The 144,179-nt window shown below is 38.6% G+C and overlaps 1 long non-coding RNA gene and 1 pseudogene across 3 annotated transcripts; one reads left to right on the top strand and one right to left on the bottom strand.

The window, feature by feature from the left end:
* The first annotated feature begins 16,805 nt into the window (after window positions 1-16,805).
* On the top strand, window positions 16,806-79,214 carry LOC116528655 (annotated as a pseudogene).
* Window positions 79,215-125,880: 46,666 nt separating this feature from the next.
* LOC116528599 lies at window positions 125,881-137,142 on the bottom strand. Of its 3 annotated transcripts, none has more exons than XR_004259109.1 (4): window positions 136,690-136,940; window positions 135,466-135,589; window positions 126,469-126,584; window positions 125,881-126,357 (listed from the first exon to the last, which is right to left on the bottom strand). It is a non-coding gene; the product is annotated as an uncharacterized LOC116528599 (long non-coding RNA). The 3 variants fall into 3 exon arrangements; XR_004259108.1 differs by having other exon boundaries at window positions 125,962-126,357; window positions 136,712-137,142; XR_004259110.1 differs by lacking the exon at window positions 136,690-136,940 and adding an exon at window positions 135,847-136,642 and having other exon boundaries at window positions 125,962-126,357.
* Window positions 137,143-144,179: the final 7,037 nt, after the last annotated feature.

A 144,179-nucleotide genomic window follows, 5' to 3' on the forward strand; every position in this document is an offset into this window, starting at 1 on the left:
AGACAGTTAGATCCATACCTCATTTAATACACAAGAAAAAACACCAAATGAGTCATGAATCTAAATGTAAAAAATAAATCCACAAAAATACCAGAAGAAAATGTGGAGGAATTCCTACAAAACCTAGGGACAGAAAAAGATCTAGCTTTAACTCAAAATCCAGAGAAAATAAAACATTAATACATTTTAATATATTGTGTGGTTCACAAAAGTTTTTGTTTGAAAACTTTTGCATAGCATAAAAAAAACAAGTCAACAGATAACATATTAGGAGAGAACATGTGTAACATACTTTCTAGATAAAAAGCTAATAACGCCACTACATGTGGAACTCTTAAAAATTCTGGAGGAAAAAGAATGGAAACTGCCAAATTTCAGGCAAGAAATAACTGTTTCTAACCAGGGTAGTCACCATAGAGATAGTGGGAAACTGTTTGATTTCTGATAGATTTTGAAGCTAGAATCAAGTTGATTTCCTGATAAACTAGACATACAGAGTGGGAAAGACAGAGAGGAATCAAACATGACCCTGGTAGTTTTGGCCTGAACCACGAAACGTGTAGTTGGTGTCAATTGAGATGGGGAAGACATTGGATGACACAAGTCTAAAGGGTAAGTTTACTGCTGTACATGTTAATTGTGAAATATTTATTAGATATTTAAGTGTGGATGTGACTTTCACACTTAATGCTTGCTATAGCTTCTATCTGCCTAGGACATTACATATCCTCAGCCTTTGCTGTGTAGAAGTGCAAGAAAGGAAAGGAGACAGGGAGACTTTGCCTTCACAGCCAACAGTGTGAGACCCACAAATGTGAAGAGGTTCTTTATTCCAGTAATACTTTCATAAACCATGTGCCTTCTTGAGTCTGTTCTTGGCTCTGTGATGATTAGTAGGTTTCTGAACCAAATGCTCTTAAACCTTCTAGAGACTCTTCACCCGTTTCATATAAACTTAAGGTATAGAATTAAGGTCTCTATTCATGACTGCATGCCAACAAACTACAGTTGACCAAAATGCAGTACGTCTATTTTGGTAGTTGCCCTAATAATTTTAATGGTAAAAAGCTATTGTATACTTTACAAGTCCCAGTTGGGAAAGCAGACATTGTTAGTGTGTGTCTGCAGTTCAGACCTAATTATGTCAGCATAGGGTTGAGTTTAGCATGAATTCAAGTCATTTAGTAGTCTTAAGTTTCTCATGTTCTTTGTCATGAAAACATCTATCATTCAGCACATTCTGCAGTGTGAGTTACGTAAATAGAATCCAAATAGACTTTGTCATTATGTCCTTCTGAATGCCCCACTGTCGGCATATAGCATGCAATTAAATACGCAAGACTTCAGTAGTGATCACAGTTAGCAATGGTCTATGGTTTATTTAATGAGGGGAACAAGAAGACAAATCCTTTCAATCAATGGCTAGGGTGTAATAAAGACATACCTGACACCCTTGTGCATAATTATACCTAGTGTATAATTCTTTTTAATGTCTCATCCTAGAAAGGATCTGGAACTTAACCTATAAACAGTAATATCACATGGCAAGAAAATGTCTCCATTTTTATCTTCTATTCTTCTAATTTGCAATAGATTTGAACTCCAAATTAGCCTTTATTTGGAACGATGCTCCCGGGAATCAGTATAAGTAACTATTTTTTGTTTTAAGCTAAATAAACAATTCTGAATATGGTGAACTTCTAAAATAATATAAATATTGCAGAGCTGCATGCATATAAGCCTAGCTGTGCTTTGTTTTGTTTGAGACAGGGTCTCGCTGTGTCACCTGGGTGGGAGTGCAGTGGTGCAATTACAGCTCACTGCAGCCTCTAACACACCTTTGTTTGAAATGTATCTAAGTATTTGCTTTTTTTTTTCTATCTTAAATGTGCATAATTTTGATGTTCATCCAAGTTCCCTGGAATCTAGATATTATTCTCAGAGTGCTATCAATTTTCCATTTCATAGCAACTAGAATCTTCTTCATAATCCCTGCCCATTGCTGTGGGGTTTAAAGTTTTTCCTATTTCCCTCTGCCTCTAGCCTTTGCATGCAATACTGCTGCATATATTTAGGTTCTTCATCAGACTTGACAAGAACTTCGTCTACTCTGGGAAGACATCTGGCATGCAGAAGCAAGTGGCCACTAGACACAGAGACCTATGGGTTTGTGTCACCTGGGGGTAAGTGGGGAAACTGGGGAAGAGACTTGTAGGGGGAGGAGAATGAAGGTAGAGACAAAGGGAAGCTAATTGAACCTACTTAGAAGAGTAAAAGCAGCCTGGAACTGGACAGACAGTGGCAAGTACATTTAATGCAACAAATATCCCAAATAAAGCATCTGAAGAGAAAGATGGGAAGGGAAAAGAAGGGGAGTCGGGGGGAGGAGAAGGGAAGGAGGAGAAGGGGAGGGAAAAGGGGAGAGGGAGGGAGGGCATAAAGAGGATGGAGAGAGGGAGGATAGATAGGGAAGGGAGGGATAAAGGCTGAATGGGGGAGGGAGGAGGATGGAGTGAAGGAAGAAAAGAAAAGAATCAAGTAAAGGTACAAGAAAAAGGGAATTACCAGAATTTGCATGCAAAATGGGAAAGCTGTCATATCATGTAAACTGTACAGGGAGCCACAGACAGGCAGGCTCAGGGTCTCAACAACGTGGACTAAGACCGTGAGCTGTGCATATCATTGGTGGGCAGGATTTGTAATCAAAGCTCACCTCGTAGTTCTATAAAGCATTTGTAATTAATTCAAATGTTTAACATAACCATTTAGTAAATTCAATTATTTGAATCTTATATTATCTATCCTGTTTGTTTTAAGACCTAATAACTAACTATATGCTGTTCATATCAAAAATCACTCTCACAGTCACTGAACTGGACTTAAACAGGAAAAAATAAACCTGAACCCAACTGAATAGGTAAAAAGACAAAACTGGGCATTTTTAAGAGTGTGACTCCTCCATGGCTGCTATATTAGCATAATGCATATTAAAAATAATTTTTTAAAATCAAGCACCATCACATTATTTTTTCTCTCTGGACCACACACAGGAATAACTGCAGCAGAAATCTCAAATCACAGCTCCCCATAGCACCCTGGCTTTCCTGTTGCCATGACAACACTAGAGAGAGTGAAATGAGGTTCCAAGATATGATCAAATTCATTGATTTTTTTTTAATTTCAAGTTATATATTTCATGAATAACAAAATCCCAATACTAAGATTATATTGCTTAAATTATCTTACTATACATACGCAAGTTAGAGACTATCTCAATTCATCTATAGAATTGCTGAAATAAATCTAGGGTCCTCTCCATTATATTTTTTACAATGAACACTGAAGCATCTGAAAGAGAAAGATGAAGGGACCTTGCTGAATGCAAAGACAATAGTTGTCACTTTTTATCACCGGCTGCATTCTAGAAAACAGGTGTTCAATAACCAGATATCATGGCTCTGTGTTTTGTAACATTATTGGATGATGTACAATTTTCAATTATTTGAGGAAAAATAAGCAAAATGAGTAAGAATAAATCACAAGTAAATAATCTTGGGATATAACAAATAACTCACAAATATACTGAAGCATAATATATATAACCAATATTGGTAAGAAAAGCCATCTCTTTTAGACTTAGAAGAAATTTGTGAAAAACAGTTTTACTGAAAAATTTGTGTTAGAGGCCAGGTGTGGTGGCTGGCGCCCATAATCCCGGCACTGTCAGAGGCCAAGGCGGGTAGATCACGAGGTCAGGAGTTCAAGACCAGACTGGCTGAGATGGTGAAAGCTCATCTCTACTAAAAATACAAAAAAAATGAAATGTGTTAGACTTAATATATTTTGTGTCATCCATCAGCCTGTAGGAGTTTCAATAGTAATTGATGTTTTTACTATTTCCCCCTAAAACTGCCTACCTCTGACATGGGTAATGGCAAAAATTTTTGAGAGTCTAGAGACACACTGGACACCCTCATCCCAGGCAATCCATAGGGATACGTTCTAAGACCCTGAGTGGATGTCTGAAACAGGGACAGCACTAAATCCAATACACACTGTGTTTTCCTATGCATACATACCTGTAATAAACATTCACCCTCATTTATGGCTTTGCTTTGGCATTTCTGAATGGCCAGCTTCACAACTCTTGCACATTGATGCTATTATTTAGTAAAATAAGGGTTGCTTAACCATAAGCACTGTGATGCCACCACAGTCAGTCTGATAACTCAGAAGGATACTAAGTGACTAGCGGGCAGGCAGCCTATACAGTGTGGAAATGCCAGACAAAGAGACGAGTCGTGTCCCATGGGAGACAGAGTGGGAAAGTGTGAGATTTCATCACCACTGCTCAGAACAGTACACAATTTAAAACACGAATTTCTGTTTCTGGAATTGTCCATTAACTATTTTTGAACCGTGGTTGACCATAAGTAACTGAAACCACAGATAAGGGTAGAGGGCGGAGGGGGAACTACTATACTTCCATTTTAATTAAAAGTCCAGATTTTCTTAAGAGTGGGCCAATTTCCTCTAGGCCTAGACTTGTTTGTTTGATAATGTATTTCATAAGTTAGGTCTTGTGTGACCAATAGGAAACTGAAAACTTGTAGCTGCCTCATTTCATAGCTGACAGTTTCCAGTGAAGTGTCAAAGAAAATGAGTTTACAAAAAGCACTTATGAGGATTTAAGCAGGGTGATATATAAGAGAAACATTCCTTGGTTCTTTATAGAACAATAATGATGCTTTATGGCCTATATATTTATAGTTTGGGGTGAATTAAATGTAAGTAATGACTCTTTATATTTTCAGAAAGAGAACAATAGTACGTAAGTCTTAATATCTGGAAACAATATAGTTTTGATGGTTTCTTTTTGTTCACTGCCAACATGTGAAGGAGGCAAACTGCATATAGACAGCTGTTATGAAATTGAGTTGCTTTCAAATTTCTATGTTGAATCCCTAACCCCCAGTACCTTAGAACATGACTGTATTTGGAGACATGTCTTTCAAGAAGATAATTAAAGTTAAATGAGGCTATTAGATGGGGAGGGTCTACTTCAGCATGACTGATGTCCTCATAAATGAGGAAGAGACACCAGGGTCATATGCACACGTGCATGCTTGCCATCTGCAAGCCAACAAGAGAGGCCTCAGAAGAAACCAAACCTTCTGACACCTTGGTCTTGGACTTCCAGCCTCCAGATCTGTAAGAAAATTAATTTCTGCTCTTTAAGCCACCCAGTGTCTGGCGTTTCATTATGGCAGCCCAGAAAACTAATACAATTCTAAGAAATTAAAACCAAGTCAGTTTCACCTTATTTGAAGGGACTTTCTCTTGACATTCCTTGATTCATAGTCTACAGACTTTCCTCTTCTCTGTTTCCTACCAATCTTTGTCAATTAGAGAAATGTAATCAAAGACCACTAAATCTATTTCTCTATTTTAAAAGATAAGTATCAGGACCAAGAGTCCCCACTTTGGATCCTTTCTCCTTCCTGGCATCTCTTGGCTAGACTCTAAGAATTGCTATGGCAGAGGGGCGGCTTAAACAACGTGGAGCTTGGGAATAACTTTGTAAAACAATATAAGTTTGTAATGTCTTCCAAAATTTGGTAAAGTCTCTATAATTTGGAGAACAGAAGGAGGGATCCAGGAGAACTTGATCTCTGCTAGTATATACATATTTATATACATACATATACAAGCACATGCACATACACACGTCGGTACATATTTTCAGAGCCAATGAACTTCTTGCATAGTCTCTGCAGTAACTTTCTCCCTAGCCCATGTGTTAACCTGAAAAAGGACATAGGAAGATGTCCTTTGGGGTGAATTAAAAATAAGTAATGGCAATCCCAAATATGAACTAGCCCAAAACACAGGTAATGAGAACTATGAGTTGCCTGCAAAAGCCACACTCTGGAAAATACTCTGTAATGTCACCTTTGCAACCACAAAGATGAAAAGTTACCTCTTACTTTAAGCTGGCTCCTAATTAAAAATACTTTTATTATTAAGTTCCTGCACTTTGTGGCCGGTCACTTGCCTGTTCATGGTCATCACTAGGATCGTCCAGCATTAGTAGATTAAAAAAAGAATACTTCCTGCTTAACCATTCAAGGCTCTTCTCAACCTGATCCTCATCTGCCATCTCACTTTCTCCTGTCTAATCTCCACCTGAAAATGGTTTCTCCCAGCTTGGCTAATATTTTAGCCTTGCTCAATTCTCCTCACATCATTCATTCTATCTGGAAGCCTTCCCCACTCTTCTGCACTTTCTATGTTGGTTATCCTCTGAGGATCAGAAGAGCTCTCACTTCCCACTGACAGTTCACAGTGCTGTGTCTAGCCCAGCTCTGAACTCTCAATAGTCTCTCTACTCTCTGGGTGACTCTTTTGACAACCTTATCCTCCTGCCTTATGACATTTCTGTTCTCAAAGCTGCATACAGTTATTTTTACTTCTGAATGATTTAGCCTCTAAAGTGTATAGGTAGGTCCTGGTTCTCCTAAATTAGTTCAAAGCTCTTTGAAATCAAAGACATTTTATTATCCTACACAAAAATCCAGTGTAGCCCTACATTCTTAATACCTATTTTAAATATATGCAGCATAAGATGATAACGTGGAAAAGGTTACACTCGTGTATATCCTGAACATTTCTTGGCTAGGGCCTTCCTTAATCACAGTTTTAGGGGTCAGTTATAAAAGATGTGAACATTTACAGAACGTAGATACTGTCCATTTAGTGTACTTCATATGATATACGCGAGTATCCGATTGTAGGTGAGTAGGAGTTTGATAAATTATTCGAGATGATGCACTTCAAATTTTATGGACAGATATTAAATGGAGAGATATTTAATTCTATATTTAATATAGAAATATATGCGAATGCATAAGCAAATAGAAGTGTTAAAAATAAGTTATTTTAACTCAAAATAAGCAGAAACCACCACCTGGATCCCAAAGTAAGAAATCGGATATTTTTAATCTCTTGAAGAATTATTGGAATGAGGGCATCAATTAGTCTTCCCTATTACACTGCTTCCACTACATTTATCTATCCAACACTAATTATCTTTATGGATATATTTATGACATTTTCATGTTCTCTGTTAAGGTTATAAATCTCAAGATCAATACATGAAATTTATTTCTTCAGAATATTAGTGATACACAGTTTGTTCAATAATTATTGACTCATCAACTGATTAAACCATGAAATTTGAGTTTCCCTATTTAAAAATAAATGATTATTTGTAACTCTTAAGAAAAGCAGGCACTGTCTGAATAATGCCAGAAAGTATCTTACATATATTTGGTACTTTAAAAATTATCTGTGGATGGAGAAGGAAGGAGGGAAAGAAAAAAAGGGTATGCTATGTCCTATCATTAAAACTATAAATTACATATTAATGTTATTAAGGAATTAATATTACCAGATATAGGTATAAACAGAATGCATAACATTCCCAGACACAAGAGATAAAATTCTATTTATTTGCTTTCTTTTATTCAGCTAAAATTTATCAAAATACAAAATGTCAGCTCCCCTCTTCAACCGTCTACTTATATATCAGCAAAGCTATTTTTAGCTCCAGTAGCAGAATCACTAAAAGTGATCATATTTTACCAGCAGGAAGAATGTTTAACAAATAACATTTTGCATTAAGAAAACAACAACAACAACAAAAATGGCAAATTGCTGAATAGCTGATGTAGAATAATGGAAGCCAAAAACACGCTGAAAACTTGTAACTGTGCCCAGAGCTACATTTAAGCAAAAGAATCATTACTTCTACTTTGAAGAAAAACTTCTAAATCAGCAAACCAAAGCAAGTCAGCTGAACCTTTCTCTGAATTATTTGGCAAACAACACATTTAGTAATATTTTACACACAAATAATGCCACTTTTTCAAGGTACTCAGAATATTTTGCAAACCTCCACTCAGCTTCAGAGCATCATAATTAAACGATTAATGTGTTAGTACCAACCGATGGCTATAAAACCCAATGTCGACAGTAATTAAATTATGAAGTAGGCCAGAGCCAGGACCCTCCTCACTCTGGCCCCCTCATACCATCCTGTACATTACCTGCTTCCACATGCCTTACTTAAATAGAACTGATTTCCCTACTCAGGGACTTCTCAGGAAAGGCAAAAGGGCAAACCTAGGCATCTCTGTTCACCACTCAGAAGTAGATCAATTCAAAAGGTGAGCTTATAGACATTTTCGGTTGGAGCAGACTACAGCTGGTTGTATAGATAACCATTACTTACTGGTAATTTTGGAGTTTTCCAATAACCACTACATCCAGAAACATTCACAATTCCTCAGAACTTTCCAGTTCTCAGAGAAAATGGTTAGTAGATTCTTTTCAATGACATGGTAAGGCCAGGTGCGATGGCTTATGCCTGTAAGGCTAGCATTTGAGAGGCTGAAGTGGGTGGATCACTTGAGGTAAGGAGTTTAAGACTAGCCTGGCCAACACGGCAAAACTCCGCCTCCAAAAAATATATAAAAATCAGCTGGGCATGGTGGTGCATGCCTGTGTTCCCAGCTACTCAGGAGGCTGAGGCAGGAGAATCACTTGAACCCAGGAGGCAGAGGTCACAGTGAGCTGAGATCATGCCACTGAACTCCAGCCTGGGTAACAGGGCAAGACTTTGTCAAAAAAGATGTGGTAAAACAGAGCTCTTAAAAACTCATTTGAAACTGAACCTTTACCCATACCCGACATCTTAATAAAAGCCACTGAGGACAGTGGCTGTGGAAGAAACTCACTCCTTCTTCCCCTTCAAACACCCACAGAAATCTTTTTAATCCCATTGGTCCTCTAGGAGCCAAAGACAGTTCATTTTTTGAGTCTTTCTTAGGGGCTACTACCTAGGACTTCCCTAAAGTTGACCAACAATGCATAACATCTGTTACCTCTGAACCAGATCCCCTCAAACCGACCCCCCTAAAGCCCACAGAACCAAAGCTGCCTGGCAATTTGGCTTGCCTAGGGGATGCAAGAATCAATGTTGGCTTTATTATTGCTGCCTTCCAACACTCTTGTAATTCTGCATTCCTACATCCTTAGTACTTTTTTAGTATTTATATTAAGTATTTGGGAGTATTTTTTAGTATTTCAGCACTTTTTATTTGACATATGGCTTTTCATCTATAGTTCTGTTACCTATAAATTTAACAAAAACTTTTAAGTATAAATTACTCTTTTATGAGTATAAAAGTTTGCAGGGCATGGTGGCTCACACCTGTAATCTCAGCATTTTGGGAGGCTGAGGCAAGCGGATCACCTGAGGTCAGGAGTTCAAGATCAGCCTGGGCAACATGCTGAAACCCCATCTCTACTAAAAATACAAAAATTAGCCAGGGCTGGTGGTGGGTGCCTGTAATCCCAGCTACTTGGGAGGCTGAGACAGGAGAATCACTTGAACCTGGGAGATGGGGGTTGCACCAAGCCCAGAATGTGCAATTGCATTTCAGCCTACGCAACAAGAGCAAAACTCCATCCCCCAAAAAAGTGTAAAAGTTCAGTTTATTTACTTGGTATAGAGATTAGTCCAATTTCCAAATTACCTAAACTTCAGACTTTCATCTTTATGATAAGCAAGCTGGTAGTCTAGATTAACTTCATTTTAGGATGTGGATAAGGGGTGCCTGAATTGCAGTTCTCAAACCCTAACCCTTAACTCTCAACTCTCAGTCTCACCAGGAAAGGAAATTCTCCAACTTCATTTATAATATTAGAGTAATATGGTAATTATTTAAATTTCATATATATTTTCTTATTTCTCTTGCACAACTACGTTGTTTCAGAATTGCCTATTTCTGAGTCTCTTTCCCTCTCCTTCCTCTCTCTCTTGACTCTGAGCTCCCAAAAGCATACTTTGTGTTCTTCTCATCTCTAAAGGCCTAGGGTAGTACCTGGGACACAGTACATTCTCAGCAGATATTTGTGGACAGACCCACTAACTGTGTGGGTAGAAGATTAAAAGAATGAAGGGTATGCTCAATAGCTTATTCACTAAATACATCAGCTAGGTGTATGCTTTTGCAATTGCTGCCAAAACTGTTAGAACACATAGGAAAAAGCTACTAATAGTGAATGATGAGGCACTGTTAACATGGGTTTATCAGAGTCCCTGCAGAGTTTCTCTTTGGAGCACTTCTCTGAAGTTTAACATGAGGAGGAGGGCAGGGCATGGGCTGAAATGTGCCTCCCCCAAAATTTGCATGTTGATGTCCAAATCTCCAGAGTACCCCAGAATGTGACTGATAATGGTTTGGCTGTGTCCCCACCCAAATCTCCTCCTAAATTGTATTAATATCCACATGTCAAGGGTGGGACCAGGTGGAGATAATTGAATCATGGGGGCAGTTTCCCCCATCCTGTGGTAGTGGTAGTGAATGGGTCTCACAAGATCTGATAGGTTTATACTTGGGAGTTCCCCTGAACAAGCTCTCTCACCTGCTGCCATGTAAGATGTGACTTTGTTCTTCATTCACCTTTAGCCATGATTGTGAGGCCTCCCCAACCATGTGGAACTGCGAGTCAATTAAACCTCTTTCCTTTTATAAATTACCCAGTCTCAGATATGTCTTTATTAGCAGCATGGGAACAGACTACTACAGTGACTATATTTGGAGATGGGATCTTTAGAATTCATTTAGGCCTAGTGTTCCATTATTGGAACACTGAGCATGTGGGAGTTCTTTATGTCCCACTGCTCAAGGTCATCACCAAGTTCTGATTTTCCACACATCTGCAATTCAGAAAATTGCAACCTGCAGCATAAATGGGTTAAAGAGGATCATTTCAGTTAAAATTACATCATTAGTGTAGGCCTCAGTCTACTGTGACTGATTTCCTTACAAGAAAAAAAACTGGACACAGACATGGACAAAAGAAAGATGACACACAGATACAGGGAAAAGACGGCCACCTACATGCCACAGAGATAAGCCATAGAAGAAACCAATCCTGCTGGCTCCTTGATCTCAGGTTCTCAGCCTCAAGAACCCTGAGTAAATTAACTTGGCATTGAAGCCATCCTATCTGTGATATTTTGTTATAGCAGCTTTAGCAAGCTAATACAGCAGGGTATGCCAGTTTTCAAAGCCATGGTGATCTATGACCTGCAATATTTCATAAAAGAAAGAAGATGTGTAGGTAATTAACATAACTGCCCAATATATGCCTGGATACAGTACCAGGTGTTTCAGGAGAATCATCCTTTGGCTCTCCCAAATCGCCCTATAATGCAGTATTATTAACCCGATTTGTATAATAAGTGAGACTTGGAGATTAATAAGTTTTCTAAAAATACTTGGCAGGCTTATTTCAAAAACAAACCTTCAAAACATGCCTAGCTGACTTCAAGGTCTATGTTTTCCGACAGTGCTATGACCTTCACAGGTTAGGAGGTCTCTGAAGGCTGAAGGTCTGTGAGAAAGATGCTCTAGTATCTACAGGCAAAGAGCATCTTCACATGCACTGCAGAGGTTAAAAGTATATGAATTCATTATTTCATCACATTTTTAAATTATAATACTTACGATAATACAAGATGCATTTTTTTCTGCACATACACAAGAAAAAGAGAGGGGGTGGATGAGGAGGAAAAAGAAAGTGAATGAGGGAAGAATCAAAGTTATATTACATCCAAGCACTTAAGATTACAATAAAATAAACTAAAAGCAAAACATAAACATCACCCCTGTGAAGTTCAGGTTCTACCAGCAACTTTTTTAACAAAAAATGAAGCCTACCATCTGACAGGAGACAGAGATTGGACTATATCCAGAACATGTTAGATCTAAATATTTTTCTGCTATATAATCCATAGGTCAAAAGAAATGGAGGCACTCCTATATATTTCTGTTTAAATTCATTAATTCTTTTCTATTTTTATTATGTTCTCACATAATAATACTTGCCTGTGCTCTGTGTTAGTTCATAATGCTATAACAAAATGTCTTAGACTGAGTAACTTCTGAAGAAGAGAATTGTATTTCTCACAGTTCTGGAGACTGGAAAGTTCAAAATCAAAGTGCCTGCAGATGCAGTGTCTAGCAAGGGCTTGCTCTTTGCTTATGAGATGGTGCCTTGTCACTGTGTCCTCAGGTGGTGGAAGGCATGGAGTCAATGAAGTCACTCCCTCAAGCACTTTTATAGAGTCACCAATCCTACTCAAGAGGGCTGCAAAGTTCTCATGGCCTAATCACTTCATAAAGGCCCCACCTCTTAATGTTGTTGCATAGGGAATTACATGTCAACATGAATTTTGGAGGAACAAACACATTCAAGCCATAGTGGTCTGCGAGGGTGTTTCTGGAAGAGCTTAGCATCTGAATCCTCAGACTGAGTAAAAAACATTTTGGTCACCAATGTGGGTAGGCTCATCCAATTCACTTTGAGTCCAAATAGAATAAAACGGCAGTGTAAAGCACACTTGCTCTCTCCGTTGGAGATGGGGCATTCATCTGCTCCACTTTTGGACATCAGTGCTCCTGCCTCCTGGGTCTTCAAACTCAGACGTGGACTTTCACCATTGCCATCTCTGGTTCTTGTCCGTTCTAATGCAAACTGAATTATACCACTGGCTTTCCTGTTTTTCTGCCTTGCAGACAGCATATCACACAACTTCTTAGCCTCCATTGTTATGTGAGCCAATTCCCGTAATAAATCACCTCACAGTTAGAGATAGGTAGGTAGGTAGGTAGGTAGGTATCCTATTGGTTCTGTTTCTATGGAGATCCCTGGTTAATACAGGGAGTGATTTTGCCTCCTAAGGGATATTTGGCAATGTCTGGAGACACTTTGGGTTGTCATATTTGGGGAAAGTTGCTACTGGCCTGTCTAGTGGACAGAGGCCAGGAATGTTGCTAAACATCCTGCCAGGCACTGAACAGCCCTGCACTTCTACCGCATGACAGGCTTACCCAGGCCAAAAACGTCAACAGCACTGAGGATGAGAAGCCCTGAACAAGTACTAAGCATTTCTGCATAGGAAGTCATGCAAATTTATTTTATGTTTTCATTTACTTTATACCAGTATTTGTGATATATTACTTTATCTCCGTGTAATATATGCAATATAGTAGGATTCATTAAATGCACTCATTTAACTTAGTTTGCTTTTTATAAGTTAACCTAATTTTCTGCAATGTATTACCAATATTTGATTTTATAGAACCACATGTATGATATGAAACTTCATTTACCAGTTAATGTGTTGTATTTCATTGCCTGTTACTACCTGACACACAATAAATATATTTGCTAAACACTGACAGCTAAGTACAAATAATTATGTGATTTAATACTTTTTCAAGACTAGAATATAATCATACTCATATCATATCCATGACATATGATTTCTCCTAAACTCTAATACATGTATGATATATGAACAAATATATTTCCCATAAAACATATATAAACAAAAATATATTTTCTGTAAAATATGACACTATCATGAAATATACTTTTCCCAAAAATTATTTTATCCTTAAAAATTTGAGAAAATATTTCATATCTTTGTTTCTCATATGATGGCATATATGCAGTGGGCATTAGGAAATTTTTCAGTGAAAAGTTTATTTAAATCCCCTACCCATTCCATTTGTACATATTTGATTCGCACAGATTTGATTCAATTTGGCAGACATTCACTGGGCACTAGAGAAATATGGTGACGAGGACAGAGTTTCTAGCTGTGAAGTACTCACACTCCAATCAAAAAGAAATAGACAGGAATTTTTTTTTTTTTTTTTTTGGTGGTTGGAATTATAAGGTAAAACAAAATGTCTTCACATTTCTTTTTTTTATTCCTCCTGAAGTATCTATAACCAGTTTCCCTGTTTCTATATTGTCTTAACAATTATAAATTTTCATAATTTTTAACTTTATATTGAGTCGAGTCCCATAATTTGCTAAGTCAAATTTGGAATCATTTAGGGGCTTGTGATTTTTTTTCAACTGCTCTGGATACTTAAAACAATAGTGACAATTTCCAGTATGTGGATTTTATATTTCTTCTAGAGAATTTTCTTAAAATAACACCCAGAGTGGGATTACTAAGTCAAACAGTGTGAACATTTTTATAGCTTTTAAAGTACACTATTTTGTTACTTACAAAACCATTCTGCCAATGTTTACATTGCCACTAGAGAATAATGGTGAAAACATTTCATCAAATATTTCCCAGGATTGAGATTCATCATTTAAAACAATACTTTTGTAATTTAATATGACTTTAAATGCATCTTAAATTTTGTTTATATTTTAGGCCTCTGACGACTGGTATGTATAGAAGTTTTCCTATATTCTTATCTAATTTTTTTCTGAAAAACATTTATGTCCTGTGTTAATTTATCTATTAGAATTCTAAGATTTTTCTATAAAATTAAAGAATTATTATTCCTTAAACTGTTCTGCCTGGCTTGTACACTCTTAAAGGATTATTCTACTTACAGTGTATTTACCAGGTTGTCAACAACTGAAAGAAACTGAAATCCTGAGAATATCTGATACTTTTCCGAGAAAGCTTAGATTCTGGAGAAGCGGGGAATTCAATGGCTATGACAACAAAAGTCATTAATGCCAGTTATCCACTTACCAAAGCAGCACGGTTTCAGAATAAGTGTAGTAGCTAAGTTTAAAGTAAAATGAGAAGGAAACACTTTATTTTTGTCATTTTTTTCTACTTTCTTCAGGTGAGTGATTTGAGGGGATTAATGCAAACATCTAAACATGCTGTTTTGTACTGAGCTCACTTAGCCTTTTCAAGTCCTTGACCCAGATAAAGAAAGATATGATTTCCAAATTCAATGAAAGCTGAAATCAAAGAGGAGGGGAAAAATGCTATCTTAGCTCAAAGTCTGATTTCTCTCCTGTCCTGCAGTTGTAATTGTAAGATAGAGCTTCACTTAAAAATACCTCCCTTTGTCCACCAGGTCTCCTACAATCCTCATATGGGAAGGGACCTTGAGATGTCATTTGCTCTCAGACCTTGCATTTGGAACCAAAGCTCAAAACGAGTAGCCTAACAAAAGACTTTTTTCTTTACTTGCCAATGTATTTGTAATAATCTTACAGATGTTTTTAAAAGGTCACATAAAATCAATTATCTAGGTCTCCATTCATCTCTGCTGGTCCCAGGGCAGCTGGTGTGAAGGTATCAGCAGGCACCGATGTGCTGTCCTCCTCAGCTCTGTGTCTTCAACCTCCTTTGTGTCAGTTTATTCAAGTGCCTATAAACATCCCCCATCCACATGTCACAGGTATTTCAAATCCAACACATTCAAACTGAAATCATCTTTCCTTCCAAATTAGTTTCTCTACTTGATGTCCTCTCCCCATGAACACCACCACAACATTCATGACCCAGGACAGAAATTTAAGAGCTCTCACAGGCCCCTGTTTCTCTTCTCTCCACATCCAGTCACTGAATTGGGTCAATTCTATCTGAAAAGAAATCAGTTTCTCTCATGTTCATTTCCTTCTCTCCATCCTTATCATTGGTGCCTTTGTGCACAAACTATAATTTCCTAAGCAAATTACGAAAATCACCTTCTTATTGGTGTTCTTGCTTCCACTGTTTATCATCATCCACCTGCTCATACAAAAACTGGTTCCACTCTCCTTAGCTCTGTCAGAGATCTTTAGAAAATACACATCTGATCATGTAACATGTGATCACCATTCCAGCCACCCCTAGATTCTTTCAGGTTTCTTGGTAACTGAGTATAGTAGCCAAGGCCCTCTATGAACTCGCTCTCACCTGCTTCCCCTGCTGCATCATCCTTGCCATTTCCCTTGGAACACCCATCCCTGGATTATATGGAATTCCTTCCATTTCCTCGACTAAGTGACACTTTCAATCTTCTGGGACTTTGCGAGTGTCATTTCCTGTGCCAGGAATGCCATATTTACCTTGTCTGCCAGGCCAACATCCTTAAAGATTTGGTTGTTCTATTAGCCTCACCTCTGGCAGCCTCCTCTGGATCCTTTTCCCAGCTCCCATTCCCTGCACTCTGGAACCTCTCCTTTTGTTCTCAGTGCATCTCTACCATATTCTGTTTATGTCTCCCCACTAAACTGTAAACACTGTGAGAATAGCAACTATCGCCCTGTTGCCAGTGTTTAGCGCAATGCTTAGCCTAAGGAATAGGTGATGAATGAATGCATCTCTATTAGGATCCTGTTAGGGGGGAGGGAGATTCTTCTGTTTCCCCAGAAAGCATTCTGGTTACTCTGTATTCAGGGCAGAGAGAACTATGGGCTGTCAGGGCAGTCCCTTTCCACCAGCCCATCTTGGTAATAGAAGCTTGTTAAACAGAACTTGCGCAACATGATTGCTCCAATATTTCACCACCCCAGTACACAAGCAGGCAGCTGGATGGAGAAAGCTAGTCTTTGAAATTTAGAGTTGGGGAAAAGAAAAATCTCTCCTCTCCTGACCTTCCCATGAGATGATAAACCCACAATAAAGCCAGAGGAGGCTCTGAGAATAACACTTAAGTTTCAGGGGATCTGAAAGACAGGAATACTGAAATATTCAATTCCTCTCTGCCTGAAATGCTGCCAAACCACCAGGCATGTTACAAGCTTGGGACATTATACGGCATGGGTCTCTTCTGTAAGTTCCTGCTCCCTGAGATATTCAAAGTTACAAAAGTCAAATCACTTCCTAGCAACAGACCCCAGAAACGATCGCTGTGAAGAGTGGATGAGATGGGGAGCTCACAGTGGTACAAAGAAGAGTGCATGTCACAGGGATGCGGTGTGACGCTGCTGCCCATGAACACCCTCATGATGCCACAGACCCTCAGGGTACCACCAGTGCCTGGGGTAGCCGGCCCCACCTGTCCACGTCAAGACAAGAGCTTGAACACTGGCTGGTCATGACCACAAAGGGGAGCACCATGCTGTCTCTCCAGTCAGCACAACCCCAGAGTAAAAGCAGAGGAAAGGTGAGGGGTGAGGGGAGGATGAACAAGGGCAGTGATGAAAATCTACTTTGAAATGGGGAAGGGAGGGTGGCTTTAAACTAAATATAAAGTTTCCATTTTTAAATGAATAGAATTAAGCCTTTCAAAAAACTGAATAAAACTTTTTTGGAAACCATGCCCCAAAAGTTATGGAATCAGATTTTGATGTTCTTAAGGGTCAGAAAGGTATAGTTGGGGTTGTCAGGAGTAAACGATTATTTCATGTTTACATCCCAATATTTTGAGATTCCTCAACAACAAAAAGCTGTAGAGAGAAGAAAGGAAGGTGGAAGGCAGGGAAGAAAAAAAAGGAAAGGAAGGAAAAAGAGAAGATAAGTCACACTCACATAATCCACAGAGATAGCTTCTACAAAATACAACCGTATTAATATATATTGTATGTGGTTATATCCTTTACATATATTTTATTACATCATTATATCTTATATGTTTATGATTTAATAGAATCCAAGATATAAAACACTGGCTCCAAGATTATGTAAAGGCCCTATCCCTATCAATTTTTAAAAATCATTCTGTTGTCCGCAAAAAGAATAGAATTAGCATAGATGTGTGAATCTCTAACTGTAGATTAAGAGATGAGTCTCCAAAACACAGGATCTTTGTGCTATTTTTTTTTTTTTTTTGAAATGGAGTCCCACTCTTGTCACCCAGGCTGGAGTGCAGTGGCGCGATCTCGGCTCACCGCAACCTCCGCCTCACGGGTTCAAGCAATTCTCCTTCCTCAGCCTCCCAAGTAGCTGGGATTACAGGTGCCTGCCACCATGCCAGGTTGATTTTTGTATTTTTAGTAGAGATGGCATTTTACCATGTTGGCAGGGCTGGTCTCGAACTCCTGACTTCAGGTGATCTGCCCACCTCGGCCTCCCAAAGTCCTGAGATTACAGGTGTGAGCCCCACCATGCCTGGCTGCTCTTTGTAATCTGATTTAAAAGATCTGAGTTCTCTGCTGTAACTGAGATAGTCAGGAGTAAAATGCATCTTCACTACTACAGGGCAAAATGAGAAATGTTGAAACGTTTTAAGGAACCATTGCATGGCTGTTATTTTTCCTAACACAGGATTTCTGAGATTGAAAATTGCCAGGCAGCTTTGTGATCCTGCTTATAAACCCCCCAGCCTGACACACACACACTTCCATCCCCAAATCTCACTTCAGGGGATCTCTTACTTTCAAAATACAGTTGTGATCCCAATGATGGAACAGACAGAGGCAATGTAAAATAGACACAGACTTCAGAAGCCACAAGCTGGCTCCGGGAAACAGCTGCAACATGTAATTGTTCAGTTAAATTGACAGATAATTTAAAAAGTTCTCCTAAGGGGAAACTAATGATGTTCAATGATTCTTTCTCCTTTGAGGTGCTACAAGCTCTTTATAAAAATCGATTCTTCAGCCTAACCAACATGGAGAAACCCCGTCTCTACTAAAAATACAAAATTAGCAGGGCATGGTGGCAGGCACCTATAATCCCAGCTACTCTCGAGGCTGAGGTAGGAGAATCACTTGAACCTGGGAGACGGATCTTGTGGTGAGCCACGATCACACCATTGCATCCAGCCTGGGAAACAAGAGTGACTCTGTCTCAAAAAAAAAAAAAAAATGATAATTCTTTGGCCAGGGGCAGTGGCTCACAACTGTAATCCTGGCTCTTTAGGAACCTGAAGCAGGATGATTTCTTGAGGCCAGGAGTTCAACACCAGCCTGGACAACATAGTAAGACCCTGTCTCTACCAAATAAAAAGTTGAGAATAAAATTCAAATTAAAAAATTAAAAAAATCAACTCTGCACAGGTTTGGATAAACAGATCACAGAAACAGTGAACACAACAATTATTTTTTTGTCCAGTTATTCCCCTGACAGAAAGCTCTATATCCCTGAGTTTCTCAGTTAAAGATAATCCTTTAGGTATCAAAAACCTAGGGATTAGCCAGATACTTCACTAACTCACACATAAATTCTTTCAAAAGTGCTCTTTTAAACTGCTACACTGAGCCAAGCAGTGTGTCCTGGGAGCTCCTGGCGCCAGAGAGAGAACATCTTATTTTTCCAGGAGTTCCTGAGAACAGACAGGCCAGTACAACACCTGACACAAAGCTGGTGCTCAGTATACGTTGTTGAATAAATATTAGAGGAAAATGGCTAGAAAATGTCGAGATAATCATGAGAAAGAGGCTTGTACCAAGTACTATAACATGCCTGATCTGAACTAATCCAGTGGGGTGAGCTGGTGGTCGGAGAAGGCTTCTGGGCAGAATGTTATAGACAGGGCTCTTTGAGCGACACAACAGCTGTGCTCTCTCTTTTCTTGGAAACACTCCATTTCTCTATATACTGAACTCTTACTCATCATTCAAGACCCAGAGAAAGTCTCCACTTCCCCATGGGTGAAGCCAGCCCCAACCATCACACTCTGTTCCTCTGAATCTTTGGTGCCTGCTGGAGTATTTTCTGCACACCCATGTGTATGTGCACATTCCCAATCTATGTTCTTGTCACATGTTTTATCTTGTATTTTGTTGAAACATGCATAAAGTACTTAATATGTGCCAGGAAATATTCTAATTGCTTTACAATCTCACCTCATTTCATCATCATAGCAGCCCACTGTGTAGTTTTGCTGTTATCTCCATTTTAAAGGTAAGGAAGCTGAAGCCCTGACACCTAGACTACTCAGTCTTTTGCAAAAAGGAACAAGCTCCTTGAGAGTAGAAAATGCATTGTCTCCATCTTTATAACCTCAGCTTGTCCTTATGTCTTGCCACGTTGTAGGCTTTCAATTTAACAAACAAAACCATGGATATATTGTCAAATGAAGGTTTGGCAGAGGCCCCCGTCAAAATCAAAGACTATTCACTTTAACAGACACTTAATTGAATTTCCTTTTATATAATCTTCCTCTTAACAGCTAAAATAGCTAGTAAACTATTGCTCTTGCTTGGAGGAAAAACAAAACCCACAGAATTAATAATTAGTGACTCAAGTGTCATTCTCAAGCCAAGTAAAGTTCATCAAGGTCTGGTAAACCCATTTACTTCAGAAAGACAAATTTCACATCATTGCCAAAAGAAAAAAGGGAGATGCTTGTAAATTTTCTGTGCAAAATCTCAGTTCAAAACTGTGCCAGCCTGCTGTTTAATGTGCTACTAAAGAACAAGAAACATGTCCAGAGTTAAATGTGCTGAAAATGAGATCACCTCGTCCCTATGGTCAACACTATCCATCTCAGAGGACTACATAGAAAGACCCAGAGCAGGCTGGGCGTGGTGGCTCACGCCTATAATCCCAGCACTTTGGGAGACCGAGGCAGGTGGATCACGAGGTCGAGAGATCAAGACCATCCTGGTCAACATGGTGAAACCCTGTCTCTACTAAAAATACAAAAATTAGCTGGGCATGGTGGCGCATGCCTGTAGTCCCAGCTACTCGGGAGGCTAAGTCAGGAGAATTGACTGAGCCCAGGAGGTGGAGGTTGCGGTGAGCCGAGATCGCACCATTGCACTCCAGCCTGGGTAACAAGAGCGAAACTCTGTCTCAAAAAAAGAAAAAGAAAAAAAAAAAAAAAAGACCCAGAGCACAGTGAACAAGTGGCTGCTTGTGAACTAACCTTCCTCATCCACCTTGAACCCATGCATTTAGAGGGTTGAAATCTGTTCAAATTGTGAAAAGAAATGTATTGCATAAAAAGCAATAGAGAACAACAAGACTCATGAAACTGTATGAATAGTGCACACTGTTTGAACAGAGAAGGAAATGTCATTTGGTGCAACCTGAGTGGCCTGTAGGTCTCTCTCAGTGCCCTGAAATTTCCACCTCATTGCTTCTTTGTAAGTATCTATAAGTAGATCTAACCTAGAGAATAAAGGCACCCTGACTTTGTAAAGTTCCGGAAGAATACGACCTCTCTTTTAAGGATTATGACCTTATTCATTTGGGGTAAATCCCCATTTAAAATGCCAGCACCCTGTGGGGGAGTAAAGCTTAAGACATTATCGGTTAACACTTGGTTTGTTCAACAATTCCCTATTAGAGATTAGTTCGTCCGTGGGGAAGAATAAGAAAATGATCCAGACTGGTGTAAGGGGAAGACAGAGGAGTCCTAGGAGGAAGAAAAAGATGACTGCCAGAAGGGTGAGGGAGACCCAAAAGACACACATGATGTGCTTTACAGTTTTTTCAGGCTGGCTGCGTCACTGCACATCTGCAGGTGTATCCAGGACACAGAGCAATAAGCAATTTTGACTCAGGACTTAGCAAAAGAGAAGTGCTTCTTTACCAGTCAATGTCTATTTCAAAAAATGAGTTGGATGAGTGGGGTCAAAGCCTACCAGGCCAGCACCCAACATCCGTGGAAAATAATGAAGCAGGCAGAAGACACAACGTTCTGGTATCAAGCTGATCAGCAGCACATGGTTAGACAGAATTCGGGGCTGAAATTACTCAGAACTGGGAAGTAATTCGGTGTTCTCTCCTTCTCTGCAGGAAGACAAGCTGCATATCACTCCCTGCACACCCTGATTGGAAAATACTTGTTTCACAGATAGTATGAATACTGTCATTGAGATGCTGTAGACGGCTTTCCTGCCCACACAGTCAGGCCTGGAGACAATAAATGCAAAAGATCTGCATTCCCATCACATTCTAAACATCCAACTAGCAAACCAAAGTCACCCAGTCACCAGAACTTTCAAAATAACCAAGCACGGGTATGGGCTCCAGGACACAAGAGATACAAAAGGCTTTTGGCTGGGCTGGAAAGGAAGAGAAGCTGGGAGACCACTATCTGGGGATCCAAGACACAGATCGGGGCATAGTGGAGGGAATCAATGGACTCATGGCCCCTCCACCTGCACTGAGACCAAGATCCAGGGCTGCCCTGAACTGTCATACAAGTTGTGCCCTGCACAAGAGCACCCAGTCCATGTGGACGTTAGTGGGGACTCTATTGCTCTCTGTAAGTCAAGCAACTACCTGGGCAGGACTAAGTGGGCTTCCCAAAGTGGGTACTTTGTTGTTTATAGTTGTCCTGCCAAGCAGATGCAGCTTTATCTTAGTAGGCACACCACCTTATATATGAGCAAAGGTCAGACCAAGTCCAGGTCAACTGGATATGAGCAGAAGCTAAATACAGGATTGTGGGGTAACTGTAACACCCCTCACTGTCGTATGACAATTCCTGCCCTTCCCTCCTATAGACCTCACTTAACTTGGGAGCTCTGCTTTGGATTCATAATAAAGAAATTGCTGTCTCAGAAAGAACAGGGGAGGCTGGAGTTCTTGTCAATATCCTATAAACATGGACGTTTATTTAAGTAGCTCCAGAGAGTCTAGACACAGATGAAAAAACACGTGCAGCATTTCCAAGGAGCAAGGAAAGAGAAGGAGGAGCAGAGGTGGTGTGGATACTTGCAGACACCTGCTCAGCACCAAAGGGGGATGAGTAGGGGATTGAGTGACAAGAGCTGAGTGATAGACCATATTTGAAAAGTCCAAATTCCTTCTCCACAAGTCCTAAAAGGAGAAAAAGTGAAGTTGTATCAAAGGGAAGAAGTTCAACTTGTGTACTGAACAATGAGAGGTGAGAACTAAAGACCATTTCTGCATGATTCTCAGGTTTTTCCTGGCCAGCTGCAACCTCCCCTTATGTACTTGTGATCTCTGGGTCCATGGCTGGGCTCTTGGTCTCCTGTCTTTTCTAAGAACCAGAACTTCCTTGCCCAGGTATTTCTTCATTAGCTCATTGGTTCATCCTCTCATGAGTTCAGGCTACCCTCATGTGGTAGGGGAGGTACACCATGAGGCCACTTGTGGCCCCTCCTGACTGTTAAATGCAACCCCTCAGGTTCCAGCTAGCTTGCAGAACACACAGAGGAGTCTAGCTCCTCCATAAACTCCCCTCAGTGTAGATGGATCTCACTCTTTGGTCCTGTGAGCTAGCTCTATAGGAACGAAGGTATTTTTATGGTGTGATGCATCTAGGGTTCTGAAAGTTAAGAACATCCTTTTCCAGCCTCAGGCATTCGCCAGCTTGCCTGAGAATTTTGCATTTTAAGCACCTTGGATCTCAGCTTAATTAAGAGCATCACTGCTCCTGGAGCAATCTGGTGACAGAAAATCAGGCAAACAAAACACACACACACACACACACAAAGAGAGAGACAGAGAGTGAGAGAGGGAGAGAGAGAACACGAACGCATGTGAATGCAAGAGAGAGATCACTGGGCTTAGTAAACTGAGTTCCATTTCTTCAAGTGAGTACTTAGGGAAGAGCTCCTGCCTCTCCAGACACAAGGACTGCCAGGACCTGGGGTAAAACAAGAAACAGCACTAGGAGTGCTGAAGCCACAGCCTTGTCAGAGACCAGATACACACAGTCGGGCAATGGAAGGGCAGCTTTATGACACCTTATCACCAAGCCTGCAGCGGCCAATCTCTGCACAAGTGAAGAGAGGGACATACAGTAAAGGGGATGTCCCCATGGTGGTGGGCCCAGCAGGGGAGCTGCCCCTGAAAATAAGTGGAAGTTTACTTTGAGGATTAAATGTGACAGCATCGAAAAAGTGTTGAGTGCAGACCTGGCACATTCAATAATTAGTAGCTACCTACTACAGTTATTACAGGCCTGTTTTAAGTTGAATTATGTCCTCTCCAAATTCATATGTTAAAGTCTTAACCCCCAGTACCTAACAATGTGACTATATTTTGAGACAGGGCCTTTAAAAAAGGTAATTAGGGTTAAATGAGGTCATATGGGTAGGCCCTAATCCAATGTATGACCCTGTCCCTTCTAAGAAGAGGAGATCAGGATACAGGTGCACACAAAGGACAGTCCACTTGAAGTCACAGAGAGAAGATGGCCATCTGCAAGCCAAGGAGAGAGGCCTCAGAAGAAAGCAATGCTCCCAACACCTTGATCTTGGAGGGCTAACCTCCAGGACTGTGAGAAAATGCATTTCTCTTGTTTATGCACCCTGTCCATAGTACTTTCTTATGGCAGCACCAACAAAGAAATAGAGTATACTCGGCTTCACCCCACTGAGCTCCGGGGCCTCAAATGAAGACCGTGCTTGTCTCTGGCAAGAACTTTGCTGTGGCTGTTGCTGCTGGGGGAGGTATGGTGCAAAGGCAAACCAGCTCCTTTTACTTTAGAAAAGCTAAGGCCACCAGTGGAAAAGGTTAAGCTATGCCGCAGCCAACCACAGCTTCTCTCAGACAGCTGGCCCTGGGGCACTTAGGTACACAGCCGGGCTGAAGCTACTGCTTGGGAATCACAACACTACTCACTCTCTCCTGCATTATAGCCCGGGCCTGGGCACGCATGCAGAATTCACTTTTCTCAGCTAACATGACATTTTACTTAACCGGAACTAATCATGGCCTGTCTGGAGCTAAATAATAGGGAGAGGAAGAGGAACTCATGTTTCATTACAGGATAGCAAGGAAGGTATGAAGGTGGGCACTGCAGCCAGCCCACCCAGATCTGAGCCCCAACCTTGCCATTCTCTAACCATGTGACTTTAAGTCAATTGTTAACCTAATTTTTCCAGTTAGAAACAACTATGCATGCCTGTTAGGGTTTGAAAGTATTAAATGAGTCCATCCATGTAAAAGACCTCACATAATTTTTCTCCACATGTAATCCCTATCATTGCTAGCTAGTATTATTAGTCCATCATCACATTATGAAGTAGATGCTATGATTATCCTCACTTTACAGCTTAGGAAACTAAGGCACTGAGCCAAAAGTCACCCAGATAGTAAATGGTGTGGCCTGCAAATTGAACCCAGAGCCCACGAAGTCCACTAGTTATACTGTCTCATAAGCACTACTCTTTACAATAAGGGTGAAAGGATTCTACTATCAACATAATATTTAGTAAATGATCTCTCTCCAGGTCCTCTACCTCTTTAGAGTTCTATGCAGTATTTTATTTCCTAGTGTCAAATCTTCCTGTGTAAACCAAGCCATTTTCCTAAATGTTCAGCCTCTTGGCCCACAGGCTCCTTGTCTCCTGACAAGCCTGCATGTTAAAGCGCAAATTCCTAATGTCCCTTCCCAAACCTATAAAATCAGATTTTCTAGAATGTAGCCCAGGAATCTTCACTTTAAACAACCCTCACCCCATGCCCCCTGCCCACACACATAACCATCCCCCCATCATCTTCCCCCTGCATAATTCTCATGCACCCCAAAGTTTGGAAACATGGCCATTGATTACATCTACCAAATTCTGTCTTTGTACATATTCTTAATAGGTACCTGACATGTTTCTAGTATATTCCAAAACATCAAAACCATTTTTCAAAAAGAGGAAAGAACAGTCCTGCTTTACTTGTCTTTTACAAATAATGCAGTCTCACTCACATAAAGGTACCGAACCTGTGGACGGTGCAGGTTGAAGGGAAATCCCATAGCTACCATTTATCCAGCTGTTTCCAGTAGGAAAGAAAACATTAACTCTATAATTATCCTCACATCTCCAGGTCTGCTGTGGTTCTTTTAATCACTTGTTTTGGATGAAAAAGTTAACCCTTTCCAGTTCTAATAATAGTTCTCAGAGAGAAGCAGACAAGACTTATCATTGTCATAACAGGTGCTGTTCTGGTGGTCTTTGACTGGTGGTCAACTTTTCAAAGTAAACACACCTGCCAGATACAAATTCCTCCTTCATTGGGATGCCACCACAAAGATAGGTTTTACTATTCCAAACAAAAATGTGCTGCCCAAGTAACAGAAACAGCATAGACACTCACTGACCCACTAACTACCTGTTTCCTGACGTCCCACTAAAGCTCACAATTCAACCGTGCAGCTGAATTCTGGGACATTCAGTGACCATGCAGTGAGGGAGCAGTCCTGCTGTAATAACAACACAGCAAAAAGTAATGGTAACTAGTATTTTTTAGCACTTAATTCCCAAGCACTGTGCTCAGTGCTTTTCATAATTAACTGATGCAGCAAAAGGAACCAGGAAGAAGGGAAAATCTGCTTGCCTTTGAAAAATGACAAAGCATCACAACAAATTTGCTCTAGTAAAATGTATAGTATGCAATTTGCCAGTTGCCATGGCCCTTTCCCTTGGTGCCCAGTAAGCTGTTTCCGGCCCCCTACTAGCTAGCATATGACATCCCTCCAGCTGCCTTGCCAGATGTTCTTTGCTGGTCAACTGGCAGATACATGAGCGGATAATATCTTCAGTCTGCAGGAAGTCCTCTGTGGGATTTTCTTCCAACACAGCACTTAGAGGATTTTAGTCAGAGGTTGGACCATATGGACAGGGTAGTGGAATTACTTCAGGTTGAAAATGAAGAGAAGCAGTATGTACAGCTGGCCCACCCCATTTAAACACCGGCTCCAAAAAAAAAAAAAACACATTTAAACACCGGCTCCTTGGTTAGCAGTGGTCAGAGTTTGCAGCATTTGGGTTGTTTTTCCCGTGAGCTATTAGAGTGTTCATTAGCTGAAGAAAAAATCTGCAAGCAAGCTGCTAATAAAAACAGAGAATTTGCTTCTCTACCAGTCTGATTGTGGAACATTTTTTGCTTATTACGTTCTTTAATCATCTAAGAAAACTAATTATTTTGGCTCATTTGTTGAAATTTATAACACTTGGATCCTTTTGTTTGCTTGCAGAGCAGATCAGAACATTTTGGCATTGAAGAACATGTGGTTGATCTATGAAGTATAGTATTTTTAATATTCATCTGAATGCAGTGGAAACCTCATTCAGGAGATTATTAGCTTATATCTGAATATCCTTTAAATTAGAATCTGTAAGATATTCCATAAGCAGAGGCACCTCTAGACATAGAGGAAACACTGAACTCATTGCATCAAGAACATACTTTGCCCCAGAAATAGGTTCTTCATAGATAATACTGTCATTGTATTAGTCCATTTCCATGCTGCTGATAAAGACGTATTTGAGACCAGGCAATTCACAAAGAAAAGAAGTTTAATGGAGAACTCCAAGTTTCACATGGCTGGGGAAGCCTCACAATTTTGGCAGAAGGCAAGGAGGAGCAAGTCACAACTTATATGGATGCTGGCAGGCAAAAGAGAGAGCTCGTACAGGGAAACTCTCCCTTAAAAAACCATCAGATCTCATGAGACCCATTCACTAACATGAGAACACCATAGGAAAGACCTGCCCCCATGAGTCAATTACCTCCCACTGGGTCCCACCCATGACACATGAAAAGAATGGGAGCTACGAGATGAGATGAGGGTGGAGACACAGCCAAACCATATCATTCTACCCCTGGCCCCTCCCAAATCTCATGTCCTCACATCTCAAAACCAATCATGCCTTCCCAACAGTCCCCTACAGTCTTATTTCAGCGTTAACTCAAAAGTCCACAGGCCAATGTCTCATCTGAGACAAGGTAAGTGCCTTTTTCCTATGAGCCTGCAAAATCTGAAGTTAGTTACTTCCTATCTACAATGGGGATACAGGCATTGGGTAAATACAGCCATTCCACAGGGGAGAAATTGGCCAAAACATAGGGTCTACAGGCCCCACACAAGCTTGAAATCCAGTTGGGCAGCCAAATCTTAAAGTCAAATCCAAAATTATCTTCTTTGACTCAATGTCTCACATCCAGGTCACACTGATGCAAGAGGTGGACTCCTACAGCCTTGGGCAGCTCTGCCCCTGTGGCTTTGCAGGGCATAGCCTCCTTCCTGGCTGCTTTCATGGGCTGGCATTGAGTGTCCCTGACTTTTCCAGGTGCACAGAGCAAGCTGTCAGTGGATCTACCATTCTGTAGTTGGAAGGACAGTGGCCCTCTTCTCACAGCTCCACTAGGTAGTGCCCCAGTAGGGACTCTGTATGGAGGCTCTGACCCCACATTTCCCTTCTGCAGTGCCCTTGCAGAGCTTCTCCATGAGGGCCCTGCCCCTGCAGTAAACTTCTGCCTGGGAATCCAGGCCTTTCCATACATCTTATGAGATCTAGGTGGAAGTTCTCAAATCTCAATTCTTGACTTCTGTGCACCCACAGGCTCAACACCATGTGGAAACCACCAAGGCTTGAGGCTTGCACCCTCTAAAGCAACAGCCTGAGCCATAACTTGACCCCTTTAGTCACAGCTAGAGTGGCTGGGACACAGGGCACCAACTCTCTAGACTACATACAGCAGAGGGATACTGGGCCTGGCCCATGAAACCATTTTTCCCTCCTAAAGCTGTGGGCCTGTGATGAGAGGGGCTGCTGTGAAGACCTCTGACATTTTCCCCATTGTCTTGGGGATCAACATTCAGTTACTTCATCCTCATTACTTATGCAAATTTCTGCAGCTGGCTTGAATGTCTCCTTAGAAAATGGGAATTTTTTTTCTATCACATTATCAGGTTGCAAATTTTCCAACCTGGGTGAGGACACAGTCAAACCATATCAGTCATCATAAATAATGATGATAAGAAGAGAGAGAGGGAAAAGAGGAGAGAGGAAGGAATGGAAGAAGGAAAGAAAGAAGGAAAGAAGGAAATTAGTTCTAGTCCCTCAAATCTGAGTACAAATTAAATTTTGCTGCTATCAGCAATGAGTTTCCTTTTTCTTTTTCTTTATTTTACTTTAGGTTCTGGGGTACATGTGCAGGTCACGCAGGGTTGTTGCACAGGTGCATACATAACCAGGTGGTTTGCTGCCCCTATTCCCCCTTAATCTATACCCAGCATTTCTCCCCATGTTATCCTTCCCCACCTTCCCCACCCCCCCGCTGTCCCTCCCCTAGCCCCCTTGCTCACTGCCCCCAGTGTGTGATGCTCCTCTCCTTGAGTTCACGTGTTCTCATTATTCAACACCCACCTATGAATGACAACATTTGGTGTTTGGTTTTCTGTTCTTGTGTCAGTTTGCTGAGAATTATGGTTTCCAGATTCATCTAAGTCCCTACAAAGGACACGAACTCATCATTTTTTATGGCTGCATAGTATTCCACAGTATATAGGTGCCAAATTTTCTTTGTCCAGTCTATCATCAATGGGCATTTGGGTGGTTCCAGGTCTTTGCTATTGTACACAGGGCTGCAATGAACATACGTGTGCATGTGTCTTTATAATAGAATGATTTATAGTCCTTTGGGTATATACCCAGTAATGGGATTGCTGGGTCAAATGGAATTTCTATTTCTAGATCCTTGAGAAATCACCACACTGTCATTCACAATGGTTGAACTAATTTACACTCCCACCAACAGTGTAAGAGTGTTCTTATTTCTCCATATCCTCTCCAGCATCTGTTTTCTCCAGATTTTTTAATGATCGCCATTCTAACTGGCATGAGATGATACCTCAACGTGGTTTTGATTTGCATTTCTCTAATGACCAGTGATGATGAAGATTTTTTCCCGTGTTTTTTGGCCTCATATATGTCTTGTTTTGAAAAGTGTCTGTTCATATCCTTTGCCCACTTTTGAATGAGTTTTTTTTTTCTTGTATATCTGTTTTAGTTCTTTGTAGATTCTGGATATTAGCCCTTTGTCAAATGGGTAGATTGCAAAATTTTTTTCATATTCTGTCGGTTGTCAGTTCACTCTAATGATTGTTTCTTTTGCTGTACAGAAGCTCTGAAGTTTAATTAGATCTCATTTGTCTATCTTGGCTTTTGTTGTCATTGCTTTTGGTGTTTTAGTCATGAAGTCCTTGCCTATGCCTATGTCCTGGATGGTTTTGCCTACATTTTCTTCTAGGGTTTTTATGGTATTAGGTTTTATGTTTAAATGTATAATCCATCTGGAGTTAATTTTAGTGTAAGATGACAGGTAGGGGTCCAGTTTCTGCTTTCTGCACATTGCTAGCCAGTTTTCCCAACACCATTTATTAAACATGGAGTCCTTTCCCCATTGCTTGTTTTTATCAGGTTTGTCCAAGATCAGATGGTTGTAGATGTTTGGTGTTGCTTCCGAGGCCTCTTTTCTGTTCCATTGGTCTATGTCTCTGTTTTGGTACCAGTACCATGCTGTTTTGATTACTGTTGCCTTGTAGGATAGTTTGAAGCCCGGCAGTGTGATGCCTCCAGCTTTGTTTTGTTTTGTTGCTTAGGCTTGTCCTGGCTATGTGGGCTCTCTTGTGGTTCCATATGAAGTTTAAAGTGTTTTTTTTTCCTATTAAGAAAGTCATTGGTAGCTTGATAGGGATAGCATTGAATCTATAAATTACATTGGGCACTATGGCCATTTTCATGATATTGATTCTTTCTAACCATGAGTGTGGAATGTTTTTCCATCTGTTTATGTCCTTTCTTATTTTGTTGAGCAGTGGTTTGTAGTTCTCCTTGAAGAGGTCCTTTATATCCTTTGTTAGTTGTATTCCTAAGTATTTTATTCTCTTTGTAGCAATTGTGAATGGCAGTTTGTTCTTGATTTGGCTCTCTTTAAGTCTGTTATTGGTGTATATCACAAGCATATGTGATTTCTGGAATGTTCGTGATTTCTGCACATTGGTTTTGTATCCTGAGACTTTGCTGAAGTTTCAAGAGATTTTAGGCTAAGACAATGGGGTCTTCTAAATATACAATCATGTCGTCTGCAAATAGAGACAATTTGACTTCTTCCTTTCCTAACTAAATACTCTTTATTTCTTTTTCTTGCCTGATTGCTCTGGCTAGAACTTCCAATACTATATCGAATAGGAGTGGTGAGAGAGGGCATCCTTGTCTAGTGCCAGATTTCAAAGGGAATGTTTCCGGTTTTTGCTCATTCAGTATGATATTGGCTGTAGGTTTGTCATAAATAGCTTTTATTATTTTATGACACCTTCTGTTGATACCTAGTTTATTGACAGTTTTCAGCATGAAGGGCTGTTGAATTTTGTCAAAGGCCCTCTCTGCATCTATTGAGATAATCATGTGGTTTTTGTCTTTGTTTCTGTTTATTTGATGGATTATGTTTATGGACTTGTGTATGTTGAACCAGCCTTGCATCCCCAGGATGAAGCCTACTTGATCGTGATAAATAAGCTTTTTGATGTGCTGTTGCATTCGGTTTGCCAGTATTTTACTGAAGATTTTGTGTCAATGTTCATCATGGATATTGGCCTGAAGTTTTCTTTTTTAGTTATGTCTCTTCCTGGTTTTGGCATCAGGATGATGTTCATCTCATGGAATGAGTTAGGGAGGATTCCCTCCTTTTGTATTGTTTGGTATAGTTTCAGAAGGAATGGAACCAGCTCCTCTTTGTATGTCTGGTAGAATTCAGCTGTGAACCCATCTGGACCTGGACATTTTTTGGTTGGTAGGCTATTGATTGCTGCCTCAACTTCAGCCCTTGTTATTGGTCTATTTAGGGTTTCAACTTCTTCCTGGTTTAGTCTTGGTAGAGTGCCAGTGTCCAGGAATTTATCCATTTCTTCTAGCTTTACTTGTTTATGTGCATAGAGCTGTTTGTAGTAATCTCTGATGGTAATTTGTATTTCTGCAGAATCAGTGGTGATATCCTCTTTATCATTTTTTATTGCATCTGTTTGATTCTTCTCTCTTTTCTATTAGTCTGGCTAGCAGTCTGTCTATTTTGCTGATCTTTTCAAAAAACTACCTCTACCTCCTAGATTTATTGATTTCTTGAAGGGTTTTTTGTGTCTCTATAACCTTCAATTCAGCTCTGATCTTTGTTGTTTCTTGTCTTCTGCTAGCTTTTGAGCTTTTTTGACCTCACTCCTCTAGCTCTTTCAATTTTCATGACAGGTGTCAATTTTAGATTGTTCCTTGTTTCTCATGTGGGCATTTATTACTATAAATTTCCCTCTCGACACTGCTTTAAATGTGTCCCAGAGATTCTGGTAAGTTGTATCTTCATTCTGATTGGTTTTGAAGAAAGTCTTTATTTCTGCCTTCATTTCGTTGTTTATCCAGTCAACACTCAGAAGCAAGCTGTTCAGTTTCCAATTAGTTCTGCAGATTCGAGTGAGTTTCTTAATCCTGAGTTCTAATCTGATTGTGCTGTGGTCTGATAGACTGTTTGTTATGATTTCCGTTGTTTTGCATTTGCTGAGAAGTGATTTGCTTCCAATTATGTGGTCAATTTTAGAGTAAGTATGATGTGGTTCTGAGAAGAATGTGTATTCTGTGGATTTGAGGTAGAGCATTCTGTATGTGTCTATTAGGTCCACTTGGTCCAGCTCTGCATTCAAGTCCTGGATGTCCTTGTTAATTTTCTGTCTCATTGATCTGTCTAATATTGACGGTGGAGTGTTGAAGTCTCCCACTATTATTGTGTGGGAGTCTAAATCTCCTTTTAGGTCATTAAGAACTTGCTTTATGTGTCTGGGTGCTCCTGTGTTGGGTGTGTATATGTTTAGGAGAGTTAGCTCTTCTTGTTGGACTGATCTGTTTACCATTATGCAATGTCCTTCTTTGTCTCTTTTAATCTTTGTTGATTTGAAGTCCGTTTTATCAGAGATTAGGATTGCAAGCCCTGCTTTTTTTTGTTCTCCATTTGCTTGGTAAATCTTCTTCCATCCCTTTATTTTGAGTCTATGTGTGTCTTTGTACATGAGATGTGTTTCCTGAATACAGCACACTGATGGGTCTAGATGGATACTCTAAAATAATCTCATTTCAAGATACCTAATTTAGTTACATGCCAAGTCCCTTTTGCCATTTAAGGCAAAATATTCACATTCTGGGGACTGAGACATGGACTACTTTAAGAGTCATTGTTCAGCCTACTGTAGTTTATTCTCTGGTCCCTAACGATTCACAACCATTCCACATGAAAAATACATTCACCCAATCCCAACATTCCCAGAAGTCTCAGACCATTACAATATCAATGCAATTCCAAAATCTCATCTAGATATCACTGACCAAGAAGTTCTAAATCTCATTCTTTCAATAATATATGGGTGAAACTCCTGGTATGATCAAATGGGGCAAAAATTATCTCCATTTTTGACTTGTAAAACTAGAAAACAAGTGATGTGATCTCAAAATACAATGATGGGATGGACATAGGAAAATAGTTATAGTGATTTCCCCATTTAAAGGGGGAGATAGGGTGGGGATAGAAGGAAGAAAACAATCACTGGTCCCAAGCACTATTGAGATCCAACTGGAAAAAAAAATTATTAGATTTAGAAGTCTAGGAATAATACTCTGAGTCTTACATTTCTGTCCTTAGTCCACAGCTTCATTCTCTGGACATAAAAAGGCCATTTTGACCAACAGTTCTGTCATCTGGATCATCCTTCCTTTTTCACAAAAGGCAGAGCATCTTTACAACTGAGTAATTTATAAGCCTGTTTCCTGCATGTAGAATTTTTGGAGCCTGACAGTCTTCTTTCATTTATTCCTCCCTGTTAGTTTTAACCCAAACTGGTAGTGTTTCTGATGACATAACATCCTCAAGAATCATGTGGATTTTCCATGAATGTCCCAAGGACTTACTCCATTAGACAATATGCTCCTCCAAAGATCCTTCCTAGATAATCTCATCTCTATTTTTCACTTCTCCTGCAATGGTTTAGGGGATTCATGAAATGTATGCCATCACTGATTGAGTTGTTGGACCTTTGATCCTTACAAGGAGCTAGTGAAAAGTTGTCCAGCCATGCCCTTGGCTTTCTCTCTAGAGCACGATTTACTGTCTACAAATCTGAATGTAGCATTTTTTTCCACCTGGATAGGCTAGGAATTTTCCAAATACCCAAGTCCTAGTTCTTTTTATACTTAGAGAACTTCCTCCAATCTCTCTCTTTTCTGTCACATTTCACTATAAGAAATCAAGAAAAACCAAGCCATACCTTCAACACTTTGCTGAGCGATTCCCTCAGCTAAACATCCACAAGTTCACAACTATGAGCCCTTCTTTCCATATGATGATAGGACACAATTCAACTCAGTTTTCTTCACTAAATCACAAGAATCTCCTTTACTCTTATTTTCAACAATAGCCAGTTAAATTTGAATTTCATATAAACAATAAAGACTATATAGGTATATCTCAAATATTGCCTGGGACATACTTATACTGAGGAAGCAATTTTCCATCTATCTGAAATTCAGGTTTAACTGGCATCCTGAATTTTTATTTGCTAAATCTGATGTCAGTGAGGTGCCATGGATGATTCTGAGAGAACAGGATATAGAATAGAGATGGGGAAGAAAAGCAGAAATTCACAATATAAAGCATGTATTGGAGTGAAGACTTCATCAAAAAGATATGACAGGAAGCCCTGAATTCCATAGAGGCAAAACTAAGGATTCAGAGAAGGTAGAATACAGGACAGAAGGGATTAATCCTGAAACAGCCACCAGGCATTAAGGAAGAACATGTTTCACCTCATTACATTTCTAGAAAAGGAAAGGTTTTTTCATTTTTCTCTGGACTTCCTAGGGGGACACACACACACACACACACACACACACACGGTTTATATCACCCTGTTTGCATTTGTCTTTTCCAAAGCAAAAAGTGGTTCAAGTTTATCCATGACATCTGCTGCATTGACTTGCTTCACCACCTTCCCTCTCTCAAGTAAGAAAAACTTTGAATCTGTAACATTAGAAGGAATAGTACTTAGCTTAGAGTGGCTTTGTAGCTATTTAAAATATGAATCACCATTCCCAAGTGGTTTTCAAGGCAGAAACTGAATAGGAGTTGAGATGGAAAAACATGGTCTCCTTCTCTTGTGTTTTCTCCTGAATGCAGTTTTCAAAGGCTGTTTTCTCTTAGCTGTAACAAGAACTTGCTTAGTTCTCTGTGCAACAAGCACTTTTCTAACGTGTTTCTTGTGTTACGTTTATTTTGTCTTAAGTACTTTCCTTATAGGGTTGTTGTGTAAATTAGGTAAGTATTAACTTTGGGAGTTCTGGAGGGTCTCAATTTGTCTGTCTGGTTCTCCCCAACAGGGTGACCTTCCCATCACTTAATCATACTAAGTCTCAATTTCCTCATGAGTAAATTGGAAACGATAGTAAATATTTTGTAGGATTGGCGTTAAGATAACATGTTATCATCATTGCTACTATTATTTTTCTAACACCCTTACAGTGCATTTGTGGGAGAGAAGAACCACCATATTTTTGTATCATTAAATAATGTTGGGAGTAGCAATCAGGAACAAGGAAAAGACTCAGCTTCCACTGACTCAGATCCCATGAAAATGTTTTGAGAATCCAGAGGCAGACGTGAAGGTACCAAGGGAGGACTTAGAGATCCTTGGAGGAAAGATTATAAAAGAGCTATAGCAATTTAACCTTCAGAATGAAAATAAATAAAGTGAACAGTGTTAGTCAAAGGCATGAAGGATAAAAAATTATATAGCTGCCTCTCATCTCCCTTAAATCCAGAAAATTTACTCTAGATATACATTCTTGTCCCTGGTAAAGTATTAGAGGTAATCCTGGAAGACTAATTAATTTCCTGGTAGGGATCTTCTAAAACAGGAACTTCACATGTATCTGGAAAAATGTAGATACATTCTGACCTAAAGATATGGAAATAAATGAGCCTGAGAATTCTATTAAAAGGACATCTACATTACAATGTTGAATAATTATCAGTTGGGGAAAATAGAGTTTTCTTGTATGTAGTTTATTTTTCTGTATCCATCCCACATGTCTTCTCCAGACTCATTCTTGGTAATTTAACTATCTCATACCTACTAATTTTATTTATGTGTTTTGCCCCTCTTTATTCTGCTTAGAAGTTTGGAGGTAATATTCTTTTTAAAGTGTTTTCCTTTATATGGTTGAAAAAGTACATATTAAACATTTTAGACAACAAAGACAAGTCAAAAGAAGATTGAAACTGCCCACAATTCCAATTAAAACATTGTGGCATATATTATCCAGGCTCTTCTCAAAACATGCGGGACAGGAAAAAAAAAAATAGTACGTTTCGTATTCACAGTCCCTCCACACCTATGACCTGCCCACTGAGATTTTCTTTTTCTCTTTGCTGACTCTGTTTCTTGACTCTGGTCATGCAGAATTAGGCAGTTGAGGTGATGGAGTAGAAAGCGTTGAGTGATTTACTCTGAAGACAGCAAAACTTACTCTCTAGGAAGATTAAAGGACGATGTAAATGAGGAGGAGGAAAGAGGGAGAAAGACCAGAGCCATTCCAGTGGAAATTAAGTGTGGGTGCTGGGGAAAGGGAGGGAGTAATGCTGGGCAACATTCATTCTCCAGTGAGTGAGATGTTGGGACAATGGGAACAAGAAGAGAAACTTTAAATAGATTAGATGTGTGTTATGAAAAAAAAAATCCCCTTGAATGTTTTCCAAGAGAATACACACACAAAAAATGATTCTTATTCATTCTTTTTAAGATTTTTCTCAGGAATTTTGTTCTTTTTGTTACTGTTTCTGAAGATGATTCTATGCCAAGGCTGACTTCAAGGGAAGAGCAAACTATCCTAGCTATAGGGTATACATAAATTTTGCCCAATTTTAATAATATTGCATACGGCTTTGTATAGCCATCTTGATTCTTAACAAAATGTTTATCAATGTTAATTAACTCTAATTAGTAACCATCATTTTAAATTAACATACTATAAGAGTACATCTAGGTTGATTGTGTGTTTTAATACATAATCAACTAAATAATACTTTGCTGAACATCTTTATGTATCAAGATTATTCTTTCTTTAAAATATTTATTGACCAGGCACAGTGGCTCACACCTGTAATCCCAGCACTTTGGGAGTCAGAGGTAGGTGGATCACGAGGTCAAGAGATCGAGACCATCCTGGCCAATATGGTGAAACTCCCTCTCAACTAAAAATAAAAAAAAATATTAGCCAGGCATGGTGGCTCATGCCTATAGTCCCAGATAGTCTGGAGGCTGAGGCAGGAGAATCACTTGAACCTGGGAGGCAGAGGTTGCAGTGAATCGAGATCATGCCACTGCACTCCAGCCTGGCCACTGAGCGAGACTCTGTCTCAAAAAAAAATTAAAAACTTAAAAAATATATACATATATATATATATATATATATTCCTTAAGACAGGGTCTTAGAATTCAAACTATTGGATCATTTTCAACAAAAATAGAGAAAAGTAAACTTAAAAGGAAAATTGTTTATATTGATCATTTTTCAATAAAAATAAGGGAAAACTTTTAAAGGAGAATTATTGGACCAAAGGTATAAATATTTTAATGCTCCTGAGTCATGCTAACAAAGTGGTTTCCAAAAAGGTATTGATTCTAATCTGTTAGCACTTGGACCATCAGTAGATAAAGTTGCGTGTTTTACTGTATTTTCTTCAGTATTAAACATTGTCACGTTCAAATAAATAATTATTTGTACATTCACTGAAGAGCCCTGGGTTCAGACAATCCTTTAAAAATTGACCTAAAAGCTTCAAATCATTCCTTGACCTTCTCAATGTCCCTGAAGGCCCATTTCAGTCAGATACTAATGAAATGGCAGCCAGGACTTTGAGTTGAAGAAATCGTTGTTTTCGTTTTTCAGAAGAAAGAGACAAATTACAGGAATTACAGGAAAACAAGATCAAGTGAGGAAATTTGTATCAAAGGAACCCCTTCCACAGAATATTCTGGGGTCATGAGTTTTTATCTCATTCTCCCACTCTACCTTCAACTTTGGTACCAGAGCCTCTGTGGTCAGAGTTATGGCAGAGGAGAAGTCTGTACGATTTGCCCTCATCCACAGAGGGTAACGTTCTGCATGACAGCCAATCCAAGGTAGGAAAGCAGTCAAGTCAGTTTTAGAGATTTTCAATACCAGTTAGCAACTCTTAAAAAGATGTTGTTGGCGAAGTCAGTATACCAGAAGCATTTTTCCTGAGCTGTTCAAATTTCTTCTAACTCGGATGAGGGGATTTATGCAAAGTAATGTTAAATGCTTGACAATGTTCAGAAAGAAACAAAGATCGGAAGCATAAATTTTAAATCACTTAAATCTCTAAATTCACATCACCATCATACTGTTCCTGTCAGTTTATACATAGAAAGAATCTATTAAAGGGGTGAGAGGGTCCAATCCTCAGGCTGTGATATGATTGGCACTTCAAGGAAAATTATATCTTGTCTGGGCAGCAGGCTGTAAGGGATGATGCTCTGTCAGTTCTTCCTCTCTGAGCATCAGAATACTGGCTGCACATGTCAGTTGATCCATTAAATTAAAGTTAATGATCCTGGCATGAGACTAGGCTTTATATCAACAAAAACATTTGCTGCAAATGATTATTTTACCCTGCAAAATGTACCACACACATTTTTCTAAACCATGAAGTTATTAATTCACACATACGATATAAGGGTGGTTGTGAAATTAGCCTGGGCCCTTGCTTCCCTGAGAGTTGGTGAAATCTTTCATCTGCTATGACTCAATATTATCTGAACCCAGACCCCACCTGAATCTTCTTCCCTCACCCTGGTTGTATTTGTATCTTCTGCATCCCTGCTTCCCCATTATGATCTGATTTGAAAAGGACTTTTGCTAAATCAGGAAACAATGAATTTGATGATCCCGGTTTAGAGGTTGATTCACTAATTGGTGGCACTGATATCTGGGTTAGTATATCACCTATAATAATTAGCGTTAAGCCCTATGAAAGCATGCTAACTATTTACAACTTATTCAGAGAATAAAAATAGTAGTAATCATATTGGTAATACATGCCATTTATTAAATTCCTAGTTTTTTGCCATAGATTAAAATCACCCAGAAAATAGATGTCATTCATTCATTCACTTATTCAACAAATATTAACTGGACTCCCAGCATGTCTCAGACACCTAAGACCCAGGCTGAAAGGTGACTATGATGTAGAACTTGATGAAGAGAACGGAGTATACTCTAAGAAATGTCCCTGCAAGTTTCAGACAAAGCCAGAGGAGACAGGATAAATTATACGGGGAGGTCAAAGGGCTCTTCCTTGAGGAGGCAGCATCTGAGCTGCTAAAGTCAGAGTGACTAGAACCCAATTGCAGAAGTCCAAGCACCCAATAACTGTAAGGGGAAAAAGACATCGCAATGTGAACCAAGAATTCATGATCAACACATTGGATTTATGAAATAAAAAGGGTAAAGGTTCCTTAGCCTAGGAGATGAATGGCAGTGCCAGCATCCAAATTTGCTCCAAGCAAATTTGGGGTGAAAGATGAGTTCATCCCCATTTCGTATATATAAGGAAACTAAAGCTCAAAATGGCCAAAGATCCAACCCAAGGTCACACTAGTGGTTAATGGCCAAACTGGAATTCAAATATATTTTGGCTACCTCTAAATTTGGGCTGTTTCATTTATCTAACCTACTTTGTTAGTCTCCTTCTAGGAAAACTCACTGATAGCAGTTTGATTTCATTGGAGACAGTAAGAGGTATTTATTAAAAGCAAAGCTAGCTTATTGTTTGTCCCTGTGCTCACCAGAAAAAGTACCAAATCTATTTTTCTCCTCCCCGCTACTCCTCACCCCTTCAGTCCTATTTTTTCTATTAGATTCCCTACAAAGCAATAAGCCCTGAAAAGGAAAGGAATTAGACGAGCCTCACACCAGTCAAGACAATTATCATTATCTGCAAACTACATATTTGTGTGACTATATAACCCACTTTTAACGGCCTGAGGAAATTGTTTTTTCGTTGTTGCTTTCATGGTATCCAAAAGCAGATTCAGGTTGTAGAGTCAGCAAGAGGCAAAACATATTTTGCTGACAGTAGAACTCACTCATTAATCTTACCTATTGAGTGAAAGAAAATTTAGCTTTTAAGTCATTGACTTTCCATAGGTTGGAATTACCAAATAAAAGAGGTATCGCTCTTTCTTTGTTTTAGAAAAATTGTTACAACCCCTTATGATTTACTGACCAATGGTAAGCCACAGACTTTGAACTACTCCAAGTTTTTTATATTGAATTTTAAATATAAATATAAGCTGATAAAAGTACTCAAAATGATAAAATATTTGTCACTAAACCAAAATCTATATGGGTTAATTCAGCTAAAATCCATTTGGGTTAAAATTATAAAATTTGCCTTATTCAACCAACATCTATTTGAGTTAATTAAACCTTGTTAAAATTATAGGAAAGTATTTCCTGATGTCTGAAAAAACCATACAGAACTTCATAATGTTACTACCTAAAAGTGTTTAAGAATATTTTGAAGTCACTATGTCAATCTCGTAATCCTTTCCATTCAATAGGAAAAGTATCAATATCAGGAATCTTTAGCATTTAACATAAATATTTGATAGTTCAACTTTAAGAACTACCAAAGTTCCATCCATCAACATGCCAAATGTAGGAACAAAATAATATGCTAAAGAGTCTAACACCCAGTTACACAGAAATAAATGATGCTGTTCACTCCTATACATTTCATCAGTTTCCTACATAAACACAGTTCAAAGATTAGTAAATATTTTTATTTACTTAATTTATTCATATTAATTAGTACAAATTGTTTAGTGAAAATATACTACCAAAAATGCCCCAAGGAGAATTCCAAAATATTTTACTTACTAAGAAACTGACTCTTGCCTCCAGAAAGCTTTGAATGGTTAACAAAAGCACGCTTTTCTAATAAAAACCCAAAATTGCAGTATACTGTTTTCTTCATTCTGCTTAAAGTGGTCAAAAAGCCAATCCTATAGTCTGAGGACAGGCTACAAGATGAAAGACCACAAAATTCAGCTATCAGATTTAAATGCAAAAAAAATTCTGTAAATATCCATGCCATATGAAATAATTTCTGCTTGTTGGTACAGTCAACCCAATATTTGCTGAGCATAAACTTACTTTACTAAGTATATTTAATTCTCTGTGAAATACTAAGTGTTTTTTTGTTTTTGAGATGGTGTTTTGCGCTTGTCCCCAGGCTGGAGTGCAATGGCGTGATCTCAGCTCACTGCAACCTCCACCTCCTGGGTTCAAGCAATTCTCCTGTCTTAGCCTGCCGGGTAGCTGGGATTACAGGCGCCCACCACCACACCTTGCTAATTTTTGTATTTTTAGTAGAGACAGGTTTCGCCATGTTGGCCAGGCTGGTCTCAAACTCCTGACCCCAGGTGATCCGCTTGCCTCGACCTCCCAAAGTGCTGGGATTATAGGCTGGAACCACCATGCCCAGCCAAGAATTATGATTTCTAAGCCAAGTTGGGATATTTTGTCTAACCCCTATCTTCATTTCTGATATTCACATAAAACAATAAACATTAACTAGTCATTAATGCTGCTTGAGCAAGTTGCTTCAAGGAACTGAAAGATGAGCACTCTCAAGGGGCTTATTGTTTAGCAAAGAAAATAAAATTATAGTAGGAATATAGATGAAGTACTGTAGTATAGTTCAGACTGCTTCAAGTTTCTTGTATGTAGTTAAGGAAAATAATATCAACTGGATTTGAGGTAAATATAAAAGAAAGTAGAGGATTAAAAACAGTTCCAGTAGTAGGACTTCTCCTTTCTCAAAATCACACAGTGCCATGGCACAGGGCATGGGATGATTCATGCAAGAGCTGAGGTTTGAGGGATTTGAACTGATCATTGGAGGATTTCCAGGACTTAGACATGTAAGGAAGCAAGAAGAAAAAAGAAGTCATTTGTCAATTTTGGGCCCTTGAATGTGGGAGTTGAGTAGGGAGAGAGGTAACATCAGCAAGCCCTAGCTTCCAGAGGAGATGAGACCTCCAAGGATGGAGACTAGCTGAAATAAAAACTATGAATGGCAGATTATGCCAGGTCTGCAAAGCGCATTATAAACCCTGGGTTTGCTCGTGAAGACCTATTCAACTTCTTAGCGGGTGGAGGAACAGCAGCAGGGGAGGGTGGTGCTAAAATACATAAAGGCATATTTTTCACAGCAAAACTGTGAAATACATAAAGGCATATCTTTCACTGCCAATCAGGCAGCTTAACTGCAAGCTAAGTTGGCAAGTCCCTAGAATTATTGTATATACATTTCTGGTCCCTCGGACTGGTAACAGAAAAGCATGCAATTGCTTCATTCTTTGTGCACAAACTTATCCCATCAGGAATCACAATCACCCAAAATAACCCAGATATTACGGGAGAAATGCTGCTCAATAAACAGATTTCATACAAAATACTCTCAGAGAAAGAAAGATGCTTCGAATGACAGTTGCTTCTTTCAGTAACCGATTCGCTGGGCCTTAACATCTAGGCTTACTTCTGGTGAGCTCCAAAGCTGAGTCGACCAAATGTTAGAAGTGTTGCAGAAGGTGCTGTGGACAAGGTTAGTAATAGCATGTTACATGTTTGCCTCACTTCTAAATTGAAGGATGAAACCATATGTACAGCCTACCATTAACACCATTTTTCTTTAAGTATTTGGGCAGAAATATTGACTACCTATTAATTCTGCATCAGCACATTGAAAAGAGTGAAAATGTAAGGAATCTTGCTCAGTGTGCAGCCAAACTAAGAGACATGAGAGAGAAAGCTTCTCAGTTAGCCACTGCTTAGTATACTGCAATGACAAAAAGTGCAAGCCCCAATATAATGCCTGAAAGCAATGGTAGGAGCTGAAGTAAGCTGACCACTATGGGATACTTTGTTTCTGCTAGCTAAGCACCAAACAGCCCCAAATTTGCTAGAATGCTGTCCTCTAGTCATGGAATGACTGCCAACAATGCTCATGTGTAAAGTGCAGACCAACATGGGGAAGGACAAATCAAGACGACCCATCCAAATATTCTCTCAATAATAGGAGAACTAATGGAGTAAGCTGACTCTTCATCTTGAGCCTCACTGACAGGTACTGTCTTGGACTTGAAGATTACTACTCCAGAGCTCTTTAAGTCATTATTCCTGGATGTCCTTTATAAAAGGATGGTTTTATTAAAATACAAATATTTACAAAAGATGAAAAACATGTTTAAGAAGTTGTACAATAAAAGTACAAAAGAATGAAACAACGTTAGACTGTTTTGTGACTGATTTAACACGGCTACGGAAACAAATCATACCCTGTACTTGAAATGAGGTATTCCCCAGGAAGTAGAAATGAGTGTTCACTCAGGAAATTATCTTGAAAAATGAACAAAGGAAGCCAGTCAAGCAAGTGACCTGAGATCGGGTTTGAATAGGGTAGTAATTTTAATTTGAAAGGCCACAGTATCAGAGTTAGAAGGGGAGTCATTGTGAAAGACAGCTACACCCAAAAGAACTTCTGTCTCAGTGGGTTATGCTGACCTCGTTGTCTTGGGGATTGTCATTCAGCTCATTACTTGAGCAAATTTCTGCAGCCAGCTCAAATTTTTCCTCAGAAGATGAGATTTTCTTTTCTATTGCATTGTCAGACTGCAAATTTTCCAAACTTATGCTCTGTTTTCCTTTTGAAACTGAATACCTTTAACAGCACCCAAGTCACCTCTTGAATGCTTTGCTGCTTAAAAATTTCTTCCACCAGATACCCTAAATTATCTCTCTCAAGTTCAAAGTTCCACAAATCTCTAGGGCAGGCACAAAATGCCACCAGTCTATTTACTGAAACATAACAAGAGTAACCTTTGCTCCAGTTTTCAACAAGTTTCCTCATCTGCATCTGGGACCTTGTTGTTCACATCATTATCTGCATTTTTGTCAAAGCCATTCAATAAGTCTCTAGGAAGTTCCAAACTTTCTCACGTTTTACTATCTTCTTCTGAGCACCCCAAACTGTTCAAACATCTGCCTGCTACCCAGATCTAAAGTCACTTCTATGTTTTCAGGTATCTCTTCAGCAATGCCCCACTCTCCTAGTACCAATTTACTGTATTGGTCCGTTCTCACAGTGCTAATAAAGACATAGCCAAGACTGGGCAATTTACAAAAGAAAGAGGTTTAATGGACTCACAATTCCACATGGCTGGGGAATACTCACAATAATGATAGAAGGAAAGGAGGAGCAAGCCACATCTTACATGAATGGCAGCAGGCAAAGAGAGAGCTTGCACAGAGAAACTCCACTTTTTAAAACCATCAAATCTAATGAGACCCATTCACTATCATGAGAACAGCTTGGGAAAGACTTGCCCTCATGATTCAATCATCTTCCACCACGTCCCTCCCATAACACTTGGGAGCTACAAGATGTGGTTTGGGTGGGGACATAGAACTGAATCATATCAATTTGGATATCCAGTTTTCCCAAGATCATTTATTGAAGAGATTGTCCTTTCCCCATTGTGTGTTCCTTGGTACTTTTGTGACATATTTATTGCGGCATCTTTGTTGAAAATCAATTGCCCTTATATACTTGGATTTATTTCTGGGCTTTCTACCCTGTTCCATTGATCTACATGTCTGTTTTTATGTCAATTCCATGGTGTTTTGATTATAAGACATTTTATAATATATTTGGATATCACAGTGTGTGATGCCCCCAAGTTTTGTTTTTGTTTTTGTTTTTGTTTTTTGCTGAAGATTGCTTTGGTTATTTGAGATCTTTTCTGGTTTCACACATATTTTAGATATTTTTTTCTATTCTGTGAAAAATGATATGAAATTTTGATAGAAATTACCCTGAATCTGTACATTCCTTTAAGTAGTATGGGTATGTTAACAATATTAATCTTCCAATCCATGATCATGAGATATCTTTTATTTTTGTCTTCTTGAATTTCTCTCATCAAGCTTCTATAGTTTTGTATGTACAGATCTTTCATCTCCTTGGTTAAATTTACTGCTAAGTATTTTTGACACCATGGGATTAATTTTTGAATAGTTCATTATTAAAATATAGAAATGTTACTGATCTTTGTGTGATGGCCTTGTAACCTGCAACTTTAGTGAATTTGTTTACTCAACCTAATAATTTTTGATTTTAAAATTATTTATATATGTGATCATGTCAATAGCAGAGACACTTTTACCTCATTCTTTCCTATCCAGATGTGTTTTATTTCTTGATAAACCTTTAGCAATGCTAACAGATTTTAAAGAGAGGGAGAGAAGGCACAATCAGTATTAGGAATAAAAGAGATATCATTACAAAGCCCACAGATGTTAAAAGGACATTAAGAGAATATGCAATTGATAATTTCTCAAGAACCAGCAACTACAAAAACTTCTTCAAACTACATATAATCTGAAAAGTTCTACAACTATTAAATAAATTGAATCTGTAATTTAAAGCTCCCAAAGCAGTAAGTTCTAGGCCCTCTGATTTTACTTAAGAATTTACCAAACATTTAATAAAGAATTAACACCAATTCTACGTATACTCTTCTGAATAATATTAGAAAACGCAATACTTTCCAATGAATATTATAAGGCCAAGTTAGTCCTGCTACTGAAATGGGACAAAGACAATATTAAAGAAAGAAAATGATAAACCAATATCCCTCATAAATGTAGATGTAAGATTCTCAAGTAAGAAGTAATTTTACTCTAGCAATATATAAAGGGAATAATGTAAAAGGATCGAGTGGTATTTATTCTGGAAAGGCAAGGCTAGTTCAATGTACAAACTCAATTAATACAATCAATTACATTAAAGTCTAAATAAAAATAGAATGATTCTATCAATTGGTCCAGAAAAATGATCATTTGACAAAATTTAACATCCATTTATGATTAAGAACCCTTAAACCAAGCAAAAATGCATCTGCAAAAACCTAAAGCTAACATCATTCTCAATGGTGAAATACTGAATGCTTTCTCTCTAAGATCAAGCAATAATGTCCACTATCATAACTTTTATTCAACATTGTACTCAAAATTTTCATGAGTACAATAAAGGAAATAAAGGACAGATGAGATAATGGGCAGAAGGACAGAGGGAAGAGAACCATACAAAATGAAAAGGAAAAAATAAACACAGATGACATAATTGTGTATAAAATCCCATAAATTCAAACACAGATGACATAATTGTGTATAAAATCCCATAAATCTAGGAGGTAAAAACCTGCAACTAATAAAATGTTTTTAACAAAATCACAGGATACAAGGCCAACACTAAGATATCAACCATATTTCTATATATTAGCTGTGCTGGGCAGAATAATGACCTTCCAAAGATATCCACAACAATATGTCAAGATTCCCAGAACCTGTTAATATATTACTTTATGGCAAAAAGGACTTGTGGATATTACTAAGGTTTTGGGCCTTGAAATAGAGAGATTATCCTGGATTATCCAGGTGGGCCCAAAATAATTACATAATTCCTTAAAATTGCAAAATATTTTTACCTATAATCAGAGGGAGAGGCAGAGGTGGATGTAAGTCAGAGAACTTCACCTGACATTGTTTGTTTTGCAGATGGAAGAAGGGAGCCATGAGCAAAGGAATGTGGTTAACCTCTAGACTCTAAAAAAGGCAAGAATTCTCCCTAGAGCCTTCAGAAAGAAACAGCCCTGCTAACAATTTTAATTTTAGCTCAGTGAGACTCCAGTTGGATTTCTGAACTACAGAATAAATAGTAAGATAACAAATTTGTGTTATTTAAAGCCACTAAATGTGTGGCAATTTGTTACAATAGCAATAGAAAATTAATATGATAGTAATGAATAATTGGAAAAGCAAAGTTAAAACAATACAATTTTCAATAGCTCTGAAAATACGTAATATCTTGGTTTACATCTAACAAAACATGGACAGAAATTGTATATTAAAAACAATAAAACTCTGATGAAAGAATTCAAAGGCTACCTAAATAAAGTGATAAACGTACTATGTTTGTGGATTGGAAAACAGCATAGGAAAGATTTCAATTCTCTCTTTCTCTATCAGTCTCAGATTTCATGCAATCCCAATAAAATCCCCAGCAAGATTTACGGTAGAATTAGCCGAGTTGATGCTAAAATGTCTATGGAAAGGCAAGGGAAACATAATTTTGAATAAAAAAGAATAAACTTGGAAGCCTCATGCTATCCAATTTTAAGATTACAAAATTAATCTACAGTAATCACAACAGTATGAGACTGGTGAAAAGATGAACACATGGATTAGTGGAATAGAACCTAGAAGTAAACCCCAGAAATATGACCAGAAAAAAAAAACAATTTTTAATAGATGCAAAGACAATTCAGTAGAGGTAACACAATCTTTTCAAAATATTGTTCCAAAACAATTGACTGATAATCCACAATGCGAAAACATAAAATCAGCCTTGACCTTGTACCACAACATCATCCTTAATTATGAAATACTGAATACTTTCCCCCCAAGATCAGGCAATAATATCTACTATCACAACTTTTATTTAACATTATACCCAAGATCCTATCCAGTAAAGCAAAGATAGGACAGATGGAGAAACAGACAGAAAATTATATAAAATAAATATGTAAAATTATGTAAAAATTTATGAAATGACACAAAAATTTGGGATGGATTACATATATAAATATAAAACATAATTATAAAATTTTTAGAAGAAACCCAGCAAAAAAACTTCATAATCTGACCTTAGGAAAAGAGGTTTTTACATGTGACACCAAAAGCACAATCCAGAAAAAAAAAATTCATTAATTGAACTCCATCAAAATAAAAATTTTTGCTCAGCCAATGACAGGTAAGAGACTTCAAAGACAAAATACCAACTGGGAAGAAATTTTTACAAATCACACATTCGAAGGATCTGTATCCGAATATGCAAAGAATTCTCAAAGCTCCATAATAAGAAAATAAACTGCCCAATTTAAAAACAGAAGGCTTTACCAAAGATTATTCAAAGAAGGCAAATAAGCTCATAACAAAATGTTCAACATCATTAGATATTCTGGGAAAACAAAACAATGATGAGCTATCACTATATACCAATTAGAATGGCCAAAATGAAAAATACGGACAGAATACTAGGTGCTGTTAAGTACACAGAATAATTGGAACCATCATACGTTTGCCTGAGGAACTGCAAAATGGTACAGACCCTCTAGAAAATAGCTTGGTAATTTCTTATAAAGGTAAACATACACCTACATATGATTCAGTAGTCCAGTCATAGTATTTTCCCTGGAAAATTAAAGACATGTTCACACTAAAACCTGCACATAAACGTTTTTAGCATCTCTGTTCACAATCACCAAAACATGAAAAACAAATGCCTTTCAATGGTTGAATGGATAAATACACTTTTAGGCTCATACAACAGAATATTACTCAGCAAGAAAAAGGAATGAACTATTGACACATGTAACAACATGGATAAATCCTAAAGTCATGACCCTGGGTTAAAGAGACCAGTTTCGAAAAGTTACATACTTTACAGAATGTTTCTATAACATTCTGTAAAATAACTATACATAGAGAGAGAACAGATCAGTGGTTGCCAGGGGATAGGAGTGGGAGGAGTGTTTAACTGTTCTATATCATGATTACAGTGGGAGTTACACAAATCACAAATCTATACCTGTCATAGAACTGTATGCCCCAAGAAGCTCAATTTTCCTGTTTAATATAAAAAATAAGTTTTTAAAGACACACACTGACTTCCAACATGCTGAAAGTCTAATAAGTTGAGGCAGATGAACAATAAATCACAATCACACTCACACACATGCATAAACAAACACACACCTGATGCTAGAGACTCAATCATCCCCACCCTATAGGGTGGCACTTGTCTTACTCAGCTTGTTTTACCACTCTCAAGGTTTTGTACTCAGTAAATAGTAAGGGGACTGAACAGCTGATGAAGGGTTTGTGTGGCTGTCATACCATGGCTTACTGGCACAGAACCTGCTAGGTTTACTCCATGGTGCTTTCTCAGTTGTGAAAACTGGATGTTGAGAAAAAGACAGGATCCATATCTTTCTTTGTGCAATCAAAGATCACTAGAAGAGTATACTACATCCACTGAAGGATGAAATAAGAGTGGATTAAGAGATTGCACATTGTGAATCCTCAAAAACCATATACTGAATGAATTCATTGAGGAACAAAGGTAGGAATGTTAAGGTACCTGAGTTTGAGACATTCTTATGTACACATAGGTAAGACCCTCCCAATAAACTGCAGCCAAGGAAGAAAAGTAGCCTGCTCACTTTTATAGTATCATATAATCTTGCCTCTGAGCACAGGAACTTCTTTCACAAGCAAAACTGGCTCCCAGGTCTCAAGAATATACTTTAAGTATAACGCAGGAGATAAGTCAGCATGGGGGGAAAAACTATAGGAAAGACGCAAACTTTCTTGGAAGGCCAGAAGGGTTTGCAAAAGCTTCAGGAAAGGGTTATGGCTGAAGGCAGCCTAATTCTCTTATCTTGAGCTAATAGCAAAGAACAGATAACAAGGGAATGTAGAGGAGTTTATCTAAATAGCTTATTTTACCTAACTCCCCTCTACAACCCAAACCAACCTTTGATCATCCATGCGCATGACTGCTCTCTACTCAGGGGGTTGGAATGTTAATTACCCAGAAATGGTGTTTGCTCCACACTGTTGTCATTGAATCTGTGCTAAAATAAATACAAGTGTCTCTGGCATATGGGGTTGCACAACCGGACTCCCTCTTCAGAGTCTGTAAGCTGTGGGGTTCCCTAGCCCTGCTCTCACAGGCAAAATACCTATGTCTGCCAACTCCTTTCATTCATTGCTTGGCCAGAGTCTGTGGGTCAGACTCAGCAGCATAATGTTCTGCAATTTACTACTAAAGACGCCCCTTTCCTTTCTAATAGGAACCTACAATAAATGATTTAGGTTGCTTAGTTCTTTATTTTTGTTGTCATAGACACAGTGAAATAAAACAAAGTTTTGCTCCATAGAGAAACAAAACTCTGTGGGCTTTTTTGTTGTCATGTGCTGATGTGACCTGGAATACACAGGTTCCAAAAAGAGAATATATAAGACAAATACCTTTACTCCCTTATAGGCCTAGCAAAGGACAAATGAATAGATAGACTATGATTAAGTGCCTTAAGAGAGGAATAAATTGCTGTGACTCTTAGAAGCAAGACAGGTATCTCTGGAGGAGGTGGGTGGGGTAAGGTGGGATCAAGGAAAGCTTTGCTAAAGATAATCTCTTTAGCCTTTTTCTGTTCTAGCAATTGTTGCTTGTAGAATATTCTCTAATCTTCCATGCACATAGCAGATGAAGACTTTCAGTATCCACTAAAACAATATTTTCATCTTCCAGAGGGTAAACTAAAGAGCTGGAAAATACTGCCTTTGGTTTATTCAATTGCTCTTTTTCTGCAAGTAGCAACAACTCTTTCCCTTTCCAAACAGTGAGAGCTCTTAGAAGAAAGGTGAATGTTTGGGATTGGAGCTGGCAATAAATCATCTCAGGCTGAGCACTTAGAACACTGTCCTAAAGTGCAGTGTAAATCTGAGCAAAGAAGACTACCTGCTGCCTGAATTATTGCTATCCCTCTATTTTCTTCTTTCCAATCCAAGTCAATCACATTGTTTCCCTTATACATAAAGAAGTCATTTTTATCACAGCCTAAGAAAGGCCATTTCAACATGAAAGATTTTCATTATGCAATAATATCAATCAAAAAGAAAAATACATGCTATATTCCTTTAGCCCAAGAAGAAAAAAATCTGTCATTTCCTCTCGGTATCAGCCACTGGATGGCAGAGGAACCTGGAGAACCCCCTGGAGCCAAGTTACTTTGGGATCCAAGGTCACTGTTCTTTTTTTTCCAAACATATTCTTATATATCAACGTGATAGCACTTTCACAACTGGTGAGTCCCATCTCAAAGGTTTTTATCCCATTGTTCTTATCACTTACAACTTTTATAACCATTAAGATCACAATGTTAGCCACATTGTATTGAGTTCTCATTATCAGGCAGTGTGTTGTAATTCCCACGACAGTCCTTTGAGGTAATTATCATTCATCCTGTTTTACAAATGAGCAAAGATGGCAAACACAATGCAACCAGAAAGAGTCTCTTCCACTGAAAGAGACCAGATCATCAAGTAAACCAGCACACTTCAAAGAGATCTTGGAAAGAAGGCCCTGAGAATGGACAGAAGGAGGACTGATCCTGGGAGGAAGCTGGGATTCCTGCAAGGGCTTGCTGAGCACCAGAACTCATTCTCAGCCCTGAGCAGCTACTAACGAAGGGTGAGTGAAACACGCCTGGAATGGCCAGCTCTTGTCAGAGACCTCCGGGATCCTAGCCGCAGAGACCCCACAACCAAACCAGACATTCGAGTTGACAGGGAAAACTGCCTGGAGAGTTGCAGAGACAGAACCCTAGTCTGCATGGAGCCCAGAGGGTTTGGTGCATGAATAGCTACAGTGGAGCACAAACATGGGTGCTTATCTGCCAAGCCTCATCATACTATTCCAGGTGACTTTGGTCTTTGTTAGCTGCCAGATCCAAAGAGAGTAGGGCTGTCTTTCTCATGGGATGGGGCCAGTCTGATATAAATGCCCCTGTCTGCTAGCCTCTCCCAGGCTCCCTGCGTGGCCTCACCCACTTGCAGTGCACCCTCAGCTACCCCAATGAAATGCTTGACTGTAGCTACCACTATAGCTCTTTCACCAGAAGCCGCCATGTGCCCATTAGAACACCTTTGCAGACAGACTTCCACCAACATGTACCCACCTACAGCCTTCCCGTGCTGGTGCACACTTGCCACAGCCTCCCTCTGCTGCCCCACAGGTACATATGCACACATAACTCCACTGCCACCCCACCAGAGTGCTTTTGTTCACAGCTCCAGTCACAGGATCATTGCCAGCAAACTGGGAGTACCTGAACTCCTCCAGCAGAGCTGGTGTTTGACCTTGAGAGGCCAGAGGACAAAGCCATGGGCCTGGTCCCAACCCCTCAAGTTTAGAACACACAGGTCATAAATGCTGAGCTGAGCTTTGGCCCCCTGAAAGCATCTAGAAATGAAGCCAATCAACTAAACCCAACTTATGTCAAACAGTCAAGGGCATCAAAGGATGTAAAAACAAAAATCCCCATCCAAAATACAGCAAGTTCAAAGACCAAAGAAACATTAGCCCACACAAATGAGAAAGAACCAGCCCAAGAATTCTAGCAATGTTAAAAGCCAGAATTACCTCTTATCTGCAACTGACTGTACCAGTTCTTTGGCAATAGTTCTTAATTAGATTGAAATGACAGTCATAGAATTCAGCATCTGGATGGCAAGGGAGGACAACAAGATACAGGAGAAGGTTGAAATACAATCTAAAGAAAGCTATACAATTATCCATGACTTGAAAGATGACATAGCCATTTTAAGAAAGAACCAAACTGAACTTCTGGAAATGAAGAATTCCCTACAGGAATTTCATAATACAATTGGAAACATTAATAACAGAATAGACCAAGCTGAGGAAAGAATCTCAGAGCTCAAAGACTGTTCCTTTGAATCAATGCAAATAAAAATATAGAAAAAAATGATTTTAAAAAGAATGAAACCTCTAAGAAATATGGGATTATGTAAAGAGACCAAAGCTAAAACTAATTGGCATTCCTGAAAGAAATGGAGTAGACCAAGCAGATTAAAAAACACATTTTAGATAGTGTCCAAAAAAATATCCCGACTCACTAAAGGTTGACATTCAAATTCACAAAATGCAGAGAATCCCTGTGAGATACTACATAAGATGACCATTCCCAAGAAACAGACATTAGATTATTCATGGTCAATGTGAAAGAAAAAATGTTAAAGTCAGCAAGAGAGAAGGATAAGATCACCTAAAAATAGAATCTTATCAGGCTAACTGTGGACCTTTCAGCAGAAGCCTTACAGTCCAGGAGAGATTGGGGACCTATATTCAGTATCCTTAAAGAAAAAAAATTCCAATGAAGAATTTCATATCCTGCCAAACTAAACTTGGTAGGTAAGTAAAGGAGATATAAAACCCTTTTTAAACAAGCAAATGCTAAAGGAATGTGTTACAACCAGACCTGCCTTACATGAGGACCTTAAAGGAATGCTAAATATAGAAACAAAAGACTAATACCTGCCACCACAAAAACACACATAAGTACATAGCCCACTGACACAGTAAAGCAACTATATAATCAAGTCCACATAACGACCAGCTAACATGATACAGGATAAAACCCTCAGCTATCAATATTGATCTTTAGTGTAAATGGACTATATGCCTCACTTAAAAGACACAGAGTGGCAAATTAGATAAAGAATCAAAACCCAACTTTACACTGTCTTCAAGAGATCTGTCTCACATGCAATGACACTCATAGGCTAAAAGTAATAGAATGGAGAAAGATTTATCAAGCAATACGAAAACAAAAAGAGTAGGGGCTGCTGTTCTTATTTCAGACAAAACAGACATTAAACCAACAATAATCAAAAAGGTCAAAGAAGGGAATTACATAGAGGATTCAATTCAACAAAAATACTTAACTTCCTAAATATAGGTGCACCCAATATTAGAGCACCAGATTCATAAAACAAGTTCTTAGAGATCTACAAAGATACTTAGATAACCACGCAATAATACTCGTAGATTTCAACACCCCAATGACAATGTTAGACTGATTAGTGAGGTAGAAAATTAATAAAGATATTCTGGACCTAAACTTGATACTTCAAATGGAACCAACAGACATCTACAGAATACTCCACCCAAAACAACAGAATATACATTTTTCTCACCTGCACACAGCACATAGTCTAGGATCCACTACATGTTAGACTATAAAGTAATTCTTAACAAATTCAAAATAACTGAAATCATACCAACCACACTCTCGGATGACAGAAATAGAAATAGAAAATCAATACCAAGAAGATCTCTCAGAACTAGACAATTACATAAAATTAAACAACCTTCTCCTGAAAGACTTTTCATTAAAGAATGATATTAAGTCAGAAATCAAAAAATTCTTTGAAACTAATGAAAACAAAGACACAACATACCAAAACCTCTGGGATACAACTAAAACAATATTAAGAGGAATGTTTACAGCATTAAACACCTACATCAAGAAGGTAAATTATCTCAGATTAACAAACTAACATACCACCTATAAGATCTAGAAAAGCAAGAGCAATCAAACCCAAAGCTAGCAAAACAAAATAACCAAAATCAGAGCTGAACAAAACAAAATTGATATGTGAGAATCTCTACAAAAGAAATAAACCAAAAGTCGATCATCTGAAAGAACAAGATTGATAGACTGATAGCTAGGCTAATAAAGAAAAAAGAAGACCCAGATAAAAACAATGAAAAATGACAAAAGGAACATTAACACCAACCCCACAGAAATACCAAAAATTCTGAGACTATCATGTACACCCCTGTGCAGGCAAACTAGAAAACCTACAAGAAATGGATAAATTCCTAGAAACATACAACCTCCAAAAATTGAACCAGGAAGAAATTGAAACCCTGAGTAGTCCAAAAACCAGATCTTGAATCAGGGACAGAAAAACTACCAACTAGGAAAACCTCTGGATTAGACAGATTCATAGTCAAATTCTGACACATGCACAAAGAAGAGCTGACATCAATTCTACTGAAATTATTTCAAAGAAAAAAAAAGCAAAGAGGGAGTACTCTTCCCCAATTCATTCTATTAAGTCAGTATCATTCTGATACCAAAACATGAGGGAGAGACATGAAAAAAGAAAACTTCAAGTTAATACACCTGATGAAGATAGATGCAAAAATCCTCATTAAAATACTAGAAACCCAAATCCAGCAACACATCAAAAAGCTAATCTACCATAATCAAGTAGGCCTTATTCCTGGGGTACAAGATTGATTCAACACATGCAAGTAAATAAATGTGATTCATCACATAAACAGAACTAAAAACAAAAACCACATAATTATCTCAATAGTTGCAGAAAAGGCCTTTGAGAATATTCAACATCCCTTCATGGGGAAAAAAAAAAAAAAAAAAAAAAAAACTCAAACTAGGCATCAAATGAACATACCTCGAAATAATAAGAGTCACCTATGACAAACCTACAGTCAACATCATACCAAATGGTCAAAAGCTAACAGCATTTCCCTTGAGAACCAAAACAAGACAAAGGTACCCACTCTCATCACTCCTAGTCAACATAGCACTGAAAGTCATAGACGAAGCAATCAGGCAAGAGAAAAAAATAAAAGGCATCCAAATAAAAAGGATAAGAACTAAAACTATTTCTCCTCATATACACTGTGATTCTATACTTAGAAAACTTCTAGTCTCTTCTCAAAGGCTCCTAGTTCTGACAAACAATTTCAGTAAAGCTTCAGGATACAGAATCAAAGTACAAAAACCAGTAGCAGTTCAAAACTACAGTAACACCCAAACTGAGAGCCAAATCAACAATGTAACCTCATTTACAATAGCTTCAGTAAGAATAAAATAGCTAGGAATAAGCCTAATTGGAGAGGTGAAAGATCTCCACAATGAGAATTTCGAAACATTAAAGAAATCAGGCCGGGCGCAGTGGCTCACGCCTGTAATCCCAGCACTTTGGGAGGCCGAGGCGGGTGGATCACAAGGTCAAGAGATCGAGACCATCCTGGTCAACATGGTGAAACCCCGTCTCTACTAAAACTACAAAAAATTAGCTGGGCATGGTGGCGCATGCCTGTAATCCCAGCTACTCAGGAGGCTGAGGCAGGAGAATTGCCTGAACCCAGGAGGTGGAGGTTGCGGTGAGCCGAGATCGCGCCATTGCACTCCAGCCTGGGTAACAAGAGCGAAACTCTGTCTCAAAAAAAAAAAAAAAAAAGAAATCAAAGATTACAAAAATGGAAAAACATGTCATGGTCATGGATAGGAAGAATCAATATTGTTAAAATGGCTGTACTGCCCAAAACAATTTATAGATTCAATGCAATTCCTATCAAATTGCAAATGACATTCTTCACAGAATTAGAAAAAATTCCTTTAAATTCATACATAACAAAAAAGAGCCCAAATAGCCACAGAAATTTTAAGCAGAAAGAAAAAAGCTAGAGGCATCACACTCTGAGACTTCAAACTACACTACAAGCCTACAGTAACCAAAGCAGCATTGCACCGTACAAAAACAGACACATGAACTAATGGAACAGGTTAAAGAGCCTATAAATAAAGCCATACACCTACAGCCATCTGATCTTCAACAAAGTTGACAATAACAAACAATGGGGATAGGACTCCCTGGATTCAAGAGATGATGCTGCAACAATTAGCTAGCCATATGCAGAAGATTGAAACTGGACCCTTTTTTTTCATCTTATAAAGAAATCAACTCAAATGGCTTGAAGACTTAAATATAAGACCTAAAACTATAAAAACTCTAGAAGGAAACCAAAACAATTCATTTTGGACATAGGCCTTGCCAAAGATTTCACGATGAAATCTCCAAAAGCAATTACAACAAAACCAAAAATAGGTAAGTGTTACTAATTAAACTAAAGAGCTTCTGCACAGCAAAATAACTATTATCAGTGTAAACAGCCTACGCTGTGGGAGAAAATATTCACAAACTATGCATCTGACAAAAGTCTAACTCCCAAAATCTATATGTACTTAAAGCAACAAGCAAAAAATAAACAGCCCCATTAAAAAATGGGCAAAGGACATGACCAGACAATTCTCAAAAGACAACATATATACAGCCAACAAGCACATGAAAAAATGTTCATCATTAATTGTTAGAAAAATGCAAATCAAAACCCCAAAAAGATACCATTTCACACCAGTTAGAATGGCAATTATTAAAAAGTCAAAAAATAACAGATGCTGGCAAGGTTGTGGCAGAAAGGGAATGCTTATATATTGCTGGCTGGGAATGTAAATTAGTTCAACTACTGTGGAAACCAGTTTGGATATTTCTCAAAGAACTTAGAACTACTATTCAACCCAGTCATCACATTACCAGTTATATGACCAAAGAAATGTAAATCTTTCTCCCAAAAAGACATAGGCACTCGCATGTTCATTACTGTACTATTCACAATAGCAGAGACATGGAATAAACCTAGATGCCTATCAACAGTGGACTGGATTTTTAAAATGTGGTACATATACACAGGAAATACTATATCACCATCTAAAAAATGGAATCCTGTTCTTTGCAGCAACATGGATACAGCTAGAGGCCATTATCTTAAGCAAATTAACACAGGGACAGAAAACGAAATTGCACATGTTCTCACTTATAAGTGGGAGCTTAATATTGTGTACACATGGACACAAAGATGGGAACAATAGACACTAAAGCCTACTTGAGAGGGGAGGTTAGGAGGAAGAGGAAGATTGAAAAACTACCTATCAGGCACTATGCTCACTGCTTGGGACATGAAGTCATTTGTACACCAAACCACATCATAATGCAAGTTACCCATGTAACAAACCTGTACATGTACCCCGTGAACCTAAAATAAAAGCTGAAGAGAAACAAAAGAGAAACATGGAGAGAAAAATGAAATAATTTGCCCAAGTGAGTATATGGTAGAGCTCAGATAGGGACTCAGGTATATTTGATCTTCAACAATTATGAAACTTGATACTTGAGTGGGACTCTTCTTTTTGTTGAAGAATTTTGTTGAGGACTCAATATTGAAGGTAACAATAAGTATAATCTAAAGAAGAGCTGCCAAACATACTTCTACAATTCTAACACAATTCTAAGTGTATAAGAGATCATCATCTCATCTACCATCAGCAGATCAAGGGCTAAATACTGAAAAAGAGTTACTGCAGGGCAACAGCTGAGAGAGAGCAAGGAACAATGGGCAGATATACAGTTAATCTCAGTTGGCATGTGCATCACCCATGTAAGGGAGCTCTGATCTGCGAGAACTCAGACAAGTGTCTCAAAGAACCAGCACTTGGACACCTGCAACAGAGGACTTCTTTTGGCCAGTATCAGCCAAGAGAGGACCTTAATTATAGGACTAGGTAAGTAAAGATTTTGTCCCTTGCATCTGATCTCCTCTCTGCTGTAAGTACTAAAATGAAAGGAAGAGGAAATATAGAATTGAAGATTAGATCACAAAGTCTTCCCCTGTAGGTCTCAGTTGTGAGTATGGCCCAAGATAGGAAGAGAGAAAAGAGGCTATGAATTGGATGTTAGACTCAACCTTTTAGAATTTGTTAGGAATTTTAATACTTGAAACCAAGTCTTAGTTACTAATGGGATACTATTCTTATTTTTTTTAAAAAAAGGGGGGGGAGCGTCAAAACTGTAGGATTTGCCCAAGGACAAGAGAAACAACAGAACATGTTAAAAGATAATAGTTAAGGTGGGGTGTGGAGATGTGTCCAATTTTCCCCCAACAATTACATTTAAAAATTCAATGCAATATTTGACAAAATGATACTAATGAGAGTAAAAGGGAGCCATTTCAATGGGCACTAAAGTTTAAAAAATGCAAGACAGTATAATTAGGTTTTTTTTTTAAGTATTCACGACAAAAAATAGTGTTTGCCTATAAAGCATGTGGCTTATAATCAGCGAAAAAGGAAGAATTACTTTTAATTTTATAACCCTTCCACACGGTTTCAATTTTTACTATATATTATGCTTACAGTTAAAATATCAATTAAAAATGATTCTATTTATTTCTGGATATGAGGCAATCTTTTGAAAATTTTTTTAAAAATTAATTTTACCCAAGCCTCCAATTGTTTTGCCTATTCACTTAAAAAGAATCAGGAAAAATATATTATTATTTTTACAAAAATAACTATGTTCTTCCTTGTACTGTATCAGTCACTAGTTTAAGGGGAAAGAAACCACTTTGGACACTTTCATTCAAGTTCTCCTTACCTTGGGTGGTTTCCGGTATTTTTCTTAGTCCATTTGGGCTGCTATCACAAAACACTTTAGACTGAGTAACTTATCAACAACAGAAGTTTTTCACAGTTCTGGAGGCTTGGAAGTCCAAGATCAAGGCAGCAGCCCATGTTTGGTGAGGGCCTGCTTCCTCAAAGAGGACACCTTTTCACTCTATCTTCACATGGTGGAAGGGGCTCTCTCAGTCCTGTTTTGTAAGGTCACTAATCCTATTCATGAGGATTCCAGTCTCATGACCTAATCAACTCCCAATGACTCTACCTCTTAACCCTACTGCCCTGGGGAATCGATTTCAATGTATGAGTTTTGAGGAAACACAAACATTCAGACCAAAGCAGCATTTCTAACTCTAGCACAGCTGCCATTTGGGCAGAGTTCTGAAGTAGCCAGAGATGTGTATTTTCACCTGTACCACAGCCATGCTTGTGATGAAGGCTGCAGGAAGCAACGGATTGGTGCATGCACTGAAAGATCACATTTGCTGATGAGGAAGTTCCAGAGTAATGCCAGCTCTGTCACTGAAATTTATCACACAGAACCTCAAACTCCAATTATCACTCATTTTCTCCACCTATCACTTGTATTTGACAGCCATTTGGTGACAATGAAAGGGAAGTTTCCCATCCTCAGGTATTATGCTGGTGGGCCAGATTAACTTCTGGAAAGGTTTAATTATCTTTGAGAGGACAGCTCCTCTAATAATATCCCTTTATCTATCTTGTCCAAATTACTATTTGCTTCAGTGATTCTCATCCTGAGACTTAGCTCCCCTGTCACCATACACTGAGTGGGCTTTGTTAAAAGCCAGAGGCTGAGCCTTTTTTTTTAAGAAACACTAATACTGTGGCTGTCTACTTCCAGCTGTATCTTGATACACAGAAATGCACTTGAGCTTGTCTATCAGGATAAGCATTAAAATTGGGTCACAGAAGAAAAAACAGGTTACAAAAGAGCCTGTGTGGAATGAGCTCTTTAAAATGAATGTGTATGTCTACAAAAATACATCAGGATATGATCAGTAACTCTCTGTATGGTAGAAATACTCATTACCTTTATTTGCTTTATGCTGATGCACTTTGTGGATTTTTTTCTAGTACACCATATGTTGCATCTTTAATCACACAAAATAACAAAGCTATTTTAAATATTTGTTATTATTTCAGAGTTAGGGAATTTGAAAGATGATTAGGGAAGTCTTCAAACTTGAGAAAAAGCTATAAAAAGACCTTCTTTTGAAATTGGCAGTCGTGATGCTCTACCCTTTTCCAACTCTTGTTTGTTGAAATTGTTTGTAACAAGCCTTCTTTCTGATTTGTCTGAATTTCTAAGCAGAAAGGCATGGGAAATGGTATGGGATCAGTAATTGAATAGCAAGCTAACAAGGTCAGAGTTTTTAGTGCCTCTGTAGACAAATTATGTGTGTAGGGGAAGAGAGGGAGGGTGTGTGTGTGCCCGTGTGAGGGGGGGAAGTGGGGAGGAAGAGAGCGAAATCTTCTCTAGATGGTCCACTGGGAAAGGGTTATGATCACAGCAAATGAAGTTCTTCCAAAGTCCTCAGCTGGAGACGGTAGTACACCCAAGATAGGGAGGAGTGGTTTTTTCCTGTACACACCCCAAACTGCCCATGTGACAGCATGTTAACAGCATTTGCTGGTAGGTAGACGTTAGGTGACCCCAGAGCTTTCAAAGAAGACATCTCTTCTCAGCATGTTGGTGACCTGTGAAGCTTCCCAGAGACAGGGGGATGGGAAAAAATGGTTACAGCTGTTTCTGGCTGATCCTTTGATGCCGGCATTTGGGGCAATATGTCTGAGGTATCTGTCTTTAGCCAACATGCTAAGTATTACTGTTCTTCCATAAGATAGCGGATATATCTTAGGCTTATAGGGATCCAATAAATAGCATTATTCTTATTTCTTGCCTGTCTTTAATAGCTAGAATCCCTTACAAGCTGAAAAGATGAAAATCAAAATGCCATATTTATTTTTGATAGAGCTGTTGAAGAACAAGTCTTAGGTGTGGGATACAATTGAGCTTCCTGACAATGAATCCCCAAATTAGCTCTGCACAGACATAGGCAGTACCTGTGAAACTGCAGGTCTGTGTTTGTGTTAAGGGTACCCTGATAAGTCTACAGCATGAAGGAGCTCATTGGATTGCTTGCTCTCTGCAGGCAGGCAGATGTCAGAGTGAACAAAAGTGAGAGGAATCCCAGCCCAAACACGTGTGGCTTCTTTTCTCAACTTACCAATCAGATAATCGAAGGCGTATGTGAAAATGGCAGGGAGAGAGGCCAGGCATGGATGGAGAATACACAGGGAATAAGCTGTTTACCTACAGTATTTTGTCTTACTTGCATTCTAGTCCTCACCATCACAACTAGCCCAATAAAGTTGGCAGAGACAGGGCCATTAAAGTTTTTGAGTCTGTTTTCTCATTGTTATGATGGTGTGTTGGTCCAAATTAGTAATAATCTAATTAGGGTGATCTTTTGTAATCTAGTTTCTTCCAGAATTCTTCCCAAATTCCAAAATTTTACTCTATGTCTTTTTTTATTTCCCTAAGGTATCACCACCCACTATATATGTTAAGCTCCCTTGATGTTAAAACAAAAAATATGAACAAGGTGGAATATGTGCTAAAAAACATTTTAGAGCAATTAACCATTATTGGCCCAAGGGAAAAAAATCTGAAACCCTAAATACAAAATCATTTGTAAAAGCTGATTAAACATTCAAATAGAGAAACATTCAGCGATAATTCATAGCTTTCTCGTCTATGAATACGTACTAGGCGAGAAGATAGTTTCCCAGTTTTATCCACATCATGCCATTTGCTCATATCTATTACTATACAAGACTATTCACTTTGAAACTTGAGTCATCTGAGAGAGAATATAAATAAACAAGACCACATTTGCTGCCAGAATTGGAACTCAACTCTGGATGTTAGCCAAGCATAGGTGATAGTGAAGTGTGGAAATTACCTAACAGCAAGGCTCAAATCTGACATAAGAATGTATTAACACATGATATAGGGTGGCCCTCAACTCAATCAGAAATTCACTTCTTATGCTACTTTTTTTGCACATATTGGAACAGACACAGGGGATAAGCACAGATAAACTAAAGCACTAAGTCACCATTTGGCCAAATGGGCAGAGTTAGGGGAAAGAAAATGGACAAGCTATGCCCTTCATTCATTCAACAAGAATTTTCTGAGTACCTTCTACGTGCCAGGCACTGTGTTAGGAACTAGAGGTAATGGTAGTAAACAAGACTAAGTCCTTGTTTTGAGTTTTCTCCCAAATGAGACATTTTCAAAACTGATTGAAGTAAAGTGAGCTATCTATCTTTAACAGGACAGTAAACAGTAAAGAGAGCATGATGGAGTAGAGTATCCCAAACAGAGTAATTTGTCCTACTGATGATTCATCACAGAGTTTCTCCAACCCAGAACAAAGTGAAAAGATCAGATGCATGTGAATGCGGAGGTGGGGAGTGTGATTTGTTGGGTAAGGTTTGAAAGAATTATTGGAAAAATTATTTAGTCTAAACTTAGTCCCTCCAAAGTTTTTGGTATAAAAATTTTTAATAAAATTAAATTTAGCAAATAGTTGCTTCTCTTTTTATTGTCCTTATTTTGCAAACTAAAAAGCTAGCAACCCTATGTCAGTCCCCATATTGTTTTAGAAATGTTAATTGTTCTTAATTACTGAAGGTTTGGGAATTCCATTAGAAACAGTAAAGAAGGTATGCAGGTTGAGTTGGCAGATTGTCTACACCCTTGAATGAAAAGGGGAGTTGGTAAATCTAAAATTAGTATATATTGACATAGTAAGGAAAAGCAAGTTGACATATAGTAAGTATAAAATCATTGAGTCAGCTATCCTTATTTTGTAGATTGTTTCTAAAGCCTGGGTCTAGATTTGTCTGTGATCACAGGCTTGTTGGGATGCAAAACATTTTTCTTCAGGAACTCCAAATGCCCTATTCAACAGTGGCCAGTTTTTATTGTCCGGTTTTCATCCATTTTGGGAATAAAACTGATGGAGGAGGAAGCTGGCAAAGTTCTCAGTAGGAAATACACAAACCTTACTCTTAAGATAACAAATCCTACTTTTGCTATTTCTGTATGAGACAAAACAAATGAGTAAATTATAACAAGCCAGATATAGAATATAAACAGAAGTCAAGAGCTCATATTTGAAAGGCAACTTACAGATTAGATATGTTTCCCCAAAATTCATATGTTGAACCCCTAATCCTCATGTGATGATATTTGGAGGTATGGCCATTGGGAGGTCATTATGGTTAGATTACATCATAAGGTAGAGCTCCCATGATGGAATTAATGCCCTTATAAAAGAAGAGGAGACTCAAGATCCCCCTGTCTATGTGTACTTACTAAGGAAAGGTCAAGTCAGGATATAACCAGGAAGAGGGCCCTCCCTAAGAACCTGACCATGTGGCACCCTGACATCAGACTTCCAGTCTTCAGAATCATGAAAAATAATTGTTTGTTGAGAGTCTATAGTAATTTTTACAGCAGCCCAAACTAAGACAGAAATTAGTACTGACAGGTAGGGTGCTGCTGTAACAAATGCCTAAAAATGTGCAAGCAGTTTTGGAACTGGGTAACTGGTAGAGGCTAGATGAATTTTGAAGTACATGCTGGAAAAAGTCAGTATTACCATGAAGGTAGTTTTAAAGGCTATTATTGAGAAGGCTCGGAAAGAAAAGAAAACAGCTGGAAATAAAAGCCTCTAACTTCTTTGAGAATATATAAATAATACTCAAGAACAGAATATTAGTAGAAATATGGATAAAAGCCATTCTGATAATATCTCAGACAAAAATACGCAACATGTTATTGGAAACTGAAGGAATGGTGATCCTTTTTATAAAGTAACAAAGAAGTTGGCTGAATTGTTCATGTTCTAATGTTTTGTGAAATGTGGAATTTGGGAGTAAAGAAATTTTATATTTAGCTGAGGAGTTTTCTAAGCAAAGTGTTGAAGTAGTGGCTTGGTTCCTCCTGACAGCTTATTGCTAAATGAATTGAAGATGGAATTGATCTTCTAATCTGTGTTTGCAGAGAGATGGGTAGAGGGAGAAGAAGCTGTTAAGCAAAAAGAAACCAGAACTTAAGTCTTGGAAAATTCTCAGCCTATACATACTTTTAAAATGAGAACACATGTGCAGGAAAGAACTCTAAGAGTATGGGCTTCATAATTGTTTAATAAGGAGATTACTGCATGTGTGAACCACTATCCTAATCAGCAAACTAAGCAGGAACACTGCCAGTTTTAACTGAAGGGGATGGAGATAGGACAGAATGAAGAAAGACTGTCAAATGTCTTAATTTTATAAGACAGACCCATGGAATTCTGTGGCCACAAATGTGCAGTGTCTGAAAATAAGGGAAGATTTATACTGAAGACAATTCAAAGATAATCAGGACTGTCTCCACAATCTCAAAGGAGGGGGGCCATCACTACAGTTTCAATATGTCAGACAGACCCACAGTTTTGAGTGACAAAGCTATTGGGACACAGCTACCAGAACCTTGGAGACATGACCCCTACCAGGCAGAGCTCTGGTAATAGGATCTCCAACTGGCATAGCTCTGAAAAGGCAACCCTGACCAGGTAGAGCTCTGAAGGCAGGATCTCCATCCCAGTGTGTCCAGAAGAAGAGACCTCTACCCTGTTAAAAAATTTTCATAACATTTGTTAGAGACAATATGGAAGATTTCATTCAAAAAGGACTATTGCAATGGGGGCTTTGCAGTAGGGGAGACAGATCAGGTTCAATTCTGAAAACAACAAGGATAAGTAAAAACATATAGCTAAGGAGTAGGATTGGGGTTGGGGTCAGTGGATTACTAAGAGAAAGCATTAAGGCTATGGGGAATTCTGGCAAAACTGCTTGACAGGTTTCTTGCTAAAAGCATACGAGAGTGGTAAGGTATCAAGGATGAGTAATTTTCACTGAACTGACTTTTCAGAATTCTTGCTAAAACTGAACTAACTGGCCTAAGGACAGAGCCCAAGGTCAAGGCCTAATCAAAAGAATAGGAATCTGACTCAAGTTTGGTCAAGGAAAGAGTCTGTCAGACCTCCCTCTTGTTCAGGGGTAAAAGAGATAGAAGTCCATTTCTCATTCAGTCATCTTTGTTTATCAAGGACCAATGGAACTCTTTGTTAAGACTTTATTAGTAGAGAAGCCAGTCAAGAAGATTTATAGACACTGGGCTTAAAGTATCTTTGGATAATAAAGTGAAGATTGCTTAGGCAGTTCAACAGATTTCCTAGTTGGCAGTTTGAATATTTCTGAGATGGCATAGACATCAGTGTCATTATTATTATTATATTATTATTATTATTATTATTATTATTATTTTGAGAAGAGCATGAATGTGTTCATTTTGACTCACAGGGCTTCTTTAGATAGTCCAAATAAGGATAGGGGCAATCAGGTTTTAGTTCTCAATGGTGTCAAGTCAGAAGGATGGGAGAAAAATTGGAAACATTCGAGAGTTATAGCCAGATATTGGAGAAAACTAAAAGAATTGATCCTGTCCAGGCTAGAAACAAACAGAAAAAAAGTACACCAAGAAATGAGAAATAGCCCAAAGGCAATGAATACCAACAAGGATGGATAGTAGTTTTCCACCAAAAGATAAAATATCTTTCGACAGTCTTCCTCATTTTGATTAAAGTTAATCAAAATAAAGTTAATCAAATTAAAATTAAAGTTAATCAAAATGAGACTTCTTCTCTTTGTAAAATAAGTCTGGTCTCATTTAACTTGGCCTGATTATGTAAGAGCAATAATAGATATTGACTGCATATGGCCCTTTTAAAGTCAGATTTGCTGAAACTTTTAATGAGGGATCTCAGGTTAGACTTTCAAAAAGGCCTCTGAGGGCTAGGAAACCAAGTCAAGAACTTGCCATTATACTTTGCCTGCCGTAACTAGATTTCAGTGAATGCATCTTTTCTTGAGCTCACCAAAATATCCTATGTTTTCTAGGCCAATCAGGAAATGACTAACTAGGAAATTACTCAACTGTAAGATTGGGAACTTTATAATCCAAATATCAGAACAGCTATTCCAAGAGGACCCTATAAGCATTTGTTCCTTAAGTCATCCTCAACTTATTAAAACTGTCTAATCATATCTGATTCCAGGCACATCATACTCAAATACGACATTTCAGTCAAAACCTGGATAATAGAACAAATGTTTCCAATTATGTTCTGTTACAAGAAGAGCACACTCTCATTGAACTTATGCAAATAACTATGTTACCATAAAGAATACTCAAAATTTTAGAGGGATCAGTTAGAGAGAGAAATAAAAGTTTCATTTTTATTTACAAAGATATAAAATCCAAATTGTTGAGAGTTAGAGACTGCTTATTGGAAAAGAAAAAAAGATTCCTCATATCTGGACTACAGAACTTTAAAGGATCAGTAAGTTTTCAGCAAAAAGTAATAATAAAAAAAAAAAAACACCATGTGGAAGGGAAATAATCAGCCCGCTCTAGCCATTCTGTCCCACCTAAGGCAGGCAGGGTCTGAGAAGCACTTGTGAAATTCAGTCTAAAAGCAAATGATCACCAAAGACTGAGACCTAATCATAAGATCACAGAATGCTTCTCCTTTTCCCACACCTTATCACCACATTAATAAGGCCTAGCCTATTTATAGCAGTTTTTTATCCAATACATGGTATCTAACTACAAAGAAAAGTTTACTAAGTAAACTAAGAGCCAAAAAACAGAAGTTGAAGAGTCAGAGCAAGCATCAGAATCAGACATGGCAGAGATGTAGGAACTAGCAGAGCAGGATTTTTTTTTTTTTTTTTTGTACTTTAGGCTCTGGGGTACATGTGCAGATCATGCAGCACTGTTGCATAGGTACACACATGGCAATGCAGTTTGCTGCCTCCGTACCCCCGTCACCTACATCTGGCATTTCTCCCCATGTTAATCCTACCCAACCTCCCCATTCCCCTACTCTCCCTCTCTTGGCCCCCCACGAACAGACCCCAGTGTGTGATGCTCCCCCTCCTGTGTCCATGTGTTCTCATTGTTCAACACCCACCTATGAATGAGAACATGTGGAGTTTGATTTTCTGTTCTTGTGTCAGTTTGCTGAGGATTATGGTTTCCAGATTCGTCCATGTCCCTACAAAGGACAAAAACTCATCAATTTTTATGGCTGCATAGTATTCCATGGTGTATATGTGCCACATTTTCCTTGTCCAGTCTACTGTCAATGGGCATTTGGGTTGGTTCTAGGTCTTTGCTATTGTAAACAGTGCCGTTATGAACATATGTGTGCCTGCGTCTTTATAATAAAATGATATATAATCCTTTGGCTATATAACCAGTAGTGGGATTGCTGGGTCAAATGGAATTTCTATTTCTATGTCCTTGAGGAATCGCCACACTGTATTCCACAATGGTTGAGCTAATTTACACTCCCACCAACAGTGTAAAATTGATCCTATTTATCCACATCCTCTCCAGTATCTGTTGCCTCCAGATTTTTTAATGATCACCATTCTAACTGGTGTGAGATGGTACCTCAATGTGGTTTTGATTTGTATTTCTCTAACGGCCAGTGATGATGAGCTTTTTTTCATATGTTTGTTGGTCCCATATATGTCTTCTTTTGAAAAGTGTCTGTTCATATCCTTTGCCCACTTTTGGATGGGTTTGTTTGTTTTTTTCTTGTAAATCTGTTTTAGTTCTTTGCAGATTCTGGATATTAGTCCTTTGTCAGATGGGTAGATTGCAAAAATTTTTTCCCATTCTGTTGGTTGCTGGTTCACTCTAATAATTGTTTCTTTTGCTGAACAGAAGCTCTGGAGTTTAATTAGGTCCCATTTGTCTATTTTGGCTTTTATTGCCAACGCTTTTGGTGTTTTAGTCATGAAGTCCTGCCTATGCCTATGTCCTGAATGGTTTTACCTAGCTTTTCTTCTAGGGTTTTTATGGTGTTAGGTCTTATGTTTAAGTCTTTAATCCATCTGGAGTTAATTTTAGTGTAAGGTGTCAGGAAGGGATCCAGTTTCTGCTTTCTGCACACTGCTAGCCAGTTTTCCCAACACCATTCATTTAATATGGAGTCCTTTCCCCATTGCTTGTTTTTGTCAGCTTCGTTGATTTAACATCATACTGGAAGTCTCAGCTAATGAAATAATACAAGAAAATAAAAGGAATACCGATAGGGGAGTAAGCCATAAGCCTATCTTTGTTTACAGATGACATAATCATTTATGAAGCAAATCCAAAAGAATTCTGGAATAAGCAATTATAACAAAGTTGCAGGATAAAAGATTAATATACAAAAATTAATCGCTTTCATATAAAACAATACCATTTACAGTAGCATCTCATAAAAATGAAATACTTTGGAATAAATCTAAAAAAATATGTGCAAGATCTGTATGAGTAAAACCACAAAAGTGATGAAAGAAATCAAGAACAAACTAAATAAAAAGAGATACTCCATGTTTATGGGTGGGAAAACTTAATATTGTCAAAAGGTCAGTACTTTCCAATATGATCTATAGATTTTGTTCAATCACAATCAAAATCCAAGAAATTTATTTCGTGGATACAGTATTGACAAACTGATTCTAAAGTTTGTATGGAGAGGCAAAAGACCCAGAATAGCCAACACAACATTGAAAGAGGACAATAGTTGTAAGACTAACAGTACCCAAATACAAGACTTACTATAAAGCCATAGTAATCAAGACAGTGTAGTATTGGTGATATATAGTAGAAAAATACACAAGTGATACAGAACAGAGAGCACAGAAATAGACCCATAGAAATATAGTCAACTAATCTTTGACAAAGAGAAAGAATAATACAGTACAGCAAAGATAGTCTTTTCCACAAGCAGTGCTAAGAAACTGGACATCTACATATAAAAAATATGAATCTAGACACAGATATTATACCCTTTATAATTAACTAAAAATGGATTATGGGACTAAACATAAAATGCAGAACTATAAAACTCAAACATAACATAGGGAAAAACCTAGATGACCTTGGGAGTCATAATAACTTTTTAGATAAAACATGAAAGGCATGATCTATGAAAGGAATAATTGATAAGCTGGACTTTATTAAAATTAGAATCTTTTCTGCAAAATACAGTGTGGCTAGAACAAGACAAGCCATAGATGAGAAGAAAATATTTCTGGAAGACACACTGATTAAAAAAAAAAAAAAACCTATTACCCAAAATATAAAAAAGGACTCAAAATTCAACAGTTAAAAAAAAGAAAATTAAAAAACAGAAAAGAGATCTTGAGACCCCATCAAAGAGGATACACAGATGGCAAAAAAGCATATGAAAAGGTGCTCCATATCACGTCAGAGAACGCAAATTAAAATAATGATATACCACAATATACCCATTGGAATGACCAAAATCCACAACAATGACAATACCAAAGGCTAGTAGTGATGGAACGGAGCAACAGGAATTCTCATTAATTACTAATGAGAATGGAAAATGGTAAGGCTACTTTGGAAGACTGTGTAGCAATTTCTCACAAAACTAAACACACTGTTACTATATGATCCAGCAACTGTGCTCCCTGGCATTTACACAAAGGAAATAAAAACTTATATCCACACAGAAACCTCCACATGGATTTTTATAGCAGTTTTGTTCATAATTGACAAAATTGGAAGGCAACCAAGATGTACTTCAGTAGGTAAATAAACTGTGGTACATACAGAAAAAGAAATATTATTCAGTGCTAAAAACGAGATATCAAGTCATGAAAAAACATGAAGGAAGTTTAAATGCATATTATTAAATATAAGAAACCACTCTTAAAAGGCTGCATACTATGTAATTCTAACCATATTATATTCTAGAAAAGGCAAAACTATGGAGACAGTAAAAAAAATCAGTAGTTGCCAGAAGTTAGTGGGTAGGAAGTGATGAATGGGTAGAACACTGGATTATTTTATGGGGGAGGGGGTAGCAATGTGTTTTTTTTTTTTTAATTTTACCTTAAGTTCTGGGATACATGTGCAAAACATGCAGGTTTCTTACATAGGTATACATGTGCCATGGTGGTTTGCTCCACTGATCAACCCATCATCTAAGTTTTAAGCCTCACATCCATTAGGTATTTGTCCTAATGCTCTCCCTCCCCTTTCCCCTCACCCGCCAACCCTGATGGGCCCTGGTGTGTGATGTTCCCCTTCCTGTGTCCATGAGTTCTCATTGTTCAGCTCCCACTTATGAATGAGAACATGCGGTGTTTGGTTTTCTGTTCCTGAGAACACGGGATCTTTAGGGCAGTAAAACTACTCCCTAAAATACTATAATAGTGGATATGTCAGTATACATTTGTCCAAACCCTTAGAACAGACAACAACTGTGAACCCTAATGTGGACTATGGACTTTAGGCAATTATGATGTGTCAATGTATGTTCACCTGTAACAAATGCACCACTATGCTGGGCGATGTTGGTAACGGAATCAGAGATGCATGTGTGGGAGTAGGGAGCATATGAGAAATATCTGTACTTCCTTCCATATGGCTGTAAACCTAAAACTGCTTTTTAAAAATCTGATGAGATTATTAAAATGGCACAACTGACAAGGGAATTTGCTTCTGTGGTATGTAACATTTTAAAATAATAAGTGGAATTACAATAGATAACATTATACTAGGACATATGGAAAGTAAGAATAGTGACAAAAAATTAGAATTTTCATACAATTTCTGAAATATTTATATTAATATTTACCCATGCAAACATAATTTAGGGAAGATTAGCATCTCTTCTTATATGACAATGCCTTTACATGAAATTCGATGTAGTAACTAATCAAATTATCTTTAACATGTCTACAAAGTGCAAGAACAAATCTTTTGAGATTTTCCAGGAGGCCCTCTGGAAAAGCTCAAATCAGTTTAAAAATAAGATTTCATTTAGGATTTGATTTCAGCAACATACAATTGCCAAAAATATTTTTTAAATCTTAGCTCTTTTAAAAGTCTCAGTTCTCTTAAATAATCAAGGACATGATAAAGGTGAACATAAATCACAAAAAAAAAATTCTGATAAAACAGAGAATCTGTTTCCTAGGCAGATTACTTGAAAGATAAAGTAAAACCATTTTACAATTTCTTATTAACAGCAGATCATAATCCATGAAAACGTTGTCATTTTTGACAGAGAGACACCAAAATTCTAGGTTTATAGCAGTCACTTTTGATGCTGAGTTCATTATTTTAAAAAACTTTCTAAAATAAACGTATTTACTTTTTTCACTCCTTCTCTCAACATATTTACTCGTAGCTAGCTCAACTACACATAAAATTACTTCTCTGCAAACCTTTTACAACTCTCTGTATTTATTCTGATTTAGAGGCTTTCTCCATACATTTCCCTCTCTCATTCTAGAATAACCAGCCATTCTACTTCACAATAAAATCACTCTTTTTTCCTTAACAAAAACACATTGTTTATACCTTGTACATCTATATCAAAAAATATATCCTACTTTTCTTGTAGACTTTGCATGCACGGTTGTTTCTCTTCTTATTTTAGTCTTATTCCCATATAGTAATTTTAGACCATTAGTAAACTTTTAAACAGAGAAACTAGGAGTAGATGACTGTGAACTACCTGTCACATACCAGTGTTCTCTGAAAGACTAGCAAATTTTTTGAATACATCATCTCACAATTTTATAGGCATATGCTGTTTCATCATACAGATTCTCAATGTGCCAAAAATAATGTGTTTATTAACAAGCTCAAATATAATTAGTCTCTCCATATATCATATATAAATAAGAAGACAAACATAAACTTGTACTTAGCAAAATATAATAGTACATTTGTTTAGAAATGATGTAGACTCTTAATATCTAACTTAGCATACTCTAAAAGATTAGAGTCACCAAAAATATCTTGGAAATATATTTTTAGATAGACACATAACATTGAACAGGACTGCCTATCATCTCCACTTATTTCCCTGGTAAGTATTTTTTAACCTCATATGACTAATAGACCCAAGTAGATTATATGTCCATATTATATTTCATGCTGATAACTCAGAATATACAGCCTTTTTTATTAAACCAATACTATTACACTGGCCCCCTTTTTAGGGATTATTTATCCAACCCATGTGAATTTGAAATACATTTTAGTTGGCTGCTACATTTCTGGGAGTTTGGGAAGACAATTCATATGAGCACTTATTTCTTTCTAAACCATGAGAACAGAACTACTTTACGGGATTTTTTAAACTTGGTAATAGTATGTAGAAGCAGGAAAATATACATGATAATATACATGCATATATACACAGAGATAAGATGCAAATTGAGATCTGTGCTTTTATTTTAAAGTTTTAGCCCTGAGCCAGGCATAAAAACAAAAAACTTAACCGTTTACGTGAGCTGTTTTTCACTTTTTGCTCCATATTATACTTTTATCCAAATTGTGTTTCTACCAGATGGAATAACTTAAGGTTACCTGCTCAGTATGAGGGTGAATGTTTTTACCAATATTTAAGGAGATTTTAAAGATTTCCTTTTGCCATGATCTGTAATCTTACCAAGGTAGTAAACAACATTTCAGACAAGACACTGAGGGAACATCAAGACTGTCTGGGTGTAGCCAAAGCCTTATCTGTTACTAATTAGCTTTTTTCCTTTTCAGCCTCAGGTAGTTGCTCTTAGGGATCTGAGTTCCTTGAGAGCCCCATAGCGGGTGGTTGGGGGGCTAAAGTTTCAGGGACTATAGGGAGCTGAGAAGCTGAACTGGGAAGGAAAAGGCTTGGCAGAAGCAACAGAGTGGTGAGGGGCATAGAGGCTTGAGAGAACACTATCCAAGGACACAAAGGAGCTGAAGGGAAGACAAAAGGTGGTAAAAGGAGAAAGGAGGAGTGCAGGTGATGGGAAGGGAGAGGTCTTAGAGGAGCCATTTTGGGGAGATGTTTCCCAAAGATGCTGTCGAAGTTCCAAATTTGACACGAGTTCAAGAAGGGAAATTTTGCTGACGGAGAAGTTCCCATGAGAGAAGTGGGATCAAACAGAACAGAGAGGTCACACAAGGATCCAGGAAAATAATTTCAGTCCAAAAGTCAGTGAGGGAACCCCACTGAAAACAAGGAGCCAGGAGCAACTTTCAGCCCCAGAGGTACCTTTAATTTTAAGAATGAAACTATCCCTACCATGCATCAATGGACCGCCATTCAAAGCACTGGCTCTGAATCTGGACTCACCAATGGACGCCTCATCAATCAGCCAAGAGTGAAGAAAAGACTTCAAAGGTGCACATTTCAGGTCTCAAGTGGGAAGTGTGGGGATCTAACCATGAATCTGATCCCAAGTTGTGGAAGCCATAGCTGTTAAAGAAAAAATATATATTTAGACACCTGGTAATGACTTGTTAAAGATTCTATTCAAAAGAGATTATGGCTATGGGGCTTGATAGTAGGGGAGAAAGACTGGGCTCAATTCTGTATACAACAAGGACCAGTAGGGCTGTATAGCCAAGAAGCAGGTTTGGTGGTGGGAAGGTCAGTGGTTTTGTAAGAGGAAACATCAAGGCTATGGGAGGATTCTAGCTAAACTGCCTGACAGGACTCTTACTGAAGTTAGGGAAAAGTGGTAAGATAACAAAGGTCAGAGATTGGCATTGAACTGACTCATCAGGATTCTTACTAAAACAGAAATAAGTGGCTCGAGGACAGAGCCCACAGCCAGGGCTTAGTCAGAAAGAGGACTCAGAGGAGGCTGATTCAAGTTTGTTCAAGGAGAGAGTTCCTTGTCATCCCCAGTGTGTCTAAAGGGCAGAAAACTGGACCAAAGATTTTATTCTAAAGTCTTAAAATCTCATGAAGTTTGCCTTGCTAGGTTTAGGACTTGCTCAGAACCTACCACCCCTTCCTCTGTCTTTCTCCATTTTGGAATGGGAATGTATCTCATACCTGGCCAACCACTGCATTTTGAAAACACATCATTTCTCTGATTTCACAGGTCGGACAGGAATTTTGCCTCAAGATAAATCATACCTCAAGTCTCTTCCATATCTGATTTAGACGACATTTAGGTAAGACTCTGGATTTTAGAATTAACACTGGAATGAATTAAGACTTTTGGTGCTATTGGAATGGAATAAATGTATTTTGCAAGTGAGAAGGACAAAAATTACAGAGGTCCAGAAACAGAATGCAATGGACCGAATGTTTGTGTCCCTCCACATATGGAAGTCCTAATCCCCAATATGGTGGTATTTGGAGGCAGGACCTTTGGAAAGTAATTTGATTAGGTCATGAGGGTAGAGCTTATATGACAGAATTCATACACTTATAAAAAGAATAGGAGACAGCACGTCTCTTGCTCCACCATGAGAAGACACAGCAGGAACACAGCCATCAACAAGCCAGGAAGAGGGCCCTTACCAAGAATCAAATCAGCCAGCACCTTGCTTCTGAATTTCCCAGCCTCCATAACTGAGAGAAATCAATTTCTGCTGTTTAAGCCACCCGGTCTATGTATGCTATTACAGCATTCTGCACAGACTAAGACACTAACCAAGGGTCCATATGACTTTGGGGACAACTTACAAAATGCACCCTGAAGAAGTAAACTCGTCCTGAGCTGTGCACTGGCCTGACCCCAGTGATGTTCTGTGTTGGAGCTGCGAGGTGAGAGGGAAGAGAAAACTAGCAATGGTTTGGGGGCTGCAGAATAAACAAAGAAATGAAGCAGTAAGTGATCACAGAGGTCTTAAACCAAAGACTTTATATGCTTCACACCCATCTCCCCAACCACTTGCTATATAACCCTTTGTTCAAGTTCACAATTAATTCCTGTTTTTCAGATACAGCTTCATAATATTTTATTTAGTCCTTTTCCTTTCTTCCTGTCTTCCAGGTACATTCGTTGCCATGAGAACCATGATGCTGATTTTAAGGGTGGAGCCCAGAAAGATCCACAAACACAGAGGAAAAGAGATTTGATCTCTATTTGATTGAAATATAGACCCCAAATTGGAAAATTGGGGTTTGAAATATAGACCCCAAATTAGAAAATTGCAAGAAGTAAACCACATGTGCCTTCAAGCTCACAAATATATCCTTCCTGGACCAGTTCTCTTCCTCAGGCACATGAACCAAGTAATAAAATCCTAATAGTAAAATCATCAAACACAAACAGAGGTTTCTGTGCTATTCTTTACTGGAGTTTTTACATAAACTAATTTATCAGGAAAGCGGTTCCTGTAAAAGGACTGAAGGATTTATGTTTTCTTGTCTCTCAGATGTGAGCCAGAGTCAAGCTTTTATAAACCATTACCCTCTTTTCTGAGTACCTATGTTGTATTGCCTTCTGCTAAATTTTATCTAATTAAAGCCCTAAAGCTTTTCAAACTTTCTCAATGACCAAAAAGAGGTTTTTCAAAGGAACCTATCAAAAATATCCAGGTCTAGAGTACTTAGGTCACTGTCTTGCCAGGGTTAGGCTATTGCCATGGCTCACTCTCCAGTCTAGCCCCTGGCCATAAGCTCAATCATCCACACTAGCTTAACTCAGACATTTTATTCCTGGTCCTGTCATCCAATGGGCACTAAACGTTTGTATCAATACAACAGAATTATGTTTAAGAATGTAAGTTCTTTTATAACCCAGAGTGTTTTCAGAGTCATAATAAAACCTGTGTTCACTCCAATCCTTTGAGTTCATCTTTTACCACGTGGGTTTTTACACTGAAGATCATTGTATTTAGCCATGTAGAAAATTCGTGCCCTGCTGTTCCCAACCAATGCTCTTCATATTCTGTGGCACTGAACTTTGAAAGGGCCGATTCTGTATTGACATTGCAGGAGCAGGTTAAAATATTCCACTTTCTTCCCAACAGTAAGTAGGTGGGGAAGCATCAACCTTCTCAAGGTCAATATGTACCAGCTAGGAAATAGTGTACTCAAAGGAGGTGGCTGAAGAACTTTCAATAAAGGGACTGCCAAGATGTAGCAAGAGATAAGGGAACAGGTAAGTAGCAATACTTACAACTAGAAAACAGGAATCCTTCAGATCTGAGAAACAGCAGCCACTAGAACCCAGCAGGAATTTGTAAAACAGGAGCCACTTGAGAGGGGCTGTGGCATTCAGTAGAGGAGTGCAGCCCCTGCCAGACTGCAGCCCAGAAGAAAGGGAATGTGTTGGGGTGGGGGAGATGATCCTGTAGCGTCTCTCTCCTCCTGCTTTCTGATTGCCTCCCTGCACCTCCCTTCGACTTTAACCAGAATATAGAAGATACAGGCGTCAGGGGACCCTTAGAGGTCAACCTGCTGGGGGCAAAAATCAGGGTGAAGAATGGAGGTAAATCTAGAGGTACATACAGAATGTTCAGCACACAGTGCTGTTTGGAGACTGATAAGCCAGTGTTCACCAAGGATAGAAGGCTCCTCGTGAGTGCCGATAGAAGCCATAGAGTTTGAAACACCTATCTTGCTGTTGGAAGAAGAGAGACACACAAACCAACTGGAAAACACTCATGAGCGCACTAGAGAGTTACCAAGGCAGGTGATTCACATGCGCACCTGGGAAACTAAATGCCACACCACATCAGGAAGGGATGGCTTCTCCTCTCTAAGTCTTTTACTTTGCATAGACTAAAAACTCAAACTATAGGAGAAATCATCACAATTCTAATAGCCAATATCTGTTGGACACACCACGTGCCAGACTGTTAAAAACACCGTGCCCAAATTAACTCAATGCTCACAACAACTCTATGAGATAAACATTATTATCACTGTTTTCTGGATGAGAAAAGTTGAATAGACTGAGAACTAGAGAAGCTACACACCAAGTCAGTAATGGTACCAGCTTATGAAGCCTGGCCGTCTGACTTCAGAGCCGGCACTTTTAAATCCTACACTTACGATGAGCACTCTTGACCATGTTTATAATATAGTTGAACTGCTTATCCATTATTTTCATGTTACCAGCATCTAACATCACATTTGAACAGGTATGAAAATAGCTAAGTAGTCACAGATTTTTCACCACTGAAATGAGCAGTAGCAACTCATTTCATTAGTAGGGAAATACAGATGCAAATGTAGATGGATACATAGTATATTCTACCTGAGCTGTGGGACCAGAGTCAAGATTAAAACTCATCCCCTAACCGTTTTACCATGCCTCTTGCAACTTCACTGCAATTCCCCCTGCATGCAAAGAACTTGTGCCAGGCACTACAAGGAAGGAAAAAAAAAAATCAGAGGAGAATTTGCTTTCCAGGTGAAACCAGCATGGACTAAAAGGGAATAAGATAACTATCACTGTGAAAATCTAAGTGGTCTTGCTCACAAAAGTGATTCCTCATAAAGCATAATGGAGTTTAGAGGAGCAATCAAGTTTTTTCCAGAGGGGCATCTGATAGGGTAAGGTAAAGGGGATGACCTCTGGTTTAGGATTTTTAGAATAGGTAATACAAGAGGAGTAATTTCCAGTTCACAAAGTTTATCAAGGGCTACCAATGATCTGTCAAGTTAGAGATAAAACTGCTGCTCCCTAGGAATCTGAGAAACTTTGAAGTTTGTGACTTTGTGAGGTAAGGGATTTGTAGATACAAAACACCAACAATGCTTTGCCTTTCCCCCAGCAATCGAGATTCTGTAACCCAGTCACCCTCATGGGTGCCATCATTCAGGAGCTCTTTCTTTAAGAATTGAGCAGTAGATTGAAATAAAGGTTTAAAATAATAGAACGGATGAAGGCTATCAATAGGAAGAGCAATTACAGAATGCCAGTAGATGGAATTGTACCCTATGGTATCATGAGATGTAATAACGCTATCTTAAAGGAGACTTCCAGAGAGGGCAGATTTCTTCACCTTGAAAAATGTGCTCCAGCATTTGTGATTTAGACAAAGACCCCAGGAGGAGTCTACAGTCTCCCTTTGCTCTTTCTCCATAAGGCAGGTAAGCCAAGTAAAGGCGTTCAAGCCATAGCATTAATGCTTTTCTTCTATTATCCTCAAAGTAAACTTGCCATTCCTGTCACCTTCTCTTAAAGGTTCTCCTTCAAAGCTCAGATAAGTCACTTCGAAGGTAAATAAATCCTCCATGAACGTATCTAAGATTTAGTTTCCACATCTACAAATCCCTGACCTTACTCTGAACTGTTCTAAACACCACTGGCTGTTCACTCCCCTCCTCCTGCCAACCCTCCAGCAGTGTCCAGGCTTCTCTGTCTCTGTGTGTAACTATTCCATAAGCCTCCCCCTGGGGCAAGTACAGAGCAGCAGAGCCTTCTTTTTTAGTATATCCCATAATGCCCCTTCATAGTCAGTGCAGAGTAAAGGGTTATTAGTTTAATACAGTTTAATTAAATGCAGTGGAGGATATTTAGCAAAAAAAAAAGGAAAGGAAAAAAAAAAACAGCCTCTCACTGTTTTTGGGCTTTTCCCCACTTTGGAACTTCTCTTTTAGTGAGCCCCATTTTCCTTGACTATCCCCAGAGGCACTGCGTGCTGAGTGAGCCAGTTGCCTGCTCAGGTATCACAAACCTCATGGTTTCTGCACTTTCCCTGGAGAGCCAGGACAAACCATTTCTAATTGCTGCGCTGGACAATTTCCACCAGAGAACCATTCCTGGAGCTCACTGATCCCACCAAACCCAGTTTGGTGGCCCTGTGACAGCCATCCAGCAGGCTGCATTGTGTAACATACTCGTCATGCTGTACGATGACTGATCTGCCCAGTTAGTTACCTAACACCCAAACCGAACTCAGACCTCAGTCAGCTTCACCATTCACAACTCCATGTAGGCTCATGGAAACCAACCGTTCATCTTCAGAACAGTGATTTAAGGGCATCTCGGGACAACTGGCACAAGCGCAGCAAGACCAGGGGCAAGAGAAAGCCCTATCACAAGAAGCGGAAGTATGAGTTGGGGCACCCGCTGCCAACACCAAGATTGGCCCCCGCCGCATCCACAGTCCATGTGCGGGAAAGTAACAAGAGATACCGTGCCAAGGCTCGCCATGGGGAATTTCTCTTGGGGCTCAGAGTGCCCTACTCGCAAAACAAGGATCATGGATGTTGTCTACAATGCATCTAATAACGAGCTGGTCGGTACCAGGACCCTGGTGAAGAGGGGCGCCGTGCTCATCCACAGCACACTGTACCCACAGTAGAAGGAGTCCCACTGTGCGCTGCCACTGGGCCTCAAGAAGGGAGCCAAGCAGAATCCTGAGGAAGAAGAGATTTTAAAAACAAAACACGATCTAAAAATATTCAGGAGAAATACGATGAAAAGAAAAAGAACGCCAAAATCAGCAGTCTCCTGGAGGAGCAGTTCCAGCAGGGCAAGCTTCTTGCGTGCATCGCTGCAAGGCCAGGACAGTGTGGCGGAGCAGATGGCTACGTGCTAGAGGCCAAAGAGCTGGAGTTCTAGCTTAGGAAAATCAAGGCCACGAAAGGTAAATAAATCCTTGTTTTCTGTCTTCCCCTGTGTAATAAAGGTGTTTATCGTTCTATTCACACACACAAACACACACACACATAGACAGACAAAAGTTGTGAGTGGCCACCTTTCAGGAACAAATGTAGACACCATGAGAATATCTAGCAGTAAAGGATATCACTAGATTTTATCCAAGGTCTCAATCTCTAAGTGAACTTGAAGGGTTTATTAGTCCATTTCCATGCTTCTGATAAAGAAATGCAGAAGAAAAGGAGGTTCAATTGGATTTATGGTTCCACATGGTTGGGAAGGCCTCAGAATCATGGCTGGAGGCAAAAGGCACTTATTACATGGTGGCAACAAGAAAAAATGAGGAAGATACAAAAGTAGAAACTCATGATAAACCCATCAAATCTCATGAGACTTATCCCCTACCACAAGAACAGTATGGGGGACACCATTCCCATGATTCAAATGATCTCCTACTGGGTCTCTCCCCCAAGTGAGATCACAGATAAAATAGTATTTTTGAAATATCCCAGTTCCAGCACTTCCAGATTAACTGAGACTGTCTAGTGAATTGCACTATGCAATTCAGTAACCACTCATATGTGGCTACTGAGCACTTGAAATGCAGCTACCTCAACCTGAAATGTGCTCCAAGTATAAACTACACACCTAGTTTCAAAGACCTAATATGAAAAAAGAAAGTAATGCACCTCCATAACTTTATATTGATTATATGTGAAATGATTGTATGTTATATTGGTTTAAAGTTAAAATATTTTGAAAATTAATTTCACTTGTTTCAGTTCACTTTTTAAATATGTCTACCAGAAAACTGTACAATATAGGTGTGACTGACATTATGTTTCTGTCAAACTGTACTGGTCTAATGTATGATTCTCAATAAAATTGCAATGGAGCTTTTCCCATCTAGACATCCCAGAGGTCTCTCCCAGTACATTTGAATCAGCAGAAACTATGAGGGATTCTGTTTTGTAAGACGCTTCCCAGTACAGTATCTGCACTAGAACTTTCTAAGTGTGCTTCATAAGCTTTCTTTTTGTACGTGCATTGCCTGGGGAGCTCATTAATCAGCTAATTTCAACCCCAGAGATTCTGATGAGTTAGATCTGAAATGAGCCTGAGGTCCCCTGGAATGTTCATTTACCATGCGCTTCATGAGATCTAACTCAGGGGACCCCAGAACCACATTTGAAGAAATACCACTCTGGGGGTGGGAAGCGCTGTTACCCAAGGAACAGGTTAAAATAGCCACTGTACCAGCAAAGCAGGGCACAAAAGGGGAAGAGGACAATAAAGAAAGTAATTTCTTAAGTAATTTGATATGTGGCATTACAAGAAAATTATCAAAATAATCATAGAAAGTCTTATCTGTTTATCTTGTTTAACTTTTAATTATATTTTTGTTTAGAGGATTCTTCTATTTTAAATTTTATGACAAGGGGTGGGTACAATCTTTTCAGAGCTTGGAGCTTCTACAGATTTGACCCTACCACATAATAAAAATATTTCCCCAAATCTGGAGGCTGCTCTATCTTCTACTGTAGGATATTAGGGTCAGAAGTATGTGTATGGACACCAACTTTGGGTTCATTAATCATGAGGGCAGAGAGTCTTACCTTTTGGTCTTGATTTACTGTTTTTGGTTGTTTTGTAAATCAGATCAGCCTTATTAAAGAGGAAAACTGCTACACTCAGAGGAAGACAGATCCTTAGAAAATACTGTCAGGCGGAAGGCCTTTGGCTCATCAACTATCCAAGGTCTCCCTTGCAGCACCCTGAAGGACTCTCACCAACACCACCGCATGAGAACCAATATCTTGGGCAAATGACTTTCTGTCTATAGAAAGTATCTTGGGAGAGAAGGTTCTAATTCTAGTTAAAAGCTCTCCCACCTCGATCTGCTGGGAGCCTGGATTTAGGCTCTGATTCACCATCTCTGCATTCCAATAGCATGCAAATTGCACCAAGAGCTGGAGTCCATTTAAAAAGTGTTTTTAAATAGATTTCCTAAGTGGTCATAAATCTTGTTTCTGATGTGTTTTGTTTCTTCTAACAAGTACCTTGCCATTAATGAGAGAATTATTTTAAGCCAATTCAAGATCCTAATATTTAATCAAATTTCTATATACTTTAGCAAATAGTTAAGAAGCAGGCAGTAATTAGCAGGAGGTAACCACCACAGTAAAGGGTCCCTGGAAGATGATCTTTTTATACCTGGGCAACCTGACCTTCAGCATAGGTGACCCCTTCATCTTTCTGCCCCCTTGTAGTAGTCATGATGGCATAGCTGAAGACCCCATATGTGTGAAAGTGCCCTTCTTTGTGCTCATAGAACATATGGCTGAGGTCAGGGAGGTAACCTGAAATAACCTTGAAACAACTAACTAGGCCACTGTGGAATCAAGCCTATGATCCCAGCCTTTCAAACAGCCAGACTCAACCAGCCAGCCAGTGTAGGGGACAGAGCACTGCACTACACTGTGTAAAGGCAAATTTTTGGAAATCTAAGACTGTCAGTGTCAAAGGCACAGAGGCAATTATCAGGCCCTATCCTTCACACCTGCATAAAGGACTAAAGCCTGCAGAAGTTAAGCAACCTGTAAATGGTGATATAATTAGTTAATGGCAGAGCTAGAGGCAATGTCCAAGTTTTAATTCCTAGGCTTAGAACTATTTCTCTTTAACATTAACTATGAAAATAACTATAATGTGCCTTCATCAAAAACTAAGTAGGTATAAAGACCCTTAATTTCACATATACATAAAAAGAATAGCCACAGCTTATTTTAGTTTTCCTATGAAATCAGCTATAACTACAGTTTATTCACTATTTACCATGTGTAGAACAGTGTACTACAAATGTGGGCATTACTGGACCCATTTCAGACATGAGGACACCGAGAAGTTGAGTGTTTATCCACGTTCATACAATGAAGAAATGGCAGAGTCTGAAGCCAACTTGCTCTTTTCTACCTTCAAAGTGGACCACATTAACCACTATGCTACACCACCTCTTAGAAGCACATCACCCCCTGTGTACAACTGGCTTTTGTTAGGGTCCTCAAGCTAGCTCAAGTTCCTGCCAACACTAGATCTCCATCCCTATGACCTTGCCCCTGACCACTCCCACCCACACACATTGCTGCCCACCTCCAGTGTCTGGCGTCAGTTTACCATGGAACTGTTCTTGTGTGATCTAATTAGGTTCAGCAGTGCCCTTGCCTAAAATCTACCTGGTGGCCAACTTCACCCCATTAGAAAGCACAGCCCTGTAGATGTGAAGTATGATACCTAGGATGCCTTTGGAAGGAAAAGGAAGTGTGTGGAGACCGTTGGAGCAGTGGGTAAATGTACCACTTCCTTTGCAACTTGGCCACAAAGCCATCTAACTTCAGAAGACAAGGGAAGAAAAAGTCTCCCCAATCACCAAAGTTCTCCCCCTTAAATCCCACCTTCCTGCTTCTACCTCTCATCTCTCAAATCTCAGATACTCATTGAGGCAATTGCTTCAGATTTCTTTTGATTCCCTTCTGACACAGCTGAGGACCCAGATGGAAACATCAGGCCACTCATGACCATACAACTGAGCCTCCAAACAAGAACGCTTTGGGAGTATAAGGGGCACTATTGCTAAATGTGTTCGGCTATCAGACATAAAATAGACTATCCAAGGCCACCTCAACCGAAGGTCACCCTGTCATACCTCCCAGTCACCTTCTCTGCAAGACAGTTTTTAATAGGCAGCTGATGCAAAGGGCAGAACTGCAGCAGTACTTTCCCAGGAAGGGCATCACCCCAGGTGATGGCACACAGAGCCTGCAAGGGGAACAGGTGGCAAAGCAGGTTGGCTCACTTTCATTCACATTGAACTCCTACTGAAATCTATTTTCTTCTGAAAGAGGTGCTAGTTGAGGATACCGTTCTTGGAGCTGCATTTCTCAGGAAAGTAGATCCAAAAGGTACCAAGTGGAAAAAGCAGGACACCTGTCAGCCATAACACAATTTGGCTGAGACACAGCTCCAGCGAGAGAAGAGCAAATGCAAAGGTTTGCTGCCACCTGCTGTTGCATATTTGTCCTTGGTAACAAGATGACAGCGGCTGGGCTAGAGGCATTTGGTGTTTCAGGACATCTACAGGAACCCAGACTCTTCAACTTACTCGTACCAGAGCGGAACCACAGGACCATCAAGCATGTATTTATTGTGAACCTTCTGCACCCTAATCTAGGGAAGGAGATAAAATGATGATTAAGATGAGACTCCTCCCATGCTGAATTTAAATCTATTTCATGAGAGCAAGGCAGTGAGAAATTAAGGGCAGAGATACCATCTAAAATATCTTTGCATCTTCCAAAAAATAGAGCTCACCCTGTGACATGTTGAAATGATTATTAGCTACCTAAGGAAGATGCAAATTCTAGTAATTCCCCTTTCATTTTGATTACAAATCAATGAATGTGTCACACAGGAGCTGGTCCTAGAGAACTCTGTGAAGTAGAGGTTATCTCTACCCCTTTCCTCATGATCCCTAGTCTTTTGTATTTGTTTCTGTCATATCTAGGGACCCAGTGGTATCAGATTAGGACAAGGACATTGAGTTTTCATCGTAGTCTTTTAACTTTTAAATTCAGGGGTACATATGCAGGATGTGCAGGTTTGTCAACATAGGTAAATGTGAGTCATAGGTGTTTGTTGTACAGATTATTTTATTGCCCAGATATGAAGCACAGTATCCATTAGTTATTTTTTCTAATCCTCTCCCACCTCTCATCCTCCATCCTCCGATAGGCCCCAGTGTGTGTTGGTCCCCTCTTTATGTCCACGTATTCTCATCATTTAGCTCCCACTTATAAGTGAAAACATGCAGTATTTGGTTTTCTGTTCCTGTGTTAGATTGCAAAGGATAATGGCCGATATGGTTTGGCTGTGTCCTCACCCAAGTCTCATCCTGTAGTTCCAATAATCGCCATGTGCCATAGGAGGGACTTGGTGGGAGGTAACTGAATCATGGGGGTGATTTCCCCAATGCTATTCTCATGATAGTAAGTTCTCACAAGATCTGATGGTTTTATAAGGGGCTTCCCCTTTGGCTTGGCTCTTATTATTCTCCTTCCTGCTGCCATGTGAAGGAGGACATATGTGCTTCCCCTTCTGCTATGATTTTAAGTTTCCTCCCTACATGGGAGGTCTCCCTAGCCATGTGGAACAGTGAGTCAATTAAACCTCTTCCTTTATAAATTACTCAGTCTTGGGCAGTTCTTTATAGCAGCATGAAAATTGACTAACACGATGGCCTCCAGCTCCATCCATGTTCCTGCAAAGGACATGACCTCATTCTTTTTTATGGCTGCAGAGTATTCCATGGTATATATGTGCCACATTTTCTTTATCCAGTCTCTCATTGATGGGAATTTAGGTTGATTCCATGTCTTTGCTATTGGGAATCATGCTGCAATGAATAAACGCATACAAATGTCTTTATAACAGAATGATTTATATTCCTTTGGGTGTATATCCAGTAATAGCATTTCTGGGTCAAATGGCATTTCTGTCTTTAGATCTTTGAGAAATTACCTCCCTGTCTTCCACAATGGTTGAACTAATTTATACTCCCAAGAACAGCGTAAAAGCATTTTTCTTCACAACCTCACCAGCATTTGTTTTTTTTGTTTGTTTGTTTTTTGGCTTTTTAATAATAGCCATTGACTGTTGTGAAATGGTATCTCATTGTAGTTTTGATTTACATTTCTCTAATGATCAATGATGCTGTTTTTTTCAGTTTCAGATGATTGTTGGCTGCATATATGTCTTGAGAAATGTCTGTTCTTCAAAGTGTCCTTTGCCCACTTATTAATGGTTGTTTTTTTTTTTTTTTTTTTTTTTTGTAAATTTAAGTTCCCTACAGATGCTGGATATTAGATCTTTGTCAGATGTTTGGTTTGCAAAATTTTTCTCCCATTTTGTAGGTTGTCTGTTTACTCTGTTGACAGTTTCTTTTGCTGTGCAGAAGCTCTTTCATTTAATTAGATCCCATTTGTCAATTTTTGCTTCTGTACCATTTGTTTTTGGTGTCTTTGTCATAAAATCTTTGCTTGTGACTATGTCCTAAATGGTATTGCCTAGGTTGTCTTGCAGGGTTTTCATAGATTTAATTTAAGTTCTTAACACATCTTAGGTTTTGTATATGATATAAGGAAGGGGTCTCATTTCAACTTTTTGCATATGGCTAGTCAATTCTCCCAGCACCATTTATTGAATAGGGAATCTTTTCCCCATTACTTGCTTTTGTCAGGGTTGTTGGTTTGTTGAAGATCACATGGTTGTAGGTGTGTGGCCTTATTTGTGGGTTCTCTATTCTGTTCCATTGCTCATTGTGTCTGTTTTTGTACCAGTACCATGCTGCTTTGGTTACTGTAGCCCTGTAGTATAGTTTGAAATTGGGTAGCATGATGCTGAGGATTGCATTGGGTTATTTGGGATCTTTTTTGATACCATATGAATTTTAAAATAGTTTTTTCCAGTTCTGTGAAAAATGTCAATGGTAGTTTAATGGGAATAGCATTGAATCTGTAAATTGCTTTGTGCAATAAGGCCATTTTAATGATATTAAAATTTCTTATACATGAGCATGGAATGTTTTTTCATTTCTTTGTATCATCTCTTCTAAATACATTAAATCCTTTCTAAGGACTTGAAAGAGGAGAAAGAGCACAAAAATGAGCCATGCAAAGCATAATACTCATGGACTGGTTAGAAAGCAAAATGCCATCAGGTATCAAATGTGTAAGTTTTTATCTCAATTGCTGGTGTTGGGAAGGATATTGATGCCTCCAGAACTGGGTTTCCCAAACTGAATGGGATAGCTGAAAAGTGTGGTCATTAAGACATTAACTTGAACTTGACTGCCTATGATCCAATTCTGGCTTTATCTTTTAGCAATTATGTAGCCTTAGACAAATTACTTGACTTCTCTGTGCCTGTATTTTTGCTTATAAGATAATGGTAATAATATCATCTACTTCACACAGGAAAATATTTTGAAAGTATAAGGGTGGACTATAATAAATATTCCATTATTATTTCAACTTAAATAAGCATATATTTTTAAATATGTAAAGCAGAACAGTATCTGATACACATAAGCACTCAACCAATTGTGCAAGCCTGTGTTTTCTTGTATTTTCATTATACCCATTTCTGCCAGCTACCTATAATCAGATAATCAGAGAGTAAACTACATTTTTTACTGAGGTTTCAATGACTTCATAGTAACTAATGGTTAAGTGGCTCCTGGAACCTGCTTTAGTTGTCAGTGTGGAGCAGTCTGTAGAATCACCTCCAGATTATTTCCTACCACGTGCCTCTTAGATCTGTTTCACGTGAATTGTGAATCAGAAACGTAAGATACATAAACCGGTAAAGAGCAAAGCCCAAGAAGGAGTAAATGGGTCATTTAAACTACTGATGTTAGTTAGGGAAACTGATAGAGGAAAACAGAAATAAACTACAGTGTCAAGCTTTCAGCAGTGGGAGAAACTGCTCTAGATGTACTCTAGAGAAAAGTCAACCCCACCTTCTCCAAAAACAATGGAGACTTGTAAAACCTGTCCACCTCTGCAGCATGGAAATTTTGTACACAGTATCTATAGTAAGCATTTTACAGAATCAGAAAGGAAATGCTTTGAAATTCCCAGCTTTATATCCCACTACAGACACACAGTTGGTAACAACTGAATTTAGAGTTTAAACCTTGAACAACTGCAGCCAGGAAAACTGAGCATGCTCTGGCATTGGGACACCTGCCCTGGTCCAAACAGGGGACCTGGTGACTGTCAGCTACCTAAAACCGGAAGGCAAAGCAGTAGGAAATGGGGATAGGCACAGATGACCATGACAAGGAAGGGCACAACAGGATGGTGACATTTCCTCTAGGGAAGGATTTCTCCCATGTTAATGTGAAAGGATCATTTTGTAATTGTAGCTGTCTATTATTTATAACTTGTCCCGTCAGTGTATTTAAGCCCACTAAGGAAAATAAACATTGATCATCCCAAGGTCTCAATCTCAATTGAAATTGAGCTGATGTTTTCTTCATAAAATCCCAACCTTTTTTTTTTTGAGACAGAGTCTCGCTCTTTCGCCAGGGGCCGGGCTGGAGTGCAGTGGTGCAATCTCGGCTCACTGCAACCTCTGCCTCCTGGCTTCAAGCAATTCTCCTGCCTCAGCCTCCCGAGTAGCTGGGACTACAGGCATGTGCCACCACGCCCAGCTAATTTTTGGTTTTTAATAGAGATGGGGTATCACTATGTTGGCCAGGATGGTCTCAATCTCTTGACATAGTGATCCGCCCACCTTGGCCTGCCAAAGTGCTGAGATTATATGCATGAGCCACCCCACCCAGACTCTTTTTTCTTTTTTTTTTTTTCTTTTTTTTTTTTTGAGACAGGAGCTTGCTCTGTCACCCAGGCTGGACTGCAGTGGCGTGATCTCAGCTCACCACAACTTCCATCTCCCAGGCTCAAGCAATTCCTTTGCTTCAGCCTCCTGAGTAGCTGGGACTACAGGAGTGTGCCACAGCACCCGGATAATTTTTTTATTTTTTAGTAGAGATGGGGTTGCAACATGTTGACCAGGCTGGTCTCAAACTCCTGACCTCAAGTGATCCTTCTGCTTTGTCCTCCCAGAATGCTGGGATTACAGGTGTGAGCCACCATACCTGGTCCAAAATCCCAACTTTAAAAAGAATTCATTAAAATGTGTAGAAAAATACTAAGATAAGTCTATTTCTGTGTCTGTATGCAGTTTGTTACATTTGTCTTTCTTTAGCTATATTTTATGCCCCAAATTCAATTTTCAGGTGATCAGACTGATAATTCTTAATGTGCCTGTAGAAAGCAGTAGATTTCTGATCCAGTGAGCATCATGGAAGTTGATCAGAGTGACCTCAAAATAAAAAAACAAAAGTAGGGCCAAAAAAACATTAATTCCATAGCTTCAGTTTCAATATGAATAGCTTGACAATTTGTCCAACACTGCGTTCTATATAAAATTTAAGAACAAACCCCTTCTCAGCTCACTTGAAGAATCATGATCAATAAGAACAATGTTTTAATCCCAAATTCTATTAAAATTTCCCATATAACAGTTATCAGGGTAACCTACCACATAGTATTAAGAAGACAGGTCATCCTACTCCATGTTCATTTAAAATAATGCAGGGAAAGGGAAAACTCAGTATCAATTTAGACTGAGCAAGAATTTCCAATTTGAGAGTGTGAGGTCGAAAGTGTTCGCTAATGAGTTGTTCAATCAAACTTGGGGAAGACTCTTGACTGAGAAAATCTCCGGCTAGCATTTCTTTCCTGACCCAGATGGAGTCTAATTAATTACCTGAAGGATTGTCCTGCACATCACAGAATTGCTCAGAAACTGCCCTTCTGTGCCTGCATATCAGAACGGAGCTGCCATGTGTCACAGTGCACTTACTTGACGTTAAGACAAAGGGAGACTTTATCTCAGATCCAGGATCATTTCTTTCAGAGAACACAGGAGAGCTGCTGTGGAAAAAATCCTTCAGTGGAAGAAAAAGAGCTTCATACTTTTCTCTCTATCTCATTGATTAGCACATACTCCCTATACCCTCATTTCCTGGTAGAAATCCAACTGTGATACCATATTGATCGTGAGGGAAATGTGACCCTGTTAAGATGCTTCCACTTTTCAAAAATTCCTCTAATCTTCCTGTTCTTCCTCTTCTCCCAATTATTGACCCTTATTTAAAAAAAATTATAAAGCTGGAATGATCTAATCACATGAGAGATTAGAAAAGGGATTTGTGCAGATTTTTTTTAAATCCACACATAACTATGGACTGGGAAGGTTAGAATAAGTTGCACCTTCTCTTGGTGGGCACATGTTTAATAGTAGGAGGAAGAGAAGGTACATATGGCTATTAAAGACCTGATAGAATTTAAAAGAGGAAGAATGTACTAAAGGCATTTAAAGGGGCACTAGGAAGCAAGCAAGAAATTTTCTGTTCTTTCTTTAAAGGTTGGCAGTAAATGGCAAATTCTACAATGAGGTGGCATTTATAGGTTCACAGTGACATTAATTCAGTAAAGCAACTGGGAATGTAACTGACAAAAGAGAGTGAAACCAGCTGGTATTTTGTTACATGGCGCATATGAACTACTAGGGGTTTCTGTTCCAATCCAAAGTAGCAAGTAGCAAAAGGCTACCAGCATGAGCAAGAGCCCTTCCTGGGATGGAGAGAAAAGCATTTTTATGGCATATCCAGTCTGTGTGCACTGATAACTAAGACACATGCCCTACATTTTTATACTGAGATGGCTATTTTTGCCTACATGTCCTCTTCAGTCCTAGTATTCTCCAGACTTCTGCCTATTCTTGCATGTACTCATTCACTAACAATTTTGCGAGATACCATGCAAAGTCCTAGGAAGTCAATGATTAAAAGACCCAGATAATACCCTTAAGTATCATAACCTAATAGGTCTACTAATAATTTCTATACATTTTATCACAAAAATATATACACACACACACAAGAGAGAGAGGAGGGGTGGAGGAGGAAGGAGAGACTGAGAACTGAGAGCTTAGGTGAGTGATCTCTCAGCTTGGAAATTCAGAAGGGTCACTGAAACAGGAAGGAATGTTTGAACTGAAACTTGCAGAGTGAGAAGATTTTGTCAGGTCATCAATGGAGTGGGATATGCTAGGCTATGTTAGAGCTTAAGGAACACCATGCACAGAGATATAAAAGCATAGGCTGGCAGAGCTATTTGGCAACTATAAATTCTGCAACCACCCTCAATGTTTTCTGTTGCTTCTTTGGCTGAATCTTGGTAGACCATGATCATACAATGATCCAAATTAATGTACCCAATGTGAAAGAATCACAGCATTGGACTTGGAAGGCTCTTTTCGTTACCTTATTAGTGGTGGCTGTCAGTGAATTCAGTGAGCTGAGGTGATTTGGTTTGGCTGTGTCGCCACCCAAATCTCAATTAAATCTCTTTTGCCTCCCAGTCTTGGGAATAAAGACATCAGCAGCAGCATGAAAACAGACTAATACATGAAGCAGCGAAGAACAGCTCTCCAGACAAGCAAATGCACCACTGGGAGGGAACATAGGTAGAGGCTGGGAACATGGGCTTTGGAATCAGGATGGGGTGCCTGTGAGCGTCATGTAGGATAATGACACTGATATATTCAGCACCATGTCTGGCACATAAGCAGCACTTCATAACTATCAGATACCACTCTATTACTTATTAAATTATTGGCAGGTATACTCTAATTATACTGTGATATTTATAAATTGTGCTAACCATTAAGACATTTAGCTCTACAGGATGAGTGTGTGAGTGAACAAGATGAGTAATATGAAATTATCTGGTGATTTTCCAAAAGAATTTAAAAATCTATGCAAATTGTCATAACAATAACTCATAGTCTATAAGCTATTTTTATACAATGTATATTCACATACAAATGTATATTCCTATCTATAGTAGCTATTCGTAGCATAAACAAGAAAAATAGGAGAATAGATAGGTGTGATTTTCACTACATGACAGATATTTGTAAAAGGATTTTTTTTACAAGATTATAAACAGATGGTATTTTTTAATGGGAAAAATTGACTGTAATTCTGGTCTCACTCACAAGTGGGAGTTGAACAATGAGAACGCATGGACACAGGGAGGGGAACATCACACACCAGGACTTGTCGGGCGGGTAGGGGGCAAGGGAAGGGAGAGCATTAGGACAAATACCTAACGCATGCAGGGATTAAAACCTAGATGACGGGTTGATGGGTACAGCAAACCACCATGGCACATGTACACCTGTGTAACAAACCTGCATGTTCTGCACATGTATCCCAGAATTTAAAGTATAATAAATGCAAAAGAATTTCTTAAAATGTAGCTTCTTGAGGGATTTTCAGTTTTTACTACATTTTCTTGTTAGTTTGACAATATCTAGCAAGGAAAAATATTCTATGTCAATTTCTGTACTTGTCTTCTCTTTAAATGAGTGTTAGTATTTGGCATGCCCAAAACATTTCTGAAGAGGTCAGATATTTTAAGGCCAAGACAAAAGTTAGACTTTTTTTCCACTGTGGCTGCATCATCAGCTCTGCAAAATAACTTAGCCAAATGCATACAAATGAATTGTATCCCACCCAGTAATTTTCAAGAAAAAAAGTATGAGAGTCAGGAATAACGTTATGACTCAATCATCCACATAAGTCTCAGAAAACAGCAAAAACATCAGATTGTTTTCCAACATCAGTTGGTAAATATTCATTCACTAACATCAATATTCAGAGGATTGACCTTGAATCACAGGCTATGGCAATAGAAACTTATGTGTGCAAAAGAAACAGTTCTGACCAAAGAGGTAGGAACACACTAAATACCATGTTAGCATCTATGAACCTGAGAGTGACAAACATTTGTTCAACAAACATTTCTGGAGCCAATACTGTATGTCAGGCAGTGTTCTAGGTGTTAGGACAAGAGCAATGCACAAAACAGACAAAAACCACTGCACTCATGTTGCTCACATTCCCAGGTCATTCATTTTCATCCCAACTGAAACTTGTTCACCCTAAGAATTTAGATGTATTAGGATGTGGAGGATGCTCTACTGGGCCATCCAGATGCTCTTGCACAAATGAAGGGCTTGATTCCTGAGCTGCTGGGAATGCTGCTATCAACCCTCTCTGGAGATTTGAATTAGAAAAAAAAAAAAAAAAAAAAACTAAAAAAAGAAAAGAAAAAAAAGTGTTTCACCTAACATCAGACCACCTTATAAGGCATCCTATACCCAAAGACTGATAAACACAGAGCTGTAAGGACCCAATCTCCTCACTACAACTTAGGACGTGGGGCATATCAGCTTCAGGACAGCCTATGGCACCAGTAGAGATCTCTAATGGCGGGCCGGGTGTTGTGGCTCATGCCTGTAATCCCAGCACTTTGGGAGACCGAGGCTGGCGGATCACGAGGTCAAGAGATCGAGACCATCCTGGCCAACATAGTGAAACCCCGTCTCTACTAAATATACAAAAAATTAGCTGGGCATGGTGGCACGCGCCTGTAGTCCCAGCTACTCAGGAGGCTGAGGCAGGAGAATCGCATGAACCTGGGAGGCGGAGGTTGCAGTGAGCCAAGATCACACGACTACACTCCAGCCTGGCGCCTGTAGACAGAGCAAGGCTCTGTTTCAAAAAAAAAAAAAAAAGAGATCTCTAATGGCTCTGCATTAGGGTGCAACTTCCCCTCCTGTTTCCTTACTATCCACAAGAATTGATCCCAAGAGTATTACAAAAAACATTCTCCAATAAGCTTTTCTCATGCCTTTCTCCATCTTAAAGTTGGCTTCCCAGGGAACCCAATCTGCAGCAATTGTCCTTAGGAGTGAGAAAACAAACGTCAAGGTAAGAATTTTCATGCGGATTGCCTGCCGCCTGCTGGCAATGAACCATCTACCCCATCTCTGACGCTAGAGGCAGCATGCATTTCCCCTAGCACAAGATAATAGGATACTTGTTGACATTTTTCAATGGAAGGGAATGCACTGGCTGGATTTTGAAGAAAAATGGAGCAACAGCAACCCTGAGGACAGTGAAATAGTGTAGCTATTGCCACCTGCTGATGCTCTAAAAAAAAATTACCAAACGTTGAGGTGGATACATTGGCAATTAAAAGCTATATATAAAAAGAGTGAGTACTTCCTCCGTAGCAAATAAAGAGGTTCTTATCTCCTCAGCAGGAGGACAGGAAAAGCTGTGAATCCCATCAAGGAACAGTCAGATTTTACAGAAGATTAAATTCTCAACCAAAGAAGATGGGCTGTGCCACAGTCAGGGCCTTGATTTGAAAAGAACAGGAGGCTGACATACGGTATGGGGACAGCTAAGTTAATGGACTCAACTCTTGAATCACCAGACTGCCATAAATTCTCTACGCCTGCACAACTGGTCCAATCCTTTCAGTTAAGGGGTGGCACTCTTCTTTTCCTTGAGGATCATGCACTGATCTCACCCATGCAAAAGAACACGTGCCCCCCTCAGGATTTTCCCTCACTTTTCCTCCTGGTCACTTGACAAATAAATACGGTTAAGTCACAAGGTAACTCAGTTGGAAACACGCTAAAAGGAGGGGTACTTTATCCTGCAGTAACTACATGGTACAAGTGTAGCCAGAAAGGTCTAAGTAGGAATCTGGGTGTCCTAGACTAAGGTAGGTTAAACACATTTAAATATAAGAGTTTGATATAGGCGGAGTTTCTTATGATACAGCCTTTAACACTTCAGCAAGGACACTGGGAAATGATGAAAACATACTGCTAGGCTCAATCATACTAAATGAGAAATACAAGAATTGCTACCAGACAATGGAGGAAGGGATTGAAAGACTAAAGAAATGAATATGTCAAAATAGATATAAAAGGCCAGAGAAACCACCAGATTATTTTACAACTGGGCTGGGGGACATGCCATTTACTAAAGCAATAATGAGTGTCTAGTGAGAGGGGCAGCAGCATCATTAAGAAGGTTTGTGGAGACTCTGCTGCATAGGCCAAGGCAGATGTAGAAATGAGCTCATTAATATCAGCGGGTATGTTAGGTCCTTGAAACAATCGAGGCTATGCATCAGCACTTAACCAGGAGACTGGGCAGATGAAAGTATTAGAGTGAGTGTAGGCAAAAGCTGGTATGACCCATAGAGATGGTTAATAGAAAACAGCTTTGCTAGAAGCAAACTAGATGGGCAAGCAATTAGAGCACTTAAGCTGTTCAATCAAAAGAAATCCAAGATGGTTAATCAGGAGTCCGAAGGCTGCCATCTCAATGCAAAGTCACAATCCCTTTTTCAGTTTCTAGACCTAAGCTAGGTTTCAGAATCAGAACCCATGGATGGAAAAAGAAATCAGGTTTCCAGGAGAGAGAACCCAGCAACACCATGGCAAGTATGCAGGGACTGATTCCTCCCGTCTCTTTTCAAAAAGACCTGTGCAATTGATTAGTCAACTGTGGAGTTGAAAAAGGGAAATTGAAACATGCTAAGGACTGTTGACAGAGTCTGAGTTGACAATGCTACCTGAATACTCAGTCTACATCCAATGACTGATCAACCAAGGCCTATAAAATACCTAGACACTAACTCCAGAGAACCCTGAAGGACCATCCCAGGCCTAGAGCTTCCGGCAAGATGGGCTGAGGGCTTTTATGGGACCGTGTTGCATCTCATCCTCTCTCTCTGCCCAATCCTACTTCCTTCCCTTCCTTTCATGGGGGTTGACTGCAAAGACATGTCATATGAAATATTCTGCAAACTAATCTGTCTTTCAGAGACCACTTCCCAGGTTAACCAACCTACAACACCGTGCAAGGCAAGGAAACTGGTGGAAAATGAGAGGTTCCCAGCCCTGGATATCTTCCATACCTATCCTCCACTCTTCCTCCTGCTGTTCCCTTCTCTATAGACTGCATCATCCAAGCCCTTTACCCACTGGCTTCTCAAAGGAGACCAACAGGAGACTGAAGGGTGAGAGAATAAATCAATCAAAATACATATGGCCCAGGCTTCCTTACTGTTTCCTTACAGGTTGGGCCATGGCCGCAATGCACCTCTGAAAACCTTGACTCTGAAAAGTGACCCTCTCCTGTTCACGAGTGTAGCTTTCTCCAGTTTCTGTGAATTGACCCCACCTCCTCACCCTTGCTTTGCTCCTTTGGATTTAAGAGTAGGAACAAACTTTGTCTACTGCTAACCCTGGGGAGTTTCACTGGCTTTTTTTGGTTTCCCTTAACCCTGCCCACAACTTCTGTAGAAGATTCCTTATTAAATGCTCTTTAATTACCCTACCCAAGTATACCATTTGTTTTCTGCTGTGTCCCTGATAAATACAGACCAGTAGAAGTTTATTTGTATGGAGACGCAAGCAGCTTTCTGAGAAATAAATCTTCCTAAGGAATGAGAGAGAGGGCACACAGCCCTAGCTGGAGGCATAAGGCTAACAGATAAGATTGTGGGCTTAGAAATCAGTAGTTCTGGGTTCAAAGGTATAGCTGGCAAGTGACTTCACCTCTAATAAGTCTTAGTTCACTCATTTACATAGTCAAGAGAACAATGACACCTACCTGTGTCAGAATGCTTTCAGCTTCAAGGAACAGAAAATCTGAATCAAATTGGCGAAAATATCCACATTTATCGCCGATAGCAGGAAATTAAGGGTTGTGAGAACTGTGGGTTGTAGTTCCATCACAGCTCTGGCACCATTTCGCTGCAATTTTCTTGTTTTACTCTCGTTGCACAGTTTATCTTCAGACTAAGCTTCCCTCTCTGTTGAAAGAAGGCCATGAATAGCAATAACGGCAACATGCTTCCCTTGTCTCCTCTGGTGTACTGAAGGCCTTCCGCCGAAATCACGGAGTTAAAAGCCTTATCCTTCCTTCTAATTGGTTCAACTTAGTTTGCTTGTCCACCCCGGTACCAGTGAGAATTGCCCTGATTGGCTAAGGCCCGGGCACTGAGCCAATCATTGGCAAGGAAGATGATTTACCATGATTACTTTAAGCTGATTAGGCTCTAACCCTAGTGGTAAAGGTAGGGTTACCATCCTGAGTCTCACATGCCTCCTCAGGGAGGGGGAAGATAGATACGTTTCAGGTGAAGGGTTCAGGTGAATACGAGCCAGCATTACCGGGTGCTGGGTGGATCCTACAGGCGGAAGAGTCATGTGATGCAGCTGTCCTTGTTCTCCAACATTCTGCAGAGAGCAGGCTTGGGCTGGTGCAGCTGTACGCAGAGGAAGGCTATGGTCCAGGCACAGGACATCATCTCCTGTAACCTCCCATTTTTGTGATCGAGTTTGGTCACCCACTTGTCTGAATTGAGCCTTGTAATTGTGATTTGTGCACTTCTCTATATGTTTGCTCAGAAAGCATTCAATCTTCATAAAAATGCTCAGCCTTACGTTTCCTGTCAATTACCACCCATCTTTCATTTCCTATTCTTCACCTGGCACATGACTTCACCTCTGTAAATCTTAGTTCACTCATCTAAGTATTCAGGAGAGCAATGATACCTACCTGTGTAGTCAGGATGCTTTCAGTTTCAAGGAACAGAAACCTGTTCTAAGGCAGGTTTATCAAAGAGAAATGTACCACTGCCATTTCGCCATCTTCCTTTCCTTCCTTGTCACACACTCAACAGGCTGCTTGCCCCACTGTTGCCCTGTAATTTCTGAAGCTATGACCACTACTGTTAAGCCAGTGGACCCATGTCAGTCTTCATTTTATTTGAGCTCAAAGCAGCCCTCACAGAGTTGACCTCTCTCTGGTTTGGTGTCTTTGACTCCATACTCCTCAGCTTTCCTCCTACAACTCCCATCATTGCCTGGGATTCTTTGATTACTCATCCTCCTCTACACAGCTTCTAAATACTGCTATATATGCTATATATACTGGCATATATGCTAGTAGTTTTTAAATTTTAACATTAATCAGAATCATCTGGGGAACTTGTTAACACTCAGATTGCTGGACTCTGCTCCCACTTCTGATTCTAGTGAATCAGAAACTTGCATTACTAATAAATTCCGAGGGGACGCTGCTGCCCTAGGGATCACACTTTGAGGACAACTGTCCTACCTTTCTTCCAGACCCCAAATCTAGATATTTCACTATGGTACTTGCATATTTCTCAGGCATTTCCGTGCTACTTGTCCAAAACCGACCTCATGAGATTGTACCCATATCTGCTTCTCTTCCAGTTGCCCATGGTCTTAATAAACTCATTACTTACTGAGGCCACAGACTTGGGTGCCAACCTTGGTTATTCCCTCTCCCTCACTCTTCATATAACTAGTTACTAACTTCTGGCTCCTACACCACCTACATGTGTCTCAAATCCATCCCTTTCATCTCCACCAGCACTAAAACCTTATGCCTGGAAGGCGGCATAGCTTCGCAACTAGTCTCCCAGCATCTGTACCCTGAACTGTTCTCCACATATCTGCCAGAGGGAACTTCTCTAACTCAAATCGGATCCCATCACTTTCTTATTTTAAACTTCTGCATGGTTTCCCAAATGCTCTTAGATGAACGCAAAGTCCATAGTACAGCCTATAGGCTGTGGGAGATGATCGCTAGCCACATCCCCTACCCCTCTCCATTAGGCACAGGCCATCCTGGACCCACCCTGTTACTCACATGTACTCAATTCCTCCCTCCTGGGGCCCTGTGTGTGGCTTTCCTTCCTGCCCAACTCTCTTGCCCTTTGGCCATCACCTCGTTAACTCCTGGTCTTTCTTGGCTTCCCAAACTAGGTTGTTTTACATTCTGTAGATATTTAAATTCCACAAGGATTTAAAACACCTATACTTGTCCTTCATGATGCTCTTCAAAAATACTGTTGATAATTAAATGGCATTTCACTTAGTAGTGAACTATGAAAAAGCAGAAACCCTGTCTGCCTTGCTTGTGGTATACCACAAAGGTAGTTAGCACTCAATACATAATTTTGGAAAAAAAAATGAATGAATGAATGTGTTTGAGAGCACAAAGGAAAAACCTACTGTCTCTGGACATAGAGGGACCAAGAGATGCTCTGCAGAAGATGAGACATGTGAGTTGAATTGAGTCTTAAAAGATACACAGAAATTTGCCAGGTGAACAAAACCTTTGTAGAATTTTTTCACAGTAGTCAGCCCAAAAGAGTGACGAGGTTCTTACCTGTGTCTCTCAGAAATGTTTCTTCTGTGCTATAAGGAGGCTTTGGGCTGTCCTGAAGGGTGGCCACCCATCCAGAAGCTTTTGTGTTCAGATTCAGGTCCTGTTCTGTTTATGCAGGAGAGGCTGGCTACAGGGAGACAGGTGGTGACAGGTTTGTAAGGACGCACCACCAGACCTGTCCTCAGAAAAGTGAATATTCTCATGCCCACAAATCAGAAAGAACTCAGGGATAGAAAATCCACCAAAGAGTCGTGGGATAAGGAGAGAAAGTGAGGATATCCCTCTGCCAGGTTGACCTGAGAAATTGAGAGTAAGTGTGTAAGGGTAAGGGTTTAAACAAGAACTTCGTGGACTGGGGCTTATTTTCATCTTTTCAAGCTTCAAGATCTGCAACATACCTGCATCCTTATAAAGAGTTAACCCCTTTCCAAAGATGAATGTCACAAAGAGCAAACGTCAGCATAGGACTTGTTGATTCTCAAGCCTTGAATAAATAATGTCTTATAGACAAAAGTGATGTGACTACTGTATCCCCATTGCTGTCTCTCTTCTAAGTTTTAGTAGATCCACAGGTAATTGGGGAAACTTGTTATGGAGCGGGTCCACTGCAGAGCAGGCTTTTAAACTGATGAAACATCGCCATCTAGAGGAGAATGACTTGTGTGGCAGCAAGTCACCCAAAAAGGGAGCCTGACCACTGAATCCTAGAATCACACAATTCTGCAACTTTGCAAGTTGCAAAGCGGTTCTCTGGAGTAACATGAAAAACTTTACCATGTGGGTCCCTTTTGAGCTGGCAATGCCCCCTTTCAGGAATGTATTCAATTATATTTATTCCCAAACTGGGATCAACAAACCACTAGAAATCATGAGACATTACAGGCCAATAAATTCTAAAGTTTATGAAATGATGGATGTCTTCAAAATTAATTAATGGATGCACAAACAGATTTATACATTTCTTATCAGGGAGATATTTGTAACAGCAAAAATCTGAAATAATAATCATGTTCAACAATAACTTGTTGAATGAATTGTGTAACATTTTATAATCACCAAAAATAGTATTATAGAAGAATATTTAATGACTTAAAAAGTTTTCACCACAAATATATAGGGGTGTGTGTGTGTGTGTGTAAAAGCCAGCTTTAAAGAAAAAAAGGTCAGTATGTCCAGTGTCATTCTGCTTAGGGAAGGGAAAGAGAAAAGGAAAAGAAAGAGAGGAGGGGAGAAATTATATCAAAATACAGATAGGGATTATCTCTGAGTGGTAGATTAAAAGTCATTTCTATTTCCTTCCTTTTTCTTCCCTATATTTTTTAGGTTTTCTGCCATAAACATCAATGTTATACCTGAATTGTTTGTGTTTTTCTCATAGAAATAAAAGCAGTAATATAACAAAGAGTTTATAAAAACAAACCACTTCACTGCAGCTCTGAGCACTCATCTGTACCCAAAATGATACCATAAGGGGGAGAATTCAATCTCAGTCATCAGTGGCAGCACACACAGAGACATATATATGCATACACATATACACACATGTACACACATGCATGCACACACACATACACAGCTGTGGCAAAGCAGTAACAAGACCTTACGTAGTGACAACAGGCAGGGAGGCCTCTCTGTTTGCAGCAGAGAAGAGCCCTGTCTCAGCTTGGTTGACCCTCTTCAGATCCAGCTGTTTCAGGGAATAGAAATATTTTATATAGCCAAAACTCCCAAAAGCTGCAATCCTGTCTTCCCAATTTCCTAAGCAGTATATCCCTCCCTGCTCTTTTCTGGGCTGCATAGACCTCCTTTCCCCTTCCAAGTCCAAGGGAAATCTTCCTTCCTCACAGTTTTTTGAGCACTTGTCCACCATTGTATTCCACTGAATATCTGGAATGGAGATGTTCATGGTCTCTTATATTCGTGCCGGGCATATTGATCAGTCAGCATACAAACGAAAGTTTCCTGCTTGGAAATTCCTGGGACATGACCTTAACACGTAGAAAGCGCAGCCATTCTAGCTGGGAGGGAACTGGTTTATGAAAATAAGCCCTTTCCAGCACTATAGCAACCTCCTCAGTGCCAGCAGGAGAAACATCAAAAAGGCCAATAAGACAATAATCTCCAATAGCTCAAACTGAGAGCTGGGAATTGTGTCCTAATATATTAGTTCTGATATTGATAAAAATATTATCTATAATACAAAAAAAGTGATTTAAATTTCCAACAAAAATGTAACATTATTGTCCCTGTAACTGAATAAATATTTACACCAAAGGATGTTTTTCTTTTTTTTTTTTTAATGCACCAAAGGATGTTTTTCAAAAGTCAATAATAACAGAAGAATTTTTGTTGCAATGATAAGTTAAAAGAGCTGGATACAAATTTGCATGTACACCATCACCTTGACCCTGGGCAAACAAACTATATTCATTTCAAATTCTTCATTGATTCATGTTTTAATTTATAGGAATAAATGAGAAATTGATTACATGCATTTCCATGCAAGATTAATCTTTGCTGTTCCGGTATGATCAAAGTAGTCAGCTCAATTTTCCCCAAGTCCTTATCTGGGTATTCAATATGGTCAGCTGTCATAGGTGGTTTTGTTTGTTGGAGTCTTGATAGCCAAGACTGATCAACTAAACAGACAGTTCTACCAGATCTGGGCTGGGCTGCCCACCAGTGAGCAGAGCAGCTGTTGATATCGACACAATTTCTGTTAACAATGTGATCACATGCACTGCGATACTTAGAGTGTAGTTTACATGTCACATTCTCATTTTTTCACTTCTTTGTTAGTATGCATTATAAATATGTGTTGCCCAAAATTGCATCAATTTTATATACAATGAAAAGTTATAATAACCTTATTTTTAAATACATTTTCTTTCTTCTGGGATATGAAAAAATAATTCACTTGGTAAATAGCCCTGATATCTGATTCAAACATAAGAAAATAGACTATTTTCTGTTAAAGAGAAGAAAACTGTTCCAGAATGTAAAACTAGACAAATAAACAGGCAATCCAGTTCCCTCACGTACAAAGAGCCATTAGTAAAATATTTATTCCCTTATGTGACATCAGAGGATGTTCTGTTATACCCGGAAAGCGGGAAGGGGATAATCAAGTTGAGAGTACGATTCACAAAGATAATCATTGTTATTTGATGGGAGAGAAATAACACAGGCTTCTACTATAAAAGGTTATTTTAAAGGACAAATCACAGGGGAAATAATCTAAAAGCCTAAAAATCTCATAAACGCCTGCCTCAGTTCAATGACCAAAAGTCCGAAAGTAAAGACCCCTGAGGTCACTAAGGGAATTTCAGTAGACATTGGCACTGACATTGAGAAGAACCATCTCCAGGGCTTACCTATTCCTCATCGGCTGTGTTGTTTTCTGTGTTTCTCATGCACCAAGCAGAGTTAGTTACCACAAAACCCTGAGGGTGTGGAATCAGTCATCAAGTTGGTCCCAGAAACCATGGTGTCTGGGGTCTCAATTGTAACAAGACTTACAAGATATAAGATCTAGCATTTTACTCTACAAAATACAGCACCTTTGGGAATGTTTAGAATCTTCCCGTTTACCTAAAGGCATTTCTACTTCAATGTCTCTCCACCCATAGGTGCCCCAAGGAAGAAGCTTAATAATAGCTCACCATATGTAGTATATATCAGGAAATGCCTGGCAAATAGTAAGTTCTACATAAATGTTACTTAATCATGTGCATTATTATATACATATACATATATATACATATATATTAGATAAATGAACATACACACACATGCACACACACACACACACACGTGTATCAATGAGCAATGAAGAAACAATCAGCTCTAACACTTAATACCAATCTTTGTGCTTTAACTCCTGCTCTAATGACTAGTTTCTTTTTTTTTTTTAACTGTATTGGTTTTTGTTCATTTTTTAATTGTTATATTGGGTTTTTACATTTTTATTTTTATTTCAATAGTTTTGGGTGTACAGGTGGTTTTTGGTTACATGGATATGTTCCTTAGTTGTGATTTCTGAGATTTTGGTGCACTCATCACCTGAGCAGTGTACACTGTCCCCAACACATGATCTTTTATCCCTTACCTCGCCACCCGTTTCCCTGCCATCTCGTCCCCAAAGCCCATTATATTATTATTTTGCCTTTGCATCCTCATAGCTTAGCTTCCACTTATAAGTAAGAATGTATGATTCAAATGACTAGTTTCTCATCACATTATTTCCAAGCCCTTGTCTGGGGTTCTGAATTCTACCACCTACTCTTCCTGACTATGGAGCAACTTCTCGCCTACATTCATGGTATCTCCAACGCTCCCACCTGCGCTGACATCCCAGACTCTGTTCCCACCTTCCCAGCCCGGGCTTCCTGGGACGTGTTCTCCTCTTTGGTAACATACTGATCATTGGCTCCACACCTTTGTTTCATATTTCTATCTCTTCAGCTACCATTTATTGTATACAATGCTATTCCCTCAATATAATTCATTGAGTAACTCTTCCTCTGTGAAGCCACCTTTATTATATATGTGTATGTACATATATATATATATATGTATATTTGCTTATTTACTGTTATTAGATCCCATTATTCTCAGCTCCTGTGGCATCCTATTTTTAATTACTATGGCCTTATAATAATGTTCAGTGATAGGTTCAGCAAATAATTTCTCCTTGCTCTTTCCCTTCAAAATTTTTTATCCATCCCCATAGTTTTATTCATTTAGAAAGTCAGAATGACACCAGGATCATATGGCTGAAAGTTTTTTTTAAAGGAAGTTTTATTAGAATTCCATTAAACCTATATATTAGTTTGAAAAAAAATGATATTTTTATGGTATTCACACACCTCTTCTTTTTTTTTAATTTTTTCCCCCCATTTATTTATTTTATTGCATTTTAGGTTTTGGGGTACATGTGAAGAACATGCAAAATTGTTGCATAGGTACACACGTGGCAGTGTGATTTGCTGCCTTCCTCCCCATCACCCACATCTGGCATTTCTCCCCTTGCTATCTCTCCCCAGCTCCCCACCCCCCACCGTCCCTCCCCTATTTCCCCCCAACTGACCCCAGTGAGTAGTGCTCCCCTCCCTGTGTCCATGTGTTCTCATTGTTCAACACCCGCCTATGAGTGAGAACATGCGGTGTTTGATCTTCTGCTCTTCTGTCAGTTTGTTGAGAATGATGGTTTCCAGCTTCATCCATGTCCCTACAAAGGACCCAAACTCATCGTTTTTGATGGCTGCATAATATTCCATGGTGTATATGTGCCACATTTTCCCTATCCAGTCTATCGTCGTTGGGCATTTGGGTTGGTTCCAGGTCTTTGCTATTGTAAACAGTGCTGCAATGATCACACACCTCTTCTAAAAATGTGGCTCATCTCTCTCAGGTATCCTGTTCTGTTAAGGTAAACCCATGACATAGGATCCACTGAATGACTATTAAATCAAACATGATCTTTTTACTTTTATTGCTATTCTGAATGGTATCCTTATTTCATTATTCTTTTTCGTAGCTGATAGTTACTAGTTAATAGAAAAGCTTTTATTCCTCTACTTTTAAATTCATCGCTTAATTAAATTTTCTTATTACAGCTAATGGTTTTTTGATGGATTTTTTTGTGTTGTGTCCATGGGAATAATACTATCTAAAAATAATAATGTCTACTTTTTCTGTACCCATACCTAGAAATTCCAGGGCAACATTAAATAAAAGTAGTCATAGTGGGCATGCTTAGTGCAGTAGTAATTATGGAGGAAATGTTTCTGTTATTTTATTATTAAGTAATATAGAATTGGAAACACAGAATGATATTCATTATCTTGTTAAAAACATCTTACACTTCTAGTTTACTGAGAGATTGGTTTTTATCAGAAAGTTGAAATATTTCATGTTCTTCCTTTATTAACATAATATGCTTTATTTCTAGTTTTTTTAGTTGAAACATCCTTATATCGTCAAAGTAAAGCTCATTTGCTCTTGATACATTAGTCTCTTAATTTATTGCTGTGCTTAGTAACTGACATTTGCATGTATAGAGTTTTTTCTGTTTTTCCTGTCTATGTTGCATTTGACTGGATTTGTTATCAAAATTTTCCCAAATCTAAAAATAAACTGGAATTATTATAAAGTCAAAAACAACAGATGCTGGTGAGGCTGTGGAGAAAAGGAAACACTTATATATCATTAGTAGGAATGTAAATTAGTTCAGCCACTGTGAAAAGAAGTTTGAAGATGTCTCAAAGAACTTAAAACAGAGCTACCATTTAACCCAGCAATCCCATTACTAGGTATACACCCAAACAAAAATAGATCACTATACCAAAAACACACATTCACTTGTAGTAGTAGTTCCACACTATTCACAATAGCAAGCACATAGAATCAACCTAGGGGCCTATCAATGGTGGATTGGATAAAGAAAATGTGATACAGAGTTGGAACCAACCCAAATGCCCATCAATGATAGACTGGGTAAAGAAAATGTGGCACATATACACCATGGAATACTGTGCAGCCATAAAAAAGAATGAGTTCATGTCCTTTGCAGAGACATGGATGAAGCTGTAAACCATCATTCTCAGCAAACTGACACAAGAACAGAAAACCAAACACCACATGTTCTCACTCACAAGTTGGTGTTGAAGAATGAGAATACGTGGACACAGGGAGGGGAACATCACACACTAGGGCCTGTTGGGGGATGGTGGACTAGGGGAGGGATAGCAGGGGGTGGGGGAATAGAGGAGGGATAGCATTAGGAGAAATACTTAAGGTAGATGACAGGGTGATGGATGTAGCAAACCACTATGGCATGTATATACCTATATAACAAACCTGTGTGTTCTACACATGTACCCTAGAACTTAAAGTATAACAAAAAAATAAAAATAAAAATAAAAAAAGAAAGAAAATGTGATACATATACACCATGGAGTACTATGCAGTCATAAAAAAGAATGAACTTGTACCTTTTGCAGCAACATGGATGGAATTGGGACACTCACAGTATTTGGGGTGTTTCCCAGGTCCTGCAAGAGAAGTTCACTTCCTTCAGAGGGTCTGTGGGTCCTCTCAGGATTGCTGATTTGTTCTTGTGGTCAATCTGGAGCTAAAATTCACAATGCAATTCCCCTCATGCTGCTTTGTCTGGTGCTGCAGTCTAGTCCTGCTCCCATCCACCATCTTCCCCTGAGTTCCCACTACCAGTTTTTTATATCAGTTTCCCCATTCTTAATTTTTTAAGTGGGAGTCAGCACTTGTTTAAGTAATTTTTTTGTAAGAATATATTGGATTGATTGCAAAACATGTCCTCAACTGTATCCATGCATTCATGTATTTTCCAATATGCTTTTGAATCTTCTTCCATCAAGATGTAGAACCTAGTTCCCTATTTATGTGGCTCTGTGACTTGTTCTGACTGTATTAGACTGTTTTTGTGGCTATAAAGAAATACCTGAGACTGGGTAATTTATAAAGAAAAGAAGTTTAATTGGCTCACAGTTCTGCAGGCTTTACAGGAAGCATGGTGCTAGCATCTGCTCAGCTTCTAGGGAGGCTTCAGAGAGCTTTTACTCACAGCAAAAGGTGAACCAGTAGCAGGCACTTCACACAGCAAAAGCATGAGCAAGAGAGAGTGAGGGAGGTGCTAAACATTTTAAACAACCAAATGTTATGTGAACTTAGAGCTAGAGTTCATTTATCACCTAGAGGATAACCCAAGCCATCTGTATTAGTTCATTTGCATGCTGCTGATAAAGACATACCCAAGACTGGGCAACTTACAAAAGAAAGAGAGGTTTATTGGATAAACAATTCCAAGTGGCTGGGGAGGCCTCACAATCATGGCAAGAGGAAAGGAGGAGGAAGTCACATCTTACATGGATGGCATCAGGCAAAGAGAGAGAATTTGTGCAGGGAAACTCCTCTTTAGAAAACCATCAGATCTTGTACGACTTATTCACAATCATGAGAGCAGCATGGGAAAGACCTGCTCCCATGATTCAATTACCTCCCACTAGATCCCTCCCACAACACATGGGAATATAAGATGAGATTTGGGTGGGGACACAGACAAACCATATCACCATCCATGAGGGATCCACCCTCATGATCCAAACACCTCCCACCAGGCCCCACCTCCAACATTGGGGATTACATTTTGACATGAGATTTATGCAGGGAAAAATATACAAACCATATCACTAATCAAATCAGTATGGTGGAAGTGATGTTGTGCCTAGGCCTCAAAGTTCTGTGTGCATCTATTAGTGGAACCCCAATATCACCAATTGAATAAACCAGGGGCAACCTGCTGAATGATAACATATGTGTGGCTCACTCACCGCAGTTTTCTCACCTAGCCAACCATTTAACCTGTGTATAAGCCTATCCTATTCTTCAGCCAACCCATTAGCAGCCTGCAGATGCATGAGAAAGCCTAGCAAAGACCACCTGAACCACGCCCAGCTCCACAGAATGGTCCAATTGAGTGTAGAATTATAAGCAATAATAGATGTCATTTATTAACCATAAGGCATTAAATTTTAGGGTGGTTTATTAAGCATTAATCACTAACCAATATAAAATAAAACAGAGTGACATTTCCTAAGCCTTTACATAGTTAAGAATATGCCTCTTTATTACTTGACCATCAGCTTAGCTCAGGTTTAAAATTCTTGACTTACAAAGTTCATTCTTCAAAAATATACATATTCCTCTATTATCAATGGTCATTATATTTTGCAGATTGGTAGTCCTGCATATGTCTTTACATTTCTTATGTGAGCACTTATAATGTTTTTATTCTTGTTTCTCTTTAAATTTAAGCATATTTACATGATTTAGCATTTTGTCAAGTGTAGGGAGCTGGAGTAGCACACCCCCTCTGGAGGAACCAACAGCAAGACTGCTGTGAACTTTGGTTGAACTTCAGGGAAGTGTAACCATGGTAGGAGGATGTGTATGTCCTGGAAAGAACAGACGGGCCTAGAGTGATAACCAGCTTTCACTGACCTTGCTCCGAGATAGTTTTTAGCTGAAGTATGTTAACTAAAGTATGAGAATAATAACCACAGGCTGTTCTAAGTAACTGCACCCTCCCTCTGCTATGTGCTTTGTGAACATTTAAAATAAAGTACACTGAGACAGGTCTGAGCCGGAGAAACTGACATCCTTCACCTCCTGGACCACCTGGCCCAGCTTTCTCTGTATCTGTGTCTGTGTCTTTCTTTATCCCCCACCATTCCCTCTTAGGTCCTTGAACCCTTGTGCAGTGCAGGATGTGGCACACGCCAGAGTCAACTTTTCTTCAAACATAGTGAGTCTTTTAATCTGTATGCTGAGAAGTATTTTCTTCAGTGATTTCTTTTAGTATCCCTTCTGGGCCAATTGTTTATTCTTCATAAATCTCTACATTTTAAAGATTTTTCTCCACTACATGTCCTCCGTAAATATTCTTTTTCATATTTAAAACTCTAATTAATTTTTGCCTCTGCATTATGGAAGAAATCATTAAATTTGCTTTTATATTGCTATTATTACTGACTTTTTATTAACATTCTGCTGTTTCTGATGCCGATTTTAATTCTGTTTTGTATTTTTGATTGCTATGTAATCTTTTTTCATCACATTCAGCTTCATCTTCACCTTGAAATAGTGGCTTTTGAGCTCATCTCGTCATCTTTGTTACTTTTTTCTTTTTATGCTTTTTCATTCCTACTTTATAGATGACATATCATTACATATGTTACTGTGGACACTAACTTTTTCTAAATTTGTTTCTGACACCAGGAATTCATCATTTGAAGAGACCGTCATTCCTCTGAATTTTAACAATTATGTAATATCTATTGTATTCCAACATAATTTTATATGTCGACCGACATCCCAGCTGTTGGTAAAGTCTGTTATTATTTTTCAGTTTATTCTTCTTGGAATGAGAAAAGACCCAATGTCTGCTAACATACAGGAATTGTGGCTTATTTAATACAGCTTATTACAATTAGAGGGTATAATGATATACTTAGCATCTAACTTGATTTCCAGGGTTTAGAGATAGACTGCTGGATTTCAGTGAAATCATTAATCCTATTCCTGCTATTTGACTATCTGATCCGATGAACCGTTGGTGTGGTAGGACTGTTCTTTTTGCTCCCAGCAACAACATCCTTTTTATATATTGGTATTCTATCTCCAGGAATACAAAGTAAAACTGTTTGCCACCTCCTACCCAAATACTGATTTCTTGTCCTGTTGGTTTTCATTTTTGTTTTTGTTTGTTTGTTTGTTTGAGACAAGTCTCACTCTGTCATCCAGGCTGAAGTGCATTGGCGCGATCTCAGCTCACTGCAACCTCCGCCTCCCGGGTTCAAGCAATTCTCCTACCTCAGTCTCATGAGTAGCTGGGACTACAGGCAAGTGCCACCACACCCAGATAATTTTTGTATTTTTAGTAGAGACGGGGTTTCACCATATTGGCCAGGATGGTCTTGATCTCTCGACCTCATGATCTGCCCGCCTCGGCCTCCCAAAGTGCTGGGATTACAGGCATTAGCCACTGTGCCCGGCCTGTCCTGTCGTCTTCTGGAAATTTAAGTATCAAAATGAGTATTGAAAAAGAGGTATAATGAGGAAGGTGAAAAAAAGGGTTCAGGCGTGAAGGCAGTACTCAGATAGGACTATAAGGACCCCAATCAGAAGGCAAGCAAAGGAATAAGAAAGGGATGATGATGGGTTAGTTAAGTTTCAGGTGGCAAAATAGATGTCCACATCACTTCAGCTCCGTTTGTCATAGAAAATAGAAAACTATCCCAGAAACTGGCAATAGATAAGGTGCGGCTTATCTGAGTTTGTGCACAGTGAGGGGAGCAGTGGTTCTTAGGGAGAGTATGTGCCTTTACAGTGGACAACATAGTAGAAAGTGGGGTCAGTCAAGGAATTATTGATATGTATATTTCAACCCAGGAGTGTCTACCCTACCCTGTAGACCTGCAAAACTCTGCTTGGGAATTGTGGAAATTGCCCACTATCTAAAAACTCTTAAATTTGACAATTGTTTTATATGCCTGAAAGGAAAATACAGGCAAATTCAACCTCTACTGCAATCAGGTGGAAGAGGATAAAGAAAGATTTAGTAGTTCAAATGTACTATTAATTTATGTTGAAGTCACTGAAATGACTCATATCTTACGAATAATATTAATTACTGCTAGTAGTGTGTTCTTATTCCATTTGGGCTAGCAAATGTCAGCAGAAACCCAAGTCTGTCACAAATCAGCATAATAAGATAATATTTCTGAAATATTACCAGATGTATTTTCATTTTCTAACATTCTTGTTTTATACATGGAAGCTGAGGCATCCAGCACTTTAGAGGAAGGAAAGATACAGCCAAGAGCAACAAAGAGATTGTCCAACATTGACTTCCAAAACAAACTTTGTAAACGAGCACAAGAAAAAATAATAGTCTTTAGTTACCAGAGCCAGGCATTGGAGAGAAAGGAGTTCTCTGAATCAAACAGTGTCCCTTTAAATATCCAGAATTATCTCTGGCTAGTGTTTTCCTCTTTTTGCCTAAACTAGTTGTGTTTCTGTCACATGTACCAAAAAGAATCTTTATCAATATATTGCCTTTTTAATGTGTTAAACTGTAGCTTCAATAGACAAATGTATAATTCTCAGTTAACTGAGCTCTGGGTTCAAAATTAAGAACCCCAAATTTTATATTTACTTATTACTGCCTTTCAATGTAAGGTTGAGCAATCCCATCAGTTTGCTATTTTCAGTGTAATGGATTTCACCTAAAACTCCATCTTTTCTTTGAAGCCTTTTCTGGCTATGGATCAAAGCAGTCTCAGTACTAATTCTTCCATCTGTTAATACGATCTCTTGCAATGTACTCAAAAATTAGCATATAAAATTCCTACCATTTTACTAATTTTATTTGGGCATAATATTTCTTTTGTTTACCTGTTTGAAGATTTGCTCCAAGTTTGACCACAATAGCAACAGCTATTGTGTTGCTCCATCATGGCGTCCATAGAGATTAGGAATTGGATCTTTCTGTCTTGTCCCAAAAGCACCTTCTCCAGCACCACATGCATTTGTCATTGTGCTCCATTTTCGCATCTCCATTTATTTAACACACCTTCTACTTGGCAGTTTCATTTGGTTGTTAGCTGTTCATTTGCAATATAAATTCTCTTTTATTGCTAGCATCCAGTACATAGAAAGCGTGTGTTTTGTTTCAAGGACCTACTTTCATTATCATCCTAGTAAATAAGTATGAGTTTACCTGCGTTTTACTATGTGTGAAGTGCTTTGTAAAGGGATTTTCACAGACAGGTCCATATCTATTCATTTATTCATTCAAGAAACATCTATGTAGTTCATGAGGATAAAGAGAAAAAAGACACTCATTCTCCTGGGGATGTCAGAGTAGAGGAGGGGACAGACAAAATCAGTTACGGCAACAAAGAATAACAGGGCTGTGAAACATGACTACAATAATATTGAAGCTTAACTGCTTCATTCTCTAGAATTTGTTAATAATTATGTATAAGCCTACTGAGACAACAGCTAAATAGGTTATTGTAATTACTAAAAAGTGTTCAGAACTGGCAAGGAGTTGAGATTTCTGGCTTCTAAGCCAGATTTCAATCTTGAATCACAAAGCCTCCTGGGTTCTGTTCTCTCTATAAAAGGAGAATGCTGCATGAGATGGCCTCCAACATTCTATCTGGCTATCACATGCTACAAATCTGTTATTCAAAAGGCTACAGAAGAAACTTCTCTACAACTAGTTCAAACTGCAACCTCTCAGTAACACACAGCTTTGAAGTTCTGGTTCACTGCCATCTTATCTAGCTATGTTTAGTCTCCTCTCAAGATGAACTATCTGCGTGGGAATTAAAAATTGGACACATTATTGGTGACTATATCACATTCCTGTGAATCAGACCAATAGCCATCTGGCCCTTGAGTGTGTTTGAAAACACTGCCAAGCCTGGGGAAGGGCCCTTACTCAGGCTTCTGGCAAGTGTTGAGTCAGACTCTGTCCGTGATTGGAGTTCTTTGTTGGAAAAACAGTTTGTGCTTGGGAAGGCTGTATTGTGGCTGTGTTGTGAGAATCACTTAGCTAATAGGAACATGGCCTGGAAAATGCACAGTGAGAACATCCTGGCATTGCTTTCCGTTATGCCCCTGCATCATTCACTCCCGGTTCATTTGTGGTGTGTATGTGGATATACGTTCGGTTTCCTTAGCATGTTCTTGGAAGGAAAAAAATACTATATCTACACTTATTTTAAAGTCTCCCACATCTAATTAATACATACACGTTGGCTTTGAACAGAGTATCTTTTATAAAGAATAAATACCTCATGCTTTGAGAAGTCTCATGAGAAGCATGAGAATTACTTGTCTGGAACCATTTTATACTGGGCCATTTTTGAATGAGTGTGGAACACAGAAAAACTGGAAAACTAAAAATTTCTCATTATTTCTAAGTCAGTAGCAGAAATTTACTTAATCAGATTAATGGATTGACATTTTAATCTTGCATTGTTATTTATTTTAGTCAGCTAAAATTCTTTGAGTTTGATCCTTAACCTGGCCATGGTATTGCGTGCTGCACATGCAACAATTTGTGCTTCTCTTCATAAACCTAAGCATTAGGTGAAATTGTCTCCCCTGTTTTAGAGATGAGGAAACCAAAGTTTAATGTTTTTTCCACTTAGAAAAAAAGTGCAGCTCGCTGCCAGCGCTCATTTAATTTTACATAAACATGTTCTTTGAGACTAAAGCAAATCTGACTGATTTTCAATGTGAAAATAAAATATAAAAACTGTTCTTGGAGTTATTTCTAAACAGAAGTAACATCAGAATCATCCATTTCAGAAAAATTGAATTCATCAGATGAATCTCTGGTCAACAACCACTTGAGAAAGATGTTAACGTCAAGTATCGGAGTTCTATGTTTTCTAGGATTTGACATTTTCAGCGATGGAGAATTATTACATTTTCATAAATGGAAATACCACTACTAAAAACAGAATGCTATAAGTAGAATGATGTCTCTTGTTTCCAAAGTCTATGTACAAGAGCAATGTGAAAACAGCAATAAAAGCGAGATACATTGTGGCAAACTTACCTTGGAGTGGACGCTGCAGTCGCTGGTCAGTCGTCTCAGGGAAAACAGAAAAAGGGTTAAAGAAGCTTATACAAGAACTTTTCCAAAGTCCTACAGCTTTCAGTAGTGGTATTAGGCTTGAAATTGGGCCCTTCTTACTCCAAAACCAATTTCCTAAGCACAACAATACGCTCTCTCACAGTGAAGGCTCTGCAGTCAGGCCACGGGAGTTCTACTTTTGGCTCTACCACTGACCCAGCGGGACAGCACTGGACTAGTTTCTTAAATTCTTTGTACCTCAGTTTCTTTAATGATAAATTAGAAAATAATAAAATGTAACTTTTATGGTTGGTGAGAAGTAAATTAAATACTTGCAAAGCCTCACCTATAGTAAATGCTGAACAAATGGTAACTATTTTAATTTTTATTCATTCAGCAAAGCACTGGCTGAATGAAGTAAAGACAAATTATCAGGAAAGTTCAAGATAAATATGTGGTCTTCATATCCCAGGGCCATATAGTCTAGGGGAGAAGAGAGATATGTAACGAAATAATTCAACACAAGGCAGACAATGAAAAAGAAAGAAAGAGATACACAATGCTGTAAGGGCTCACATGAAAAACAGAGTATATCCATTTGGAAGCGTACAAGATACTTAATGGAAAAAAACGATGTTAGAATCGGACCAAAACTGCATGGAGTGTTTAAATTACTGGTCATATTGTTCTAGACACTGGGATCAAAAAAGAAATAACCCACTGTCTGATGGTGTTTTATGTCCACAAATCAGATTATAAAATTGTGAAAAGCAAAGACTGCTTCTGTCATTCCCTCCTGATTATTGCAAAACAAACATGGTGGTTGCTCTGAGTGCCAATATTCACACATCACTAGCCCCCAGGGACCCGTCTGTTCACAATTGTGGTAGCAGCCTGCATCCCACACCCTCAGCTCCCACTCCATACCAAGTCTTCAGCACCTTCTCAGTCACCTGTATCTATGGGCACTGGAAACTAGAGAGAATTTTGTAAGGAGAAAGGCCCACATGGAAGGTCAAGGAGGTCCACATACACCATATGGAATTTTAAGGAGTGTGCCAAAGAAATTATTTGTCAGAGACTCACAATGGTATCATATTTTTGAGTAATTACTAGTAGTTCTAGAAGATTTAGCAACTGGCTTTCTAACTGCTTCTCCCACTCAATTCCTGCCTATTCCCAGATTTGTATTTTCAGCTGTTTTATTGACATTCCACTTGAATGTTTCACTCCAAGCTAAAACATGAAACACTAAGTGGATGATATCTCTCCTTACCTCCTGTTCTTCCTTTTCCTTTGTCTGTTAATGATCCACCATTGTTCCATTTGTCTAAAATCTAAATGAGCACCATCCAATAGAAATAGAATATGAGCCACATACATAATTTTAAATTTTCTAGTAGCCACACTAAAGATTTTTAAAGAAACAGTTTAAATTCATTTTAAATATATTTTGTGTAATGCAGTATCTACTAAATAGTAGCATTTCAACATGCTAAGCAATTATATTTACATTCTTTAATATAAAAATCTTACAAATCCAGAGTATATTTTACACTTACAGTACATTTCAGTTTAGACCAGCAACAGTTCAAGTGGCCAGCTGTTACAATATTACTGGATCAAAGACGCAGACAATTCCCAGTTCTTTGTTACATACACAATGAAGGTCTATCTACATCTGAAAAGAGACTCTTCACTCTTGTTCCTTCACCCTCCATCTCCAAGCATTCAGTGTGTCTCTGTAATGTCTGTCATAACTGTTTTGCCATTTCTATTTGACACATCTAAAACCAACCTTTCCAAAGTGCTGTCAAAAACACCGTCAATGGCTCTCGATGGCCTACCAAAGAGGATTCAGATGCCTCACACTGGTGTTCAAAGCCTTCCACAAAAGGTGCCCTAATTATTTTTTGGCATCACTTTTCATTGCCCCTCTCTGACATTCTGTTCTTCAACTAATCCAGAATACAGATTATTCTCCCATCATTCCCCTACTTCCCCAACTCTTTCCCTTTGGTTGCTGACTCCCCCGTCTATTAAAATTGTACTCCTTCTTCAAAGTTGTTGTCGAACTCACTTTTTCATTAATATTTGCCTGTTTTTTCCCAACCAAATAGAATCTCTTTACTTTATTGCATGATCCTGTATTTCTCATGCAATTTAGGCAAATCTATTTTGATTTAGAGTTTTGTGTATATTTTTCTTATACCTTCAAATTTTTAGCCTGTTTTGAGCCAGGATGCATCTTTAAAATCTCAGTATCCCAGGCAACAGTCAACTGATTCCTTGAATCTACAAATAGACACCTAAGAGAAGCCAATCTCTGAGACCCATTGGTGAAGAAAGGCAAAAGTACTGAAAACCAACTTTTCAAAAGAGCTTTCCAACACTCAGGCAACAATAAGTACCCAGAAAGGCAGGGAGATTTAATGTCATGTTTTTTTCCTTTCTTTTCTATGAACTTAAATGGGAAGTTAAGGTTAAAACTCAAAAGCCAGCCTACAAATTCTCTTTTAGAGATGTGTTTTCAGGCAGCTTTGTTTTAGAAAGTGCTGTATAGGAGAGAGAAGCCTGGTACCATTACCAAAGTGTGTTATATTATAACTCAGGTATAAGTGGGTGCATCCTCACCATCTCCGGGAGTATTTTTCCAATGCTATAATCTTGTTTTTGGTTGAGGATATCCCTTATACTCTCCCAGATGATGTCTAACTCTATAACCAGAACAATTGCTTGGTCTTTGTTCCTGGGTAATAGTATACAAGTTTGTAAATCAGTAGGCCAGTGGTATGTAAAAATAATATAAAAGTTTCTTCAGATAAAACCAAATCCATGAAACTAAATTTATTGTGCAATATGCAAGTAAAAGTAGCAATCATTTCAGCCATCTGTCTGAAAGACACTCACACCCTTAGAGCAAATTCAAAGACGGAAAAACAACACCGTCGAAGTTTTGGGCCCATGCCTAGGGTTCTTTTCCTCTAAATATAGGAACAAATATTTAAGTCTCTGATGCATCTGTTCCCACTGTCCAGGTTCCCTCCATGATTCTGCCTCCCCACAACCTGACTGCTTCTTATCCCCAGGCAGAAAGCTCTCTCCATCAGTGCTGACTACATCAATTCCATTCCATTCATTTATGCAGGGATCCGGGAAAGCGGACATCATACAAACCAGAGACAGTGAACTACTTAGTGTTTTAGGGTCTGTTTGTTTGTTTGTTTTCCCCAGTTCCTAATGGCCTATCAACTACAACAGAGTGAAGAGTTTTTGTAGTTGGCTCATTTTGAAAGCTAAACAGAACAGTTTCTAGTTTATTTGGGTCTCTTAATTATTTAGTATCAACAGAGATAATTTCCTTGACATGAAAAGTTGACGCGTGTTTTATAAAAATAGGGCAATCAGGATAAGGTTCCATTGTAAGAAGACAGTTTCCCTATTCACAGTAACCACAAGTAGTAAGGTCTGCCCTGGAAGGGCTTGGTTTCCATGGTGACATCACGTTGACACTTGAGCCCCAGCAGCCTCTAGTTGGCAAGATTAGACACCTTAAGCAGTCCTGCTCTCTCCTGACACGCTGCAGCTGGCTGGTGACCAGTGGACATGGCATGGCCCTGGAGCACCTTGGGGTAAGCTTTCCTGGGAGAAAGACGTCCAGTCTCTCCTCCTGCCAATGAGGTTAAGTGAGCATGAAGTATTTTAATTAGATAATTAAAGAATTGTACCCTTTTTCTTCACAAACTGATCAAAAGAAAGGCAGGAAGAATATGAGACACATAGATAAAACTTCTGTATTTGACTTCTTCATAAACTGTATAAATACTATGACCATAATTTATCAAAGTGATGCTGTATTCTACTTGTATGTATGAACTAATAATAATTTAATATATCTTCTTTTATATGGAGGGGAGTAATAATTCTGTATAACTTCAGTTTACATAGAACTGTTTGTAAACATTTCTAATTATAAAATCCATGGGACAATAGTATGAATAGCTTTCAGGTAAGTAAATGTTTGGGAGTGATTCTCACTGAATGGAACACATGGAAGAATTGTAAGAAAACTACTACAATATGAAGAAACAACTGGGGTGGTTTAACCAAAGCCTTTTAAAGATTTGTCCTGGTAGAGTTTACCGTGACTATTCAATTTCAGTGACAGCAAGCAGGTCTGAAATAGAAGCAGTGGGCCAGAAACAGGCTACAATAAGGTTGGAGAGTAGTGTGGGGAAATGAAAACAGAAATCCTTTTGTGTAGTGGATCTTCATTTTGAGGTTAAAACTTGGTGGCATTACTACTATCAACTCACCAATTCCACTATATTTAAGCTTCTCAATGTGGCTTGAAATTTTCATGCAGATTCCAAGGTTATTGAAAGAGGCACCTTGAGGTAGTCACCCTTTCTTTTACTTCTTAATAAGTAATAAAGAAGCCCATTCACCTGGACTTGATGGTTTCTCTCTTGCTCCCACTCTTGCCCTCACTCTGTTTGTGTGTGTGATCCATACATTTTTTTCTTTATTATTATTTTTTTGAGACCCAGGCTGGAGTGCAACAGTGTGATCATGGCTCACTGCAGCCTCAGTCTCCTAGGCTCAAATGAGCCTCCCACCTCAGCCCCCAAAGTCACTGGGACCACAGGCATGTGCTGCCACACCTGGGTAATGTTTGTGTTTTTAAAAATTATCTGTTGAGACAGGATCTCGCTATGTTACCTAGGCTGGTCTTGAACTCCTGGGCTCAAGCTGTCCTCTTGCCTCAGCCTCCCAAAACGTTAGGATTACAGACATGAGCCACCATACCCAGCTTACAAATTTCAGTAGGAAAGAAAATTATATCAACCTACTTTTAAAAGTAGAACATAAAAGGGGGGAAAAACACATTTATTTGTTAAAAAAAATAAACTAAGAGTCACTTGGACAGTGCCAATTATTATTACCAAATACACTCTAAGCACTATCGAAGGCACCTATATAATGTAATATATATGACTGATTTCTTACTGCTAGAAAATATTGATCAGCTCTTTATGTTACTGTCTTGGATGTGTCTGTTCATATGTGTTTAAGTTTCTACTAACAAATACATGATGGTCTCTTATATGAGTCGGTTGTACATATAAACTGAAATAACTGGGTTGTTCAAATAACTGTACATTTTAATCAAGGCTTTTTCTTGTTTGATGATATGGTTTGGCTCTATGTCTCCACCCAAATCTCACCTTGAATTTTAGTAATCCCCACATGTCAAGTGCAGGGCCAGATGGAGATAACTAAATCATGGGGTTGGTTTCCCCCATACTGTTCTCCTAATAGTGAATAAGTCTCACAAGATTTGATGGTTTTATAAATGAGAGTTCCCCTGCACAAGCTCTCTTGCCTGCCACCAAGTGAGATGTGTCTTTGCTTCTCCTTTGCCTTCTACCATGATTGTGAGGCCACCTCATCCATGTGGAACCATGAATCCATTAAACCTCTTTCCTTTATAAATTACCCAGTCTTAGTATAGTAGTGTGAGAATGGAATAATACAGTAAATTGGTACTGGGAGGTGGGGCACTGCTGTAAAGATACCTGAAAATGTGGAAGCAGATTTGGAACTGGGTAACAGGCAGATGTTGGAACAGTTTGAAGGGGTCAGAAGAAGACAGGAAAATGTGAAAAAGTTTGTAATTTCCTAGAGACTTGTTGAATGACTTTGAACAAAATGATAGTGATATGGACAATAAGGTCCAAGCTGAAGTAGTCTCAGATGGAGATAAGGAATTTGTCAGGAACTGGAATAAAGGTGACTTTTGCTATGTTTTAGTAAAAAGGCAGACAGCATTTTGCCCCTGCCCTAGATATTTATGGAACTTTGAACTTGAGAGAGATGATGTAGGGCATCTGGCAAAAGACATTTTCTAAGCAGCAAAGCGATCAAGAGGTGACTTCGGTGCTCTTAAAAGCATTCAGTTTTATGTATGCATAGAGATATGGTTTGGAATTGGAACTTATGTTTAAAAGGGAAGCAGAGCATAAGAGTTTAGACAATTTGCAGCCTGATGAGGTGATAGAAAAAAAAAAAAAAAAACATTTTCTGAGGAATAATTCAAGCTGGCTGCAGAAAGTTGCATAAGTAATGAGGAGCCAAATGTTAATTGCCAAAACAGTGAAGAAAATGCCACCAGGGCATGCCAGGGGTCTTCACAGCAGCCCCTCCCATCACAGGCCTGGAGGACTAGGAAGAAAAAATGGTTTTGTGGGCTGAGCCCAGGACCTTGCTGCTATGTGCAGTTTTGGGAGTTAGTGCTCTGCAACCCAGCCATGGCTAAAAGGGGCCAACATAGAGCATATGTCATCAATTCAGAGGGTGCAAGCCCCAAGCCTTGGCAATTTTCACATGGTGTTGGGCCTGTGGGTGCACAGTAGTCAACAACTGAGGTTTGGTAATCTCTGCCTAGATTTCAGAGGACATGTGGAAACTCCTGGAAGCTCAGGCAGAAATCTGCCGCAGGGGCAAAGCCCCCATGGAGAACCTCTGCTAGGGCAGTGTAGAAGGGAAATGTGGGGTTGGAGCCCCTACACAGAGTTCGTTCCCACTGGGGCACTGCCTAGTGGCACTGTGAGAAGAAGGCTGCTGTCCTTCAGAACTCAGAATAGTAGATCCACCAACAGCTTACATCCTGTGCCTGCAAGAGCACATACACTCAATGACAGCCCATGAAAGCAGCCAGGAGGGGGCTGTACCCTGCAAAGCCACGTGAGGGAGCTGTCCAAGACCATAGGAATCCAACTGCTGCATTATCACAACATGGATGTGAGACATGGAGTCAAAGGAGATCATTTTGGAGTTTAATTTTAACCTGCTGGACTTTGGACTTGCATGGATCCTGTAGCCCCCTGGTTTTGACCAATTTCTCCCATTTGGAATGGCTATGTTTACCCAGTACCTGTACCCCCCTTGTGTTAGGAAGTACCTAACCTGCTTTTGATTTACAGGCTCATAGACAGAAGAGACTTGTCTCAAGTGAGACTTTTGACTGTAGACTTTCGAGTTAGTGCTGAAATAAGTTAAAACTTTGGGGGACTGTTGGGAAGGCATGATTGGTTTTGCAATGTGAGGATATGAGATTTGGGAAGGGCCAGGAGCAGAATGGTTTGGCCATATTTCCACCTAAATCTCACCTTGAATTGTAATAATCCCCACATGTCAAGAGCAGGGCCAGGTGGAGATGATGGAATCATGGGGGAGGTTTCCCCCATACTGTTCTTATGGTAGTGAATACATCTCATGCAATTTGGTGGTTTTATAAATGGGATTTCCCCTGCACAAGCTCTCTTGCCTGCCGCCATGTAAAACATGACTTTGCTCCTTATTTGCCTTCTTCCATGATTGTGAAGCCTCGCCTGCCATGTGGAACTGTGAGTCCATTAAACTTCTTTCCTTTATAAATTACCCAGTCTCAGGTATGTCTTTATTAGCAGTGAGAGAACAGACTGAAACACTGGATATACACACACAAAAAAAGGTTATTTGCTTTGAAACACCTACATGGGCACTGGTGCCCCATATAAGTCAATGTTTTGTAGGGGCCTTCATGATCATCAGTTTGCAAAGCTGATAACAAACACTAGCTCCTGCTAGAAAGAGAGGGACACTATCTCCCTGGTGCATGCCAGTTCACTTAATGAATCCAAATTCATCTAATGCCCAATTCACCTAATGAATCCAGGAAGAATGATGTGTACAGCCACTGCTGTTCAATGGGTAGATAAGCTATCTTCCACACTGAGATTTATAGTTATAATGTTTAAATAATGTCTAAATGAAGTCAGTTCTGTTGTGTTTTTTTAATGATTTGCACTATCTAAAAACCATTTCAGGTTCACTCAGTGAAGAAATTGTACCAGGAGACTGGGAATATCTTCCAAATCCTTAGACAAACTGTCCTGAAAACAAACTGCTGAAAGAAATATAAGCATATGACTTTAAAATGATGCCTCTGGAATTAAGGGACATACAGCATCTGCCAGGTGTTCATGATCCCACTTCCCCTACTTAACGAAGGCATCTATATTTCACCAGAAATAAAATTTTATTAGTAACATGTCAAATGTTTTAAAATACAATTACCTTTCTTCTTCCTCTCCATTTAAAAAACAATCCAATAAAAACTAAATCATGACCCAAATATTTTTAAATGTGAAAAAGACATATTTTAGATTATGTAACAGATACACATTTTCCCAAATAAATGTTGTAGAACACCATCTGCTTGATATTTGAGTGCATTCCCACAGAAATACATTCCTGCTTCTCTTCCTTCATTAACGGTTTATGACAAATTTATGACACTATATTTCACAATAGCTATACCAAAATTGTGTGACCGAAAGAGCCTGACAAAAATCACTTGGCATGCTCAAATTAGACAATTTATGTGACTCTCATTTACACCAATCCTCCACCCCTTACTGAGACCCCAGCAACTGAGGAAGAATAGAAAATTCACTGCAGGGGAAGGATCTCTCACAGAATAAAGCTCGCAAAGAGAATTCAAGACAAGAAGATACAGATCCAGGCGCCATTTTCAGCTTAGGCTTTCCAAAATCTTCAGCTTATGCAGTTACCCAAAATTCTGAATTTAATGTAGAATGTTTTGGTAAGGTTGTCTCAGATTTTGCCAAGCAAGAAATTGCTAAATTCTTGTTACCTATGAACAGAATTTCATCTTTGTTACCCAATGGTGCTTCCTTATGTGAGTATAATCATGGGGAAAATCAAGAAGACAAATTTACCATGTGTCATCTCCTGACTGATAAGAATGGTACATGACTCTACCCATGTTCCTTTCCTGCACTTGGAATAGAGAAAACTTGTAAGAGGAATAATTTTCTTCGCATTTTATTCTGTAGAGTATTACAGTATTTGTGGCAAATTTAGAAAAGCAGTGTTATGGTTTTCTGATTTTACTTTATGCATTTTATTTCTTTAAAGAAAAATATTTCTACAGAACACAGACATGAACACAGGGTCTTTGAAAGTTTAAGAGTGTAGGCTTCAGTATTCATATTTCTCAAGTGATGTAGAATCTCCCAACTCAAAGTGTGATCCATGGATTGGCAGCATCCACATCACCAGGGAGATTTGAGAGATGAAGATCCTCATTCCCCATCACAAACCTACTAAAAGGAATCTGTATCTTCGCTTGATCCCTAGTGACTTGTATGCTCAAGAAGCACTAATGTAATGTTTTTAATCCACCCAACCCTAAAGGATAATCCTTGAGAGATACAAAACTACTTTAATAGGGAAATATTGTCCATAATATTCAACCAGGAATGTAACAACTTTTATACGTGGTCCACTTAATAAAGAAACAAAAAACCTGAAGTTTATCTTGTTGCTTCTGTATAGTAATGAAGGTTGAGAAAGAGAACACATAAGTTAAAATGCCATATGTTACATGACCTGATTGAATTAATTATACACAACATTCCATTGTTTCCAACCTAAGTAGTTTCTTTTATGAGACATATAAAACTGTTAACTGTTACACCGATTTCTAGAAACATGTAGATTGCCTTAGTAAACAATTATTTAATGACTAAGTACAATAGTTTCAAACAGAATTTTTTACAGCCAGTAATAACCATGTTACTATGATGAATTCTTATTTGATACACTCCAGAAACTTTCCCACAAAAGTTCAGCCAGTACTGCAAAGTGTTACTTTCCTCTAAGTATCAATGCAAGGGAGCAAGCTGTGGGTGAAGAATAGAACTATAACTTCCACTTGAAATGCACTATAAAGACCGGGGTCAGGCTGTGAGTTAAAGAGGAAACCAGAGGGAGGGAAGGAAGATGGCTCTGGTACCTGGTGTTAAGAAATAACCGAAGTTCATTCAAGCAATTCACCAGCACGAGGCAAATTAAAGAAAGTTGCCCCTCTGCCCTGGCACACAACATACACAACTCTCAGGCCATGTATTGATTCTCTTTCTCCTATAACGCTCTCCTTAACTTAATATTAACCCAATTTGTCCCATAAAGGAACATGGAAGCCAGAGAGGTAAGGGGAGAAGGAATTGTTCCCTACTTGATTTGTCTCCCTACCATACCCACGGATATGCCCCAGGGATGCGCTAAGGCCAGCCACACTTCCCCTAGGCAACAGTGGCTTTTTGCCAACAACAAATATGCTGTAAAGCAAAATGTATCCTCTTCTTTCCTTCTAAGATCTGGATCCGGGAAGCCTTCCTTCACCTTGTGCATCTTCTCACCCGCAAACACTTTTTGAAAGACATGTTTGATAACCATCTCAGTTTGGAAAAGGGAAATGCAGGTACTGCATTTGGATTTGGTAAAACAAAACCAAACAATCTTGAGTTCTGGGACCGTACATCATTCACTTATGTATCCCCAGTCCTAGCACAGTGCCTGGCTCATAATAGCCGCTCAATAAATGGTGGTAAATTGCACTTATTTTCAAGTCTCCTAGTACTGAGTTTGTTAAATCTTGGGTGTTACATTGAAACCAGATGTTGCATTTAAGCTTATTCATTTATACACAGGCTTATGCTTTAGTCTTTCCCTCATCTTAATTATTTTCCATTTTTCCTTTGTTTATCCACCCAAAGAGCTCAGTTTCAGGGATATTTTACAGTAGTGCCATGTTGCAAATAGTAGATATGCTGAAAAGAATCTAGTCTTAAGCATCACAGGTGAATGAAAGAAAGGATCCATACATTGCTGAGATCAGGTGTTCTGTGTAGAGCAGACACAGGAAAGCAAAATTGAATATAGCGAGCAAGAACACCCCCCCCCCACACACCCACAATGAAACAACTTTTTCTTTCACTTACTAATCCTCCTTTTTCTTTCTCTGGCCCTACCCTTTTTCCTCTTTCCTTCATTTTTCCTCTCCTACCATTTTTGTGTTCTTCTTTACTTGACCTTTAGGCTAGCTAGGCACCCACAAAAAAATCAACATTTCCACAAGAAAAATCAACATTACCAAAGGCTCTCCATTTTCTATCTCATCTTCCTTATCATAAGGATGGCTCTTGTCACCAGATAAAGGATGTCCAGGTTAAAAAATAAAAAAAAAAGTTGTAAGTGGTCTTCCACCTTTTGCATCTCCCGTAATAGACCATGCTGGGTAGTCAGCAAAGCAACCCTGTATATGGGTCTCCCTATATATCAGTTTACCATGGTAAAACCCCAGTAGTCTATTGTTTAACTCAGATAAGTTTACACAGTTTACATATAAATTTTCCAAGATAACATTAGTTAACCTCTTATCTATGAGTTATCGGGAAAAATAATTAAATGCCCTATAAGATATTTTTTTAATTACCTGTTTTGAGAGAGACACCGTTTTTAAAAAAGCATATTAACAACTATACTGGGGAGAGATAGCATTAGGAGAAATACCTAGTGTAGATGACGGGTTGATGGGTGCAGCAAACCACCATGGCAAGTGTATACCTATGTAGCAAACCTGCACGCTCTGCACATGTATCCCAGAATCTAAACTAAAACAAAACAACAAAAAAAAATCAACTCTCAACCTATGAATGTATAGATCAGAAAACTCAGTTAGTGATGTCATCAAATAAAACAGGCTTTTATATCTGTCACTGTTCACTGATCAAGAGTTCTCACTTTAAGATTTTTTTAATACAATAAATATTACAATGTTGCACTTTTTTGATGTTTTTTCCTCTTCCTCTCTTCTCTGTGCCAAAGTTTATGTATTTTAATTCTCAATAAATTTTGATATGTGGCATTTTTTAAATCATATCTATCAGTATTGATGTCTTTTACTTATAGACATTGTAAGTCAAATGTTCATTTGAGAAAATATTTTAAAGTATTAGAAAGCTAATTCTACCTTTAAAATTATATAATGGTGTAATTAATTATCCCACCAAATTTGGAGTTTTTCAAATAAAATCTTATTTTTAAGTATTCTGTAAAGTATTTTATAAGCAGTGAAATAAAAGTTTTGAAACTTTGGTACCAAATCTTTCCCTCAGATTAATTTTTAAACATTTAAATCTGCATTTCAAAGCTATCTCATCATTTATACTAAATTGCCTTTAAAAGTTAACCTAAATTATAATTTTTTTAGTTTCTTTAAAAGCATTTCTTTCTAATTGTGATTGAGTAATTAAATGTAAGCCTCACAGTCTTATCAATAATATATCTATGTGGTCTTCAACAACCCAGGCTAATTAGGGAACCAATATTCTTTATACTAACTGAATTCTATTAATCACCCCAGTGATTAATTAGAGGGACCAGGCATTGAATCAAAACTAAAACAAAATTTCTCTTGAATAGAAGAAGGTCTTCTTGGTTACAAGTTGGCATCCACCTAGGGAAGATACTTTGTTGACAGGTAACCATACATAGATTTTTTTCAAAGGCCTATGATTCCTAAAAGTCTGTAGTATCTTCATTTAAAGCAGTACCCTTGATTATCATTATTATGTATAAAGTGTTCTGAAAACACATTAGTAAGCAAATCATTCCAAACCCCTTTAACAATGTTCTCCTATGTCCTGTGCAATCCGTACTTTAGATTCCTATCTTCACTACCATAGACTTCCTATCATCTTTGAATCTTTGGTATCTTCTTAAATACACCTTTGGCACCTAGTTTTTCCACTCTGTTTTATCAGTTCATGACACTTCTTTAAACGATGTGCTCCACAGGACAAAACTTCAGACACTGAAATAAGACATCTGTCTCAAACCTGAAAGAACATTATGAACCACTTCAAACAATTTCATGAATCTATCCAACTTGTTAAATAATTATCTGTCAAACTGCAGAACATAGTGACTTATCTAAACTTCACCACCATATTCATTCTGAAACAATTTGTCAAATAGTGACTGATCAACTACTATACAAAAATCAGTGCAAAGTTTCATCCAGGCAGCCTTAAATGTACTCTTAGCTAGATGAAGAAATAACATCATGTGGAATTTGTTGTTCTCATTAATTTTTGCAGATAAGGTTTCTAAAAAAATTATCAACTCACTAAAAACAAATTTTACCTGCCTACCCTTTTCCTGAGCTCCACAGCCTATAAAAAAATTAAATAAATAAAATTTAAACTCCTAAATAAAGGCCCACCACAAAATTTAACCAACCTGTAGAACTTACAGATGAGCCTTTCTGCAAGGCTATTTTATTAAATTTCACTTTTAAAGAGAAAAGTCTAAGCCCTCCCCATAAAATAGTAAAATGAATCAGTTTGGAGTAATCTGGTTGTTACATTCAGCAGTGTATTTGCAGTATGTTTGCCCCAACTTGAATTGCTACTAATGGTAAAAGGAGAATGGTGTCAAACTATTATTTGGCACAATGCTTGAAAAGTCAAAGCACTTCAGAAAGAACCAACCCTTCCTCATGTCATTTACAGAAAATCAAATGTGTCCCACCCTGCATCCTCAGGGACATGGCCTTATCAATTTAACCTGTTACTCTCATTACTTTCCAGTAAGAGTGGCAGAATTTGGAAATAGGGGCATAACAGAACATTTTTCATCTGTATAATAGTTTAACGTAGGTCCCTTCCTACACATCTTATATTTCAAAAAAAAAAAAAATCTTTGCTTCTAAAGCACTAATTCACCGCTTTATAATATGTGAACATTTTTTCTATTCAATTTGATGATTCTAAGGACTGCTGAGTAATATAACCATTGTTCTCTCCAACCAGTTCAGCATGCATCTCATCTTTGATATCAAGTGCACTGATCATGAGTGCCTTATATTAACATCTTCACTATAAACAGTTCAGGCATTTAGAAACAAAGTATCAATGAACTTAACAGTTACTTTAATTCATTTTATAAATAAGCAACTGAGAATTTTGCTCCAAGTGGCTGCTAGTGTAGCCCATTTCATAAATGGCATTCTCCGAAGCATAAGGCACAATATGATATGAATGCAGTTCTTCATAATAGAGAGACTGAGAACAGCATTCCTGTACCATAAACTTCAGCCGTTTTCTTGTATCAGAATATGAAGTCTTACAACAGGGAGCTTCTTTAAAGTATTCATAGCTCTCTTTCTCCGTCTCTAGATGTATCTTCCTCAGCAAATTGTTAATTAACACAGACCTTCTTAAGTAGGTTTCTGGGTCTTCAAGAAACCTGAGCTTCTCCAGAGAAAGTTTGAGAATGCAAGTTCTGTCCTCAGGCAATATCAGGTGCTGGAAAGCAAACACGATCATTAAATCCATATTTAGAAAAACAAAAACTATGGCTTTTTACTGTTGACAACATTTATAAAAATTAAAAAATAATAATAAGTAAACCCTTACTTTTGGAAAATAGCCATGGTAATCTTGATGTAAATCTTCTTCTTCTGCATATTTTCTCTTAAAGTAGGCTACTTTCGACGTTGTTAATGTATATGTTAATACTTTTGTTGGATAAGCTAAACAAATAAAATAATTGGGAAAGGTCATATTTTATTGTGGCAAATAGGATTTAATAATATAAATTTTATCTGTAAAAATAAACTGGTGATCCCAGAAATTGGTATTCTCCCTTCAACGTGGTAAAGCAGTGCCAATTGCCCTGTGATTGAAAAGCCTGCAGACACTAAAATACCGTTATTCAGACCCAAAATAGACATTCCAGATAAGATACTTATGTTTACTTCCTTATGCGGCCGCTCAGAAGTTAAATACCAATATGCTATTTTATTTCATACTATTTTATATCAAAACACACCCAAACTTAAAATTGAATGTAATAGGAGGAGATAAGAAATTTTTCATCATTTTTTTAGTTAAACTGCCTAATATAGAGAAGATATTTAGTGCTACTAGGTTAATCAAATTGGCATAAAATAATTGGTAGCCCAATTACACTTTAAAGAAATAACACTGTATCTATAGGCTATGATATGGTATAGCCATCGTCCTAACACACTGTTTAACGGATAAGCAAATGAAAGATCTAGGTAACGTTCTGACTGGCAAACTTGACCTTGTTATATTCCTGAAAGTGAAGATCTTTGTTTTCTCCTTTAAAATACTATTGCTACGGAGGTTCTGACTTGTTTAAGGAAGGATGGATTTCCAAAGCCATTTTTCAGTAATCGTTTAAAGGTAGTGCTTAAAGGAGTTCCTAGAGTGTACTCTAGGTGGCACTCATATCACAAAAAGGAGGCAAGATCTACATTAAAAGCTAAGGACAAGCAGCTTCCTAGAGAAAGCATTGAATGAATTTAGAGAACAAATTGAGTCCAGTTCAATACTCATTCAACCTCAGGAAACCAGGCCAGAAAGAAAGTTAATCCTTAAACATAATTTATTTTATCCTTAATACACACCCTCAAATATTTCTATATGTTGAAACCATTTAGTTCACAAAATAATGAATAATTTGTTAGTTAAATAAATCTACAGCAAGACATTTGATGTTTTTTCCTATAAAATCTTAATTTTTTCTAAGCTTAAATATTTAAAATGTGTTCAAGAATTTGCCTTTTCTAGTTTGTCCTCCAACCCAGTGGCATCTGAGCTATAAAAGCTTCCTGCAACTTTTTGTAGCCAGAGGATTTTCCTGAATCAGTAAGAAAAGCTATAAAATCACTCCCAAGCATTCTCTATTTTCACAGGCATCACTGTGGATTATTAACCCAAGAGAGCCTTAAGTTAGCATTCTTATGGTTTGTTAAGGGAATGAAGAATTTTAAAACACAGGGGGTATGTAATCTTAGAAGAAATGAATATGTCATGCTAATTCACAAATGAACTGAGGCAAAGACAATAGTTGCTACTATACATGCACAATCCCTGAATTCAATAAGCAAATTCAGCTTACATAAAAGTTTTCACTGATATCAAAAGGTTAGGAAATAATAACAAAACTGATGTATAGAAAACAAAGAAAGCATCACTGAACCTAGTTTTCTCAGGGGCTGTTAGCAAACCGCATTTTCTTTGGTATATTTTTGAAGAATTTAATCAAATAATTAGGTGAAGCTTTGAGTTATCCCTGTGACAATTACTTGCACTTCTTTTTAAAGTGTTTAACTAATTGATGTAATGGCAGTTTTCAAATGTTAGTGAGCATCAGAATTATCAGGAGTATATGTTAAACCAAATTGCTGGGTCCCACCCCCAGAGTTTCTAATTCAATAAATCTGGGCTAGGAGCAGTGAATTTGCATTTCTAACAAATTTCCAGGTTATGCTGATGCTGCTGTTCTGGGATTGCATTTCTAGAGCCTCTAGGTTGCAGCATTCAGCAGGTGTAGTAGTAGCGCTATGGCAACAAGTTAAGAACAGAACCTTCAGTCAATCAGCTGATTGCCATATCATCAGAATGCCAGGCGATTGGCTTGATTGTTGTCATTGTTGCTATTGCTTCCCTACATTGGCTTAGATACTTCAGTCTTATGAACAAAGCCAGACTGCATTTTAACTAAATAGTGAAGAACGAAGTCACTTTCCTGGGTTCACATTAAGACACATCAATGGCTATTATTAGCATTACAGCTGGGCAGGTCACTAATTGTTTTTAACAAGGTCTAATGAAGTACTATAGTGTAGGTGACAGTGAGGAAAGACTAGAAAATGAGAAGAGTAACTATCATAAGCAAATGTGACTTTCTTATATGTATCTTTTTAAAAGGTCTGCTCATTTTTACTTCCAACGTAATGCAATGTCTGCAGCATTTATGACCAATTAACAATCTTTTAACGAGTGATACAAAGGAGGACAGGTGGCAGATTAGAGAACCAAAAGTCAAAGAAACTTATAATTCTGGATCCCCAGTGCACCTTCAGGGAAGACATTCTGATTTAACAGATCAAGACCAAAAAACATATCAAATGATTCCGAGTTTCATAAAGATTGTCTGCCTGTTGTCAAGCAGTTAGCCTAAGATACTGAATGCATCAGATCCTGAAATGCAGAGAAAATTCTCAGGAATTCTAGATTTGAGTCTCAGCTCCTCCGTGGGCAACACATTTAGCCACTTAGTTTATTGTTCTTAAAACATACCCCCATGGGTTGTTAAAGTGCTAAAAAGCCTTCACACTGGTATCAGTTTGACAATTACCTTTTTGCAAGCTGTTTAGCTATTTGAAATGTTTTCAGTATCAATTTTGGAGGATGGTTCTAGCCACTTTTAGGTTAAAATATATAGCAAACATAAGTTACTACATCTGTTTGCTTGGCTGGATTAGAACTCAAAAAATTCGGAGCTGATAATTATGTATCCATCACCTGGCTCAGCCTCCTCAGTGTCCAGATGAGAAAAATACAGTCCAGAAGACTTCAGTAATTTACATTCTGGTATGTGGCTAAGGGTTTGGGTTTTGAAGTCAGATGGAAGTGGTCTGAATTCCAGCTCTGCTGCTTCTTATTTGTGTGACTTTAAGCAAATTACATAAACTCTCTAGAAATCTCATTTGTAAAGTAAGGATAGAAATAACACTGGCTCAAAGGATCATTGAAATAATTCAGAGAAAGTGACTGGCACTGTGCCTAGAATATAGTAAACATTCAATCAAATCATAGACCTTATTAGTGCCAATAGTCACAAATCTACCACATAGAAGCAAAGCCTAGCCTGGCCTCCTATGTCTGACTCAAAGACTCCACCACCCTGCCCCCCAAAGATACTAGGTTATAATCAGACAGTTAAAAAACTGTTAAGAAGATATTGCAAATGGTGAAGTTGAAAAAAAAGTAGTATGGATTCTATAACGACTCCAGATATTTCTGGTGTATTAACACTGGTCATGCAATTTGGGTGAAGGAGGGGTAAAAGTTTTTTGAAACATACAAGTAATCATCTGGATAATTCATTAAAGCTGATCTGACTATCCACAGAAGTTTTGTTGTTATGATTCAGTAAACATGTGTAAATCTGTTATCATTCTCCTGCAACTAAAAGGCCAAACTCAGCCCAGCCTATTATTCAAATAAAGGTGATGAAATAGACAAGAAAAAAAAAATGAAATGACTTTATGTCTTCATATTCTGAGTGTTCTGAGCTCTCAGAACAGTATGTAAATTACAAAACTGAATTAGACTGAGCCTAAATTTATCTCTGAAAGTGAAATGGCTAATGCTGGCTTGAATATTCACGCTGTTTCTAATGCTATATCCTCTGGGCACATAAAATATCTGTGCTAGGCTCAGTGTATCTGGTAGTATAAAACATCAATAAGCAACAAATTTCAAGTTACAGAACGGAGTGACCATTCCTGTCATTAGAGTTCTAGCAATGTAATTTATATACAATTATTTAAATAAATGTTTAAAATGTAATTACAAATGATTGCTCAAATGCTCTTCCTTATTGTTCTGCTTCTGCCTCCAGAAAACTAAAATTCTATTATCGTACAAGTGATTTCATTTGGTACATGGCCCAGGGACAGTACATTAAGGAAACATCAGCAAATTAATTTACAAACACTTTGAGATAACAGACCACAGTAAAAAGAACAACTCCTGTCAAAGTAATCCATTCTTTGTCCAAAACTGAAGAGCTGGAGACATGGTGAAGAAGAGATGAGTTCAACATATCTTAATTTTACTTTGGTTTCATTTCTCCCCACAGCATTTAAATCAAAACATTGCAAAAATAGAATTGAAACCATCCTATTAGATGTGTGCATCCTACCCACAGACAGAAGGGGTGGAGGCTGATCAATGAGGAGAAAGAAGGTGAGTTCTATCTCAGATCAACAACTGACTTGTGTTACAGATAAATCATGCACCTCAGCTTCACTATCTCTTACTGATTTTTCTTTGTAATATGTTAGCCTGGCACGAACCTTAAAAAGTACAATTGTCCCTATCTATCTAAATAATGCTTTGCTGATGGCAAAGCTACTGGAGATATTTCCTCAAGGACCATGACCACAGTTTTTAGAAAGAGTTACCCCATCTGTCCCTGCTAACCATATTCTGCAGTCTTGCTGCATGGTTTAAAATCCTTCAGCATAACCTTCTAGTTCTGTCTGACAGCATTAGTTCAAATACCAGCTCTACAGTTTATTTGCTTACTGAATTTGGGCAAGATATTTAAGCTCAAAGAGCCTAAGTTTTCTTTATCTGTCAAACAGGGGAACAATATCAAACTCATTGAGTTTTACAGGAACTAGAAGAGATGATGTTTAAAAAGCAGTTACTCAGTGCCTGTCACATGTGCTCATAATGCCTGCTCAATAACTGTTACATTATTATTACAGTGACTTCATTTTGAAATAAGTACATATCCTGCTCAGCAGCATTATATTATACCTAAGACATTGATCCTCTCTTTAGTGCTAAGCATGGGTTGCATGAAGGATTCATGAGTGTATTCAAGAAGGTAGATAAGTGCAAAGTTCAAGGCTATAATGCTATGCCTTCTGGAGACCTTTGGCTCTGCTGATGGTTAACAATATTCCATCAGCCACCTTTCTTCTCTCTCATAACCCCCTTGCCTAGCACCTTTCTGGATAATACGCTTTATGGTAGCAGAACTCAGAGCCAGGTTTTATCTCTGAATCAATGGAGCAATCTGTTTCTTCAGATTTATCATCCACCCCAAGCACAATATTGACTTTGCTGGCAGTTTAGAATTACCAACAAATTGCAGCTCCTAGAAGACTTTCTTAGGAACTTCTAGGATACTGAGAGCCACTGAATTGAAGTTTTCTCAAGATACTAGCAGCATTGCCTGATATTAGAGTGCATCCATGTCCCTTGGGATAACCCCAAGCACAAGCATGGAATAGTAGAGAAAACCCCACCAGTTCCACAAGCCTATCCTGCTCCGATGGTAATGGTCTCTGAACCAAACAGAACACATTAGGTTCCCTTAGATGCTGCACCAAAGCCAACTGTTGCCATTATCTGGCCCTGCTTATGATAGAGGCCAAGTGCAGGAGGCATCTTGGGTAAACTTTGTGATTTTCCACCACCCTCCCCCCAAGAATTGCATTCCTGATTTTAAGGAAGGATGCTACCTTTTACCCCATCTTTTACCTTGGAAAGTAGCAATGAATTAAAAAAAAAAAAAAAAAAAAACACTGTTTTCCTGGAACCACATTGTAGTATATGGGTTCCAAGAAACCCATACCTGGAGATATGCTAGACAGGTATTACAACTTCCTGCAATAATCAGGACTGGTGCTCAAAGAAGAGGGTTTTAATCCCTAACCTTTGGATAACAGTGGCCTTTCTAAAAGTACCTGATCTCTATCACTCACATTGTCTTCCACTTTTATATCACCACCACTGCTCTATGCTTGTGTATGTTAGCAAAAACATCTATCCAGGCCAATGTCACTTCTGCTATCACAGAAGGGTTGTAAAAATCTTAAGATTGAACTAATCATTAATTTTACTCACTTTAAAACACACAAGGATTTTCCTGGAGTTGGGCGACTCTCTGCCCTCACTCATATGGTACCTGATTTGTGTTTCACCTGGAGTTGCTTTAGTGGTGAAATAATTTTCATTCACAGGGTACCTTTTCTCTAAAGAGCTATAGGTGCTTCCATGTAGTATGGCACACAGCCATACTACACAACCATAAAAAAGAATGAAATCATGTCCTTTGCATCAACATGGATGGAGCTGGAAGCCATTATCCTAAGTGAACTAACACATGAACAGAAAACCAAATGCTGCATGCTCTCATTTATAAGTGGGAGCTACACTGAGTACACATGAACACAAAAAACAAACACAGGGAGGCCTATCTGAGGGAGGAGGGTGAGGGTACAAACCTCCTGTAGCCCAAACCCCAGTGACACAATTCACCCATGTAACAATCCTGCACAAGTACCCATGAACATAAAAGGTTTTTTAAAGAGCTATAGATACTTCATTACATTGTGTTATGCTCAAGCTCAATAAATCTACTTAAGCTTGTAGTCATCCCCCAAATTAAATAGAAAGACAATGAGCCATAAAGCAGTAAAATGAGGAGCACACGGAGACAGAATTGAGATTCTAGGCTCTTGAGTCTTGACTCTCTTTACAATATTTCCAACTTTTCTTGATGTTCTTTACACATGCTCCCTTTTCATAAGCACTTCAAAAATAATATACACTCCGAAATACAGCTGCGGAGCAGACTTCCCAGCCTCAAACTTGTTCTTCCTGTCCATCTAAGCACCACTGATATTTAGAAAATTCTTGTATTTCTACCAAGAAGCCTTTTTGCTACACTTTACTTTCTGTTGTTCTTTTGTTTTCTAAATATAAGGCTATCTCACAATATTGAGTACAACACTGGTTAGCTCTTACTGCTTTTCAGTAATATACTTTCACCACCCCTTCCCTCCAGCTGAGAATTATTGCAGTAAATTGGATGGTTCTGTTATTAGCCTATTTGTATAAATTTAATTAGGAAAAAGGAAAATATAAAAAACAATTGTGTTAGACTGCAAAAGGTAAACATTAATGTATTAATACTATTTAGATAAACAACTTAAAAAGAAAAAGGAAAAAGAATCGACAAGGGCTGGCTCCTCCCAAAACTCAAAGGTATCCTTCCTTTACTGCTGAATGGTTGTGATCAATTTACTCCTACCACTACTTCAGAGTTAGCAGTTTAGCTTTTTCTAGGTTTCTGAGGCATATTGCTTTGACGAATAGAGCAATCTGAACTGATGATTCCTTGGCTTTAGAGTTATTGTTGGGATGCCAGCTGACCTGAGTCATCAGTAGAGAGCCCAGGTATGGAGGTAAGGGCCTCAACCTCTTGATAAAATTTTCAACATCTCTCTGTGCAGCAAGGCATCTTCTGAATTCCATGAAGTTTATATGACATAAAATTGAACATAAGATTTTCACACATACCTAAAAACTTTCAAATAGAGTATATGAGTAAAAAAGACTGAAATTAGAATTTGGTTTAGTTTTAACCTGCATGATCTCAGCCTTATCCAAATCTTACACTCCTGAGTACATGCCCCCTTTATAACCCATTACATATACAAGTGCAGCTGGTGTTCGAATTGATGAGGGTGGCTAGATCCTTAAATAAAAAGAAGTGGATTTTTTTGCCACACTCTAACTTTGGACCACCATTGTCTCCAGGATTAAACATGGATATTATAATGATACCATTTGATTTATTTTTATTTATTCAAAGCTAGACACCATAAATTTTTCTGATGAATGACTTTTCAAATAGACCTGTTTATCAATGTTGCACAGGATATATTCCGCAGATTAAACATTTATGATAGAATCAAAATTAAAATTTAAGAACCTCTTTCATTGGCCTTTTTGATTGTGGCAGTGGTCTCAACAAAAGGGCAAACTGATTCACGTAAATTAAAGGGCATTGAATGATCTTCAACTTTTATGCATATGGCATAAGAGATAGGCTGTGTATAAATTACTAATCACACAACTAATGCATCCACATGAACCAATGATTGTGGCTGCTTTACTCAAACTTTTCTCAAATTAAAAGCATGAATGGAACTCTGTACACATCTCATGGCAGATGACGTTAAATATTATTGGTTTCCTTGGGTTTTTTACTCACCATAAAATACAGTCAGTATGATAGATGAAGGGAGAATGGTGGATGGTGCTAAGGGCTAAGAAAATGAACATTTTTGACCCTTCGAATGCTAATTTTTAAGGCTTAAAATTATTAAACTACAGATATTTAAATAAGTGACTACAGAGACCAATAATCTTAAAGTCTCGTAGTGTTTACAAATCTGTACCAGTAGACCAGAAAAAATTTTCAAATAGATTTCTGAATAAAAGTTGTGAAATATTTATTTTTATAAAGGGAGGAAAGAAATGGGATGAAATGCAGCATGGTATATTTTTATAAATTTGATTGTAATTTGCTAGGCTGGTTACCTATGGGAAGGACACAGTACATGTGAAAGCTACGTAATGCTGGAGGGTTAAACACTCATTTAAGACGTATTCAGTCTTGAAAATTGAGTTTAAAATGTTGAACTCTCATAGGTTTCTACCATCCTGACTTCATGCAAATTAAATTTGAAACACCACAATAATCTCTTTCTGCAACTTGGAGAGTTCTCTTCACTTCCTTCATTCAAACATGCACTCGTGTGCTCAGTAGGCTTCCGCTTGGCATGTTCCCGGAGCCAGGCTACCTAATTTGGCCCACCCTATTCACATGGGTCTTAGAGACGAAAATCTGCCAGCCCACAAATGTCCTTTTTACAGAAAACCTCTATTGACTTCTACCCAGCAACCTTCTATATAAACAACCCCTTACATTGATCTTGTAATGCTACATGAGCATTCATTTCTCTGGATACATATTTAAACAGTCATTTCTTTTAAGCTAGCAATTACCTGGTAATGCTGAATCAATCCGAAAAGTGTATTTCTAGAACAGCTTCAGAAAATCTGGTGAGAGTTCCCCTTTGCACAGCAAGCATTTCTCACAGCCTCAGGCTCATGAATGGTTACCTGAGATCTTGAAACAAGGAGACAGACACAAATAACATCGGGCGAGTCAGGACTGCACTAACATGAACTGGTTCTCAAGTCAGGAGAAAGCCTGCAGCAGGAGGATACTATCTAAGATATTTGAGATGGGATTGGTCTGGACCAGATAGACAGATAAACCTTCAAACACACACAATCACTTCAGTGTTCTCCAGATTTAAATTTAAACACGAGGAATCTTAACTATCCTAAGAAATTTAGAAATGACTGAATAACTCATCTTACCAGTTATTTACTTGGGAGATTATTTTTGGAAGATTATCAGTAGGATGATTTTTTCTTAAAAAATCAGAATAATTCTTAAATTTTAACGCCAGATTTTATATAATTTCAGGAAGTATTCCCTCTAAAGTAACAACCAGCAGTTAACTCAAAACAGACAAGCCTGGTCTTTCTTTGGAATGCACATTCTTTCTCACAAGAATTGAAATCACCAAATGCTACTTTTTCTTTGAAGACAGCTTTTCTTTAAAGGGCCGTGTTTAACTGCACCTTTTCTATATGGATGTATGCTTACGGATCTCATCATCTTCTATATTTAGAGAGATGCGCTTTCCAAAGGAAGATAGGCAGCCAATAAGGAGGATCCCATCAAAAGAGAGGTGAGTTACTATGGTTACTTTTCAGGAGGTTGAGTAACAGTGAAAGGCTGCTTTTGGCCAAATGGACCCTTTCCAGAAGAGGACCTAAAAAGAATGTTGCTATCCATACGTGTTGATTCAATTAGTCGAGACTACACTATGTCGTTTGAGCTTTAACCACAGGCTTTCTATGGGCGCTTGCTGCTTCCAGCTCTCCTAGACTGACATAGGCAGCCAAGTCAACGGAAAAACAAGGACTGAAAACTTCCGAACACTAGCCTAATAGCTATGAGCAGGGGAATCTTCACCCAAGAACCAACCCCACGGTTTACACTTAAAAAATCAAATCAGGTCATTTGGGACCAGCATTTGGCCACTCTTCAATGGCTGGGGGCGGGGTGGGATCCCGGAGCACGTCCCTCATCAAGGAAGGGAGTCTCTTCCGAGCCTCGCAGGAAAGCACCTGGCTGGAGGAGTCCAGACATACCTTGTGAGCTGGGTCCACTCACCAGATCGGCGCATGCACCTGTTAGGTAGAGGCGCGGGGTTCGGTGCTCACTCCTGCTTTTGCGGCTGTCACTCTTCAGTCGGGCGCTGACAGCGGCAGCAGCAGCAACTGCAGCTCGGCGGGCAGCCCTGGCTCCTGCAGGTCCGTCCCTCCAGTCTCTGAAGCGCCTCTCACTCCGGGTTCGCAGCGCTAGGCGGGCGCGCAGCTGTTCTCGGCTCGCATTGGACCAGAGGGAGCAGATGTTACCCGGTTGCTAGGAGCGTTGCTAGGAGGCGATGACGCCCCTCCACAGCTCGGGAGCAACTTTCCTGTCGGTCGAGTGCGCTGGCGGGGGCTGCTGGGAGCAAGGTGGAGAGCAGGAACGCAGAGGGGCAGCGAACAAAGAGCCCCGACAGAGGGGTCTGGGCTGCGCTCGCCTATGTTGGGGCCGGCAGAGTGGGCTGCGGGGTGGGGCTGGGCGAGAGCCGCGGGCCCGGCAGGTGAGTGGCCCCCCGCCTCCCCGGGCAGGTCACTCTCTGCAAGCCATGGTTCGGTGTCCCCTATGGAGGTTGGGCTTGGGGAGAAGAGGGGTGGGGCGGCACTTGCAGTGGCTGAGGGAGCTTCGGGTTTGGCTCAGTGGTTTTTTTTTTTTTTTAGACCCTGACACTTCCTCTGGGATACTCTTCGCCTTGAAGTAGAACCCTGAGAAGGGAAACCCGAATGAGTTCATGGGTGTGACCCGGGGTGAGGCGTTTGGGGATGAGCAATATAGTATCTTCCGCCTCTGGGACTCTCCTCCCTGGTGTGTTCGTGTTTGTGTCTGCCGGTTTGAGCACTTGATAGATTCTGAGGAGGGATATACTAACTAATCCAAAAAATCAGCCTGGAGTCTAATTCCTTTTGGCTGTCTGTGGCTGCCTACTGGCAGGGTGCCTCAGATTTAAAAAAAAAAAAAAAAAAAAAAAAGTTCTCGTGGTCTAAAATACGTCCTTCACACAGAAAGTCTTCATTTTGATCCAACAGCTAATTAAAAACTCAGGCCAACTTGTAAACTTCTTTAAAATAAACATGCACAAAAGCAAAGGTATTTTTCACAAAGGAGACTAGAGGTGTGCATGTTCTAGCACTTTAATATACTTTAGTGTACATTTACACTTCAGTATAAATTTACCCAGATGATTGCATGATTTCTCATAGCTCACTCAGCTATGTCTTTATGTTTTACATTGCTTTTGTTGTTGTTGTTGTTGTTAAATAGGGCTGTTTTCTTGGGGATGGGAGATGATTAGAACATCAAAAGTGTGCAATCTGGATAGCGAGTAAGCCAAATTAAAGAAGGGAAGACGAAAAGTCTGGTACAGAAATGTTGCCCAAGGCTATCTTCAGAGAGAATTACACTGAAGAAGAGATACACCACGTCCCTCGTTCTCTGTAGAGTCATGCCAAGGAAAGAAGAGAGCCCTACTGAGAAACAATTAGAAAAGTTGCTGTCTTTGGAGCCAGGGCAAGGTTGCTGTGCAGTGCTATGTTGATTACTGTGGTGGCTGGCACTCTGTGAGGCTGAAGGGGCTACACCAGCCGCCCACAGCTCTCAGGGCCCCATGCTTGCTCTCTCAACACCTACTGTACACTGTTTATTAGCCTAAGATTTAAAAAGCTGGTAACCTAAAATCAAACTGTCTGAAGAAGTAATAATAAGCCACAGGGCCTTGAAGATGTGATGATAAAGTTTCAGCTATTGGGTATGGCAGTGGGCTTTGAGATGGGTATCTCAAATCCCGGAGACGGTCCTAGCCAGAAATACATCACTGCTACCTCCTTCTTAGTTAGAATAAGGGCAAGATGGTGCTAATATCTCAATCAGCCTTGCCTTCTTGTCCAGCTCATCTCATGACACTCTCCTCCTTGCTCTTTAAGGTCCAGTCACGCTGGACTTTTTAGGGAAGGGTCCCACTTGCCGAAGGTATTTTGTACATGCCGTTTCTTCTTTCTTAATGTGCCTCCCTTTTACCTGGCTTACTCCTACTCAGCTTTCATGTCTCAGCTTAAATACCACTTCCTCATAGCAGCTTCCTCTGACAGCCTCCCACTGACTACATTAGCCCCCTAATTACATTCCCAATTCAGCCTACCAATCCCATTTCACAATATTCATCACACCAGATTTTAAGCTAGTTCACCTGGTTAACGCCGTGTCCCCAGTGTCTAGCACACAGTTCCTGGTACATCAAAAGTAATCAAGAACACATGGGAATAGATGAATCCACCATACCTGGTTTGAGGTCCCTGTTTTTATCCTAGCTACATAGCTACCAGCTCATGAACTTACACTAACCTTGAAGGCAGCCACTAGTTGCTGTCTTTACAGATACTCAAGTAGAAGAGGGGGCTGGGGGAAAGCTTATTATACAGAAAACAGTTTTCTTCCCTTAATGAGACATTGTATTTATAAAGCGACTTTTTTTTTTTTACTTTTCAAAACATCTTAAAGGTCACTACCTGCATTTTAATAGCATTGGGAAATACTCACCTAAAGTTATTTTATGTATTTTCCTAATTCTCCTCTTTCCATCCTCCAAAGTGGTTGTGAGTCCTCTGAGATGAACTGTTTCATTTTTCCTTAAAATACTCCTCTACCTCAGGTAAAATCAGCCTCCATAATCACATGCTGTATCTCTATGGAGAAAAAAAATGCATTTGGGAGCATCTAGCTAATTTAACCAGTATGGACAGTATGTCTAGTGTTATACTTTATCTGAATAGGCTAGGAAATATTTTCTATTGTCAGTTTAACTCACCAAATGACTGCCAAATCTCCTCTTCCTCTGGGACTACCTCAAGATATAACAAATGTTGGAAGACATGAAAGAAAGGTCAAGGTAATGCAGATCACAGAATGGCTTAATGGCATAACTGGAATTAGAAAACAGGTATGATTTTAATCTTGACTTATTTATGTCTTCAGATATAATTCGATAAATTCTGCAATTCTCCTTGTAAGATTAAAATCTTTCACTAAACAATTTTGGATTTTAAAATGTTAAATTCCATACAATCTACCTTAGAATGTATCCAAATTCCATCTTCTCACCACTCAATCTTGTCTCTCCTTGAGATGACCATAGATATAATGCCAATTCTGTCTCCTACTTCTTATCTGTTTGCTGAAAAGAATCAGATGTTTTATTATGTAGTGGAATGCACATTAAAATTTATGAGCACTGTGAAATGTCACCCAAGCTTCCCCTTGAGCCATATTTCTGAATCTTTCTGGAGCAACCCCCGGGAAACAGTAAGGAGACTATGAAGCAGCTTATAATACATATAATGTGATTTGACTTATCAATAAAATGCTACACAAGATAGTCAATTTTTTAATTACTGCAAAAGACAAAAAAAAAAAGAATGAAAGAACCAGAGTCATATATGGCCATCTCAATTATTTTAATATTTCAGAATGGGTAAGCCTGTGTTGAAGCAATGTCACAAGATAGTAATTATTTGCCAAGTTTCAGTTCAGCAGATGACATACTCTAAGATTCATATATGGGAAAATGTTTCCTCTGTATTCTTCTTCTTTTGCTCATAGTTATATTTGCTTAAATGTTTTCAGTATGCCGTATATGTATGTACCTACTAGTGCACATACACACGTAGAAATGGCCATCCTTGCTTAGCTTACCAGCTCAAAACTATTTGCCCTGTGGCTTTGGAAATGTGAACTCAAGTGGTCTTTATTTGCAACAATGCTCTTTCACAGTGTTGAAATGCTCTAAATCTAAGGTGACTATGGATGTACAAGTAGAAGGAGAACCCTTAATCAGCCCATAGTGTTCTAGTGCTGTCATGGGTTAGAAAGAACTTAGGCACCAATAAGCTTGCCATTGGCAAGCTTTTCATAAATAATCACCAGTGCAACAGTTCAAATAATTTTTTAAGTATGCCATATACTGACCTCTGAGAGTCTTACCAATACTGTTTCATTTTCTTTGGTATACAAATAAACTACAATTTCCAGCCTTTTTAAATATAGGTGGAGCCACTGGGCTAGTTCTAGCCAATGGGGTTTGGGCAGAAGTGAAGAGCACAACCTGTAAGCCTGTCCCTTAAAACACATTTGATTCTCAGGTCTTTTTTCCTTCCCCATTTCATGACAATACATTCTTTCAAAGTCTGTAAGGACTCTGAACAACCAGATCACAAAAGGAGCCTCAGTCCCTAAAATACTGCTAGGAAGAAAGCTGATTGGTCGAAAACATCCCAGATTAGGGAAAAATAAACCTTTCTTATGTGAATCAACTGACATTTTGGGTTATGACAATAGGTAGCATTGCCTCAACTAATATCGAATTTTTTAATTGTTCGAAAATTGTCACTGAAACATCCATAGATTTTTTTCTCTAATCTTTTCTGTTTGGGGGATGTCAGCCATGTTTTGAGTGCTATGTAAGTGTCTGAATATAATAGCTCAGCTCCCTCTCCTTCTAGCTTGTTGCATCTGAGCCTTGCAAACTTAGGAGAACTGGGTATTCATAGAGGGGAAAATGTTCTGGACAGGAGCTCCTCTATTGAGGAATGACATACACTTTTGTATATAAATACCTACACTTTGCATTTTGCCTTCTCAGAATCCTCTTTAGATGCAATTTAGTTAATTCATGTGATCCTTACCTTTATATAGCTCCTTACTTACCGGATGTTCTTCAAGTCAGCATTTGAACTGATACTTATTGATTTGTATATGTTCACCATACAAGCCTACAGCACCCTGAAACCAAATAATTCTAATATATATGTCTGCAGTTGGTATGGTTTTGAAGTTAATGGTTTTTGTATACACTAAAATAAGCAATATCATTCAGGCCCATAAAATTTGCATGTTGATGCTGCAAAACTGTATCTTTTTTTAACATAAAAAATTTTCACACATGTACATATAAGCCATCTGCTAAAACTTTATTGATAAAACCAGTAGCAGCAGTTTTACAAAATTGGAATGATTTTCAGTTTTCATGAACTATCATGAATTCAGTTGCAGCAGACATTTTATACAAACTGGGGCTAATGCGTCTTCTATGTTTCTGTTTTAAACAAAAAGCAATTAGAATTTATCCTCATGCATTTAAATATCTAATACAGAAATAGTGTTTAGACTGCATAAAATATGCTTTCCAAAATCACTGTGAGACTGAACATCTGCCTTAAGTATTATTTGCACAAGAAACACGGCATAATTCTTCTAATCATGAATTTATTCTTTGTCACAGGTAAAGTTTTACATTTTCAAACATTTTCAAAGGGCGTTTCTAACAAAGTATTGACATTATTTCACTGATTGATCTTGTTTAAACACAATACATAATAGAATAGTAATACATTAAAACCATTGTTATGAAATCTTGAAGACTACAAAAGGTAGAAACGTATTCTAGTTTTTAACAATTAAAAAATTTCCACACCTTTTCTTATACACAAATTATCCACTGATAGAAGTCAATTTAGAAATGGGATGGGTCATTACATTCTACGGCTGTTTGTTCTGGTAACAGCAAGAGATACATTCGTGCTTCTTTAATAAGAGACACCATGAATCAATAAGTCATACTATGAGAAACACAAGGACACCCACATGGAATGTTCTGAAGATTGTCAGAAGTTTCTAAAACAAAGATTCAATTCTTTAAGAGAAAAAAATTTTTTTCTCTCTCTTGAACCTCTGGACCACATAGGAATTCTCTACTGGAAAACTAGAGGAGGAACTATAACAGCATCCAGCTCTAAAAATGCCAATGAAACATTGGGAGAGGTTCGGGGTGGCTTCTACCTTACAACAGAACTGGCCTTCAACAATCAATTTGCCAAGAAATTCTTCTAGTGACCTAGAAAACTACAGGAAGACCAGATTTTATACTAAACCGTGTTATACTTAACTATCCGCCAAAGTGAAATTTATGAAATTAACTACCTTTGACAACCACCAAAACCCAGCAGTCTAGTACATATAAATAATGTATTAAAGTAAGCATAGAATAGAAAAAGTACATGTTTACAATGTTAATCACATCTGCAGCATCCAGCTGTGAGTAGAATAGTAATATAAAGCACATTCCCTGCTAAGAACAGTGTACTCCATGTAGGGTAAAATCTCCTGAAAATCTCCTGAAATAGCTACATATGTTCAAAATGAATGAATCATTCACATTTACATTTTTTTCATGAAAGTTCTTCAAGGACACCCATCAAAAGTTGAGATATAAAGGAAAACCAATAAAATATTTTAAAACAACAGAGCTGCACACAGTATGCATATGGTGAAACGTAAATGTGTGAATGTGAACAACTGTTTCAGATGCCATATGAAGACCAAAAAAAATTGAGAAAGAGTCAGATTTATCTTGCACTGTGAACACAAATAAAATATTGCAATGAAATCTTGGATGTACCTTAAAAATGATTTTTTAAATCTTTACTTTTTTCTGGCAATAATAAAAGGGCATTTATAAAGAAAATGATTATGTGAGTGAGGAAAGTCACTTGGGAGGAGAGAGATGGACAAGACTGATTCTTCAAAAGAAAAACAATAAAGTAGATTGAAGGACCTTTTTTGGCAGGGTAAGAATTTTTCTAAGTACTGTATTCAAATCCACTTCGTGGTGGAGGAAAAGCTATTCCATTAATACTTTGCCTGCACTCAAAGTTAGATTGTTCTAAAGAAATGTTTGCATTCAACTCAAAGGTTGGTGAACCTGCTGAAAACGTGGATTTACAATTTGTTGTATGATCAGTGTTAAAAAAAAAAAAAATTAGGACCTAATACTTTGTTTCTATCTTCTCAGAGACAGAACAGCTAAAGACCATTATACCATAACTTAAATTCAGACAAATTATTGACATTCTAGAAATATGGGCCATTGATTGGCAGAGCTCTAAAAGTGTCAATTACTTTGATATGTCAACATAAAGAGTTGATATGACCTTAATATAAAAATAACTATCCTGTAGTCTTCAAAAACACTGCAAGTCTTCAAAAGTTCTGCAAAACGTCTTTCCATCTATCACCTTGTCATACTTATGGCACTGATATGTAGTGGGGTCTCAAAGCGTTCCTTACATTAATGAAGGAATGAATTAATCCTGTTCCTACAACCACCTGGTAAAAATAGGTAAAAGAGTATTACTATTCCCATCTAATAGATGCAACAATGAAGGTTTGAAGAAATCGTGACTTGACATTTATTTTAGAGCTCATTAGTGGAAGACTTGATATCAGAACACAAGCCTCATCTATCTTAACCCAATATTCTTTACACAACTAACTATACCTTCAATAATACCAGGTTCTGCAAGTTGCTGCAGCTACAAAAGGGTAGTCTGAAGGCATATAAATAATCTCAAAATGTTTCTAAGATACTGATCATTGGTTAGGCCTCCCCACTCACCCAGTATGACTATCGGTGTTATATTTCCAACACCCATCTACTTTTGCGTGC

This window comes from Sapajus apella, unplaced genomic scaffold (genome assembly GCF_009761245.1).
Source record: "Sapajus apella isolate SASKATOON/1434 unplaced genomic scaffold, GSC_monkey_1.0 scaffold59, whole genome shotgun sequence".
Classification (NCBI taxonomy): Eukaryota; Metazoa; Chordata; class Mammalia; order Primates; family Cebidae; genus Sapajus; species Sapajus apella.